This window comes from Brassica napus, chromosome C4, assembly GCF_020379485.1.
Source record: "Brassica napus cultivar Da-Ae chromosome C4, Da-Ae, whole genome shotgun sequence".
Lineage (NCBI taxonomy): Eukaryota > Viridiplantae > Streptophyta > Magnoliopsida > Brassicales > Brassicaceae > Brassica > Brassica napus.
This window is the reverse complement of record NC_063447.1, coordinates 12,719,675-12,845,288: the sequence shown is the minus strand read 5'-3', so window position 1 is coordinate 12,845,288 and position 125,614 is coordinate 12,719,675. Positions and strand designations below refer to the sequence as shown.

General features: G+C 33.1%; 11 protein-coding genes, 1 long non-coding RNA gene and 2 pseudogenes across 18 annotated transcripts; 6 read left to right on the top strand and 8 right to left on the bottom strand.

Moving 5' to 3' along the window:
- The first annotated feature begins 8,967 nt into the window (after positions 1-8,967).
- On the top strand, positions 8,968-14,072 carry LOC106444504 (homeobox-leucine zipper protein HDG2-like). Its single transcript, XM_013885976.3, has 12 exons — positions 8,968-9,640; positions 10,131-10,379; positions 10,497-10,614; positions 10,903-11,091; positions 11,351-11,755; positions 11,843-11,944; positions 12,158-12,358; positions 12,449-12,635; positions 12,735-13,003; positions 13,075-13,164; positions 13,296-13,647; positions 13,745-14,072. Exons 1-11 carry the CDS (start codon positions 9,615-9,617, stop codon positions 13,641-13,643), a joined length of 2,184 nt encoding a protein of 727 aa, XP_013741430.2. The 5' UTR covers positions 8,968-9,614; the 3' UTR covers positions 13,644-13,647; positions 13,745-14,072.
- A 407-nt stretch (positions 14,073-14,479) lies between these two features.
- Positions 14,480-18,445, bottom strand: LOC106440489 (glutamate receptor 3.5-like). Of its 2 annotated transcripts, none has more exons than XM_013882171.3 (6): positions 17,652-18,445; positions 16,154-17,505; positions 15,797-16,074; positions 15,657-15,688; positions 15,167-15,576; positions 14,480-15,090 (listed from the first exon to the last, which is right to left on the bottom strand). In XM_013882171.3, the coding sequence occupies exons 1-6, from the start codon at positions 17,962-17,964 to the stop codon at positions 14,617-14,619; spliced, it is 2,859 nt and encodes a 952-aa protein (XP_013737625.1). In that variant the 5' UTR covers positions 17,965-18,445; the 3' UTR covers positions 14,480-14,616. The 2 variants fall into 2 exon arrangements, with proteins under 2 accessions (XP_013737625.1, XP_013737627.1); XM_013882173.3 differs by having other exon boundaries at positions 16,154-17,497.
- A 223-nt stretch (positions 18,446-18,668) lies between these two features.
- On the bottom strand, positions 18,669-23,200 carry LOC106440490 (glutamate receptor 3.7). 2 transcript variants are annotated; one of them, XM_013882174.3, is made up of 8 exons: positions 23,079-23,200; positions 22,855-22,946; positions 22,237-22,596; positions 20,428-21,773; positions 20,065-20,339; positions 19,947-19,978; positions 19,392-19,801; positions 18,669-19,317 (listed from the first exon to the last, which is right to left on the bottom strand). In XM_013882174.3, exons 3-8 carry the CDS (start codon positions 22,496-22,498, stop codon positions 18,856-18,858), a joined length of 2,787 nt encoding a protein of 928 aa, XP_013737628.2. In that variant the 5' UTR covers positions 22,499-22,596; positions 22,855-22,946; positions 23,079-23,200; the 3' UTR covers positions 18,669-18,855. The 2 variants fall into 2 exon arrangements, with proteins under 2 accessions (XP_013737628.2, XP_013737629.2); XM_013882175.3 differs by having other exon boundaries at positions 20,449-21,773; positions 23,079-23,198.
- Positions 23,201-27,136: 3,936 nt separating this feature from the next.
- LOC106440491 (NEDD8-activating enzyme E1 regulatory subunit AXL) lies at positions 27,137-34,181 on the top strand. 2 transcript variants are annotated; one of them, XM_048754160.1, is made up of 17 exons: positions 27,137-27,319; positions 27,409-27,989; positions 28,641-28,687; positions 30,456-30,669; positions 30,742-30,914; positions 31,006-31,169; positions 31,580-31,690; positions 31,781-31,860; positions 32,009-32,159; positions 32,259-32,352; positions 32,627-32,715; positions 32,835-32,908; positions 32,979-33,141; positions 33,232-33,317; positions 33,421-33,504; positions 33,574-33,757; positions 33,847-34,181. In XM_048754160.1, exons 4-17 carry the CDS (start codon positions 30,602-30,604, stop codon positions 33,928-33,930), a joined length of 1,605 nt encoding a protein of 534 aa, XP_048610117.1. In that variant the 5' UTR covers positions 27,137-27,319; positions 27,409-27,989; positions 28,641-28,687; positions 30,456-30,601; the 3' UTR covers positions 33,931-34,181. The 2 variants fall into 2 exon arrangements, with proteins under 2 accessions (XP_048610117.1, XP_048610118.1); XM_048754161.1 differs by lacking the exon at positions 28,641-28,687.
- Positions 34,182-34,210: 29 nt separating this feature from the next.
- LOC106442637 lies at positions 34,211-38,584 on the bottom strand (annotated as a pseudogene).
- A 26,447-nt stretch (positions 38,585-65,031) lies between these two features.
- On the top strand, positions 65,032-68,183 carry LOC106440493 (probable beta-1,3-galactosyltransferase 3). 2 transcript variants are annotated; one of them, XM_013882180.3, is made up of 11 exons: positions 65,032-65,443; positions 65,746-65,842; positions 65,942-66,006; positions 66,104-66,318; positions 66,411-66,474; positions 66,584-66,656; positions 66,744-66,864; positions 66,955-67,042; positions 67,130-67,255; positions 67,343-67,452; positions 67,655-68,183. In XM_013882180.3, the coding sequence occupies exons 1-11, from the start codon at positions 65,331-65,333 to the stop codon at positions 67,801-67,803; spliced, it is 1,221 nt and encodes a 406-aa protein (XP_013737634.1). In that variant the 5' UTR covers positions 65,032-65,330; the 3' UTR covers positions 67,804-68,183. The 2 variants fall into 2 exon arrangements, with proteins under 2 accessions (XP_013737634.1, XP_013737633.1); XM_013882179.3 differs by having other exon boundaries at positions 65,035-65,443; positions 65,933-66,006.
- Positions 68,184-71,372: 3,189 nt separating this feature from the next.
- LOC106440494 (ent-kaurenoic acid oxidase 2) lies at positions 71,373-74,371 on the top strand. 3 transcript variants are annotated; one of them, XM_013882181.3, is made up of 9 exons: positions 71,373-71,516; positions 71,992-72,294; positions 72,404-72,881; positions 72,966-73,232; positions 73,320-73,406; positions 73,478-73,556; positions 73,656-73,762; positions 73,860-73,981; positions 74,089-74,371. In XM_013882181.3, the coding sequence occupies exons 2-9, from the start codon at positions 72,059-72,061 to the stop codon at positions 74,183-74,185; spliced, it is 1,473 nt and encodes a 490-aa protein (XP_013737635.1). In that variant the 5' UTR covers positions 71,373-71,516; positions 71,992-72,058; the 3' UTR covers positions 74,186-74,371. The 3 variants fall into 3 exon arrangements, with proteins under 3 accessions (XP_013737635.1, XP_013737638.1, XP_048610115.1); XM_013882184.3 differs by lacking the exon at positions 71,373-71,516 and adding an exon at positions 71,796-71,930 and having other exon boundaries at positions 72,024-72,294; XM_048754158.1 differs by lacking the exon at positions 71,373-71,516 and having other exon boundaries at positions 71,957-72,294.
- Positions 74,372-74,579: 208 nt separating this feature from the next.
- LOC125585320 lies at positions 74,580-76,879 on the top strand (annotated as a pseudogene).
- Positions 76,880-78,934: 2,055 nt separating this feature from the next.
- Positions 78,935-81,198, bottom strand: LOC106444506 (transcription factor MYB101-like). Its single transcript, XM_013885977.3, has 3 exons — positions 80,764-81,198; positions 79,634-80,489; positions 78,935-79,378 (listed from the first exon to the last, which is right to left on the bottom strand). The coding sequence occupies exons 1-3, from the start codon at positions 81,061-81,063 to the stop codon at positions 79,089-79,091; spliced, it is 1,446 nt and encodes a 481-aa protein (XP_013741431.1). The 5' UTR covers positions 81,064-81,198; the 3' UTR covers positions 78,935-79,088.
- On the top strand, positions 80,995-83,551 carry LOC111205259. The gene is made up of 3 exons (XR_002657731.2): positions 80,995-81,110; positions 81,205-81,267; positions 81,385-83,551. It is a non-coding gene; the product is annotated as an uncharacterized LOC111205259 (long non-coding RNA).
- A 7,601-nt stretch (positions 83,552-91,152) lies between these two features.
- Positions 91,153-94,902, bottom strand: LOC106442639. Its single transcript, XM_048755480.1, has 4 exons — positions 94,871-94,902; positions 92,059-92,972; positions 91,622-91,946; positions 91,153-91,534 (listed from the first exon to the last, which is right to left on the bottom strand). Exons 1-4 carry the CDS (start codon positions 94,900-94,902, stop codon positions 91,153-91,155), a joined length of 1,653 nt encoding a protein of 550 aa, XP_048611437.1.
- An 11,538-nt stretch (positions 94,903-106,440) lies between these two features.
- Positions 106,441-107,983, bottom strand: LOC106440495 (membrane metalloprotease ARASP, chloroplastic). Its single transcript, XM_013882185.3, has one exon. The coding sequence runs from the start codon at positions 107,848-107,850 to the stop codon at positions 106,519-106,521; it is 1,332 nt and encodes a 443-aa protein (XP_013737639.1). The 5' UTR covers positions 107,851-107,983; the 3' UTR covers positions 106,441-106,518.
- A 1,856-nt stretch (positions 107,984-109,839) lies between these two features.
- LOC106440497 (mitogen-activated protein kinase kinase kinase 17-like) lies at positions 109,840-111,426 on the bottom strand. Its single transcript, XM_013882187.3, has one exon. It carries the CDS (start codon positions 111,215-111,217, stop codon positions 110,120-110,122), a length of 1,098 nt encoding a protein of 365 aa, XP_013737641.1. The 5' UTR covers positions 111,218-111,426; the 3' UTR covers positions 109,840-110,119.
- A 7,039-nt stretch (positions 111,427-118,465) lies between these two features.
- LOC106440498 (protein usf) lies at positions 118,466-121,134 on the bottom strand. The gene is made up of 5 exons (XM_013882188.3): positions 120,782-121,134; positions 120,443-120,585; positions 120,249-120,378; positions 119,992-120,183; positions 118,466-118,869 (listed from the first exon to the last, which is right to left on the bottom strand). Exons 1-5 carry the CDS (start codon positions 120,947-120,949, stop codon positions 118,663-118,665), a joined length of 840 nt encoding a protein of 279 aa, XP_013737642.1. The 5' UTR covers positions 120,950-121,134; the 3' UTR covers positions 118,466-118,662.
- Between the last annotated feature and the right edge of the window lie 4,480 nt (positions 121,135-125,614).

The window sequence follows — 125,614 nt, the reverse complement described above, 5'->3', positions numbered from 1 at the left end:
GCCGGCCGGCTCTAAGGTACAGGTACCAAACAATGTAGCTTGGGACGCCAAGCTGCAAAGTATTAAAGGTCCTGATAATAATGAATCTCAATCGATTATATCATGTCTGGAACATAATGGAACCAATAAGGAATGTCGACATAAGATGATTTATTTGCATACAAGGTAGCACTAGAATTTATGAATATAAGCGAGGATCATGAACCCACGTCAATATAAGAGTATGCACTCGTAGAACATATTGGATTGAATGAAAACGTGAGGTTAAATAGTTTAAGGAAGAAATGCGTATTTGGCCATATGATTAAGACGCCATATGATGTTAAAACCAGTGGATATAAATGGGTCTTGTGAGGAATAGAAATCGTGAGATATAAAGCTGATGTTGCACAAGGATTCTCACAAAGACCAGTAATAGATTATGAGGAGACATACTCCCATGTGGTGGATGCAACTACTTTTAGATTTCTCATAAGTCTGGCTATATAAGAGAGAAAATTAGATTTGCAGCAAGTTGATGTAGTGACAGCATATTTATATGGTCCACTGGATAATGAAAGTAGTAGAGGGTATTGAGCTGAAAGTACAACAAGTTCTCGAGAACAATATTGATAATCATCAAAGTATATGATTTGAATATCCTAGGAACCTCTGGATACAATTTCTCAAACAATTGAATATCTCAAGAAATAGTTTGAGATGAAAGATCTTGGAAAACAAAGTTTTGTTTGGGATTACAGCTTGAGTACATTAACATTGAAATCCTTGTGCGTCAAATAGTATATACAGAAAAGGGTACTCAAGAGATTTAATATGAACCAGTCTCACCCATTATCTAGTACATGGCGTGAGATCACTTGTTTTGGACACTGATCCATTCAGTCCAAAGGTGGATGATAAAGAAGTCCATTTAGTCCTGAGATGGACGATGCAGAAGTCTTGTTTTAGACACTGATCTGATTGGTCCATAAGAAGGACGATGAAGAAGCCTTTGATTTTGGTTTATTTTATACTAACCATCCCAAAGAAGGGTTATTTGGTTTTGTTGATTTGTTTTCAGACAGGTTATGTTTTACACATGGTGGTACACACATATCACAGCAACATCATCCAAGATTTCATGTGTGTATTTGAGGTCAATGACTCAATATGTTCGATTAGATTGTGGCATGGCCGCTGGTAAAGAAGAACAAACTATCATGTTCGAGGACGAATCATATTCTGCCCAAGATCTTCATCACCCATGGATTGCAGAAAATTGGAGAGGTCCAAGGGACCTTCAGTAATGTCCAAATCAGGGGGAGTAACGTGTGTTGTACTCTTTTTCCTTCACCATGGTTTTGTCTCAATTGGATTTTCCTGGTAAGGTTTAAATGAGGCAACATTAAAGCACATTACAAGCTCTAAATGGTTATGGCATCCAAGAGGGAGTGTTATGAACCAGATTGTGGATGACTCATAACCAAGAGATTATGATTTGTAATCTTTCAATTTATCTATGACGGTGTAATCTCCTATATAAGGAACCTCTATGTTATGAATAAATATAGACTTTTCCATTACTTTTATAACAGCCCTAGTTTTGGGAACTCAAAGTAACAACAAAACAAAGCAACAAGATTTAGGAAACTACATGATGATCAAATTCATAGATTTTTAGGATTCTACGTACTTTAAATTATATCTAAATATTTTACAAAAAAAAAGAAATATAAGGAAAATCACCATATCTTTTGCAAGTAATCTTTATAACAAACTTATCCATTATTAAAAAAATCTTCTTTATTTATCTAGTCGATTATTCCATGATTGCATTTTTCACATTTTATTGGTTAGGCTATAGAAATATTTAACAGCATTTACAAATATTTTGATTGTTTTTTTAACGCTAGTTAATTATGTTATTACAAACTACGAAAAACATTACATAGATAATATTACGGCCGACAATTCTACCTACCTTATGAGGATTCAAGTTTGACTGTATCATTCTAAGCCGCCCTGAAAAATTCTTTTTGGCGATACTCTTTACGCCACGCCGAAGATTTCTAGTAGGTTATCTCTAATATTCTGCATAATTCGTCTTTTCCAGGAATTGAGACTCAAACTTTCTAATGTATAAGCATCAATCAACCTTTCGTCAAACCATTGATAATCAAGTGACTTCCACCGAAGATTTTGATTGTTAAGATAAAGATTCAGTTCTTCTGATTATTCCTGGCTCAAGTTAGTGTTAATATTTACCCATAAACATAATATTCTTTTGGCTCATAATTTATTATTTAAAATGTAAAATACATAAAGTTTAATATTCCAAGAGTCGACCCATCACATTTTGTTCGCTCCTCCAGGTTACTACCCGTAGAGCTAATAAATTAATTTTGCTAAAATGGCCTATCAGTTTATTAAACCTCTTCAGGCTTTAAACATGCTTCATTGGCTTCTGTACATGACCGATTCTGCTTTTTCTTCAACTCAATATTCCGTCATCGGTCGTTGGGTAGCTTGGTGCCGATCAGCGTTTGATTCTTGATTCAAAGTTGAGTTAAATTTTTCAGAAGACGTCTATATATGAAAATAAAAAACACAAAGGCAAAATAAAAATGACCAAATAACCAACGAAACTAGATTTTTTTGAGCAACACAATTTTTTTTCATTTTTATTGTGACTTAAGCTATAATTGGTGACGGTGAATGGTTTAAGTACTACTATCATTTCGCATATCTTACCAATAATTAGTTCGTACATGCATGGTAGGGTACATGCATGGAGTCTGAATCCAATAAGTTGTAGAGAAAAACATGCATGAGTTGTCGAAGCTAAAGTATATATTGCTGCTCTCATTGTTCGTTCATAGATTTTGTTTAGTGGTGCGAGTGTAACTTCGAGGATGCAGACGAAATACTTTCACAGTTTCACTTTTGCACTTTCATCAACAATCCACGTCATGTTAAGTTATAATATAGTTTCTGGGTCAAACAATATACATTTATACAGTTACAAATACCGGGTGATTGTGGTCGAGTGGCAAGGAGACGGGACTGAGACGCCAACACGTTTCAGATTTGATCCATCTGCTGCGCGAAACTAAGTCACAATTATCCTGGTCACCTAACACGGATATGGACCTATGCTTTAGGGCCCATTTGAATACCCGGAGAGAGGGTCTATCCGTGGGCTGCACCTCCCCTTGGGGATTAGTCTGGGTTTCTCCATGGGCCTGGGATACCCCCAGATTAATCAAAAAAAAAAAAAAAACAATATACATTTATACAGTTACAAAGAAAACATTTATATAAGAAACAAAATTAATAAATACAAGAACTGTTACATTTATTTGATAAATATAAATAAGTTGAAAACTGAAACGTAATACAAATTAGACGTGTACGTGTACGGGTATGCATGTTAGAACAACCCAATGGTGTTACCCAAAGAACAGTCTTTAGAAAAAATGTATTTTGATTTTTTAAGTATTATTATTTTATTTTTTTCAGATAAAAAAATATATCAATCAATCACGGATTGCCATATGTCGTGAGGATCCGCAAATAGTACAAAAATTCACTAAAAAATAATTTTTATTTACGAATTTTTAAAATTGAATCATTAGCTTTTGGTAAGATCCACTGATTATTTAATTATTTTTTTTTTAAAGATTCTCCCATTACAGATGAGTCCATGGATGCATATACAACGAAGGAAACAGGCTGTCAATTTTCTTTAAATGGTGGTATTAAAATAGCTTTTACAATTGAAGGCCCTTTCTCAAAAAAAAAACAAAACAAAAGAATATTAAAACTGTAGCGCCCATATAGAGAAATAACGGTTAATAAACTTTCAGTTACTCTTGGGCCTTTTGGTGTTGGTTACACTAACGAATTTTTAAAAGCAAAGAAACTTTTAAACCTTTGACAGGGAAAAAAGAAAGAAATAATAAGAGACTTGTAAACCAAAATTTGTGATTTTAAAACTTATAGAAAAAAACATTTAGTTATTTAGTTGTTTATCAGTTTATCATGAACTAGTTCTTCCTAAATAGTACTCCTTCCGTTTCATAATATAAGTAGTTTTGGCTAAAAGTACGAAGATTAAGAAAATTATTATGTTTTTAAAAAATATTTTATAATAAATAGGTTAGATATAATTTAACCAATAAAAAATATGTTTATTGAATTTGATTGGTCACACTGTATTCAATAAATGTAAAAGTTACCTAAAAATATGAAAACTACTTACATTTTGAAACAAAAACATTTTCGTAAAACTACTTACAATATGAAATGGAGAGAGTATAATATATGTCATCTTAGGATCTTTCTATTCATAATTGCTAATCGGTTAACCAAGTAGTCTTGGCCTAGTGCTAAAAGGACTACAGCTGGAACTTCCGCCATGGATTCAATTCTCTTTAACCATCCATAGACGCTTTAAATGGCAAGAAAACCCGGATTTTTATGGACCTCGTAGTGATTAATCCTTGAGCCTTATAAAACTTTTGGAATCACACTAGGTTATAAATAAAAAATAAGAAAATAAAAAATAATTGCTAATCAGTTTTATTTATGGCACACGACCTCTTAAACTAATCCCCTTATGTGATGAATATGAACCTTAGCTCCTTGAAAAACTAAGGTATACTTAGTTTCAAAAAAAAAAAAACTAAGGTATACTTTCTTTTGAAGTATGACAATATCGTCGCCAATAAATATGAGTAATACTATTATTTGTATACAGATTTTTAATCTATATTTTTTATTTGCTTAAGTTCTTATTTTTATCTATATTATTTGTATATAGTTAAAATAAAAACTTTAGCAAACCAATCAAAACAGAAATTTACTATATATATATATATATATATACTGCCAAAAAATATATATATATATATATATACACATATGTGTGTGTATAGAGGCAGACCCACTAAAATCATATGAGGTAACTTGATACCCCTAAAATAAGCAAATATATTAAATTGTATAAAATTTATTATCAAGTCTATTGTAAAAATGGTTGTTTTGTTTTCGTTGACACCCCATCCATCACCTAGGGTCTAATTCCACATTGACACCCTTTCATCCTAATTTTAAAAAATATATATATGATTCCTGTTAAATAAATTTATGTATCCGCCACTGTATATTAGCTGCATCATTTCATGTACATAGTTCAGTTGCTTCACAACTCTTTTAAGTAACATATAAACTGAAATTTGTATTTTATAATTTTCTTATCAAACACAAATCAAAAAAAAAAATTATTATCTAATTTTTTGTTCAATTTTTTAAAGACGATTTAAAAAGGAAAAAGTAGATACAAATTTTCTTGTGACTTATGTAAATATTGGTCAAATAACCACAAAATTTTGGCAATAGCTACAGATAGTTTTGTAATTATAAACGATTTTTTTTTGTAGTATATGCACTATTCTAATAATTTTATTTAGGCTAAATAATTATTTTAAATAAATAACTATTTTAACTCTTATTTTGGTAAATGGTGATGGCTTTTTTCAGTCAAACTCATTTTTAGTTCTGGTAATAAAACATTGGCTGAAGAACACATTTTAACTACATTTTGGTTAATAAATAGGTTATTTTGTTTTTTAAATAAGCTTTTGTGTATGTAATCTATTGAACTTTTTTATTTATTTATAAAATTAAATGATTGTATAATTTATTTTTTCAGTTATTTATATCTTAATTACTTTTTAAAGAAAGTTTAATCTAGTCAAAATAATATAATAGGTATTTCAATTTTCGTTGACTTTATATCGTTATCAATACTTTTATTAGCAAATAAATTATTACACATATTAAAGAAAAAAATTAATTAAATTAAATATATAAAAATTTTCTTAGAACCAATAATCATGAAAATAATCTAAAATGCTCATAAAATCTCACATATTATTATAATTAGAAAATAATATGATTGTGTATTGATATATTTAAGAATAAAATTGATTGTGTATTTTCAATATAAGATTTAGATCTTAAATTTTAAATACTTTTACATGTTCTTAACAAAATATATGCATAGTCGTAGGCACCTACCACATATGCTTTTATAGAAAATTTTGTTTCTCAATATGAAAAAATATTAAATGTACAAGAGGACTAAATTTGAGATGACAAAAAAAAGAGGACTAAATTTGATTATATTTCTCTTTCAATGTCAAAAACTAAATTTAGTTATTTACTTATATAATTAATTGCTTATAATAATATGTAACCGTAAATAGAAAGCAATTATATTTTGGCACATGGATAAAGAGATAGAATCTGTGAAAGAAAATCATCAACTACTTGTCTCTCCTTTCTTCTGTTTTTCTTCGAGCGTGTAGGGTAAATCAAGTCTCTATGTCTGTCAATATATATCACCATTAAATTCAATAGCACACTCATCCTCACTGCAATTATTCCTCAAAACTTTCACTCGCCCTTTTCTCCTTGTGAACAGTACGTTTTCATAACCGCTTCGTTAAATCATCCCCGGCTTTCCGACATAACCACTGGCTTCGATATAAATCAAGGGCTTGTCCTAGTTTCATCGACAACGTATTATCGAGCATTCATTTATTTCTATCTTGATTTATAATTTTATTATTTGGTTACGAAAAAAAACAAATATTTTATATTTTTGTTTAACATTATTTAAGATTCAATGAAAGTATAACCATTAAATTTTGGTAATTAAACAGATTATTTTTAATTTCTTTTTATGATTTTGTTTTTGGTGTTGGGACGTGAGTTGTTTATTTGTTTGGATATTTTTTTGTTTTTGTTTTGTGGTTTTTTTTATTTTATTTATTTTTTTTATAGGAGAGTTTTGTGTTTTAAATTTTGTATGGGGGAAAATTTTTGGATTCTTTGGTTTTGATTTTTGTTTTTGTTTTTTGCAGTTTTGCTTAATTTTTTTACTTTTTGTTCTTTTTGGTTGTTTTAATTTATAAATATTGATATTTTTTAAGGTAATTGGATATATTTTGTAGTTATAATACATATTATTTGATATTTATGTTCACTAAATTATTATTTTATGTACAATTTTTAATTTTTTTCATAAAACCTTTTTTATTTTTTAGGTATTTTTTTATTTTGATTTTTTTTTTATGCTTATTTTTTATTGTTATTTTTTTAAATATTTTTGTGATATTTTTTTATTCTTCTTAGTTTGTTTATTTATTTATTTTGTGTGTTGTCTCTTTTTAGTACTTGATTGTCATATAAGTTAACCAAAAAGTAATTATATTAATGTAATTTTTTATCATTTTTTTTTTTTTTTTTTTTAATAACCTTTATTATATTATATAAATTTATAATTTTGCATTTTTTGTGTGTTATATTAATTTTATTTATAAACATTATAAAATATTGTGGTATATTGTTGTATTAATTTAAATTAAAATAATTTTATTATTTAATGTTTTTTAATTATTTTTTTTTTTTAATTGTTTATTTTTTGTTAGTAAATTTAATTTTGTTTTGATTATTGTTAATTTGTTTTTTAAATTTATTTTTGATTTAGTTGTTGTTGATTTGTGAATTTAATTTTATTTATATTTTTAATTATTTGAAAAAAACAATCATGATAACCACATAACCATAAGAACCCCAAACAACAGTCTATATTTTTAATATGATATATATATATGGATTTATATGGATTATATTTATGAGTACTATGTTATAAATAGAAAATGTATTTATGTATTTTAACATGATTTTTTGTTTAAATTTTATATATAAAATTTATGATATTGTAATAAATATATCTTATATTATGGATTTAATATAAATTTATAAGAAAAAAAAAATGGAATTTTTATAAATATATATACTTATTATATAATTATAAATAAAAAAAAAAAAAAAAAAGATTTAATAAATTAAAAAAGAACAAAAAAAACAAATTATTTTAAAAAAAAAAATTATAAAGAACATTTAAAAATTTAAATAAAAAAATATTTGAATGAAATTTTGAAATTTTTGTGACAAAGGTGGGGAAGAGGATCTAAGAAGTTTTCCGGTAATTTTTTATTTCGCTGTTCAAAGGGATTATTTATTTCAAAAAAAATTAAAATTAATTATCATATGCATAATATATTTAAAAAAATAAAAAAATAATTTCATTTCTTAAAAAAAAAAATTTCAAATTTTTCGGGGGGGGGGGGGGGGGGGGGGTTTATAACAAATTTTATATTATATACTTTGAATATTACACATTCGGATAAACGGCATAGCCAACATATGATAAAATTTTTTTCTCCTTTTCTATATGCTTAAATAATATGTGAAAGAAAAAGATAAGTTTTCAGTATTATGGCTTTCATATTTAAGATTTGTATATAGATCAAAAAATAAGTGTTCAAACTAGTCGCGCGCTAAATTGCATAAATTGCAATTAGTAACAATTGATAAGTATAAATTTATTATGTTGAATTTTTTGATTGATATTATATAAGAGTATAGAATAAAGATATCATATGAGTAAGAATATATTGGGGATTCTGATATTTAATCTGATAATAGATTCTTATTAAAATATAATTCAATAAAATTACAAAAAAAATGGGTTAATAAAAAAATTAAAAACAAACAATACATATAAAATTAAAACCATTATAAAATTCAATTAAAAACCTTTTTTTTTAATATTTAAATTAATAATACAAATTTTAGTAATAAATTTTAGTTAATGATAATTTAATATTTTATTTTATATAAAATTTTATTATTTATTGAAAATGGAAAACTGAATTTAATCTATTAAAATATATTTGAAGGAAAGGATCATATTACACCCAATGTCTTGATCTATACCTCTAGTTACCATGATTTTATATATTCTATTATTTGGACGGGATCATGGATCATGAATATTTGTTTAGTCCTAATCCAGTAACCTAACATGTATACGGATGGAACATGTACTTATTTTTTAATTTTATTTTGCTAACCTGTAATTATATTTCTTATAGTATATCTTATATATGTATTTAATATAAAATAATACATGACAGAATTTTCATATATATATATAATAATAATTAAAAACGGATTAATAGATTACCTAGATCGCTTAATTAGACGTCTAAACCATAATATTTTTATTAAAAAATTTATATAGCCAGTTTTAGAACATTTCATAACACAATATCGTATTTGATCTATATATGCTTATTTTGTGTGCCATAAACAAAAGAATCTACTAAATTGTTTTTCCGTATTCCCTTCTTTTTCGCTGTTCTTATTCCATTTTAGCTGCAACGGTAATATTTTTTTTTTCAAAAAACATTATTTATAATGCATCATTCCTTTAGTTCCCTTATAAAAAATAAAATATATATTTCATATTCTTAATAAAAAAAAATTCCATTTCAAATTTTTTCTTTTTATTCCACGTCACGAACATAGATAAATGAGTGACAAATGCAATTAGATGAGTGGAACGAACGAGATTTGCTAATCCACCAATAACTCAAATACTTATTTAGCCTCGATCTTCATTCCATTTTTTCATTGCAAACGGAGAAACCGACTAGAAACCCAAATAAACTTCAAAGTAAAACCTGTTCCTTTTTTTCGTTTCTGCTTGGATTGATACAATGACCATCAGTCAGCTTCTTAGAAGGTTTTTTTATAATCTTAGTTCATTTTCTTTTACAAAAAAGAAATTGGGTAAATTAATTTGTTTCTGAGTCTATATGAAATTCAATATGTGTCGATTGTTTGTTGATATTCTGATTGTGATGTTATGCGTTGTTGGGTCTTTATTTTCAACTGGTGGGTCCTTTGATTACCTCAGTTTCATTTTCTATGTTGTCAGCTCACTGTTGTCGGTTTCTCTTTTATTTTCTAGATCTTCAAAAAAAAAAGAGATCAAAGAAAGGGAAAAGTAGTTGACTTGGAAAAGCTAACTTTTTGTTGTAGTGAATTTAGTGGGTAGAGAGAGAGAGAGAGAGAGAGTGTGTGTGTATGCGTGTGTTGTCTAGATAGGAAAACAAGAAAAGAAAAAGCACAATCTTGTAAACCCTAATTTCTAGATATTATGTGTAAGAATGATCATATTACTTATTTGAATTCAATTTCTAGCAACTCACTTTAGTTTGTTAACTCTCAAGATCTCCAAGAATAGCAAATATGTCTCTGCCAAATTACATGGAACCAGTGGATGATGTGAACAACAACAACAATGGAGACACCGATAACAACGAAAACGAAAATAACAACAACATGAATGGTGGTGCTAGTTTTGGGGATGAGGAATTCGACAGTGAGAATCAAGAAGATGGAAACACTCAAAATCCTCGTGCTGGTAAGAGAAAGCGATATCATCGTCACACTCAACAGCAAATCCAGGAGATGGAAAAGTAATTAGTTCTTTCTTAGCTTTCCATTTTATAATTGTATATATATATATATTATATATCAGTAAAAATATATGGAATACTTTCACATCTTTAATTAATTGTTTATTTATTGAACAGTTTCTTCAAAGAGTGTCCTCATCCTGATGACAATCAGAGGAAAGAACTTAGCCGTCACCTGGGACTAGACCATCTTCAGATCAAATTCTGGTTCCAGAACAAACGCACCCAGAACAAGGTATAAACATAATACTTTATATATATATATATTTATTTAACGTTTGTGACAAACATTAGCTGATTTTGATCATGGTATGTAACAACAACGTCTAAGCAATGTTGTATGAAACGCAATTATTAATATTCAATACTTCTTTTAGTAAATTCTTTAATCACGTCAGAACCAAAAACATCGCCGTCTTTGGTATTCATACACTCTCCAAAGAAACCAATAACCACCAAGTTTATTTTTCAATTCATTTACAACTTTCTTAAGTTGTATTTTTTCTTTCTTTTTTTCTTGCAGAATCATCAAGAACGCCATGAGAACTTACAACTTCGTGAGGAGAACACTAGGCTTAGAGCTGATAACCACCACTTTCGAGAAGCTCTCGCTAATGCCTCATGTCCTAATTGTGGAGGTCGCACCGCAGTAGGCGAAATGTCTTTCGAGGAACATCATCTTCACCTCGAAAATGCTAAGTTAACCGAAGAGGTACGTACTATATGGGTGTACTAGAGGATGAATAAGTGAACAATGCACCTTTATAATGTTTTGTTTAATGTCAAACGTAAGACAAACACACATATATGATTGGTCTCATAAGTTCATAACCATTTCAATAACAACTCATAACATTTTTTCAACCAACAACATTCATTATATGGATTTAAAAGGAAAGACACTACTATATTGCAGTTACTTCAAATATTACTTACTTGTTTTTTTTTGTGTTTCTCTTTTGGGTTTCAAGATCCGTCAATTATCTGAGGTGGCGAAGTATACAGGCAAAGCTGTAATGAGATATCCTGTTCTGCCTACTCCTAATCAAGCTCCACCTTTCGAGCCCCCGATGACAACTAATGGAAGTATTGGAAACCTCTCGTTGTCGAACATCGGATCAGTGAAAGAGGCCGATAGGCCATTGGTCATAGAGTTAGCAGTTGGAGCCATGTCGGAGCTTATAGCGTTGGCTCAAATGAATGAACCGCTGTGGAAGGGAGGCGTTCATGGCACGATATTAGATTTGAATGAATACACAAGAAATTTACAAAACGGACTCGGGCCTAAACAGGTCGGGTTTAGAACCGAGGCATCAAGAGAAACCGCGATTGTGTTCATGCACCATATGGACATTGTTCACAGGCTAATGGATGTGGTAAGTTAATTTAATCATTCTAATTATGATAAAAATTGTATAAGCCTTTTTGTAAGGTTTTGTAATTAATTAACGTGGTATTTGTAGAATGTATGGTCGACCATGTTTGCTGGAATGGTTGGTAGAGCAATGACTCATGACACCCTCTTGACTGGAGGCCAAGGAAACTTGGACGGAACTATCCATCTGGTAAATTTTCCACTTAGTTTTTCTATATAATATATATGCAAGATGAGTTTATAACAAAACAATAATAATATCATTTTGATATGAAACAAATATATTATTAATATAAATAACTAATATTGTTGTAGGTTCTAAGCGATGAGTCACCGTTGCTTAGAGCCTAACTCCTTTTAACATTGAATATAACCAAGTTTGTTGTTGTTATTACTTCATTAGATGACTGCTGAATTCCAAGTTCTATCGCCGCTAGTCTCATCCCGTGAATGCTACTTCGTCCGCTACTGTAAGCAGCACGGTGAAGGTTTATGGGGGGTGGTCGATATATCCATCGACCATCTCATTCCAAACCTGGAACCTAAGTGTCGGCGAAGACCATCTGGATGTCTGATTCAAGACATGCCAAATAGATTCTCCAGGGTATAAACTAAAACTTTATGTTTAATATAGACTTCTTATGGTTTTGTGTAGGAATATTCTAGTTAGTTATATTTGTTTGTTTTGAAAAAGGTTACTTGGGTTGAGCATGTGGAGGTAGATGACAGAGGTGAACTTCATGCCATGTTTAAGAACTTGCTCAATTCTGGTCAAGCTTTAGGTGCTAACCGCTGGGTTTCTACATTGGACCGCCAGTGCGAGCGGTTAGCCATCATGATGGCTTCAAACATTCCATCCATAGAACCTGGTGGTCAAATAAGTATTTACTCTACTCCTTATGATCTCAAGCTACTCACATAATAAACCCTCTCTGTTGTTTTTTGCTTAACCATTTTGTGAGTTTTGTTGAATGGTGCAGCTGTAACGAACAATGCGAAGCAGAGCCTGCTGAAGTTAGTTGAGCGGATGTCAAGAGGTTTCTTTGATGGAGTGACAACTTCTACCGCAGATATATGGTGGAACTTGGCTGAATATACAGGAGATAGTGTGAGTGTGATGACTCGGAAGAGCTTGAATGATCCAGGAAGACCTGAAGGACTCATTCTCTGTGCAGCCCATTCGTTTTGGGTCCCGGTTCCTCCTATCACTGTCTTTGACTACCTCAGAGATGAGAAGAACCGAACCAATGTTCGTACTTTCTTTTAAGACACTAGATTTATCTTTGTTTTGCTTAACATGTTTTGAAATGTTTTGTGCAGTGGGATGTTCTCTTCCTTGGAGGGAATCCTCAGAAGCTGACACATATTTTTAATGGGAGAGACGATAGGAACTGTGTATCTTTACTCCGGGTATATATTACATAACTTTGTTGTTTTCTTTTTTACATCAAAAGGCTATTCTATTACATGAGTTTATGTTTATATTTGCATTCTTTTCGATTTTTAATATGCTACATGTGTTTTGTTTTTTTGGTTACTAGAGCCCAAACACTAGCCAAAGCGAGATGATGATGATTGAAGAGAGCTCTACTGAGCCAGCAGCTTCATTCCTGGTCTACGCGCCTGTTGATGTTCCATCAATGGAGAAAGTTCTCAATGGAGGTGACCCTAAGTGTGTGCCGTTACTTCCATCAGGTTTTGCTATACTACCAGATGGTACGGCTCAGCCTGGAAAAGCAGGAGGGTCACTCGTGAACGTTTCGTTTCAGATGCTGGTTGACTCATCTCCTTCGGGTATGCTGACTTTTAGCTCGGTTTCAACCATTGAGAGTCTGATTTTAGCAGCCGCGAATAAGATCAAAGCTTACTTTACTCAGCAGACTGCTTGAACAGGTAACACCACTGAATCCATTTCAGTAAAGATACTTATAACCATCTATATTCAATGAGTTGTTGTGCTAATGACTTTTGTTTTTTCTTTGTTTTACAGGAAAGTATGTGTAAGGGGATGCGGAGGAGCGAATCTGTGAATAAAGAGAGACTGTGTTTTTATTTTATTTTCAAGAATTTGGAAAGCTTCAAAAGGGGAGGGAGTCAAGAACGAACCTGACAAGAAACAGTTCAGTTCTTGAATGGTTTTCTTAATGAGGTTCGGGTATTGACTTCCTTGTGAACTTTTGTTAAAAACTTTCCCTCATTTATGTTTTAAGTACTTTGTTTCATTCTGAATGTTGGAACTTTCTCAACTCATTTCTCTTTGTGTTTCATGTTGACAAAAAATATTTGAGTACTCTCTTTTAAACTATTTGTGTTTCAAATTTGGTTTTTGTTTCTGGTAGCTTTCAATCTCTTTTGTGGTCTGGATATTCTATCTTTTTATTTTCTTTCGCGGTCTATCTTGGAAGTCTGCTTGTTTAGAAAGTTCAAAGCTTTTCTTTTGCAAGTCTTCTCTGTGTTTGAAGAGAGATTGCAACGAGCTTTTTAAGCTGTTGTCTTGGCTATGGTTTTGTATTAAACCAAACGGTTTGGTCCAAACCCAACCAGGCAAAAAGATTCTAAGCTGCTAATCTTTCTAGGGTTGTAATTCGCCAAGAATCAAGGTAGAATGTTTGGCAAGGTGAGTTGTTAGAAGTAACCTTATCATCAAGCACCTGGTAACATTGTAAACACTCATATCTCTCTTTCATGATGAGTTCATTTGCTGATGGTTTCTGCATTTCATGTGGGAAGAATAAACAATTGCATTTATTTTCTTTGGGTTATGGTACCGTTACAAAATCTTATGAATAAATCTATTTACCTTTGTAAGTAATGTTACATCTGTAGTCATTTAAAACCAACTCTGTAAACTCTTTTCACCATCTATGTATCTAAACTATTCTCTAATGGAGTTTCACCTGAGCTTTGGCTAGCTTTGAGTTTCTTACTGCTCTTCAGCTTAAGCATCTCCTTGATCTCTGTTTCTCTCTTGTCCACAACTCTGATCAAATCCTTGAAACTCGCCGCCCTCAAACTTCTCCCTGCTCTAGAAGAACTGGCTTCTTCGCTCGCTCTTACTTCATCACCCTCTTCTTCTGTTCTTAACCGTTGGCATTGCCAGATAACTTTCCAGCAGAAGAGGGTGAGTACAATGAACCAAACTATGCCACAGATTAAGAACAGCCCCCAGAAACTCTGTACAGTGATTTGATAGTTCTCTGTGTCTGCAATCTGCATTGAGCATTCGTGGCTGTAGGTAAGCCATTTCTTGCGGATATTCTCAAGTTTTCCTTCATCAGACAGCTGCAGGATCGCTGTTGACATGTCCACAGCTAGAGGAGAGTCTCTCTGGAACGCCTGCAACAATCAAGATCCGGTGAGTAATGTTTTAACCGAGAGGAAGAATTGATTGAAACCGTTTTCTTTTACATACAAATCCCCAGCCTGTCCGGGTGAACTCCGGTCCAACAGTACGGAACTTGCAGTTGCTGTTTGACAACAGAGCTTTGATGTAAGGAAACTTGTCGACTATAGCTGCCACGCCACCAGCTCTGGGACCAAGTTGAAGAGCAGAGAGATACTCTTCTTCATCTTTCAGAGAAATGATTCTTGATGGAGGTATGTTAAGTTCATTGACCAGATATTTGTATGCGAATGCACCGTCTTGCACTCCGATGGGTTCGTTGCTTGCTATTAGACTGTCCATCCCTTCTATCCGAGATGTTAGCTGTTGAACGGTGAGGATCGAAGTGAGACTGGCCGTGTAGCTAGAGTTGATGATCAGAACCACAAACAACCATATGAGTAGCACAAACCTACCCAGCGTACTCACCGTGTTCTCCCCTGAAGATCAAGAAAGAAAGCTTGTAAATAACATTTAAAAGAGAGAAAACTTTGATGTTTTGTAGGCTCCAAGTACATACTCTGAGAGAAGAACATCGTTGAGAAGCTAAACCTGCAACGTTGAAGACCATAAAGGAAGAGACGAAAGCTTTAGTGCCTCTTAGTACATACTTTGTCTGTCACATCTTATGCCAGGAAGGTCAAAGAATTGGGAACTAACCAGAAAACGGTGATGATTTGACGCCTAGGAGGTCCACGAAACTCTTCATTAAAGCGGTGTTCAAGAATCCAAATGATGGCTCCCACAAAGAGAAAGAAAGCTCCGGTCACAGCCCACATCTCTACAGTGAATGGTTTCAAGAATGACCAAGGACTAGACTTGGCCCCCTTCACTGGAGCTACCACCACAAGCCCTGATTCCATAAATGGCTGCGTGAAATCTACAAACTTGGTTCTGTTTGTAACGATTGTAACATCACCAACAGCTACATCAAAATTCTAGAGACATAAAACAAAAGGGAAAAAAAGTCAGTTTAGTATAAGTATCTTTGTACTTGATTCAGTAGCTAAGACTCACATTGGCAGCAACTTCACTTATGAGATTGTCATAAGAAGGATTTCTCCTCCCATCTCCATAAACTATATAAGTACGTGGGACGGGATATGGAATCAATTGAATAGCAGCTTCAAAGATGTCAATACAGTAGCCTTTAACACCAAGCGAATTATTATCCTTCGACACATAGTTTTTGTAGCTCACACGGTGAGGCACACCGATTTTGAGCGGCTCTCCGTTGTCAGGGAAAGCCCAACCACGAGGTGGCTTTGTTACTTCCCCTGGCCATATGATCCCATTAAGACGTTGATGTTCTGCAGATGTGTTTGGAGGCTTAGAGTATAATGTCTCTGGAGGCTCCACTGAGAAGCCTGTATGATTCGACCAGTAGCCGACTCTTTGTGGACCTCTGTTGTTTATGTTTAGGATGTCGTATGCTGGATTTTTCCGGTTTTTCTCTGAATCAAACTCGATTTGTCCGGTCAGACCTGTGTAATTCATCTCATGAATGACCTGCAGGAATCTCTCCCCTTCATTGAAAACGTTAAGTGCTGATAACTTAATGTTGCTATCGTTGGTTTTCCTCAGATTTGGATCACTGGAGAAAGTCACTGTATTGCCGTCGCTGAAGAAAACTTCAAGAGCACGAGCTACCAACCAAACGGTATCATAAGCATACATTGCATAAGAATTGAAGCCATCAGCACCTCCTGAACTCTCTTTGGATCTAAGGTTTTTCCATCTTCCTTTAAACCTTCTTTTGTTGTTACTTTCTGGTATGTAATGGCGAAAAGCTACCACTCCTTGCAAGAGATCCATAGTTTTTGGGTCCATTGTTTCCACAGAATCCAAAGCTGTAAGAAGCCAATCAGTGGCGATCCAGACATAGCCACTGCCCATCATTCCAAGAGACTTGGCAGCAGAGAATATGTTTAAACCCGAATCAGGATTCACGTGAACGACAAAGATGCGTGATTCCATCAGATTAACTGAAGCCAATACGTCAGTGATCGAGCTGTTATCTGCACCAGGTGTAAATGCAGCCTTGTAAGAGATCTTGGCACGTTTCTTGGCTAAAGCATCGCCTAATACAGATATCCCGTTCCTACCGTACTCATCATCAACAAAGATCGCAACAACTTCTCTCCACCGGAAATAAGACACAAAATCCGCGATTGAGTTCATCTGGAAGTAGTCGTTCTGTGTGGTTCGAAGGAAATAAGGGAATTGTAGCGAAGAAAGCGTCGGGTCAGTTGCTGCAAATGACAAGAGAGGTACATGGAGCTCATTAGCTACATAGGAGATTATGTGACCAATTCCTGAATATTGTGGACCAATGGCTGCAACCACCTTGTTCTCCATTACCTGCAAAGCTACACAATAAGAGAACATATCACCAATCTCCTTCCTCATATCCAAATACTACTAAAACCACAGCTTTGTTGGGGCATTTTGACAAGGAACTTTGAGGCATATCTAAGGCGCTGTTCCTATTGGCTACAAATTATATGAAAAGTACCTCCCATGGTGCCAACAAATCCACTGCAGTTTGAGTCATGGAAGACAATATTGAGCTTGGTTCTCCTGAGAATACTCTGATCAGCATTAACGTCGTCAATGGCCGCCATAAACGCCGGTTTAGCTGCTCTTCCAATGAAAGAATCATAAGTAAAGAGAGCACCGACGTTGACAGAGCGTGGCCGAGAAGAAGAAGAAGAGTTTCTTGAAAAACTTTCTCTACCAGCCCCTTCCGTTGGCAAAACCCACAAACCAGAAACACATAGGAGCACAAATCCCATGGAAACAGCTCTAATCACCACCAAAAGTTCCATCTTTTAAGTATATTCTCGAACCCAAAGGAATGGTTTTTACGGGCTCATGAACAATCAACCTCGAGCGGAAATATTAGTCAAATAAAAAGACAAAAGTGTCGTGAAATTTAGCTGAACATTGGATCGAACCAAGAAACAAAGACTTGGATTTGACATGTATGTATCTTGGATTCGGTACCCAATAGATCAGTGTCCACATAAGAAACAAAACTGACAACATCACAGAGATGGTGGTTCAGAGAAAAGGATTAAATAAACATGAAACTATGAATTAATAATTCAGTTCATTGAGCAAAACTCCATGAATGATGGGAATAAATCAATAAAATAGCAAAGAGTTGGTTAGGGAACAAATTAGCATACCAAACAAAACAATGATAAGATATAGCTCAAGGTTGGATAAAAGAAAAAAAGTTCACGAGTTCATACTTCAGAGAACGTGGCAATTATTATAGAATCTAATGGGTACATATACCTTCATACGCACATAAAGATACAAGCTTTTCATATAAAATAAAAAACATATATCCAGATGTGGAATGTTGACTTTTTGAAATTTTGGGACTTCATTTTTAGTACCAACCCCTGTCAGATAAACCCACAAAGTCGAGAAGATAACTAACTATAGATTTTTTCATGCGAGTATTTGAGATGATAAACACTGTTTGTTTCTTAAATGAACAACAAAGGTTCTACAAAGCTACTCAACTCGAAAATCTATATATATAGCTATATAATCATGGTAATAATCATTGTCTCTTACCATTTTTTGTGTTGCTTAGTTACAATCATATCTAATGAACAAAGATTCAAATATTGATTGACTTACATCTTAGCTCATATCTAATTACAATACAATCTTCTTCCTATAAAGTGGAATTTTTTACGTAATCAAATTTGTCGTACCTCAGAATCAGCTTGAACTTCCACAACATGGGATGGGTTGTTGCTAGAGTCATCACTCCTGAACATTCTCTTGATAGCTTCTTCTTTCTCGTCCACAAATTCCACGAAACCAAACACCAATTCCCTTAACCGCATCGAAGGAGAAGAAGACCAAGACGCGAGCGGCAGCGAGCTTGTCCTCTCCATCCGTCTGTACCTCACGAACTGACGTATCATCCTGAGAACAAACACCAAAAATGCAGAGACCGTGATTGCAATGCAGGCAAGGTACAACCCTTTGAAGCTCTTGAGATGGAGCTGGTTTGGCTCTGGGTTCCAGTTTGATTTCTCTGCGCAACTCGTATTGCATAACCATCTCTTCCGAATCTCTTGCAGTTTTCTCGTCTCGGCGAGTTTCAAGATCGCTGTTGACATGTCTATAGCCAGTGGAGAGTCTCTCTTAAACGCCTGTTAAACAGAACGAAACCTCTCAATCTTTTTGTGATTGCTTGAAGCTCTTCTGATTTAAGAATAATACTTACAAATCCCCAACCACGGTGCATAAAGGGCTCTCCAACAATCTTGAAACCCGGCCGCTCCGCTAGAAACAGTTCAATGTAAGGGAGCTCGTCAACGATAGCGGCTACGCCTCCAAAATTGGTTGGTCCTAGCTTTAGAGCCCTTTCATACTCGTCAGTCGATTCAAGTGGGACCAGCCTAGACCGAGCCATGCCAAGACTGTAGGTTAAGTACTCTAAAGTGAACGTCCCAGACTGGTAACCGACAGGCACCTCACTTGCTCGCAAGCTGTCAATACCGGTAATGGCAGACGGAAGCTGTTGAACTGTGAGGATTGACGTGAGATTCGCTGTGTAGCTCGCGGTTAGAACCATTAATAGAAAGAGCCATACAATCATCACTAGTCTGGCTAAATTGCTTATCGTATCTTCCTCTGTTGACAGAACAGGATAAAACAGCAAGATCGCAGTTATTAGTTGATAGAGAAAAAAAACTAGAGACAAAGATCCAGAAATGTAACTCTATCAAACTTTGCTTGATGGTACTAAAGAAAGATGGATGAGACTGAGGCTACTCACGATTTCTCTTGAAAAGAGTTGAGAAGCTGAACCTGCAAGGACAAACCAAAGTAGAAAGATCAGAGAAAACTCCAATAATGAACTATCACGTTCAGTGAATATTACGAGCTGAACTTACAAGATCATTGTGATGAGTTGTCTCCGGGGTGGCCCTCTGAAATCTTCATTGATCCGATGTTCAAGGATCCACATGACTATGGCAATACAGAAGAATGAAGCTATAACAACGCACCATAACCCGATGGTGAAGGGTCTTAGAAAGATCCAAGTGGCATTGTCGTCGTTAGCCGGAATCACCACCACAAGGCCTGTGGACGCATATGGCTGCGAGAAATCTACTAATTTGGACCGGGTTGGGACTATTGCAATATCCCCAACAGCTGCATCATATACCTGAAAAGCAGAAGAATAAAAACCATTATCTCAGTAAGGGTTTCATAATGTTTAGTGATCTCTGAGGTTTTTCCAATCAGTTTCGTACACTTTTTATGTGGATACTTACACCATCCGCGACCATTTGAATCATCTGGTTGTAGTTAGGACTTGAACGGCCATCCCCGAATGACTCGAATACGTAAGGAACACTGTAGGGGACGAACTTCAATGCTTCAGTGAAGATGTCGATGCATAATCCTTTGATACGATGGCTACTGTTATTTTCCTCGGTCACAAACTCGACAAAGCTCACTCTTTTTGGGATAACAATCTTCAATGGATTGGCGGCATCTGCAATGACCCAACCACGCGGCTTTTCACGCCCACCACCAGGCCAGGTTATGTTTCCAAGTTTTTCTTCAAAAGCAAAACCAGACTTGTTCCGTGTATGTCGCGTTTCTGGGGCTACGACCGAAAAGCCTCCATGTTTCGACCAGAAACCCACAGTATGAACACCTGTTCTGTCTACATTGATGATTTCGTAGTCACAGCCGATGACATTTCGACCAGAACCAAACTGAACTTGGCCGGCTATGCCAGTGAAGTTCACCTGCAGAAGCTTCTCAAGTAGCAGCTTCCCGCTGTTGAAAATTTTGACTCTCTCCAGGTGCAGTTTAGCTCCTTGTGCTTGAATTAACTTCTCGGAGTAAGAGAATGTTATACTGAGTCCCTCATTCAGCATTTTCTCGATGCCGTATGCAATCATCCACAGTGTATCATAGGCATGGAACGCGTAGGCATTCATTGATTTATTGCTCTTCATTTTATGTGTGAACTGGTGCATCTTTACCGATTCTGGGATGTGTTGACGAAGCCCCACTACTCCTTCAAGACGTTTTAAAGTACTACTGTCACTCACAGAAGAATCTAAGGTAACTGCGAGCCAGTCTGTGGCGAGCCACACATATTCATTGGTCATCATCTGCAGCTTTTGCACTATACTAAATATTCTGAGCGAAGGGTCGGGACCAAAATGGAGAATGTAGACTCGAGGACCGAGGGACTTGGATTTGTTCAACGCATTAGCAATTGATTTGTCATCAGAATGCACTGAGAGAGGCACTTTATAGGAAATTCTGGATCTTTTCTTGTAGAGCTCATCATCTAGTGCAGAAACTCCATTTCTTCCGAGCTCGTCATCTGAGTAAACTGATATCACCTCTTTCCATCCATGAAAACTGATAAGATCCACAAGGGCAGACATTTGGTGGGCATCATTAGGTGTAGTCCGGAGAAAGAAGGGAAATTGGAGGGCAGAGAGAGTTGGATCAGTTGCTGCAAATGAGACGAGAGGAAACTGGAGGCCTTTGGCAATATCTGACAGTGTATGAGCGACGGAGGATGAAAGTGGACCGATCATAGCCACCACTTCTTTCTCAAGCACTTCAAAAGCTGCAAAACAACAACCACTCGAATTAAGACCAGGCCAACGTTATGCTTCCAGTTACATGCATGACACACATGTTCTAGTAAGGAACAGTCTGTATTGGGTCAGAGGTTTACTATGTTCTATGTATTATTAGCATTTGAAGCCCAAATTATGCACCGACAAGAACAGATTCAAAACATGATTGTAATATTCCTTGTGTGAGATTATCAAAAGGTCACTTTAATGGTGCTCTTCTTTCACTAACTCTATTTGGTCCAGATGTTAGCTCCTACTGTGCATGTAGAAACTTGTGCGAATCGCCTTTGAGACAATAAAACGAGGACTAATCTACTTCAGACCAAAACTCTACACCACGCAAAGCCAAAAAGACTGTTTCTCCTAGATCGGAAAGATTCTAATGGGACCATTGATGAGGGTCACAAGTGTGTGAACACACAAAAAAGGCTAGAAGAAGAGTCATGGTACCTCCAAAGGACCCATGAAAGACATTGCAGGAAGAGTCCTTCATGAGTAACCTCAGTTCCGTATCTTTGAGGACACTTGTGTCAGCGTTCACGTCGGAGACAGCTGCCTCGAGAGCTACCTTTGCAGCTCTTCCGATAACCGAATCAAAAGTAAAAACAGCACCAAGGTTCACCACTTGAGGTCTTTGGCAACCCATTGGAACCACCAGAATGGCCACAATCAGTGCCGTTATAGCAACAGATGAATCAATGCCGAATCCCATGGAGGCAATGCAATCAAACTAAGGAACAGTTCAGCTAGTTTTGTGTAAAAACTATAACCATCTCTACTGATTCAATGAATAGGGACCAATCCACCAACCTAGTAAAAAAAAAACACAGAGAGATAGAGAGATAAAATAATCAAAGTAAGGTTCCCAATATTAACCTATAGAATCACTTTTATTACTGAGAAGGAGAAAACTGAATCAAGATCTCAGCAATCAAATGATCGAATCAAGATGAGAAATTAACTAAGAAAAAACCTGGAAGAAGAGTGTTTACCAATTAATCAATCAAAGAAAAGAAGCAAAGCGAAACAGAGACAGTAAAGAGTAAGAATAAAAGACAAAGCTTTTACCCGACAAGAATCATTTCAGCAGTGAGGATTTATCTTCTCTAGCAAGCTTGAGATTCTCTGTGGAATATATGCAAACACTTGGCAGGCATAATCTGGAAAAAAATGGAAATTTTACGACAAAGCAACGAATTACTTAACAGGAAATGTTTAAAAACCCCATAATTGGACAAGAGCCAGATTCCTAAAGAGAGAAAATAAAACAGAAACTTGAGACCGAATCACACCCAGAAAGTCATCTTCTTCTGCTTGTCGTAACAGATCGAATAGAAGAAAAAACGTGTGACTGGAGAGCTTCTTGTTTTGGTCAGAGACTCCGTGAAGTCCTATCCGTAGTGTACTGTCAACGCAGCCGTTCGTAAGTCGCGGGCCCCATTTCCGTAGGCCCACATAACGGCCCAATTATTAAGCTTTGATTAAGATTATTACTCTCATAGTATAGATAAAATATAATTGACATGTGTTAATCATTTTCTCTTTCAGTATTTTCCTTTAGCTAATTTACCAATATTATCAACTCAAGTTTAATATATCCCTCCATATTTTATTTTGTGCTATTTTTTTCTAATTAGGCATATAAGGGGATGATTGATTGTGGCTGTAGTTGCTCTGGACAGTTAAAATTTAGTCTAGAGATATATATGTCAATCAATCGAACTTTTTTTTCATTAAAAATTCACAGCAAAAAAATCTCATAAAAATCAAAATATGGTTGTAGAGAGCTTTATTTCCAGAGAAAAAAAGGAGTGCTTTAGAAAACTACAACAATGAAAGCTACAGATTAAATTTTACAACAATAAATATAAAGCTACAGCCCTTATCAATCATCCGCAAGATGTCACTTGGCAAGGCAAAAAAATGCAGTGGAAATCCCATAAAAAAATTTTGATTTAAAAAATATCCAAGTAAAATCAATTATTGTTACAACTGATGAGATTTTATCACTCCACTAATATTTAATTTTATGATGTGTACTAGGATAAGACTCGCGCCTTGCGCGAGATGAGAGTTAGATTTGAAAATTATTATGTATTTAACATTTTATATATACATTGCCTAAAATTGGATAAAACATGTTTAATATGTCGTATAATATGTTAAACACATGTAAAATTGATAAATCAAAGTAGTAAATCACCTGGTGCCGAGAAAAAAAATATAAATCTTCTTCTTATGCTAATCACATGGTGCGGAGACGGCATAAGCGGAACTTTGCTCTTCTTATTTCACTTTGGTTTCGATGTATCAAAATGTAAATCTTCTTCTCTGCTTTCCTTGTTTTTTTTTTTGCCAAGAAAACACAAAATAGACTATCTTGATAGTAACCAGTTAGAGAAAAAAAAAAATTTAAATCTTTTCGTGAATATGGACACAAAACAATTGAGAATACAAAGTTTTTTTTCTCAAAAGTAATAACCCTAAACACATACAATATGGTCCAGTTAAGAACGACAAACTAAAGCCCATTAATACACAAAATCAAGATCTTAGAAGCCGTTTTCAGTTAATCAAAACAGTTCATTCTATTCACAAAGTCAATCGATCTACTCTTCATGAGGTTTGACCCAAAGAATTTTGGTTTCTAATCATAAATATTAAACAATCAGGGTTTTGATCGCTAATATAGCTTGTTTTATTATGTTCTCATGGTTATATATCCCTCATCGCTAATTGTAGTTCAGCCATCGCCTGAGAATATTTGAAGACATGCAATAGAGAAGTAGTCTTTCTAGACATGTGAATGGTGAAGTTTCTATTTTTTTTTTGTCAGCAACATGGTAAAGTTTCTATTTATTCCTTTATTTTTTAAGTTTACCGAATTATTAAAACATAAACAGTTCTAATCTTTGGGTTTCGTTTTTTTTAAAACGTAGCAATCCTTTGGGAACCCAACTGAGTTTAAAAAAACAAATATGTTGAGAAGATTATTGAATCAGCCAATACTTCTCTCAAAGAGTTTGAGGTTCCCTTCATACATGCTTGGATGCTTCTTTAGGTAAACGCTACTTAGAATATGAAAAATCTAAGTGATACAATATGCCTGTGACAAAGTAGGTTTTTTTTTTTTTAATGTTTGTCTTCAGGGCTCAATTGTTGTCCCTGCAATACGCTCTCTATATTGCATAAGAGATATTCCACACAATAACATGGTTAGTTTCCTCTTTCTATTTTCTGAGATTGATTGATATAATTTGAATACTGGTTAATTAGTGTACGATTGATCTCCTGGTTAGTGACCACACTTAGTAAGTAGTAGTATAATTGTATGGATACTGAATAAAGCAAATATTTTATTTTCTAGAACAGTCTCTTAAAACATATAGAAAAAAAAATCCTTGTGAAACGCATATAAAAGAAACAAAAATAGAGGATGCTCTAAAACAAACTTCAAGTTTTACTGGATAATTAAAACTGAAAGCTTACACCAACTTTTTTGGAATACCTTCTGTATGGGTTCCTTGGAATCCTGAATACAAATAGATAACAAACAGTTACTAACAAATTATATACACAATCACACTTCCTCGATTAAGGAAAATGTAGGATGGTAGTACCTCATACCGAACGCTTGAATTACCATTAAAAACAAAACGCAGCCATGTTGCTTTATTTGGGTTTTTTTCTCTGGTATAGTGAATGAAGGAATGACTAACATCCTCCTTGGTTTATATAGGATCTACAATGGACTTATGGCAAATATATGTGTAATCGTAGGCAATAAATGGAATCGAATTAGCTTGTCAATCACTTTGAAATGGACTTCTAATATATTCTCTGTTTTTTTACAACATATATTCTCTGTTTTTTTTTACAACATATATTCTCTGTTACCATAGATAGGTCATTGATACAATATTCTCTATAAATGTAGGATTAAGTCACGCAATCAACATAAATGTTGACGATATATAAGGAATTTTGTGGCTTATAAATAATTACCCTTGTCAATACTAACCTAAATTAAAAAATGCATATCATACGTATTTAAGGGACGTACTTAGTAAACTATTAGTCTAGATACATTCCACGCCCAAATTCCATAAACCGGCATACAATAAGAATAATAATCAATAACTAAAAGATCATGGTTTAATCTGGTTCTTCTTCATCGAATTCATGCAAAAAAACCTTTAAAAAATATTGTTGTATGGAGAACAAACTTTCTCGCAAAAAAACATAAGGATGGATACATGAAAATTATGTTAATTTAACAAAGAACAATGTTTCAGTTAAAAAGGTATGTTTATGAACTGAGAACAATGTATTTGGTTCTGTGTAATTTTTTTTAAAAAAATTATTAATTCATTGTTCTTTCTATGTACTTTTGTCAATTTGATTGTTTAGAATGCATACGTAACATAGACAAAAAAAACCTTGAATATGGCTGTCATGCTAAATAGTGCAGGTGGCTGTGTTCACGTAATATTTTGGTCAAACTTCTCGGATTCAAGCAAATAAGGACCAACGATAATTTAAATTTTAATATAAGGTAATGTTCAAGAGGGAAGGACCAACGATGACTATATATGGTAATGACATTTGATGTAAATACTCTAGTAAAGAATGGATAGTTTAATATGTAGGCTGAGAGTGATTGTGGTGATGTCACCTCAGCATGACACCCTTGTAAATAACTTACACATTGAAGGTTTCTTTTTTAAAAATGTTCCTCCATTAATAAGAAAGAGATTATTTTACTAGATGCCAAGTTTCACAAACTGTTTACAATTAATATAAATATAAAGTATATTTTATATTTTTTTGAATCTATGTTAGTAGAATTTCTTATGATGTGTTTTCATGTAAACTAGCATTTGACCCGCGCGCCCACGCGGGTGTCATTTTTTATAAAAATGAATAGTTAAAATCTTTTAATACTATATATATATAATATATTTACTATATTACATATCTGTTTTAGAGTATCCCTATTTTTTTATGTTTTTTATATTTTAGAACGACCTCAACTTGTTTGTTAATGTTTAGCTACTGATTTTTTTTCTTAATGAGATTGTTTTTTTCCTACAATTGTGTGTGTTTAAAACTATTTATGTATGATTTAAAATAATATTATTTGTTGGTATATGTTTTGATAGATTAGGTTTATGTATAAATTTGTTGCAAAATTAAGTAGTTTGTATATGTTTAAATGTGATTTGATTATAATAATACATAAATAATATTAGGAATTGCTTTGATAATTAGTCTGCCGAAGAAAATAGAAATTGTCAAGCAAATCGGACCTCATATAATTTAAAGACCCAAGCCCAATTTTTCCAGAAAAAAAAACAGAAGAAGCTTACCCACTTTTCTTGTTCGAGAAACTTTTTGTTTTCTTATCTCTTTGTCTTCACCGGATACCGTGCTCAGGGATCTGATTTATGTCATGTGATCTAAGTGTTTTGCTATGTTTACACTATAATTAATCAGATGACTATTGCATCCTACAATCAGTTTTGACATAAAGGTTTGATTTTTTTTATTGAGGTTAACTTGAGTTTCTTCGTTTAGTTTCTTCTGAATATATTGTTTCTTTTGCTTTTTTTTTTCTTGTAGATTGTCTGAAGTTTCGAATACAAAGACATGAGATTATCTGAGCAAGTCTGATATAGATACTATCACGGAAAGAAACATCATGCATGTCTCAGATCAGCAACGAATCCGTTAAAACTTTTCAGTTTTTGGTTTTCTTCTGCTGACTGTTTTTAAATCTCTTTAGTTTACCCGTAACTGTTTCCAGGACAGGGTCTGAATTTTAGATAGATATATATTCTTCTTACACAAAGTAAAAAGAATGTAAGAAGAAACCGAAGAATAGATAGATAAAATACTGTTGATAACTTGTGTGATGATATGTTATTGATAGCCAGTGTTTATAAATCATGTTAAATTGAGTTCGTTTTTTTCTTGCTCTTGTTTGTGTAGTTTGGCATCTTATGTGGTTAAAACAGATGGTCATAATATTTTATAGAAACAATTAGTTGGAATCAATATTTTGGTTCATCTTTTATACCTCATAAACTGATATTAGACTTTTTTGAATGTTTGACATGCTACTGGACATTGTGAGAACACGTTCCAGGAATCCAGCTGCAAATGAGGACAACAACCTTCCCAAAATACATCAACAGAACACGGTTAGTAATTATTTACTATACTTATTAATTCATAAGATGAAACAATGTAGGACCATCAAAAATTAGTTATAAGATAGAAAGAACCCTGCCTTAATTATATAAGTTTGGTTTTAGCTTGTCAGAATGATGTACTTCTGGGTTTATGTTAATGATAGTTTTATATAAAATTAAAATTTAAAAACATAGCTTCAAGTGACCAAAGATAATTGAATATATTTGTCAAAAACAAAAGACAAAGAACATTATTTAAATGAATTTTGATTTTAAAAAAAAAACAATTTTGGTTCCTCCAAATTAAACAAATCTTCTTAAAGCACACGAACTGGCCAGCATTCTTCCACCAGCGCTATTTAGTTTGTTCCAAACTTGCAAAGAGCAATTATAAATTCCTACAGTTTGATTCTTAGTCTTTATACGACACGCATAAACAGTTAAACCAAAACAATAAATTATCATTTCCACTGAAAAGATATGCAAGTTAGTATCAAGAATAAATATTAGGATGTAATGTATAAAACAGAGTTTGAGAGAAATAACTATGTGTCAATCATACGGAAATGTTAACATCACTTAAGACTGAACCTGTCATAACAGTTTATGGGATTGTCATCTTGTATTGACGTTTGGTTGTTTGACATTGTCCACAAGCAGCAGAAATGGAAACGTTTAGATTGGTAGACCTGGCCATTCTCCTATAGGTAGGCCTCGTTGAACTTTGTGCATGTGACTTCTTTTGCAAGAATCATGGATCTTATTACCCTATAGTTAGTGAAAAGGGTTATATTAGATAATGGTTGACGAAAGTAGTGAATTGAAGTTTAGATTATGTTTACAAAAAAAACATACCAATTGATCGGTTAAAACCATCTCGAAGGAATCACCTCCAAAAGATGTGTTTTGCTTTCATGAATGCAAGCATTTAATATTGAACTCGCCATGAGTTTTTGAAAGGTCTGAGTTAGTTTAGAGGAGTAAAAGTAGTAATCTTAGAGATTTTTTTTTAGCTAAAATGATATGGTTTTCACACAGTAGGGATGATGTATATAGAGTTTGGTTCGGAATGGGTAGGTTAAATAGGATATTCTGACAAAATATTTTGTAGTTGTGATTAGAAGGAATAGAAAAGTGAATATACGTTTTTGAATTAATTAATTTTCTTTCCTTTAATATTTAATCATCATGATTTATAGAATATTCGCTTTTAAAGATTAGCCACCGTGATATGCAAGTTCTTGAAACATAATAATAAGATTTTTTTTTTGTTCAAAAGAATAATAAGATTATGTTAGCCGAGTGATATTGTATTAGTTAAGCGTAGAAATAGGTAAATTCCATTTCTGATTTAGTGCACCAATATATTCTAAAGATACTAACTGTAATATCTATAACTACAAATATTATCTATAGCGATTTAACATACTTATGTTTTGTCGGTTTTGCAAGAAGTTGGTTATGTCTATCAGATTACTTTCACCGGTTTATGTCTTTCAATTTAAGTTCGGTGGTTTTATTATTATGCTAAACGACAGTGCACAAGATCAGTGGCATTCTATTGTAATTTTTTAGGAAAAATTAAGGTTAAGTACTATTTGTACTTCTGTTTTAATAGATTAGATTGGACACATGATGGTTTTGCAATTAGTGAAACATCTTAATCTAGCAAATGTAAAACTATAATTTTATATCAATGATTTTTAGTTTATATATTATACATATATTTATAAATTATATACAGTAGAACCTCTATAAATTAATAATACTGAGACTTTGAAATTTTATTAATTTATAAAGATATTAATTTACAAAAGTTTCCTTATTTTTATTTTTTATTTTAAGATATATTTATTCTAAGATAAGAAAAATATTTGATTTTAGTGTATATACATTAATTGTTATTTTTGTTTTTTGAAATTTGACATTTCTATTATTTTATTATGTTATTTGGTGTATATAATATATATTGTCTAGGACTTAAATGTGGTTTTAAATATAATATTACTAAATTTCATCAAAATATATTAAATGTTAAGAAAATATAAAGATAATACCAATGTGAATATAAAATAATAATATAATAATAATAATAATATAATAATATGTTATGACTTATATAAAATATGTATCCATATAAATTATTAATTTATACTTTTAATAGGACTATATATTTATATATATTTTTTTAAAAAAATATTATCTTATTATTTTATCGATTTGTGTCAAATTTTAAAGCGAAGGACCGACGAAATTTATTAATTTATAGAGATTATTAATTTATCGAGTATTAATATATAGATGTTCTAGTATATATTATTTTGCGAATAATTAAGTATGTGTGACTATAATTAATTAACTCCTCCTTTGAGGGAAATATTATTATTTTAAATAGGTGTAACCATTTTAACTATATTTTAATAAATTCCTCTAAAATATTTTTTTTGGGGTCAACTTTTCTCTAAATATTGTTAGATTACGGAATTAAGAAAAGAAAAGAGGCAACTTGGCAGAAGATTCTCATAAAGCCTCAAAACCTTGTTCTTTCTCCCACTACACCTCTTTTGCCTCTTGGAGTCTCTCTCTCTGTAGCTGAGAAGCGAACCACTGAAGAACCCTTCATGGAAAAGGACGAGCAAGAACCAACAATGTCTGAGCCCACGAAAACCAAGTACGATCGCCAACTCAGGTAACCCCTCAAACCCTCGACTTCTCCAACATCCGATCGCTCCAAGTCTTCATCTTTCGCCCCTAATCGCAGGATCTGGGGAGAAGTAGGTCAAGCGGCTCTTGAAAACGCGAGCATCTGTTTGCTTAATTGTGGCCCTACTGGCTCAGAAGCCCTCAAGAATCTCGTTCTTGGTGGAATCGGAAGCATCACCGTCGTCGACGGATCCAGAGTTGAAATTGGAGACCTTGGCAACAACTTCATGGGTATTTACTCTATTCTCTTCCTTGCATCGCAATGTGTGTATTCTTCTTTCGTGCGTTGAGAACTTACTTTGGCGTATTTGATGATTGAAAGTGGATAAGAAGAGTGTTGGTGAGTCAAAAGCCAAGACTGTATGTGCCTTTCTTCAGGAGCTTAACGATGCTGTGAGGGCTCACTTTGTTGAGGAGAATCCGGATTCTTTGATTCTCACAGACCCGTCTTTCTTCTCTCAGTTCACTCTCGTTATTGCCACGCAGGTAACGAATGAAAAGATGTGTCCTTGCTCCTTAAGCATGTTTAATCTTCTCTTACAAGAAAGTGGGTGCAATTTAGACTGCAAAGTTTTAGTTTTTATGGTCCTTTGGGGTCTTTCAGCTTGAGAGTTTGATAATGGTTTGTTTTCTTTCAGCATGTTTGACCTCTCTTACAAGAAAGTTAGTTTTTGATGGACCATCGTTAGGATAAACCCTTTGGGATCTCTCAGCTTGAGAGTTTATATTCTAAATCAGAGAGCGCACTGATGTATACTTCCTGTCTTTGCATTGGCCATCTATGATAAGTCACAGATCTTATCTTTAGGATTAGTATGCATGATAGTTTCTACGTCGAGATTTTGTTTTTAGATTGAAACAGCTTTTCTTATTAGTTGGCCATGTGTTGATTGTAGCTAGTGGAAGACTCAATGGTGAAACTAGATAGAATCTGCCGAGAAGCAAATGTCATGCTGGTTTTTGCTCGCTCCTATGGCCTTACTGGCCTTGTTCGTATCAGTGTAAAGGTAAGCTTATGTGCCTTGTTCGTATCAGTGTTGACTGTTGAGCATTTTTCATGGTTAGTCTGCTAAGTCATATCTTTACTCGCATATCAGGAGCACACCATCATCGATTCGAAGCCTGATCATTTTCTTGATGATCTCCGCTTGAATAATCCCTGGCCTGAACTCAAGAGGTACACTGCTTCAGTCTACTCGGTCATTTTGTTGTTTTAGCATCCTTTTACCTTGTGAAGTGATTTGTACGTGATATGGAGTTTCGTTTTACTCAAATTGTGAATTGATGACGATGATATGGAAACTTAATGATTCAATGACCGGCAGGTTTGTGGAGACCATTGATCTAAAGACACCAGATCCCATCGCTCATAAGCACATTCCTTACGTGGTCATTCTTGTCAAGATGGCTGATGAATGGGCTAAAACTCATAGTAGCAACCTTCCCTCGACCAGGGAAGAGAAAAGGGAGTTTAAGGTATCCGTACTTCCTGTAACTAAGCAAACATTTAGCAAAGATTTACTCGTCTTGTGAGTCCCTGTTCTAATCTATTCCTTTTTCCTTTTTAAATCTTAGGATTTAGTTAAGTCCAAGATGGTATCGATGGATGAAGATAACTACAAAGAAGCTGTTGAAGCCACTTTCAAAGTTTTTGCTCCTCGAGGAATCAGTGAGTGTATACATCTTCCTTGCCATTAGATCTGCCGTTTCTATACAATATATGTTGGATATAATGGAACTGGTAGGACTTTCAACTATCTTCATGACTATGATTAATTGCTAATCGTTCCATATGCCTCTTGATGCATATGCATAATATAGCATTTAGCATTACAGTTAATATGTGAAGTCAGTTTTTTAGTAGTTACCAGAAAAAGGTTTCCGAGTCTCATTTCTATATTTCTCATATCGAACCAACCCTGGTTTTTTTTTTAATAATCCAGGCAAAGAGATCCAAGAAATTATTGATGATCGTTATGCTGAAGTTGGCTCAAACTCCTCAGCTTTTTGGGTAATGGTAGCAGCTCTCAAGGTTAGTAACTGGAAAATAGTTGAGAGCGTGTGTTGGGATTTTAGTTTATTAGATTAATTCTATGATATATGTTGGTTTCTTTTGCTTCTCATGGATATGATTGTATGGATCACCTGCAGGAGTTCGTTTCAAATGAAGGTGATGGGGAGGCACCACTTGAAGGTTCCATGCCCGACATGACATCTTCCACAGAGTTAGTTCTCCTGTTCTTTCGATTCAGAGGAGGGCTGATATTAATCTATAGCTGTATTTATCTTTTGCAGGCATTACATCAATTTGCAGAAAATCTACCATACAAAAGCTGAAGATGATTGTCTATCCATGGAGCAAAGAGTGAAAGACATTCTAGCTAAAGTTGGTCGAGATCCAAGTAGTATCTCAAAACAAACTATCAAGAGCTTTTGCAAGAATGCAAGAAAACTGAAGGTGAGAATGCTGGAACTTCTTGTACTGTTGGTGTATGATTAGAACCGATTGCATATTAGAGTAAAAAGCATTGGGATATGAAACTTGTAGGTATGCAGATATCGTATGATAGAGGATGAGTTCAGCAATCCTTCTGTAACGGAACTACAAAAGTGTTTGGCTAGTCAGGATTACAGGTGCGAATGTCTTTGTCCAAATTGATCTTTTCCATAGTACTAGAGGAGTATGTTGTTGTTAGCTTTGGAGGCTCTTACCACTTGTTCTGTTTACCTCTCGCAGTAGCGCAATTGGATTTTATATTCTTCTTAGAGCTGTTGATAGATTTGCTGCGACCTATAACAAGTTTCCTGGACAGTTTGATGGGTAAGAGTTGTTATTTTATCCTGAGCAATTTGGCGTTGTCATTCTATTATTGACATATCGATTTTGCAGTGGAGATATAGAAGAGGACGCATCTCGGTTAAGAACTATTGCCCCGAGTGTTATTAACGAAATGGGTTGTGACGGCTATGAACTTCCGGAAGAACTTTGCAATGAGATGTGCAGATTTGGCGCTGCAGAGCTTCATGTGGTCGCTGCTTTCATCGGAGGAATCGCATCTCAAGAAGTAATCAAGGTTCGACTTATATCCCTGCCTCGCAAGATGGGTGATTTTGAAGCTAGACACGTCTTACCTTTTTATGTCTTTTTCCAAATGTTTTGCAGCTCATCACGAAGCAGTTTGTACCAATGTTGGGAACTTTCGTTTTCAACGGCATTGATCACAATTCTCAGTCATTGACATTATAGAAGATTCTTATTAGAGACTACTGGTGGCTACTGACAACTCCAACTTCACTTTTATCCTCGACTCGAGTTGTGAAATGGTACTTTAAATACAGTAGTTTGGAGTTTTCATTTCTGCCATTGCACCAGACTGATTAGATCTCATTTCTCCATATAACAATTTGGAATTCCTGATGAAATGTATGTTTTGATTCTTGAGCCGCGGTTTCAAAACCGAAGAGCTCGTGTTACATATTAGCCTTATTTCTTACTGATTGGTAACGCTAAATCATATGCTATCGTCTCCAAAGTAAGGTCAAAAGACCAGATTGTTAACTTAAACAAAGTGCAGAGGTCTACAAAAGAATACAACAAGCAACTGACTAGACTTGTCTTGTGGTTGATAACAAAATTGGCAAAAGAACAGAGACGTAACCGAAACAGACAAAGCTACAAGGTTTTGGGTTACTCGGCTGAGTGTCTCTTTGAGGGATTATAAACGCTGAATTCGCCAAAGTCTCTCCGGCCACTGGCAACAAAACAATCAAACCTTTGTAAAGAACCAAGGTCCAAACAATATTTGCTTTTGACACCAAAGTTGTCTGTCTTTGGTTTTAAGTATTGCTGTGACTAACATTCCAACCACCAGGGAAATGGCGAGGATAAACAGTATCAACAAACACTTGTCTCCATCTTTGGCAGAAATCCCGAACACCATCCTCTCCATGTTCCCTTAAGAGATACTCCACAACCTGTTTCCCGTGCGGTCCATGTCCTAGCAAGGAGAGTTTCGAGTTCTCTTGGTGCGGCATATTTCCATTACACTGAGTATCATTTAGCTCTTGAGCTCCATCTCCTCCACTATCATCTGTAACAACTATCCTACTTTCTTCATTCATATCTTTCTCAGAATCTCCAGGAGCTTCCTCACCACGTTCTTCAACTGAAGAAGATACAAAACTGTTTGCATCAGTATCTGTGGGCAATACAATAATAGATCATATTATTCATTAGCCTTTATCAAACAAAACCATGACAACATTATATATCATATGATTACCATTGCTACTGTTTTCTTTTTTGTCCATATGAGCAACCTCTGCAGAATATTTGAAAGGGACACCTTTCTTTCTTTCCAGTTTTCGTCTCTCGTGAGGACTCAACCCAATGAGTAAAGCTCTCTCCAAATCTTCTTCAGATATGTCCCGTCCCCCATAATACATCTTTACAGTCTACATATCAGAATATTTTGTTTATATCAACTGCTTGAAATGATATGAATGATATGATCCATTTCATTACCTGCAACAACTCCTCACGGCGACTAGATGGCATTCTATTCCCATGTCGCAACAGCGCCATTGCAGCCGTTCTAAGATGCAACGGAGAGACACCAACCTCCTCAACGTTACCCCTTGATTCATCACACTCCACAGAAGATGCTGCTTCTCTTGAATCCACTACCCTACGAACAAAAAGAGGGATCCCAAACTCTGTAGCCACTTGCTTCTTGTACCTCTCTGCGGCAGCATGCGCCACTTCATGACAATCCACACAAAGCAGAACTATATCATGAGACCTGTGACTTTTCAAATGCTCCGGAAAATGAACTCTGTAGCAGGAAGGTATGATCCTGTAACGCAGATAGTGATTCCCTTCACCACATCCAACGCATATGTTCTTCTTTGTCTGAATGTAAAAGTCATTCCCTTCATCTTCCGGACGTCCTTTAGGTTCGAACAAAAGTATTATCGCAGGTGGTTCTTCTTCAACTAGCTTCGCAAGACCACGGTTCATATACCATTCAAGTTTTTTTCTGTCGCAGTAACATAGCAACCGTCCATCGTTTGCGTATATTCTACAGTTGTGATAAACAGGAGCCTTGCATGAGAACTTCTTGACGAAAAGATCTCTAGATGACTTCCGAGTGAACTGCTTTAAGTTCTTTCTATGTCCGTTTTTCTTGGGAGCTGAGTGGACGCCGAGCTTTGTCTTCAAGTTTATCAGAAGTGAGTAGTTGAAGACAGAAACTGGACATGTTCCATCTGTGCCCAAACATTTATCAAGAACAAGTGGTAAAAGAGCATCCAGCTTAGCTAACTTGTTGTCCCGAGTCATTTGATAGATATCATCCAAATGACTACAAACAACAGAAGATGGAGATTGAATAGACGAAGACTCTATAGCCAAATCAGCTTGAGCTATCGAATGATATACTTCCTCAGCTGTTGTTGATTTCTGACAGGCAAGAGCAATTATAGCTTGGTCTGACAGAACATAGCGAGTGCTTTCATCATGAATCCTTGCCTGAAAAAAGAGATATGTTGATTGGCATTACAATAAGGGAAACTGTCTTGCAGCTACAACATCCACTAAGACTTTAGTTTACCATTAAGTCTCTCCATGCACAAAGTTCCCTTACAAGCTCCTGAAACTGAAAGGCGAACATCATCAACCCCATGCTTTGATATCTAATACACATAATGAAGTGAGAGTGAAGTATGTACCTCTGCATCCAAGGAGATGGAAGAGTTATCTCCATAGCCGTTTAAATGACGATAAATTAATGAGGAAGCAGCAGCACTCCCAGGAAAATCTTCGGTTTCTTTCGTGCACAACTGTAAACAGATTATGTTTGATCGTCTACTAGCCTCCAGAAGAAAATGGATTTTATCATCCGGGCTAGATGAACCTTCTGATACATTAATATTTTAGAATATGGTTCTTTAAAATCATGTTCTTCTTGAATTATAGTTGACATGATCTCCCGGTTAGCCTTACTCTTACAGCATATACAAAAAAAAATGGTGATCTATAGTATTAGATGCCTACCAATGCCTCGCTGTGTGAGCTCAGCAGTCAACTTATCAGCAATATAGAGTAGATAGTGTGCATCTGTTCTGGCGTATTGCACCATCTCTTCGGACAGTGGACGCTGTCTCCAATCTTCACGCTTCATAAGTTTAGCAAATATGAGGACTGGAGAAAACAGGACGAAGTATACTCATTGCATCATGTAACGCAATCGTATCCACCAAAAAATCCTCCTCGTGTAGAAATCTGCAAAAGAAATATATCAAATTAACAAACCTAACATTAAACTTTTTTAAAACGATCTTTAGCACTTACCTGAATCAAAGCAGTGAAACCAAGAAACGATCGCAAACTATGTTGCTCAGTATCAACTCCAAAGACTTTTTCTTTAGCCAATGTCTCTGCAAGCTTCTTCAATTCAGACTCCGTCTCAACCCACGCATAAGAACCACTCATCTCCAGTGAACACTCTCCTCTCAGAAACTCAACTTCATCAAGACAAGGATTCTCTAACAAGACAGTTATCTCAGTTTCGTACGTATGAGAGTTGTTAGGTTTCTCTGCATTGGTTTCGAATACAAACATTAGAAATCAAAAACACACATAACCACATTCAATAATCAAATCCACCTAATGAGGAAGAAGACACGTCGTCAAGCTTCTTCATGTGTTTGAAACCAGAGTAAGAGTTATCCGCAAGAACACGTTTGAAGCCGAACTGTGGTTTGGTCTCTGAATGGAGATAACACGAGCTCGGAGAAGATGTCTGCTTCCTACCGTGGCGGCGCCGCCGATACTCCGCCACGAGCAGAACTGTCGCCGCCACAAGAGAGGCTACGGTAATTACGATTCTGACTTTTTCTTTGACCTCCATGAATGTATCTTCGAATCTCAAACTGTTCGTTACTGTTTGTTTTGAGCAAACACTTGCGGCAGTTCGGTCTTAATTTTTTTTTTTTTTTTTTTATCAACATTCGGTCTTAATTCTTAAAACCTTTTTTCACTTTCAATCTCTCATTGTTGAGATCTTGACACGTGTTCAAGTCTTAGGCCCGTGCAGATTACGTGTCTTGGGTTATAAACTAAACGGCCCATTAAAACTGAAGCCACATGTGTTTGGTTGGCCCGAAAATCTCCAAAAGTCTTACAACTTTATGAATTCAAAACACTTGTATCCCTATGTATTATATTAGCAGACAGATGCAAGATATGGTGTGAAAGCCTCCTGGTCCGGTGATCTGATAGTTCACTAATGTTTCTACAGTACGAAGTATGGTTCCAAATCGGAAAAGACAAATTATTGTAAATTAATGGAAAAAATATTTATAAGATGTCTTCAAATGTAAAAAAAATGTTATGTGGAATTTTATAAGGTGGTTCGTTGCTTAGACGTGAATTTTCGTAAATTTGTAAAATTGTCTTATCGTTTATTTAATATTTTTTATAGTTTGTAAGAACGTAATTAATCAATGTTAAAAAAATATGAGAGTGAGATTAATTGATCCTTGAGCCTTGACTTATATCACCACAAGAAGTCCATACATTTTGAAGTTTAGTGCTAAGCTCTCTTTAGTCTTTACACAAATGAAATGGACATCTCATGGAACACCATTAGTAACTAAAAGTAATATCCGATCCAGATGGGTACAAAATAAATAAATAAATGTATGCGAATGCCAAATGTCTATATCAACATGTTGACGCAGATATGGAAATATGTTAGATACGACAAATCCAGCATTAATAAATACAGTTGAAGGAATTCGGGGCCATTGGCACTGAGAGGTGAGTGTTTATGGTTAGTTTATGGGCCTTCACTTATTATTTATTTATATCAATGGACTCCATACCTGTTAGGTTTCATAATTACTGAGTCACTAGGATAAGACCTGCGCTCTTGCGCAGGGTGAGTTTATTTATATATATATTATCGATAGTTTTTTTTATATATGTGATCATTTTATTTATATATATATAATATTTTTTGTTGTTATTATATAATTTTTTTCCGATGGATCGGATCAATTTTTATTAAAAATAATGGAACAAAACTATAATTAATACATCATGGATTGATCGGATTGGACATTAAACAAATTATAACATAAAAACCTTATTTTTTTCATCGAACACATTCTTGAAAAAAGTGAACAGTATTGTTTTCACAATTGAATTATTTTGACTTTTATCTTCCATATGGTTTTGAAAGCTTTCAAATCAACCATCGAATTGATACATGTCATTTTAATGTTTTTAGTCGTCTACTTAAGGAAAACTTACATTTTTGTAATTTAAAGTCATTTTAAAAAATTCAAAATATAACATCTAAGAAAAAATCTAACATATAAGAAAAATCTAACATATAAGGTGTCCTCATTTTTGTATTTTAAAGTCGTTTTTTAAAAAAAAAATAACATATAAGGTTTCCTCATTTTTGTAATTTAAAGTCATTTTAAAAAATTCAAAATATTACATATAAGAAAAAATCTAATTTTTTATTATATGGTTAATGTGATTGTTTATTTTTTTTAATAATATAAAATTAAACAAAATGAAGGAGGATGCAAAAATTGTTATCAAATCTTTATTATTCATAATCATTAATTACCATATATATGTAAATCATATTAGGTAATTTCGTAGCTTTTATTTAGAGAACGAATATACACTTCTTATATTTTAGGTTAATATAATGTTCTCTAGTGGACATTAAACAAATTATGACATAAAAACCTTATTTTTTCCTCGAACACAATTTTGAAAAAGTGAATAGTATTGTTTTCACAGTTGAATTATTTTGATTTTTAACTTACATATGGTTTTGAAAGCTTTCAAATCAATCATCGAAATGATACATGTCATTTTAATGTTTTTAGTCGTATACTTAAGGAAAACTTACATTTTTGTAATTTAAAGTTGTTTTAAAAAATTCAAAATATAACATATAAGAAAAAATCTAACATATAAGATGTCCTCATTTTTGTATTTTAAAGTCGTTTTTAAAAAAAAAATAACATATAAGGTTTCCTCATTTTTGTAATTTAAAGTCATTTTAAAAAATTCAAAATATAACATATAAGAAAAATCTAATTTTTTATTATATGGTTAATGTGATTGTTTATTTTTTTTAATAATATAAAATTAAACAAAAATGAAGAACGATGCAAAAATTGTTATCAAATCTTTATTATTCATAATCATTAATTGTCATATATATGTAAATCATATTAGGTAATTCTGTAGCTTTTATTTAAGGAAAGAATACACACTTCTTATATTTTAGGTTAATATAATGTTCTCTAGTGGACATTAAACAAAATATAACATAAAAACCTTATTTTTTCCAGCGAACACATTTTTGAACAAAGTGAACAGTATTGTTTTCACAGTTGAATTATTTTGACTTTTATCTTCCATATGGTTTTGAAAGCTTTCAAGTCAACCATCGAATTGATACATGTCATTTTAATGTTTTTAGTCGTATACTTAAGGAAAACTTACATTTTTGTAATTTAAAGTCTTTTTTAAAAAAATCAAAATATAACATATAAGAAAATTCTAACATATAAGAAAAATATAACATATATGGTGTCCTCATTTTTGTATTTTAAAGTCGTTTAAAAAAAATATAACATATAAATGTTTTCTCATTTTTGTAATTTAAAGTCATTTTAAAAAATTCAAAATATAACATATAAGAAAAAATCTATTTTTTTTATTATATGGTTAATGTGATTGTTTAAGTTTTTTTAATAATATAAATTTAAACAAAAATGAAGAAAGATGCAAAAATTGTTATCAAATCTTTATTATTCATAATCATTAATTCCCGTATATATGTAAATCATATTAGGTAATTCCGTAGCTTTTATTTAAGGAAAGAATACACACTTCATATATTTTAGGTTAATATAATGTTCTTTAGTGTTATATAATTATGAAATAATGTGACACCATTAGATTAAACTATACTTTATATTAGATGCTCTAGAATTCTTTGAAAGGAAATTTAGAAGGCATTTAGAGTGCCACCAAGGATTTGGGGTTTTTTTTAATTAATACAAAATTAAGGTTCTAATTTTTCAAATGCTTCTCAATTAATATATAGGGGATATCAGAAATATAACTACATCGACATCAAGAGAATATGTATTGAACTGTACATTAAATTGCTATAAATAAAAGTCACAATACTAAATCGGAGATCTATACTAATAATGTTATCTTTTCTCCTTTTTCTTGTGTCCACGTCAGCAAAGAAGGAGAGACTTTTTTAACATCTGGCACTACGAAACACTAGTCGTACCTGCGTTTTATCAACTCTGCTTGGACTGGGCTTTTATAGATATTACAGATGGGCTTCGTAATCAAAATGGAAAGGCCGTTCAAGTTCTAGGTTTCCACATCGTCTTTTTCACGACGATAATTCCAGAGCTCGCCTTTCACTTTTCTGTAACGTTTCAACCTTCATTATTATGTGCTTTACTCTGATCTCAGCGTTATTATACCACTCTTCCAACTGGAAAGAATTCAATCAACCTCTTCGCATCCCCCAATAATCGGCTGAAGGTTCAACTATAAATATCCCAACTTTCGACGATGAACACCACAACTCAGACGAGATCCAGAAAAATAGTTTGTTTAAGCAATTGATTCCGACAATGGCGTCTTCATACACTATCCTTGGCGATTGGAAACTCGGACGCTGCTCCAACACTTAATCAAGGGTCCATTGGTGCGATTCTTGATATTTTACGTACTCTTGGATGAATGTTAGAAGTCAGAATGCAAGTTAAGTTTCAGAACAGTAGAAACTATGTGATATTTTACGTACTTATCACAGAGTTTCTTTCAAGCTACTATTTGTTTCACCTCAAACACAATTCAGATAAATAGAATATTAACCACCTTCAATACGTGATGAAATTACTAACAACCGAAAACAATAACATAACTGATGATCTTGAAGTTACTCTTACCATCATAGACTACAACCAAAAACTGACTCCAAGACTTGACGTCGACCATATCAGGAAACTAATAGGCCTCCAACTAAAAAAGAAGAAAACGATACATGCACAATATGCTTCGGAAATTACAAGAATGGAACCTATCTATGCTCTCTCACTTGCGGTCACACTTTCTATTTCAGCTACATTAATCAATGGGTTCGTACAAATATAAACTGTCTCATATGTAGGGAAAGTCATCTATGATTCAACATTATTACAATTTATTAAGGGGTTTCTTTTGTTCCGATTTTCAGTTTCATTAACATACAGTTTTGGATATTTGTTTTAATTTTCAAAATAAAAAAATATAAATATTTTCCCTCATTTCCAAATATTTTCCATAGCCAGAATTAGTTTCTTCCCAAAAATAAAATAAGAAGAATATGTGAACAAAATTTCGTTACACATTTAAATTCAGTTTAGTCTCTAAAATAAAATTTCAAATAACATTCTTTAGACATACTGTCCACATGGTACTTAACAATATAAACATGTTCTCTAAACTAAAAATCAACTTTAGTTTATGTTTAAAATCTAACAAAATTAACTCTTATACAACTATCATCTTTTTATTTACTTTTATTGAATCAATTAGTCACAGTCATTTATGCTAATCCACTTTCAACTAAGAAAAACTTCAAAAAGAATTAATACACTACGATTGCTAACCAAAATCAAATAAATCGGTGGAAAATATTTGAACATATTTTCATTTTCATTTTCTTGAACATATTTCTTTACTAAGAACTTAAAAAGATTGTAAATTCGGGTAAGAATAAAATATACAAATCCGGCTCGTATCGCCGAAATACCACTAGTAATGAATAATGCTCTACTCTCATGATGTATTTATCAACAACCCACTACTACCTTGCATATAAATTTTGCTATTTACAAATTTTCAAACTTTCCCTTTTTGTAGAAATATATAGCTAGTATGTCCAAACTTTTGGTCAGCGATATTTATTATTTACGAGCAATTTAACTGAGGTATTAATTTATCTAAAAATATTAGATATTAGATGTAATGTTTTAGATTTTTTACACTTATAAAGAAAAGATATCAGATTTTAGTTGCTAATGCAATATTTTCTGTTATCAACTGTTCCCCACAATTTTTAACCAATAAAATATTTATAAACACCATTATGTTTTTTGAAGTTTACAATTTGAAATTAATTTATGCATTGAAAATGTAAAACATATACTCCCTCCGTTTCATATGATTTGTCGTTTTAGAGTTAAAATTTTGTTTCATTTTAAGTGTCGTTTTATGTTTTTAATGCAAAATTTAATAAAAATATTTTTCATTTTATTTTTCTATTGGTTGAAATATGGTTATATGTATAGGTAATGATGTTTTTATTTTGAAAATATGCAAAATTAAATGTTTTCTTAATCTGTGTGCATAAACCTAAAACGACAAACTAAAGTGAAACGGAGGGAGTATCTTTTGAAACAATTTTTTTTTTGATAACCGTAGTGTGATCCCTAAGCCTTTCTAGTCCCAAAGATTAATTACTACGAAGTCCGCGGGATCCGCGTTTTCTTACCACTTAAGGCGTCCCGGATGGCCAAGGGGAATCAAACCCATGGCGATACTCACAGCTGTGAGCTATTTACCCTTTAACCGAGACCACTTGGTTATTTTTTTTATTCTAAAATATAGATTTTTTTGAAACGGATAGAGTAATTAATATCGAAGGGAGCTCGCTATAAACGTGGCACTGGCACTGGCACTGGCACTGGCACTGGCAGCTGCACGAGATGGGGGTCACCTGACCCCACTAGATTTCTGTCAAAAAAAAATTACTTGCATTTCAGAAATGATTTATGGTAAAATAGAGTGTAATTAGTATACTGACCCCTATGATATTTTCGAGAACGTGACTTGACCCCATGATTGTTTCCAAAAACTCTATTAACATGTTTTTACTTTGGTCAAAGCCAAGATATACTTGTAATTGTCTAAACATTATTTTCATTTCTTTATCCTAATTGTTTCCTATTGTTTTTCTACGGCTGTCAAAAAATAATTGATACTATAATTTTTATTGTACACATAATTTTTTCCCTTTCATTCTTTATCGTAGTTTGTTTATTTTTAATTATTTAGATTAAAAGTTGTTTTAAATTATTACTTATTTAAAAAATTCAGACTACTAACAATTTTATAAGCTAATATGTGGATATATGTATATCACTTTAACATGTTTAATATTTATATTATTTTAGTTATTTTAGTAGATTTAAATAAATACTAATATTTAATTAATATTAATTAGCATTTTTTACAAATAAAATTGATCCCAGTCAAAACTTTGACTGCCTCCGCCACTGCTGGCACGTACATCTAATAAGAATCAAATCTTTTAACAACTTTGTTTCATCTTTACGTTTCAACACTAATCTCCGAGACAACGTAGGAGGCATTTTAAAGCGCGTACCTTTGTTTCAGTTGTAGAGCAAATCACGGACAACATTACCTGACTTTTTTATATCAAGTTTATAGGTTCGAATTTTGATTATTCCCGTACTTACAAAAAACCGGACATGTATAAATGTATTATACGCCGTGCCGTGCCAACACTCAGAACTGCTATAAGCGATCAAAAATAAAACACCTCTTCTTAGTTATAAAATGTTACAGTACTTAGTTTATATAGTAGAAACAAACAAAAACTAAACAACACGAAATATTAATTTTTACTTTTCCAGATAATATATTAAGTAAATCTTTAAATTTAAAAACCAGTCTATTAAAAAAAAGACTAAAACATTTAATATTTTATGTGATATAATTAAGCAAGTATAAAATAGCCAAAAAATATTTTTCTTATGACACAACCAAATTTTATTTATTTTATTGTGTTATAACAATTAAAAATGATCTATACTATTTCGGTTGCTTAAGTATGAAAAATCATAATTGCTTAACTAGCAATACGGTTTCAACCAACCATTTTTCATATTTTAGAGCTTACATAGATAAAACAAAAGAATTATGCCCTTAATAGTTTCCTGAAAATTTGATGCCATAAACCAATGTTTCAAAATTTAACGTTGGGGCACGGCTCTGATTATACGATATAAGAGAAAAAAAGTATTATATTTGGAGATGAAAGTCTTTGGGGTTCGTTTGAACATTATGGAGACCAAACCAACCATTTAAATTAGGTGTTTTCTAAAAGCACAAAGTCTCCTCTCTTACAAGCAAAGCACCTAACCTAATCGTCTTAGACTCTCACCTACCAAAGTAAACCTACCATGGTTTGTGTAGTAAACAAGGTAACTTATGTTCACTCGCCGATAACTTGAACAACCAAACCGGTTTACACATTAATATTGGTTAGTGAATGGTGAGAATGGACATTCCATAACATTATCAATTAAGCGTAACCGGGTTATCAGGATAAAAGAATAAAATAAAAACACATAAAAGAACAAGGCGTACCTTTCATGAATGATTTTAACAAATTGACAGTCTGTGCATACGTTGGTGCATATGTACGTTGTACATGCTTAAATGACACTCTACATCACCTAAATTATTGGAGAATGTGTATGAATAATAGTATACCTATAAAATACATATTGTATGATGTACATGCACATGTTTATGCATATGTAACGTAGCTTTCTACTTCGCTTTTTGGTATGTGATTTCAATTTGATTCGTTTGACTTGCTCGTAATACGTAAAAATTATATATATATAATCTGCAGAGCCGTGCGAGCACAGATTGTATACATAGGCGATAAACAAAATTGATGCTCTCATTCACAAGAAAATATCTTAGAAATATCATTGTTACAAAAAAAAAACTAGAAACAAAAATAATATTTTTTAACATTTTCTCATCATTTCTTCTCTACAAACTCACTGACTAGACTTTAAAAATCAATATTTCTTAAAAAATTATTTTTAATAGATAAGATAGTCAAATCACTTAATTTTTTTTGTGACATATTCGAATGACTATAAATTTTTTTATCAGTTTCAGACTCAGTTTTGAAAAACTCTTTTCGACAAATATACCAAAACTGCATTTTTCTAGCAACATTTAAGATTATGATAACTATTCCAATTTAACAAACCATATAAAACTATTCAAGAAAATAAAAGTAAATAAAAATTAACTGGAAAGAAGGAGAATATTAACTTAATTATAATGATTTGTGAAAAAGTGAGACGAAAAGCTTTGTCAATAAATAAGATTCAATTTCTGGAAGTGATCGTAGTAGAATAAGATGTTAAGTCGACAATCAGATTGCCCCATAATTTTTACTAAGACAAACAAATTTCACAAAAGATTGTTAATTAAACTAGTAATGGACTAATAAACTTGTTTTTAATTATGGCCCAAGTTTGACTTTATAGTAATCTTAAACTTAAGCCTAAATATATTTTTATTAGTTATGATTACTAATTAATTAAATACATGTTATTAAGTGATATTTTTGTAAGTGATGCCCTAAGCCAATGTTTCTCTTGGCATAAAGGAAGCACGGCTCTGATAATCTGCATATACGAACTGATTGGTTTATGGTAACTCAAAATTGTTTTGTATTAATAAATAAATGGTCTCGAGTTGATTGATGATTTCTCGAAAAAGGTTTGGATCAGGTTCTTAAGGACTAAAGATGAAACGTATGAGAACATCTCAGAATGGAAGAAGCTCATTGAAACTCAGACAGGAAAGAAAGTGCTTACGCACAGATAATGGTTTCGAGTTTTGTAACAATCTGATGGATACTATGTGTAAGGAAGCTGGGATTAAGAGACATCGAACGTGTACGTATACTCCACAGCAAAATGGAGTAGCAGAGAGAATGAACATGACGATAGCAGATAAAATTCGTTGTATGCTAGCAGAGTTAGGACTAGAGAAGAAGTTTTGGGCAGAGGCTGCTGCCATAGCAGTTTATTTGATTAACTGTACTCCTAGTGCTTCTATCGAGTTCAAAATCCCTGAAGAAGTGTGGTCTGGGGTTAAGGTGGAGTTTGGTCATCTTAAGAGAATCGGTTGTGTGGCCTATGTTCATACAGTTCAAGATAAAATGAGTCGAAGAGTGTTGAAAGGTATTTTCATGGGTTATCCTCAAGGCACGAAAGGTTATAGAGTGTGGTTGGTCGAGGAAGAAAAGTCGACAATCAGCAGAAACGTTGTGTTTGACGAGAGTACATTGTACATGAAATCTAAAAGAAAAGAAGTTGCTAGCGAGTCCAAGATCAAAAAGGTGACATTCAAAGCTGATTTGATTCAGGGTCCTTCTCGGAAAGATTCCACTTTTGAAGTTGGATCGTCTTCAAAATCAGGGAACACCGGTGAAGGTGGAGTTACTTCAAGCCAGAGAAGAAATTCAGATTCAGAAGAAAGTGAAGAAGAACCTGAAGAAGGATCAGAAGCTCAGGAAGAGTCACTAGATGATTATCTATTTGCTAGATATCGAGTGAGGAGATAGACGAAGCCTCCTGCCATGTTTGAAAGTGGAGACTTCGTAGCCTACGCTTTGATGTGTGCATATGACATTATAAGTCAGGAGCCAAAATCTTTGGCAGAAGCAAGGCGTAGCAAGGACTGGGATAAATGGAATGCTTCGATGAAGGAAGAGAAAGATTCATTGGATAAGAATCACACTTGGGACATTGTTGATAGACCTCCAAGACACAGAGTCATTGGTTGCAAGTGGATTCATAAACTGAAAGAAGGAATTCCAGGTGTAGAAGAACCTAGATACAAGTCTAGACTGGTTGCTAAAGGGTTTACTCAAGTAGAAGGTGTTGACTACAATGAGATTTTTGCTCCAGTGGTAAAACATGTGTCTATAAGGATCATCTTGTCTTATGTGGTGAATGTAGATGCTGAGTTAGAACAGATGGATGTTAAAACGGCTTTTCTACACGGAAATCTTGATGAGACTATCTACATGGAACAGCCAGAGGGATATATTGCTAAAGGTGATGGGGGGAAAGTTTGTCTTCTCAGAAAGTCGCTTTACGGGTTGAAACAATCTCCAAGGCAGTGGAATTTGAGGTTTGATTCTTTCATCAAGAAGATCGGGTTTACTAGATGTGTTAAAGATCCTTGTGTCTACATGAACAAGTCTAAAGCAGGAGATAATATATATCTTCTTCTTTACGTGGATGATATGCTAATAGCTGCTAAGAGCAGGGTATACAAATTTTGAAGAAAAGCTTGAGCTCAGAATTTGAAATGAAGGATCTTGGATCAGCGTCAAGGATTCTTGGGATGGATATTATGAGAGATAGAAAGAATGGAATGTTGAAACTGACACAGAATAGATACATTGGACAAGTTTTGAAAACTTTTAGAATGGAGTTCTGCAAACCCGTCATAACTCCCACGAATTCTCAGTTCAAGATAAGGAGTTTAACTGAAAAGGAATGGATGGTGGAAGCTAAGGTGATGGATTCGGTTCCATACGCAAGCGCAGTGGGGAGTCTTATGTATGCTATGGTTGGTTCTCGACCTGATCTCGCATTCGCTGACTGGTCAGCATGTTTATGTCTAAGCCAAGCAGAGAACATTGGAAAGCTGTGAAGTGGATACTACGGTACCTACAGGGAGCTAAAGATATTTTCTTAACGTTCACTAAGTCCGATAATTTCAATGTGGAAGGATTTTGTGATTCAGACTATTCTACTGACCTCGACAAAAAAAAGGTACGGTACCATAGGAGGTTGGACTTTCTCAACGTGGTGTATAGCAATGAAAAAGAAAGTGGTTGTAGCTCACTTCAAATGGGTTTCATACGAGGGTCCCGCGTACTGTGCCGTTCAAACTCCGTTTCACTCCTGGGACTGATTTGCCCGTTGGTTTGACGAAGATCAGTAACTGGATATGTGTTTAAAGTGGGAGGAAACACAGTAAGCTGAAGATCCACACTACAACATGTCGTAGCGTTATCAACGACAGAGGCTGAGTATATGGCTCTATCCGAGGCTACCAAGGAAGGATTGTGGTTGAGGGAGTTCTGTAGTGAACTGGGATTCGATTCAGAGGATTTTAAACTACTTTGTGACTCACAGAGTGCTATTTGCCTAGCTAAAAATCTAGTTCATCATGATCGTACTAAACATATTGCGAGGAAGATTCATTTTATCAGAGACATTATCGAGTTCGGCGTAGTCAAGGTTTTGAAGATACATACTAGCCTAAATCCTGCAGATATGTTGACAAAGACGTTAACTGGAAGTGCGTTCGAGAAGTGCCTCGTAACGCTGGGGGTCGTCGCCTGAGTGTTCCAAGAGATACTCCGAGATGGCTTTGTTGTTTGGGACATCTCATCAAAAGGAGTATAAGAAAACAATGAGAAGCAGATATGTTAGTGATCAGCTCTCATTGAAAACAACAAGAATAACTAACGAAAGGGATAAAGGAGAAGTGGCCTTACGTTGAGGTTACGGGTACATCTCCAAAAAGGCAGAGGTACTCATTAACTGCAAGTGAGCTAATCAGTGGTTGAAACTGAGATAGTAACAAGGACTGAGAGATGTTGTTTGATTCTTACAGTATTCGAGATTGGTGAGTTCTCGTGGTGGTTCTACAATTGGTTTAAAAAGGGTCTGAGTCGTCGGCTCTTCAGGATCAGGTTGAGAAGATACTACAGATTCGGGGATTTTGAAATCAGCTGGGAGAGTAAGAGCCGAAGATCTTACTGGTTCAGGTCCGTCAAGAAGAGGATCTGGGTTGCTTATTGAGTCTGGAGGAATCAGAAAGGAGGTTTCAGTTTCTGGATTGAAGTTGTTTGAGCCTGAATGACTGGATTGGGATTTTTCAGTCATGGTTAGGATTGTGTTCCGTCGTAGAGAACAGTTGTGTTTCGGCGGAAGAGTTTTGTTTTGACCTAATCGACAAAGGTGGAGATTTGTGGAGTGTTGTCGTTTAAGGTCAGGGCCACTAATGGGCTTACGGATTGTTAAAAGGAAACTGGTTAAAGCCGAACGGCCCAAGAGAGATTCAAAAGGGGATATGGTTGTTACACGGGACCCACACTGTAACAACCATCATCGTCTCCATCATATAAACAGAGGAGAGAAAAGTTGGAGCGAGGATTACACAGAGAAAAGAGAAAAGGGAGATTCTACGAAAGCGGAAGGAGAAACTGATCAAGAATAGAGAGATCCAGTAGTGGTCTTCGTCATCGGAGGTGTCGGAGGTGTCGGAGGTTGATAGCGAATCATCTCTATCGTAGTCACTTTCGTAGTCTTCTCCGAAGAGTTCTCGGTACATTCTCTTGTAGTACCTGCGCATAAAGTAGATCACGTGAGATCTCGAACTATTGTATCACATTGATCAATAGTGAAGTGCATGAGAGTTTTGTTCTCTCCCCAGTCAGTAGGAAACGAAGACTGGGTAAACAATTTGCTTGTGTTGATTGCTTTACATTGATTCGAAGATCGATCACTAGTTAAGATCAAGATTAGGTTAATAATCGGCTAAATGAATTGGATCAAGATTGCAAACGAACCTACACTGATACCTTAACATAAAATTTAAGACAATTATACAAATGAATAGTAGTACATCCATGAAAGACGAAAAAAACATAAAAATATTTTAGGATTCAACGGGCTCCGGAGAACACTTATCAAGGAGAGATCTGAAGTGGAATAAAATAAGGAAATCCTAAAATAAATTTGGATAACATTGATCCAATCAAATTCATTTTTTTCCTGTCAGTTTGTTTATCTAAGTAAATTTTGATTGAACTGACTCCTGCGAACTGATGCTATGACTAATGGGCACATGCATCCATGTAATATTTTAACATGATTTTTTTTTACTTCAGAAATGTCCATGAGAGTCTCTAAAGATTAAAGAATTACTTATTAAAAAGGAATCCAGAAATTAATGAGTATGACATCTAATGACTGTCATGTATCCTCGTACAACGTATATGTGGTTCCCTAGGAATAAGTAGGGGTGGGCACTTTATCCGATATTCGAAATGGCACCCGAACCCGATCCGAAAAACTTGAACCAAAATTCGAACCGAAGTAGCAAAATATCCGAACGGGTATTGAATTATGAGAGATTAGATATCCGAACCCGAACGGGTAATATTCGAACCCGAATGAATATCTGAAAATAACTAAACATATGTATAATTTTATATATTAAAACAGAACTCATGACTTCTTTCATGTGTGATATTTTAAAATGGTCCTTCTCCTAGAATAGTATTTACATTATTTTGTATTTGCATAACCTAATCCTAACAATATACTTAATTCCCCTTTTCCAGCAAGATTAAACAAAACAATTATTTTGATTTATCAGTTCGTGTTTAGATTCTTTACGTGAGGGAACGAGTGCTCCGACGTTCTTGGACAATTAATCAGCCCACTACCAGTATAGCATAGCTATTAACCTTTCTTCATAAAATTGCAGTCCCTGCAGTTATTATTGAACTCTAAACCTAACGTTAAACAAACTATAACATGAAATTATCAAACTAATTTGAGCTTATTCTGTTCTGATTATTTAGCTAGGCTGTTACATAAAAAATTTCTGGTCTAACGTTGATGATAAATAAGATTCATAATCAACAATATATAGTAACTTAAAATAAAAAGTTTAACTTTTTTTTCTTTTAAATAGTTGAATCATGTGTTATGATTTCAAACAATACAGAGTAAGTCACTTATAAGATACTTTAGACACTAACACAATGCAACCATTAAAACAGAATTCATAACTTTTTACATGCGTAATTTTTTTATTTGATCTATCATTTAAATAAGATGTTTAAAAAAAGATCCATCATTAAAAAATTTTAATTCATGTATTTTTGTATTTGTTTTACATCATTAATGATATATTGCAAATATGAGTGTTCAACCCGGTAAAAGCAAACCAACAAAAACTGAACCAAACCGAAATAGAAAAAGTGATTTGGATTTGATAATACCGAATATACCGAATGAATGTTATTCTTAAGATGCCGTGGCATATGAAAATGTTTGGTATATAAACCGATCAAACCGAATAAACCAATCAATTAAAATTTAGTAATATAATTATATGTAAATTATATAATTTAATTAATAACATATGCATAATTTATTTTATTGATATAATCTTCATATAATATGTTGATTTTACTAATTTAATGTTTTTTAAATTAAAAAATATTTTTCATTTTTATCAAATTAAACAAAATATAATTTTACTTTTCATTGAAAAATATGTGTCCTAATATTTAGCTATTTAATTTATAAGCAATTTCAATTTCATTATCTGACTTCTTACCTTTTATATAACTTTCCTATTACTATCTACCTTTTATTACTTTCTTATTAATAATTTCATAAACTCATTATTTTGTATATATAAGTCATTAACGGTACATTTTTAACAATACACAAACTCAAAATTTTATATAACCTGATTAATAATAAAGATTATTTACTACGTGAGTAACATTTGACCTCTATCAAATGGAGTTTAAGAATGTTTTAGACCATTTCTTCAAAAGTCAATAACTTTTAATTAAATAACTTTTAATTAAAATATCATGTATTTTCCTAATAATAAAACCTAAGAGACTCATTAATTTTAACAAATTAAACTAAATATTTAAATATTTTAAAAATAAAATAAAATAAAAAGATATTCTACAGATTTTTCTAAAATCGTAATCTAATAAAATCTTACAATATCTTTTTGAAAAGTATAAATACCACTAAAACAGGAAAATCTTTTGAAACTAATCTTATAATTACATGGTATATTATCATTTGTGTCACTAAGATTTAATTAGTTTCCGAAGCATAGGTTATGCCAAAACAATATATTAATTTATATATTACAAACACAATTAGTCGCTTTATATAACAACCTACGTCTATCATATTTTATGGCCCATCTCATTTCACGCATTAGCACATTACGAACATTAACCAAGCAAGTGAAAATTTATACATAGAATACATTATCATACATTTTACAACAAAATTCATTGGACATGAAAATAATTTTCATGTTTATTAAATTTTACATATATTATAATGTCTAACTAGATCTCGACCCGCGCAACCGCGTGGGTTTTTGTTTTCATTTATTTTTATATAAATATTTTTTTTTTCAATTCTAAATTGGTATATATTATAATATATATGTGTCTATCAATTTTTAAAACATAATAAGTTTGCGGTATATTTTTCATTGAATAGATTGTTTCAAACTTTCACATGTATTTGTATCTTCTTCTATATATATATTTTTGGATTATTATTTCATTATTAAAATTGTAACTATATATATAAAGATTAGTAAAATATTATTTTATTGACATATTCAAAGATATTGTAACATTTCACAAATTTAGAAAGTTTTTTAAAAATTAAACTTTTCGCTTCATAGATTTATATTATCGAGTAAATAATTAAACATTTAGTTTTTGTTTAATTTTTAAAATAAATTATATATTTAAAATTTTATTTCATTGGTTTAAGGTAGTAAAGATTAATCATTGTTAGATAATATGATTTTTGTTATTTAAAAAAAATCTTTATAATTTTAAAAGTTAACATCGACAAATATTTAAATATTTAACATATGGAGGTATATTATTACAACATTAAATTATATCTATTTAATTTATACTATCTATAAATCCAATGGATCATCTATTGTTTAAATCCAATTATTAATAGCCCTATAAAAATTTCTGGTAGGCCGAAAATTTAAATGATAAGATTAGAGATTAAATGTAACATGATTTTCTAGGAATGGGTCCATTAGGTCCATTTTTTAAAAAAATCACACATGAATCTAGGTTGTGACTTCTATTTTAATATATAAGATAATCAAACGAAAAATCCAACAAAATAAAATATAATAAGTAGCTGCAAATACAATTTTCGGTTCAAATTATAATGTGTGGTAATATTTAGTTACTATTCGCTTCAGTTAGTCGCTTTATATAACAAATTACTACTATCATATTTTTTGGTCCATCTCATTTCACGCATTACCACATTACGAACATTAACCAAGCAAGTGAAAAAGTTTATCCATAGAATACATATCATACAGTTTACAACAAAATTCATTGGACATGAAAATAATTTTTCATGTTTATTAAATTTTACATATATTATAATGTCTAATAATCAAACAAAAAATCTAACAAAATAAAATATAATAAGTAGCTGCAAATACAATTGTCAGTTTGAAACAATTAATTGGAGGACAAACAACTAAAATATAACACTACTGTATTTATACATAAGTCATATACACTTTTGAAAATATGCTTAATGTTTATAATATATCACTAAAAATGTAAAATAAAAAATTGTATAAATATAAATAAAAATAAACATCCGCGCGGTTGCGCAGGTCGAGATCTAGTTAACCTTATATTTCTAGTTTACATCACTCATTTTATATAAAATATTTATATTGATACTACACATATTTTAAGTTCATATGATATACATACAATTACGGAGAAAATGATTTGCTACTCACTTAAAATGCATATCATATTTTTTATTTAAAGAATTAACAAAAAGTTACATCCAAAATTTAAAAACAATAACCAAATTAATGTCTTTTTAGTTTCAAAATATTATGTCCAAATCTATTAACCATTCAATCTATTAAAAATAAAAAATAGTTAAGTGAAAGTTATATTTTTAAATACAAGAAATTTGAGAAATGAAAATTTAATTTTGTTTTTTTCAAAATCTAAATATCCGAACCCCATCCGAAATAACTGCACCCGAATTAAAAATATCCGAACCCGACCCGAAGTACAGAAATACCCGAACGGGTTCTATCCCTCTATACCGAAATATCCAAAAATCCGAAATACCCGACCCGAATCCGAACGGATACCCGAACGTCCACCCCTAGACATAAGTCCCATTAACATATATCCAAAAGAGTACCAAAATAAAGTACCATCAATCTTGGAGGTTTCACTTCATTCTTTATTTTTTTCAGGTCGCAAATGAATCTCAGATTTATGGTATTATAATAGTAATGCTTATACATTTGGCTGAAGCTAGATTGAGAACCTTTTACTGGATAGCTAATCAAACTAGCAAGCAAATATGACACTGAAAACAAAAATAAATTCTATAAAGGTATAAAACCCAAAAGAAAAAAAGAACAAAGATGAATAATGGTAAATCGATAGCGTGGTACTGGCATTTACTATACAAATATACAATAGAACTAAAAGTGCACTTTTACCAAAAAAAAAAAACAGAACTAAAAGTGCATAAACCGAACTATTTTGATTTTATGAGCTCGGGTCATGTGGTATATTGTTCTTGAATACAAGTTTACACACAAAAATAACATTATCATATGACACGGCATGAACTCGTGATGTCGGAACCATCCACATGCTCTTACTTTATGCTTGACACGTGATGGAAACGGAAAAGCATCACATGATTGAGCAGTATCTAATCAACTGACTTCCCAATTAGATAACGACACATGTCAAGTGACAGACCCTATCACGTGTACTTTATTCCGACCGTCCCCTCTCGCAAGTGCCCCTCCCGTCACTCCGTCAGTAGCGCATTTTTTCTTCTATAATTTAATTTATACTAGACTCTGTCAGCGCGGATATGAATTTTCAGTTTTTAATTATTTATTTTATTAAATGATGTATTTGTAATATTCGTTCATATTATATTTATTAAATAAATATTTTTTTTTTGCATCTTAACCTATCTATTTTTTTTACGAATGTGTGATATCATATAAAAAATATAAAAAAATGAGTATAAAGTTAATTAGATAATTTTAAAAACAGAATTTTTCTTTCGTGTGCGATATCATATAAATAATGATCCGCCCAGTTAACAAAAATCATGATTATTTTATGTGTAATTTTTTCTATTTTGACCATTTCCTTAAAATTATATTAAATTTTACATATTTTAATTATAATATTTTTAATATCTTTACTTTTTTATTTGAAATGCAACTCAATATTTTTTTAACAATTATAACAAAATATTTAAAAAATATTTTTTTTTTGAAAAATATGAAAATTACATTTTAAATAAAAATTATCCTAAAATATGATAAGTTTTGATGTAAACGAAAACTCAAATTATGTCAAAAATAATGATATTCAATGATAATAACAATTTTAATTGATTATTTTTTAAAAAAAATACATTTACAAAAATATTGTTTGAAAAAAAATTCATTTATCTTTCAAATATAAAATGAAAATATTATAATTAAATAATAAAAAATATAAATAAAAACCATAAATTTAGCAAATGACAACTGAGTTATATTATGCTAAAATTTTCTTTCTAACAATTTATCAAATGACAGATGAGTTATGAGTAAATAATACTATATAATTTTTAAAAACATAGACATTCTTAAATATTTTTTGAATAAATAATTATTTATAAATTTAATCAACTGAAAATAATATCCGTACAATTGTGTAAGTCAAATTCTAGTTTTATCGATGCGTGTTATATATTAGTGCTGCATGTTTTAGGTAACATTTTAATGATGCACGTTTTTTAAAATCTCCATTATTAAAATTATGCACGTAAGGATAATTCATGAGTTTTTTTTGTTGATTAAATGAAATTATGTCCAAATTTATTTAAAGATATTTTATTAAGGTAACTGAAAAAGATAAACAATAAAATAGGAAGTTTAAATTCATTTAAGCATATTTCATTAATGTAACTGAAAAGACAAGTAATAAATTATGCAGTTTTATTCGTTTTAGGATATTTCATAAATGCAACTGAAAAAAACAAGCAAAAAAATAAAGGGAATTTAATTAATGAAATAAAAACATTTTCAAATGGATACTTCTCTTTTAATAATATAGATATTTGACAAAGCTACCCCTCCCGTCACTCCGTCAAGTACATGATTCTTCGTGTTTAGGTGTTTGAGCAATATTGTTAATGTACTATGTAACAAACATGGTCAGATGAAGTGCTCTTCTCGGTAAAACTTAATTAAAGTTAGCCAGATTATAGTTTATTTTGATTATAAATTCTACTCTTCATACCATTGAACAAGAGCTCGAAAATAAACATATATTAGTAATTCGGTAATTGTTAACACTTTATATATTTTATTTCAATTGATTAATATGGTTTAAAGGTATTTCTCTAAAATTATGACGAATAATTGCGAAGTTAATATTTGTGTATACTTTCTATAGCAAATGAAATGTACGTATAACAATTTAATAAAATGCGAATTTCTTGGTACACCAAAACAGCTGAGGAGTATAGCATTTTAAATTTAATTATGATCTATAGTTGTGATGATTTGGTGATATATAAATGAAAACTGTCGTTCATTAACCAACCAAAGCAATGCAAACGACTTGGGAATGCATGTGGGAGTAGTTGCTAATCACTCATAAGTTTCATTGGCTTGGACGCTTTAAGTCATGTGTCACATGTTTATACTATTATTTTTCTCAGTAAGAAATTAATTCTTTTAGTCAAATAGATGGGATAAATCATTTCATGCTACCTCAATGATTATTTTTGTGTACACCTTCAAATCTAACCGGGTCGGAGATCGCATTCTATACAAACGCGAGGCTCTCTCTCCCCTCTCTCTCCCTTCTCTCTAACAATACCCTAATTTGTTGCGCCGCTCTCAGCTGGTGGTGGCCTCCGGTGGTCTCGCTGCCCTCGCCGGCCCTCGCCGCCGCCGGCTGTCTCTCCTCATTCTCTCTCTTTTCTTCCCCTCCTCTGTCTCGCCTCCTTCTTCCTCTCTTTAGCTCCGCCGATATACTTACGGTTGTGGTCTCTTTGTTAGGGTTCTGAAGCAGTGGTGAGGCGTAGCTGTGAGAGCGAGGTTTGGGGGCTCTTCCGAGGATGTTTTCGAGACATCGCTTAGATCTGGCCAGATCTGATAACAAAGGTGAGCGATGGTGCTCTGGTGGTGGTGTTCTGGGTCACCGGTGTTTCTTCCGGCGTTAGTTAGTGGTGGTTGATGAAAAAATCCTCGTTCTCGGTTGGGGGTGCTCGTTTTTGGGATTTCTCTTCTGATCCATCTGTCTTTCATCACCAGTGAGAGGTGGCTGGTTAAGGAGTCAATTTTGGATCTCAAGCGGGTGCTCTGGTGGTGGTGGTGATTCTCTTCTTGCAGTTCTTCTTGCAGGTTTGTGCAGCAGCTCCTTGTGGCTAGAAGGCGTTGTTGCCTGTCTCTGAGGTAGGGCTGAGTTCTCTTTCTCCGTTAAATCAGAGTTGGCGTTCTGATGTTGCGGGTTGTTGGAGCTTCTTTTTGCGGTGAAGGGCCAAGCTCCGGTTCTCGGATCTGTCGGTTATTGTTATCCTAGGTTGTAGTCGTCCTTGGACTGCAATCCCGGTGGCAGCGAGTGTTGCTAGCATCTCTGCAGATAGGGTGTAGTTCCGCGGTTCCTTGCCCTGTGGTGTTAGCGTCCCTTTCCCGTGCAGAGTCTGGTGGATGTGGCGGGTTATCATCCATTGGCCTTTCCAAATAAGAGCGGTTTATGTTGAAGCTGGGGTGTTGGTGGATCCGGTGGGGGTCTTAGGGTTACTGGAGTAGTCAGGGGCCTCTGAACTTCAGGTAGGAGGAGTAGAGGTGGATGTTTGCGGTGTTCGTGAGCTTGAGCTTCGACAGGCTCTGGTTCGTCTTCACCGCCTCGGTGCAGCCCCATTGTCGTCTACTGCGACTCCGTGTTCCCGATGGTGTCTTCGCATCAACAGGTGGTAGGGCTTTGTAGTAAGGCCATTTTTTGGAGGCGAGTGCTTGGACAAGCCATTATATGACGGCTCGTTCTCATATGTTTACTGGTGCCTTCCCTTGAAGCTTCTGATCCTGCGTGTTGTGCTCTCCAGCCAAACCCTTCAAGTGCTTCCTGTGTGGTCTTTCCTCTTGCTCTCGGCTTCATTCCTAAATCGTGTTTTCCTTTCTGTTTTTTGTTGTTGTGATCTGTAGTTTCATTTTGTTGTTGTCTTCTACTACTAGTTTGTCATTGTAAATTATGTCACTATTTGAAAAAGGTAATACAAACTTAACATGTTTACCAAAAAAAAAAAATCTAACCGGGTCGCACTGCATCTATGTGTGCATCTTAAGGTATGAATGCAAAACGGGAGATAGACAAGACAAATGCAGATATGGATACAGAAAAGACTACATTTAACACTCATTCACCAAATAAATGCAGAACTTAAAAGAATTAATAAATAAAATAAAATACTGCATGCAGATTATTGTGATGTTGTTTTTTTGTTCTGCAAGTAAGTGTCCGAATGGAGGAGTGAGACAAGTGCAGTTCTCCTGCACATGTAATTCTCCCGCACTGCATTCACCATTCACCATTTTCTGTTTGTAAAAGTAGTTCAAGCGGGATATCTGCATGCAGTTCAATATTTTTTGTCTTTTTGTGAAAAAAGCAGGAGATCTGCATGCAGATCTAATCCGCCAACATTTGGTAGTGTTGATCTGTTTTTTTTGGTTTGTCAATAAATAACTTTGTTACAACACATAACTTTAAAAATATATTTATCTACTTTTATGAATACAATATTTTTATTTTATTTTATTTACAACTTTAACAATACAAAATTATCATTCTACTTATTATTTTTTGTCATATAATATTTAATTTTTATAAATAAGAAAATAAAAGAAGTATAAGTATCTTATAAAACATTTACAGGCATTTCGGCCGATCCTATAACATCTAAGATATTTGTTTAGATATCTAAGTGTCATTTTTATTGTTTTAATATATGATCTATAGTTTTGAACTGATTTTGTCATTCATAAGTTACAATAAATTATTTGATATGGTTCTCTCCTGCATGATCCGCTTGATCTGCACTTGTCATGCTTGATCTACACTTGTCCTGCTTGATCTGCATGATCTGCTTGATCTGTCATGCTTGAACTGCTTTTACCATTCGAAGCCTAAATAGGAAAAGATGGAAGCTAACGAAAGCAGGTGACCAATAATAGCTTTTTTTTTCTTTTTAACCTATTATCTATAAGTATTATAATATTATATATTTATTACAAATAAGTTATAATACATTCAGTATTACTTAGTAAAAAGTTCACTTATTCTTTAAGAATATATTGACATATACATGTATTTTATTTTTTGTTCATAAATAAAATAACAACACTAAAGAATCTTTATGTAAGGTTTAAATGAATAAAAAAACATATATGCTATAATTGATTTTTATATTGATGATGATTAAGATAAACAAATAATTACAGTTGCATACAAATATTAAATATCAATTTATAATATTTTTTATAGAAATCATTTAAATGAATTTATGCATTTTAATAAATGCTTATATATATAAATTTAAATAGTGACTTTTATAGAAATAATTTAAATGAATATATGCACTATATATATAAATATATATTTATATATGTGTGTGTGTATTAAATTCTATAATATTTTTTCATAAACACTTATGTATATTTAGTTGACAAATTCATAAATTTAATATAATTTCACCAAATGGTATTTAGACACATTATTTTTGTGGAGCAGGTGGGATGTGAAGACCAATAACGTACGAGCATGTTTTTTTTATTAGTTACTTATAAAAAATCTCATTTAACTCATTTCACTAACTTTTAAACTAATCAAAAATCTCTTTAAATGTATGATTTAATATTCTTATTTCTCATTTATATAACAATTTATTTTTAGCTGAGTTTATTTATAGCAATGATATATAAAATATATACTCTTATTTATATTATCTTCTATAAATATGCTAATAGAAAATTAAATATTTATATAGTTATTTACATAGAATGAAGTATTTAAGATATTTATTTAAATTTTAAATATTTATTGATAAATATCATATTAAAATAAATATGAAATTTAATATTTTAAGTATATATTTATTTTTCAAATATTTATATTTTATATAAATTTGGACATTCAGATCGGTTTTTCAGATATTTTTCAGATTTTTCACCTGTTTGAGTTCGGTTTATAATACTTTTGGTTCATATATGTTTTATAATACCCTACAAAAGTGGACATTTCGGGTATCGGTTCGGTTCACTTCGGGTATTTCGGGTTTCGGGTAGTTCAGATAGTGGGCTAGAGGATCCATTTACTACTTGACCTATATTCGGTTCGGTTCAGTTCTAATTCGATTCGGTTATATCATATGTATATATAATTAATATTTTTATATATTCGGGTACCTGTTCGGTTTTTGGTTCGGTTCCGGTTCGGTTCGGATATAGAAATATAGGAACCGTTCGGGTATTTGAGGGTTTTGGTTCGGTTTTGGTTCGGTTTCAGTTTCGGGCATTTTTGTTCAGCTCTGGTTCGGTTCTTCGGCTCCGGATTTTTTGCCCCGGCCTATACAAAATCCATTCATATATTGTTTTACATTTTGAACTTGGTACGAGTCAGTTTTTTGGTTCGGTTCGGTTTAAAATTCAGGTTAAGGATTTTATGTCCTGCCCTAATTAACGTCATTGGATCTTAATTGGATTTTAATTTGGACTATAGAAATAATTAAAGGGAAAAAGGAATACTCTTTGTCATTTTAATGAATTTTATATAATTTTTAAGTTTCAATATATTTATTAGAATGATATTTTTTTGTTGTAATTGTGTTTACCTTTTACATAATGTTTAAACTTTCTTTGTATTTATTAAATTAATAAAAAAAATTGATAAGAATTTGTATTTTTGTTTTAGATATTTAATTTACAAAATTATTTTTAACATTTGGTCAAATACACTAATTCGATAAATTAGCTTAACCGGTTAGATTTGCATTTTTTCTGCATGATCTGCTTGATCTGCATTTGTTCTGCTTGATCTGCGTTTTGGGTTTGATCTACGTGTTTTTGATCTGCATGTCATTCGAAGCCTAAGTTCTTTAACTGATAGAAAGACAATGTATAACTTTGTTTCCTAAGTCGACTTTATTGAAAGTGCAAGACGAGTCTGTTACAGGGAGTAATACATACAAGTACAATGATTTTATTTATTTCAAAAAATACTACAACACGATATAATGAAGGTTTATTTTTACATAGATAAAGTGTCTTACTAGCTCTTTTCCGAATTGACTAACATGTCACATTCCAGACAGAGACACTAGCCTAACACGTTCCTAAATCAAACTAACCCAAGAACCCCTCTGGCCCCCTCATGACCCCTAGCCCTTATGATTTGTGTCAACTCTAATTCAACACCAAAGCCCTTATGCTTACGGCCTTCTCTTGAGGTGGTACGTATCTGAAGGCACGTCTGTGTCTACTTATACATGTAGACTTCGTGGCTTATTCTTGCCAACTTCTCAAGGAAGAGATATTCACAAATCTTCCTTTATGGAATATTTCCAAAACTTCTTTAAATCCTTTTGGAAATCTTCCCTTGATGATTTACCCTTCTCCAAGGTAAATCATATCTTGTTTAGTCTCCAAGTATCTTGTAGTTTAGCTTTACGTCGGCTCCAAGTCCAGTCTTCAAGTCAGCTACACAGCTTCACTTCACGTAACATTTCTTGTATGATTTCATGTAGTAATTCACGACTTTATGTAATACTTCACGACTGGTACATAGACACTTTGAAAAGTTATTTTTCTTCGGCTTCTAAAACTCAGTCGTTTGCACTAACATTTATTACGAGTTTAGTAATCACCATTTCCAGTTCACTGGCGTCTATTATAATCTCAAATTTTAGAATATGTTTTTCTTTTGTTTAACTAATTTTAGGATATGTTTGAAGTTTATAATTAAAGAGTGTTAAGAGTTTACAAGAATGATTGGTTATTTTATATGTTCATATCAAACACGAGGTTGATTGTGGCAAATGCTGATTGTTAATTGTCTATAATCCACATTAAAATTTCAAAAAGGAAAGTTACTGATTTTTTTTGTTAAAACTATTTTGACATACAAAATGATAGCTAAACCTTTTTAGACGGCATATGAATATATGATCGACATGAAAAAAATTAAAACATACCTCTAAGATTGGTGACAAAAAGTTATTAGTTAAAATATATTTCAGTTTTTTTTTTAACCACTCTCTTGCTATTTTTTTAATATAACTATTATTAGGCCTGAGACGGATCGGGTATCCGGACAATTTTAAAGTATACGGATCCGGATCCTTATCCGGCGGATTCATACTTTTACTATCTTTATCCGGATCTCGGGTTCTCGGATATCCGAGTGTCGAATATCCTTCTAAAAATTGTAATATCTGGCGGATATCCGGATCCGGATTTGGATCCTTAAAATAAATAAAAAATAATATTAATATATATAAAATATTAACAATAATTTTAAAATAAAAATATATATAATGTTTTTAATTATTTCTATGTATAATATAACAAAATTTACATGAAATATATATATATATATATATATATACTATTATAAAAATGAAAATATATAAAATAAAATTAATTTTTATATATAGATATTACTATTTTTAAATAGTTATTAATAAAACTTACGGATCTAGATATCTGGACTAAAAGAATCAAGATATCCGGATCCGGATCCGCGGATCCGGCTTTGACGGATTCAACATTTTACTATCCGGATCCGGATTCGGCCCCTCTGAATATCCGGATTTTCGGATCGGATCCGGATCGAATCTCGGATCGAATCCGGATCTCGGATAAAAGTCTCAGGCCCTGACTATTATGGTATCACTTGCTATATTCTATTTTTGCTAGAAGCCTACAACATTCTCACTGTTTTGTATCACCACTCAGTTCTACTATACCAAGTTCCAACCAGTTGTAATAAACACGTTCCAACCGGACTTTACTTTTCAATACTACCTACCCGGTTCTAGTAAGTCGGTCTATATAAGAAAAATGTGTAAAATTTAAATTTGCTAGAATTTAAACTAGATTTTTCAAAGTATTTAGAAAAGATTTTAATTATGTTGGCAAGAAAAAATTAAGAACATAGAAATAAAACGGTGAAAATGAAAAAAAAAACATAAGGATAAGCGAACGAGACATTTTTGTCATCTTCTTTTACTTCATTTTTTCCCCATTCATTTTTTTTTTCTTTTTCGATTTGGCTTATATTAATTTCAAATCATTTTTACATAGTTGCAAGCTTTTGAAGTTAATAAAAAAAAAAAAGAAGTTGTAACCATAATAGTACTAGCTACAATCTGCCGACGTGCAAAGTCATATATAAGAAACAAGACAAGCCAATCGTCTCACGTCATTTATTTTGTCAACAAGAGAGCAAGTAGATTTATTTTAGTACCGTAGAAGCTTGCAAAAGTCAAATGATGATTACTTTAGAAGAACCAACTTTTGATCGAATATGGTCCCTTACTTTTTCTTTACTATTGGAATTAGGTATATCCAAACCCCAACTCAGACTTCTTGGCTGTAAATGGAAATGATATTCATGGTGTAACTAATATTTTCATCAATTAAAGAAAGTTAGTTAAATAACGAATCTTATCAATGTGTGTGCCGTGTAAGATCATGTGTTATCTGGTGAGGTAAAGCTGAGGACCACCTTACCTTTTGCATCAACCGCTTCCTTTCATCTTTGCCTTTATTCTTTCAACCTCGACCGACGTTACACCGAAACAAAACAAAATCCTCAAAAATTGATTTATGTACTCAATTATATATTCAAGTTGTGATGATCAGATTATATATAGATATATCTAATATTAGAAACACTTAAAATATAAACATAAACACGCACAAAAAGGCGAAAGACAGATTTAAATATAAATATAAACACACACAAAAGGGCGAAAGACAGATTTTGGAAATATTATAGATTTATAGCACTACTAATTCGTATACACTATCTGATATAGTGGTGATAATATTTGGTGTCCTAACGCCAATTTGTTAATTCTATAAACACAAAAAGAAATATTTCTCAATATAAATAACTTATTTGTATACGTTATGTTCAATAAATAATTAACAACTACATCAATCTCATACGCATGATACGGGTCAAGATTTAGTTTTAAAGTCTTTTAGTAAACTACTAGTATAATAACTTTTTCACCAGAAAACACACTATTTATTTGTAATTTTTGCAAATAAAAAGCACTCTGAAATTAATTACTCTAATTTATATGTATATATATATATATATATATATTCTTCAAAGAAAGCAATTAAAAGAGCAATTCATTTATTGGGAAATAAATAAAGAACGGTATGATAGGGATAGTTGGGTAAATTCGGGCAATTATCAGCCGTGAATTAGTTACAAGTAAACCGGACGGTTAAGAGGTCGTCTACTTATTGCTTCTTCTTCCTTCTCTTCAACGTCCTCTTCTCTTCCACTTCACGTCCCTGCGAATTTAAAGAGCCCCCTGTTCCTAGAGAGAGAGAACCAAAATCTCTTTAACACAATCTCTTATGGAAAAAATTACAGAGTACTAATTCTGAAATCGCAGATTCTTGTTTCGGAAGCTCTGAAGATTGAGCTGCTCCCTTTGTGTGTGTAGCTGGTTTATGAGCTTGATTCATCTTATGGAATAGATACTTTTTGGTTTCTTGGAACCCTGTTCTTCTTCTTCTTCTGGTCTTGTTGAAGGAAAAAAATAATGTCTCCAAAGATCAAAGGAGAGAATCTTTACTCTAGAAGCTTCGTATCAAGAAAATGGACGTTTCTACTCTGTTTTGCAAGTTTCTGCTTCGGGATATTTTTCACCGATAGGTATTATTACTTTTAATTTTTTTTTTGAATTTTCAAGTTCTTTTTTAATCTTTATTATACTCTGTTTCTCATAGTTTCAAATCAATCCATAAGATGCGATTATAAGCCAGTTCTAGTCTATTTCTTTGAACATAACGTTACGTAATTCATACCTTAGTCTACGGATTTGAAGTTTCTTGATATGGAAAAAATTCAAACTTTGATCTCTTTATATGATTATGGTTTAACAACTCTGGTTTAAGCTAACATGAGATTATATCAAATCTTTTTGCCTCAAAACATTTTGGTGTGAATTTTTACAGGATGTGGAATATTCCAGAGTCTAACGACATGGCTCGACCATCCGTGACAGAAGCTGAAAGGTTGAAGCTTATCTCCGAAGGCTGTGGTCCTAAAACCGTAAGTGTCATCATCATGTCATGTGATCCTTTTGGTTCAGTTAGATAGAAGACTTCTTAAAAATGACCTGATTGGTTTTAATCTTTTTAGCTTTACCAGAAAGAAGTAAAACGCGATCCCCAGGCTTTGTTTGGAGAAGTCTCCAAGACTCATAACGCTATACAGTAAGATTTAAAAATATATTAATCAAATTACAGATTCTTCCAAGACTTAATTGTCTCCGTCTTTTAAAAACTTTTCATTCTTTTGTTTCATTTACAGGACATTGGATAAGACCATTTCAAGCTTAGAGATGGAGTTAGCCGCAGCTAAATCAGCTCAGGAGTCTTTAACGAACGGTGCTCCTGTTTCTAATGATGTGGAGAAGAACCAATTACTGGGGAAGAAAAGAAGATATTTGATGGTTGTGGGGATTAATACTGCTTTTAGTAGCCGAAAGAGAAGAGATTCTATTCGAACTACTTGGATGCCTCAAGGTTCCACCACTATCCCACTTTCTAATTTCCTTTTTATCTTTCAAGTTGTTGATACCAATATGGTTGCTTCATGTCGAAAATACTACTTGTAGGTGAAAAAAGAAAGAAATTGGAGGAAGAAAAGGGAATTATTATCCGGTTTGTGATTGGTCACAGGTAAGAGTTTAATCCTATTAGAATATTGTCAGATATGAAAGCAATCACTATGTTCTTACTTAGTTTCTGAGATGAATCTCTGTGTATCTGTTTGTCATTGGTTCTTTAGTGCCACGGCTGGTGGAATTCTAGACCGATCCATTGAAGCAGAGGACAAGAAGCATGGAGATTTCATGAGATTGGTATTTTTCTCTTTTCTTAAATTAATTTTTGATGGCAAAAGCTGTTATTCTTATCTTCATTTGTGATATTCCTGATGCTTTTAACAGGACCATGTTGAAGGATACTTAGAGTTATCAGGCAAAACAAAAAAATATTTTTCTACAGCTTTCTCAATGTGGGATGCAGATTTCTATGTCAAAGTAGATGATGATGTTCATGTAAATATCGGTAAGCTCCACAAAAACCTTCTAGCTGTTAAAGATTCAGTCAGCAGTTTCCCCATTTTAATAAGTTTTTTTTTTGTTGGAATATCAACAGCAACTCTTGGAGAAACTCTTGTTAGACACAGGAAAAAACCTCGAGTCTATATAGGCTGCATGAAGTCTGGTCCAGTACTATCTCAAAAGTAAGCATCCAACTTCTCTCTGCTTCCTTCTTCTTGAATCAGTTTCTCAGTGTCGGTTTAACTGACTTCTTTTTGTCTATGGAGCAGAGGAGTTAGATACCATGAGCCTGAGTATTGGAAGTTTGGTGAGAACGGGAACAAGTACTTCCGCCACGCTACTGGGCAGCTATACGCTATTTCAAGAGACTTGGCTTCTTATGTATCCATTAATCAGTAAGATTTGAACTTCTTCTCTGTATCTTTTCTGTTCATACCTCATTCTCCATTTTACTCATTGGTGTTAACATAATGCCTCTTCAGGCATGTCCTGCACAAATACGCAAATGAGGATGTTACATTGGGTGCTTGGTTTATCGGTCTTGATGTCACCCATATCGATGACAGAAGACTATGTTGCGGCACTCCCCCTGGTACCTTCTCATTTCTACACTCAGTTCAATACGTTTTAGATGATTGTAGAGTAGTGAAAAGCTAGAGCTCTATGCACTTGACTAGAATGTTTCCTTTAAGTTAATACTAAAAAGGGAACAAAAGACTATCAAAAATCTGTTATGACACTAAACCTTTACCTCATTGTAACATTTGAATCTTATTCTTGAGAGGGAATTGCAGATTGTGAATGGAAGGCACAAGCAGGGAACATATGTGTTGCTTCATTTGATTGGACATGTAGCGGTATCTGCAGATCCGCTGATCGCATAAAAGAAGTTCACAGGAGATGTGGTGAACCGGAGAAAGCTATTTGGAAAGCTACATTTTGAGGCCTTTCCACAACATATACAGAAATGGTCATGCAGAAAATAATTCTCCTTCTGCAATATTCTTTGAGATTTATCTACTTTTGTAATAATTGTATCATAGTTACTTACATAAGGGATGGCTATAGAGAGAGAGAGAGATAAGGACATGAACCCCTTGAAAGTTTAGCATTTTGCGATAAGAGTTTCCGATAGAGTAGAAGAAAACCTGTCGCAGTCACAGCCGCAACAGCTACAGCAAACGCACTTATTTCTTTCTGTTTTCTTATGTTATTGTTTGGGAGTGAAGAAGCTTGTGGGTTCTAGTACATTTTACAAACTCTTATTGATTTGACTTGTGGAGTTACGATTTTGAATAACAAGAAAAAGATTTTAAGTTTGAATGTCTTCTACTTCAGATTTTATCTTCAAGAATCAATTGTTTTATATATTTATTACAAATAAATAAATATGAATAAAATACCATTCATATTTTTATTTTTTACTTTTTTATGTTTTCTGATCAAAGTAAATAAAACATGAATGCTATTTTATTCTGTACTAGGGTCGGTCCGCCCTACGGACATGATATAATTTACTTGTAATCAAGATTATTATTTTTATATGATTTGTGGTTTGTGTTTTAGTTTTACATTTGCAAAAGATGTATATGAGATATACTATTTTCTTAAATTTTAAATTAACCAAAAAACTAATTTTTTACTATTAGCATACTTTCTCTCTCTCTCTCTCTCTCTCTCTCTCTCTATTAACGCTACGGACGTGTTAGTAACCAAAAATACATAAATATATCAGCTAAAGAATATTTCAAAATGTTTAGCTTACTTAAAATTTAAGGTGATATTAACTTTTATTATGTATGTTTTGTTATTCTTGTTATAGATCATGGTCATCTTAATATTAAAATGTTTATGAATACATAATAGTTTTACATATTTTCTTTGTTTATTCCACCGTAATTATGATAATTTTGATAATAAGTAAAATAATTTTTGATACAAAAATCTTAGATTATATTTTTTCTTATGAATATTTTTAAAATTTATGTCTTTGATATTATATTATTAATTATGTGCTAAAATATTATTTTAGGTTGATGTCCAATGAAACATTATTTTCATATATATATATATATTTGAAACTATTGTTTTTCATATCGTATTAGTTCTAGTTGTTTTTATCCAAAATAGAAGGTGCGGTTGGACGAATTTTCTTTCAAATGTGTCAACGCTGTGATTGTTTTTTTTATTAGGTTAGCATGTGTCATTTGTCAAGAAGAGAGTACATATGTTATGGGAAGTGAGTGTTCTAAATAAGGCATAAGTTAGTGTTTGGACAAAACTACAACGCTTCAATTTCATGTAAGAACATGTTTAGTATTCCACACTTAGCTCATTCGTCCACCGTCCTCATTTTATTGTGATATATGCAGACTCAAACTTGGAAGTATAATAAGAAAAATGCATTCTATTTATATATCAAAACTCAGCCAATTTTGGAGACACAGAAGCAGCCAAGTTAAATAGAATTCACAATCCAGTAGTCGGTACGAGAAATATGTAATTAAAATATACTCACAAATCACAATCATGCTTACTCACACATGATTATATATTCATAAGTGTCTGCACTAACTGTTGTATCCTTGAGATCAGGGCTAACAACCTTTTAGGGAGCCACAGTAATGAAAAATCAACACCAAGATGTTGGAAATTATTATGAGCTAAAGATAAATAGATCTTTTAAAAAAAAGTTCACTAAAAAATGTTATCTTCCTTCTTCTATCGTCTTCCTCTTTTCTCTTCTTCTCTGTTTATTATGTTTCTCATCTCATTTTTTTCTGTTTCTTATCACTTTTCTGTCACAATCCGTCAAGTACAACGATGAGCTTAACAAATTTTTTTTATCACCTTTTTGTGTTGTTTATTAAGAGAAATGAACTGATGATTTTCTTGGAAGAAAACCTTCATATTTATAATGGAGGATTAACACAAAGAAATGAATGAGGAGATTCATTGAATGCGAGATCATGTGATAAGTAGAGAGTAGGTATTAATGTGAATGTTAATGAAGATGAATGAACCAAGTTAATTTCCGTAACGGCTCCAGATTAAAGAAGCCTATTCGGCTTCTGACTGACATTGATCGGAATCGTTCGTCACCGGTGAAACCGTTCGATTTCTATTGACAGTTGACTGAACGGGAATTGTTGCTCGACTGCCACTTTCCCTAAGTTTCGTATAACATTTTTTATTTTTTAGAGAAGATGTATTTGGACCGTAGTAAACACATAAAATCCATTAAATTCAAGAATTAATGAAACATTGACTTTTGATTGACCGTGACACGTGTCGGCTTCTCAAGACTCTAATTAGTGACGTGTCCGCCTATGTGGACAACCTAGGAGTGAAGGAAATTCTTCTTTATATATATAGTATACTCACAAATCACAATCATGCATACTCACACATGATTATATATCCATAAGTGTATGCACTAATTGTTGTATCTTTGAGATCAGAGCCAACAAACTTTTAGGGAGCCACAGTAATGAAAAATCAACACCAAGATGTTGGAAATTATTATGAGCTAAAGATAAATAGATCTTTTAAAAAAAATTCACCAAAAAAAGTTATCTCCCTTCTTCTATCTTCTTCCTCTTTTCTCTTCTTCTCTTTTTATTCTGTCTCTCATCTCATTTTTTCTGTTTCTTATCACTTTTCTGTCACAATCCGTCAAGTACAACGATGAACTTAACAAATCTTTTTCATCATCTTTTTGTGTTGTTTATTAAGATAAATGAACTGATGATTTTCTTGGAAGAAAACCTTCATATTTATAATGGATGATTAACACAAAGAAATGAATGAGGAGATTCATTGAATGCGAGATCGTGTGAGAAGTAAAGAGTAGGTATTAATGTGAATGTTAATGAAGATGCATGAACCAAGTTAATTTCCGTAACGGCTCCAGATTAAAGAAGTCTATTCGGCTTCCGACTGACATTGATCGGAATCGTTCGTCACCGGTGAAACCGTTGGATTTCTATTGACAGTGGACTGAACGAGAATTGTTGCTCGACGGCCACTTTCCCTAAGTTTCGTATACCGTTTTTTTTTTGTTTTTTAGAGAAGATGTATTTGGACCGTAGTAAACACATAAAACCCATTAAAGTCAAGAATTAATGAAGCATTGACTTTTGATTGACCGTGACACATGTCGGTTTCTCAAGACTCGAATTAGTGATGTGTCCGCCTATGTGAACAGCCTAGGAGTGACCTTCTTTATATATATAGATGTGCCACATAGTCTCCGTCGCTGGTTCCATATTTATTCTGCTTGGAAGCTAAACAAAAGAGTTGCAACAAAAGAAAACGAAAGTAACGCTTGAGAGCAAAACTGAACCACAAGAAATAAAGTTGTTTCCGTCTTTTAATGATTCATTCACGAGATATTCATTGGAGTTAATGTGTCCTTTCTCCATTTTTTGGATTCTTCTGTTAAATTATTTGCTTTTGATGTATTGTGTTGGGAATGTGGCACTTTGTTTTCTTCACCGCCATTTACGGGCCTTTGTATTCTTCTGAACATTTACTTTTCAGTCTCTCTTCTCCACCACAATCACCTTTCCTACTCCACTAGTGTTCCATGCAAAGTTTTGATCTGCGTTACAATTCAGTGGCTCTGTATCTGTGAATTACTACGATTACTGAGAGGTATGCTGTTTAATTTTATTAAGTTTTATGTGTTTTTTGTGATCAAGAATATGTATAACTGAAAAAAAAAAAAGAATATGTATAACTGGTATAGTTTTGGTAAATAACTCTCTTTCCCAAAAAAAATTTAATATGCTTAGAAAAGGCTATATAGAGCTAAAATGGAAGTATGGTCAATTTGCACTATACATGTGAACAACAACCAAACAAAGTAGATAGAAACAAGCGGTCGAGTTTCTTTAGTTTTTAAAGTGTAGATAAGTATCATTCCCTAGATAGACTCAACAACACTGTTCTAGGTGATGTCTTTGTCTCCACAACACTGTTCTATTGATGTCTTTGTTTGTCCGTTTACTCTCTTTGTAAACAGAGAGAAAACTCCTTTTCTAAATAAAAAATCTCTCTTACTACAAGGTAAACATTGTTTAATATCTTCTTACTATTTCCATGTGTTTATATATCTATCTATCTTCAGAATAATGATATAACATCCAGAGGATACAATAGGTGAAAAAGAGTGAATCTTTTGTAAAGGGGAAGCTATGACCGAAACGGTTTGGATCATGATGTGGTTACCTTTGGTAGTAATGGGATTGTTTGTTCTTAAATGGTTGTTGAAGAGAGTGAATGTTTGGATTTATGAGTCCAAACTTGGGGAGAAGAGACACTATCTTCCACCAGGAGATTTGGGATGGCCTTTCATAGGTAACATGTTGCCCTTTCTTAGAGCTTTCAAAACATCTGATCCTGATTCCTTCATCAGAACCTACATCACAAGGTACCTCTTGCTTCTCCATATTGATTGTTAGATTAAAGTTGAGATTATTTTTTCTTTCTTAATTCTCCATATTAACTAAGACATGTTCTATGTTTGCTCAATGATGCAGGTATGGACATAACGGTGTTTATAAAGTACACATGTTTGGGAACCCAAGTGTAATAGTAACAACACCGGAGACTTGTCGGAAAGTTCTAACAGATGATGAATGCTTCCAGCCAGGCTGGCCCAAATCCACCATGGAGCTAATTGGCAAGAAGTCCTTTATCGGTATCTCCTTTGAAGAACACAAGCGGCTAAGGCGTTTGACCGCTGCTCCTGTCAATGGACATGAAGCTCTCTCTGTCTACATAAAGTACATTGAAGAAACTGTTGTTACCGCTCTAGAAAACTGGTCCAAAATGGGAGAAATCGAGTTCTTGACTCACGTGCGCAAGCTAACGTTTAGGATCATCATGTACATATTCATGAGCACAGAAAGTGAGCATGTTATGGATGCATTGGAAAGGGAATATACAAACCTTAACTATGGAGTTAGAGCAATGGCTATTAATATTCCTGGCTTTGCTTATCATAAAGCGCTTAAGGTATAAAAAAACAAGTTTACACTTTGATTCCTCTTCTGCATAGTTCTAGGGACTTAAAGGGTTTAGTGTTTTGAATTTATACAGGCCAGGAAAAAACTTGTGGCTGCGTTTCAGTCCTCAGTGACCAACAGAAGAAACCAAAGGAAGCAGAATGTAACAACATCCAATAAGAAAGACATGTTGGATAATCTAATAGATGCTAAAGATGAAAACGGAAGAACTCTAGAGGATGAGGAGATTATAGATGTTTTGTTGATGTATCTTAATGCAGGTCATGAATCTTCTGGACACACCATTATGTGGGCTACCATTTTCCTTCAGGAACACCCTGAGATTCTACAGAAGGCAAAGGTAAAAATGAGAAGTTATGTTTTTATACTTCTTTTCCATTTCATTTTGCAATCTTGAGTTTTGTGATATTGCATGGTTTTATCATAGGAAGAACAAGAGAGGATTGTGAAAAAGAGAGTACCAGGCCAGAGTTTGACTCTTAAAGAGACACGTGAAATGGAGTATCTTTCTCAGGTGCCTCATTGCAACACAAGTTTTTGGCTTTTATAAGATTGTATGATTCGTTACACAATGCTTTTTAACAGGTTATTGATGAGACACTTCGAGTAATAACATTCTCTCTTACGGCCTTCCGAGAAGCAAAGAGTGATGTCCAAATGAATGGTCAGTCTATACTCATCACCTTACATGGAAAATTGTGAATCATTTTAAACCTTTTTTTTTTTTTGTATATTCATTTCTCATTTTTTTTTTTGTATTCAGGATATATCATACCAAAAGGCTGGAAGGTACTGACTTGGTTCAGGGACGTTCACCTGGATCCTGAGATCTACCCGGATCCAAAGAAATTTGATCCTTCAAGATGGGAAGTATGTAGAGATTTACAGAGTTGTTGTTCGTTGGACAATTACAAAATTCTCAGTATATGTCGAAAGAAACTGAAACATGGTCTGGTTCATTGTACAGGGATACATACCAAAGGCAGGAACGTTCCTACCTTTTGGTTTAGGAAGCCATCTTTGTCCAGGAAACGATCTTGCCAAGCTCGAGATTTCCATTTTTCTTCATCACTTCCTACTCAAATACCGGTAACTCTCTCTCACTCTCTGCATATAGCTTGGCTTTCTAGTTCTAAAACTCTCCAAATGGATGCAGATTCATAATGTTTTTGTTTCCAAATGGTGAAAAACTGCAGGGTGGATAGGAGCAATCCTGGTTGTCAGGTGATGTTTTTGCCTCACACAAGACCAAAGGATAATTGCTTGGCAAGAATCACCAAAACGGCGCCGTAAAATCATCTTCAAACTAGTAGGTCCCTTACCAAATGTATAAGCTTCTTCTCATGTTCATGGTATCCTCTCTCTCTCTTTGAACTCAATCCAAACCGGTTTGGTTTGAATTATGTTTACTAAAAGTATATGTATCAAATTGTTTTATAGATTTCCAGTCATCAGTATATATATCTCTCTCTTTCATTATCCCTTGCGTAAGATCTTCTCAAACCTTCGCAGAAAATTTGACATGTGAATAACAAATGCTTCTGTATCTCCATTGTGGTATAAACATAAGATCAATGTTGTATTCGCATTCACACTCCTTTTATGAAGTGGTTTAACCTAAGTTCATGACGTATAATGCATGATCTTCGCATGAATGAACCGAAGCCCTCTACTCCAGTTACATAGATACTCGCTATCATCTCATAAGAGCATCCAAGTAGCTTTTGAGGAGAATATATTGCATCATGATTATGCATCCTTTGTAGCGCCACATGGCGACATCTTTGCAAGGAATTGCATGCATTAGCTTTTTAATTTTGTCAACTACTCATACAATAAGATCAAATTCTATCCGATAGGAAGGTTACTCCAAGAACCAACTCTTCTGAGCCGGTCTGATCTTCTTCTCCGCAATTTCATCTACTTCGTTTCTTTTTCTGTGAGAAAACATAGTAACATAACCAATTTTGGGGAACTGTTTTCATGTCTGGCTCCATTTTTATAAGTAACAACAAGATTCCTCATTTTGTTTCGTATGTGACTTCGGTCCGGATATCCGGTTTGGTTACAAACGTCACGCCTAATCTAGTATCATCTGCAAAAATATGCCTTTGGAATAATTAATGTGTCATCTCATAACCAGAGCTTATATATCGCCATGAAAGCAAAAAGTTCATGACAATATATCCATTCAGGACATAACACACGGGGATAAGACTAGCTTTAGTAAAAGACTGGTGGAACGATGCTCAAGTACACATGGTCGTGTTGGCTTAATGAAATACACAATGGTTGTGTTGATTGCACGCACATTATTATCAATGTCAAGTAACTGTTGTGACTGAAAAGATACGTGCCTTTTTTTTCTTTTTGATAAAAAAAATAGAACAAAAAAAAATCCATTAGCAAGTCTTTACACGAAATCCACAATATACTTTCTGAGAATTACACATACTCCAGATATTTTCAAGGGTTAATTTGTGGGATAACTATTATGGAAAAAAATTTAACAAAATAACCATGCATTAGAAATTGTGAATATTTGGCATATATTTGGATATTTATTTTCTTGATGTGCATAGAATATGATGTACACTGGCTCAATATACTATTATATTTTTGTGTACATGTAGAGAGAGAGGAAGAGAGGAAGGGAGATTGTATATCACATTTCTATTAAATGTTTTTAAATAGAATATAACGTAACAAAAATGTGTCTATTTTTTGAAAAGAAAATCTAACTATAATCGTATTTATTTAATATTTACGGTCGGATGGGTTGGTTAATACGAGTGAAGAAGCAAGTGGCTCGGCTCTCTCCACCATGAATTTACGGCGGCACAAGGTCCCGGAGTCTCCTCAAACCATCCGTCGACGCAGCTCACTACTTACTTGCGACGAATTACTACTGAAGTTCCCAATCGATCTCGTCATCGAGATATTCTCGAGGTTGCCACTCAAGTCTATCGATAGATGTCGCTGCGTATCGAAGCGGTGGTCCCACCTCAGCCTCCAAATTTGGGTGCGAATGTGTCTCCCATAGCAGCAGCCAATCATCATGTGAGTTTCTCCTTTGAGCGCGTCAATGATATATGCAGTTCTGTCAATGGATTTTTCTGTATAAGCGATGATGATCGGATCTTAGAGGGAACGAAAACCAGTGAGCTTGTGTCGGTGATATGTAACCCTAGCACCAAACAATCCTTCCCTCTACCCAAAGTGAAGACAAGGAAGTGGACTGCAATGAGAAGGTTTTTAGGGTTTGATCCAGTCGAGAAGCAATACAACGTGTTGTCAGTGACAATCAGTGTTGTGGACCATTAGGTTCTTGCATTAGGAACTGGGAATATGACATGGATCGATTGATTGAATGTGACGTACCCCATTTTTCTCCGGGGAGATCATGTCAATGCATCAATGGTGTTCTTTATTACTTTGCTTGCGCTTCCAATGGTGATGATATGGTAGTTTGCTTTGATCTCAGATCTGAGAAGTACAGCTTTGTTAAATCTATGGAAAGAGGAATGTCTTTTGAAACTCTGATAAACTTCCAAGGTAAATTTGTTATCAGTGGAACAAGTACGAGTTTTGAGATGTGTATTTTAGAAGACCCTGAAAAACATGAATGGTCCAAACGTATTTTCAATTTACCTCCTACGTGGACGGACGCATCAGCTACAAATGAATTTGTTGTATTTAAGCCGTTCTGTTCATCCGAACCTTTCTATGTTCACTAAGCTATAATGAGAGTTGAAATCCAAGGAATGGGAGCGTTTGAGAAGGCTTCTAGAGTTCGCATATTTCTGGACCATGTTGAGGACGTGAAGCTTATGGAATGATTTTGGGACTTTGTAGCGGATGCTGGCTCTTAAGTTCTTGTCTTGTATATCATGTGGTCTTGATTAAAGCCCCTTTTCTTTCTACTGCTTTTGTATTTTTGTTATTAGGTTTTCAGTTCTCGGAATGAATATTCTCAGTTGTCTACCATGGTTTTCATCTCATCTTAGATGGTATTATTTGATTGATACATGTGCACTGATGTTGTGTATACTTTCTAATCTGACTAATTAATTCTGATGCGATTCTAATTTGACTAATTCTGATGGTGAAATTGACTTAGGCATCTCATATAATGCTACGTAAAAATACTTTGTTTTCTCACAGGAAAAAGAAACGAAGAAGTAGATAATGTTAACTTTGATGGAAGAAACGAAGAAGTGGATAATCGCATCAGAATTAGTCTAAGAGAGTCCAAACAGGTTGCAATGAAAGACCATGCAAAATGCTAAAAAGAAGTGGACGCACCATTTTTTACTTCCTCATTTTGAGAATCTATCCTCATATTCAAGAATCAGCTTTCGCTCTCATTATTTGTCCTAAAAAATTGCGAATGAAATAGATTTTATAACCTTTTGTTATTTTGTTAGTATTAGTTTCAACTCAGTTTTAGATTTATATGATTTTGTCAATGGTCGTAAACTTTCTTCATGGACTGGCCAAGTCTTCAAAACTATCAAATACCTTTAAAAAATCGGTTTATACAAGACCAGCTATGCCAGAAATTTGACCAGAGAAAAATCTAGAATCTGTAGTTTGCATATTAATACTGATCTTGGAAACGATGCATTTTTAGTTTTAAAATAGTCTTTTTCGCATGGTACTATCTGAACTATCATATGACATGGCATTTTATAGAAGTGTGACTAAATTTTGAGAAGAACTATATATCCAGAAAAATAACTATATATAATCTGAGGATAATGTTTTCTTTTCTTTTCTTTATGGTCATCTGGGGTAACATATAAAAGAAATAAAGCAAAGTGAAATGTAGAAGGAATTAAAGAGACCTCTGACCCAAGAACCGTAGTGTGATGACCATCGTTAATCATAGTTTAAACAGACGGTTCTTAACTTTTTTTAGATTTTGTCTTTTAAATAAAAGATATATGAGCCGTCTCTTAGCCGAAAAATGTAAAAAAAAAAAAAAATGTCAAATCATAAATTAAGAATTCAGGTGAATGCAAATATATAAAGATCAGGAACAAAATATATTGACTACTTGCAAATTATTATCTATCTTCACTTTTATTTTTTCTTTCTTGGGTTGCCGAAATCTAAGGAGGTTATTTATGGGAAGAGTGTGGAATAATTTGCAAATGACATAAGCAAATGGCACTGTATGCAACTAGCGAAATCGTCTCGCAACCCAAGTACATTACTCATGTCCCAATTTATACGTAATATATCTTCCTTATGTGGGTAATAATTCTTGTCCTTATTACAACTCAAATTGTATATAATCTGACTAAATGGCGTTAATCGTCCCTGTTTATTCTACTTTGAGATCCTGAAGATGTAGGGTTTAAGGTTGTACACTACTTGGGTTTATGGTAGATTGGTAGTAACATTGTTAAAATGTCACGTACGTTTGAAGTCAACAGTTATTGTTCTTTTTGTAGTAAAAAAATGGCATTAAGCTATATATGTTATTTGATCAAAAAAAAAAAAGCTATATATGTTAAAAAAACATTGGCAATAAATACTAGAAGCATGAGCTTGTGGCCGAAAATAATGAATTTATTTGTCGATTAATTTGACAATAATCTTCTAAAACTAATATTGGATCACGAAAGTTTTTTTTTTTTTTGCTAAAAGATTACATATCGTATTTGATCACGAAAAGTTTGATTAGAGATAAAGAATTCGAATTTCTTAAAAAAATAAAACGTACAAACATAGTAATTAATGATCCATAAGTTTTTGGGCTATTGGGCTTTGTATTCAAAAGGCCGACTTTTGTATTCAAAAGACCGATATAATTTGCAGTATATAAAGATTATGGACTAATCCACTAATGTTAATTGATTGTAAAATGGTAGACTTTATTGTTTTATCAATGAAGTTTGATAAATCTAGATTATCAAATCCAAAATTAGGATTCGCCCAAAAAATGAAACTAAGTAAAATAATAATATGAGTTAACAAAGAAAAATATATAAGCTCAAACTCATTTCTTTTAAATCTTGCTTTTGTGTTTTTTTGTAGCCACTTGAAAATATGTTAACAATCCAGAGCAATTCCCAAACTGAATAACTTCAAAATATTTTACACCAACGGAAACAAATCTCACAATTAGTTTATCCCTCTTTTCCTGAATACCAAATAAATGATTTTGCTCATGAGGAGATTCTCCAAATTAGAAGATACTAGGCATGTTGTCCCAGTAGCATGAACCCAACGAGGCCAGAGGATCTACAGTATTGGGCGAAGGCGGCGCCTTGTGTAGTTCTACTCTTTTGTTATCTTGATGGTTTCCGCTCTGCGAGACTCCCGTTTGGATATCTTTCATCCCATACCAATCATCAGGCAATAGTGTGGTTGAAGGGAAGTTGTTGAGAAGGCTCATCAATATATCGTCGTCATCATCCACTATTGCCTTCTCCATTGTTGGCTCATTGTATCTCTTGTAGATATTAGGGTATGTTTCTGTTCATTTAACATTAAACATTAGTTAAGATGAAAACGTCAATTACAGAAGAAAAAAGCAATACATGTTTTCCATATTATCTAATATTCAAGATCCATACTTGTTTCTGTTTAACTTTGGTTACTGTTTTATAAAACCAAAAAATCTAAACTGGTATCCTGACCAAACATATATATATATATATATATATAAATTAATGGGTATACCAAAAATGTATAAATAAAACTGGTTTAAATTCATATATAAGTTCTTACCGAATGATGATAGATGAGAAGGATTATGGTTTATCAACCGATTCGCACAATCCATTTTCACTCTCTTGTCTTGATCCTCAACTAGATCACTCGAAGAAACTGTAAAGTCATTGAAGTTTCCACGGCGAGACAAGGCTTGAGACTCCTCCAAGACAGCATCAAGCAGTCCACTGTTACCCGCAGGTGGATCAAGGGGGACACCATCGTCAAGTATAGTATTCGAAGTGAACCAATGGGTCGGTGTTTTGGATGATGAAGGCAGCTCTAAGACGGCATTGTCTAGTCCGAAAGGGAAACAACTCGGTCTTGTCTCATGATCTCCCATAAGCAATGAACTATAACTCATAGCATCAATGTCTTTCTTATTGGTATTGTTTGTGTCCGAATTCTCGGATGGTACCTCAAGAAGTTGGTTTAGATTGCAAAACTCATTGGACGATGAGGATGAGTATTTTAAAAACTGGTTCTTGTCATTGTCAAGGCTATGGTCATTCTCAAGGCTATTGTTGTAAAGAGAGAACATTGAAAAATTCATGGGAGACTCAGGGATCTGGTTTAGGCCAGGATTAGAAGAGATTAAGGGATCTAAACACAACCTCTTTGAAGGTTGAGAAGACGAAGAAGAGAAAGAAGACGAGGATGATGGAGTATTAGAGGAATAAGCGTATTGAAACATGTTTTGGTGATTACCATGGTCTTGGTTTTGGAATTGAGATGAATTAAACTCAAACTCATCATCATTACCAATCCCTTGATGCTGAGTCTCTTGAGGGTATAGAGGCAAACCATCTCGCTGTCTTCTCTTCATCCTTGTGTTCCAATAGTTCTTGATCTCGTTGTCTGTTCGTCCAGGTAACTACAACATGGAAAAAAAAAAAAAATCTTATATTATTAATTAAGGATCACACAAAAACAATAGAGATGCAAGAAAAATCATATATATGCCAAAAGAAAGAGAGATTCAAAACACATTGCAACATGCAAATGATGTGTTTAACTAGAAAAATTTAATTGCATATAAAAATTCAAAGCTCTTTAATTGTAGAATTCAAGAAACAAATAAATAAGATTAAAGCAAAGCTATAATCTTTTAAAAAGGAAAAAAAAAAGATTTTATGAGAAAAAATAACCTGAGAAGCCATGCGAGCCCATTTGTTTCCCAACCTAGCGTGAAGCTCGATGATCATCTTCTCTTCATCAGGACTAAATGATCCTTTCTTCAGATTTGGCCGGAGATGATTCGCCCACCGTAGACGGCAGCTTTTCCCACACCGGAACAAGCCTGAGTTCTTCTGCACCGCATTCCAGTTACCTTCCCCGTGTTTCCTCACGTACTCGGTCAAGATCGCATCCTCCGTCGTCGTCCATGGTCCTTTCTTCATCCCTCTCACCTTCGTCTCCGTTACCCTCGTCTCTCCACCACCGTCCATTTCTTATGGAAGACGGAGACCCTCCGATCAAGGAGGAAACAGAGGAGGTTTTTCTCTCTCTGTGACTTGATATATACGATGTTTGTGTGTGTGTATATATATTTGTATATATAAGTATTTCTCTGTGTGTTATGAATCTAGATATATAGAGAAAGGAAGTAAGGGTGAACTTTCATTTTGAGAATGTTTGGTGTATATTTGGAGGTGATATTATTTTTGTATTAATTATTATTACGTAATAATGTGTTGTTATTACGTGCTTTATTTAAACATTAATGCCTTCTTTTGTCTCTTTCTATCGTCTCTTTGGTCTCTCAATAGAGAAAAGACAGAGGATTCAAGAAATTACACAAGGAGTTGAGAGAAAGATAGGATAAGTACTCTCTGTCTTTGACCAATTGGAGATAAAACAAAAATAAGATGTGATGTGGTAATGATGAGAAGTTCTTTTTAAGAAAAAAATCTATATCACCTCTTAGTGTCTCGATCTTAAATGTTTATAAGTCGCTCTCTATAAACAATGAATGTTAATTTATCCATATTAGGTAGTCAAAGCCATTAATTTAATGTGAACAAAGAATCGAATGGAAAATTACTAGTTACAACCATTAATAAACTCTTATGAAACAATAGACAAACACTCGAATTAAGTAGTAACCATGGTAGAAACATTAATTAAAATGATAAAATGTAATATTTTTTTTTTGATATGTAATATAATTAAATAAATAAAAAGGAGAGGAGTGAGCTTCTTTCACGGCCGCGCATTGCATGCCTTATGGAATGGGACGTTCTCTTCAAAGACCCGATTTTCTCTTATTTTACTTCTTCTCTTGCTCCTTTTCTTTTTCTCCCACGCATTTTCTGTCTTTTTCTCGTTTTTTAAATGTCCAAAACAAATAATGTAATGATTTATTATTATATTTTCCTTGGGATAGAGGATAATAAAGATAATTCAAAGGTTATTTATGCGATATTTCATGCAAAATTACGCTGGCATGATCAAATTTCATATGGGCAAATTTTTATCATAGGAGTTTGAGTCTTATAAGCAAATACTTCTTTTTTAGAGAAAAAATGCCCCTAAGGTGTCAAATTTTATTAGAACACTCTTCTTTAAAGATTCTCAACTTTTCATTAAAGCTCTATTAAGAGTTATTGATGATATGTTCAACAGATAAGTTTGAAGCAATTTATATCCCTTAACAAAAAGAAGAAAAAGTAATAAAAATATTTTAATTATTTTTTTCCGTTTATTTTGTCGTATATAAATAATTCACGAGTTACACGACTTTTTTTGTTTTATAAAAATAAATGTAGTCAACATTGATTTCTCTTGTTTTGAGTTTCGGTATAATTTTAATATTACTCATTTTAGCTATAAATATACATACCTATTTTGTTTAGTTACACGTGTTTCTTTACGTTATTTTTTAAAAACATACGTTACTTTAAAAAAAAATATAAAATTAATTAGCATTAAACACAATTATTTAATTATATTTATAAATATTTAAATTTAAAAAGAGCTAGCTAAAATATATAATGTTATTGTTATAACGTTTAGCTCGAGAATATATACACATAATAATTAGTATCATTTACCCGTGTTTTTAATTTATATTAAAATATAAATTAGGTATAATTAAGCACATTTTAACTAATTTTATTAATAAATTATTTAAATATCTCAATACTATTATTTGAAAAGTCAGTTTCCTACGTGTCGGTTTCACATTAACTTTCACAATGGCTGATTACAATTATACCCTTAATGAATCAAATATTAAATATATCTAATTGCTTTACTAAAAATATTTTATTTTTCCATTTTATTTATTGTTCTTTTTCTTAATAAATTAAAGAATATTCATAATATTTTAACACGAAATATAATTTAAATATAATATAATTCATAAAAAAGAAAAAAATTACAAAATAATATTTTATTTCAAAGTAAAGAAATAATCTTCCATTAAAAAGATAAGCTTGAAAAATAATATATTTTAAAGTAATAAGCATTTTATTTTAAACCAATTTATTTTTATGATTATTTGCAAAAATTGTTTAAATAAAAGAAAATAAGATATTTAATAAATAATCAATATTATTATTTTTATGTTGACTTAAATTTCATTTTTATATTTTTGAAATAATTTTTATAAGAAAATATATTAATAAATTTTAAAATTAAAATATTTTTATATACAATTTAATTTCATAAAAATACGAAAAAATCTTGGCATTAAAGTAAAAAAATAATTTTCTCTTTTAAAATTTATAAGTTATGTTTAATGGTACTTTGTACCAATCATCATTTTTTTTTCTAATTTTAATTTTTCAAATTAACATATACCAAATTGTTTTAAAAATCTAAAGTTTATTTACACATCTAAAATGAAGAGGCAGACTAATACATAGAATACAATTGATTCAATTTGGTTGAATTTGATTAAAAATAGTTGTACTTTAATTTGAAAAATTATATGAAATACAATATATCTACAAAATAAGTAATTGGACCAATCCAACTTTTTAAAACTAAAATTAAAATTTAGCAAAAAGTAATATATTTGTATTTATATTTTTTATTTTTAATACATATAAATTATAGAATAACTGATCATAGATAAATCGATATGAAATTCTCAATAATATTATATATATATATATTAACCAACTATTTCAATTATTTTTTTGTATAATTTATATATATGCATAAGGTTTGAAAAGACTATTGTTGCTATGTTCATTGATGTAACTTTGAATCAATTAATAGTTAACTTTTAGTATTTTATTTTCAAAACAACATGTATTAAATTACAGATAATTTTAATAAAACATATTTACAAATCTAAGATAATAATTAAATAAATGAAATAACAAAATTAATCAAAATTATAAAATGTAGAACAAAAATACTGTGACTGAATTAGAAAAAGTAGATGTTATCCAATACATCCGAATAAGAACCAAAAAGATGAGATATTATATATTCAGCATCATACGTATATTTAAATAACATAGTACTATTTAAAATAAATCAAACATATAATTAAATAACATCATACTATTTAAAATAAATCATACATATCGACTATAATATAAATTATAAATTATTTAAAACAATAAATATTAATAAATTTTTATAAAAAAATTACATTATAATTTTTTTATATCCGTGCATGAGCACGGAAAAATCACCTAGTTTAAAAATTATCTGGTAATCATATATATATAATTCATGAAAATTTGATATATATATACTATATTTAATAAATTACACGAATCTTGTTACTGTTTTCTAAAATATAAAATTAGTTAGTATTAAACTCATTTAACTAATTCTGTACAACTAATTTAAACATTTGAACTGGTGAATTTAATATATGCAATTTTATTCTGACACCTTTTAACTAACGATATATATGCATATTTTGTGGCTTATATGTATCTCATTATTATTTTTTAAAAATTAAGATGTATAGGATTTAATTCACATAACTAATTTTATTTATAAATTTTATTGTTTTCCACTTTAGCTGAAAATACATAAATATTTCAAGGATTACATATGTCTCATTATTATATTCAAATTATAAAACTATTAAGCTTTAGACACACTTAACTAATTCTATTTAAAAACAATTTAATTTTAATAAATTACAGATGGTAAAAATAGCTTTAGTGATCTATATTTTGACTAAAAATATAAATAAATATTTATGAATTAAAAAATATTTTTAAATGCAAAATTAATTGGTGTTAAACACATTTAACTAATTATGTTCATCAAGAATTTTAAATTTTCAAATGGTATATGTATATATAAATATAATTTTTTAGTGTTAGACATTTTACCTATAAAACATAGGGCGTTTTGCAAAATTGACCTACAACTTAAACTCAAACACAAAACTAACCTCCTTTTTTTTAAAATTGGTTTTCCCCTATTCACCCTACAAGTTCATATAATTTACGAAAATGCCATCAATTTTTTTTTTTTTTTTTGAAAATGACATCTTTACTCTCTCACCCTCATCATCTTCAAGTAATTACAAGATTGCCATTGTCATCAATACCACAACCACCATGAACAACCAATTTGAAACTCTTAATGCTCCCAAAATCGATTTACCCTTCTTCTTTTTCCATTCTTGTGAACTAAACACAACATATCTCTCACTTTCTCTCCACAATGAGCTAAAAAAAACCAAGATTTTGATTCTAAAATTTTGATGGTTCATAGAGTCATAGAAGCTAACGATTCTGGGTGGGTGACTTTCGTTTGTGATTCTGTGTGCTTGGAGAATCCTTATGTATGCTAAGGAACTTATCTCACCAATTTAAGGTATGACATCGAGTTTTTTTCCAGATCTGTTCGTCAGACGACTTACTTGGGAAGTCGTCTGGCTGTAGACGACTTACCTGGAAGTCGTCTGGCTGTAGACGACTTCCTTACCTGGAAGTCGTCTGGTCAACGCAAAGGTTATTTTTGCAATTGACTTTGAAATCTGTAACATGAGACGACTGAAAGTTAAGTCGTCTACTATTGTTTGGTTTCAAAAAAATTTCCAAAGAACCTAGACGACTTACATTTCAGTCGTCATAGGTTAGTTTTGCATTTGACTGGATAATTACAGAAGTTTGACTTCCCCAGACGACTTACATTTCAGTCGTCTGTCGAAAATTAAAATAATAATATTTTTTTAAAAGTAAACGAGTAACAATTAAGTAGTCATAGGTTAGTTTTGCAATTGAAAAAAAAATTTCAAGATTTAATTATACACAGACGACTTATAATTCAGTCGTCCACCAGACGACTTACTTGTAAGTCGTCGAGGATTTTTTTCCGAGATTCTGGTCAAACCTCGTAAATCCTGGACGACTTACATTTCAGTCGTCTCGTGGACGACTGAATTATAAGTCGTCTGTATATAATTAAATCTTGAAGTTTTTTTTTTCAATTGCAAAACTAACCTATGACGACTTAACTGTAAGTCGTCTACTTTAAAAAAAATATTATTATTTTAATTTTCACTAGACGACTGAAATGTAAGTCGTCCAGAAAAGTCAAACTTCTGAAATAATCCAGTCAAATGCAAAACTAACCTATGACGACTGAAATGTAAATCGTCTAGCTTTTTTGGAGTTTTTTTTTTAACCAAACAATAGTAGACGACTTATTTTTCAGTCGTCCGAAATAACAGATTTCAAAGTCAATTGCAAAAATAACCTCTGCGTTGACCAGACGACGTATAGTTTAGTCGTCTGGACAACTTAAATTGAAGTCGTCTGCGTCTTCTCCGCTAGTTTTTAAGTCTTCTACGTTAGTTTTTGAATAACTTGTATTTTTAAGAGTGATAAGTAACTTCAAGATATGTAAAACTCATATTTACAAAATTTGTTCTCTCCCTTAGTTTTACTAAATTTGACTAAGTTTTTCAACGCAAACTTATAAAAAAATATGATATGCTTTGACTAGTTACTATTTTTTGTTTCCATCTCTTAAGTATTATTGTTATAGACAATAATGATGACTATTGTTATGAGTTGAAAGAAGGGTTAAATGCTTCTTAAAATATTGTATCAATATGAAGCTACCAACATTCTTGTTTATTAAGATGAGAAAAGACCATTGGAGTTTATTATTGCATATGAGAGATCCAAAGATAAGAAAAAGGCTATTAAAGTCTATTATTTCATTGATTTGTAAATGTGTAAACACATTGTTGGCACATTTAATATATCTTGGAAAACATTATTACTGATTTTACAAGAAATTTACAACTAAAAGAGTAGACATGCAATTCACAAAACAGACCACAAACAAAACTATTATAGATCATTCCTCTACAAAGACAAGCTTGGATTCCACTTGAGTAGACAAGACCAGACGACTTTTAAGAAGTCCAGACGACTTTTAAGAAGTCCAGACGACTTCTAGGAAGTTCAGACGACTTTGTCAGAAGACTTTTAGGAAGTTCGGACGACTTCCAGACGACTTTACAGGAAGCCCAGACGACTTTTAGAAAGTCCAGACGACTTCCAGACAACTTCCAGACGACTTCCAGACGACTAACAAGTAAGTCGTCCCAGAAGTCTTCCAGATCTGAAAAACCTGCATATTAAATCCAGATCTGAAAAACCTGCATATTCAAAAACGTTCAAATGGCTTAAAAACAGAAAAATGAGTGGAAGATTAAATAAATCTACCTTTACAGAACACACAAAAATACATATCTAAAAATAATAGATCTACCTTTAAATTAGTGGAAGATGAGTACCATCTAATTAAAGACATGAGACAAAACTGAAAAACTCATATAAAGTTTGGTGTTTTCAAGTCAAAGAGATTAGAGTGGGTATTGAGAGTTTTAGTTTGGGAAAAAAGTAAGAACTTTATACAACAAGAAGTTACCAAATGAAGAAAAATCAGACATAAGAACTTACCAAAATGCTCAGAAAAATTCAGACGACTTCCTGGAAGTCCAGACGACTTCCTGGAAGTCCAGACGACTTCCTGGAAGTCCAGACGACTTCCTGGAAGTCCAGACGACTTCCTGGAAGTCCAGACGACTTCCTGGAAGTCCAGACGACTTCCTGGAAGTCCAGACGACTTCCTGGAAGTCCAGACGACTTTGTCAGAAGACTTCCAAGAAGTCCAGACGACTTCCAGACGACTAACAAGTAAGTCGTCTCAGAAGTCTTCCAGATCTGAAAAACTTGCATATCAAATCCAGATATGAAAAACCTGCATATCCAAAAACGTTCAAATGACTTAAAAATAGAGAAAATGAGTGGAAGATTAGATAAATCTACATTTATAGAACACACAAAAATACATATCTAAAATTAATAGATCTACCTTTAAATTAGTGGAAGATGAGTACCGTTTGATTAAAAACCTGCAAAAGAGATAGATTAGTAAGAAATACATGAGACAAAACTGAAAAATTCATATAAAGTTTGGTGTTTTCAAGTCAAAGAGATTAGAGTGAGGTTGGAGAGTTTTAGAATGATGAACATTACATTTTTGTTGCAGCCACTTGAGAGGAGGAGAGAGAATGTGTAAATTTTTCTTTATATAGGGAGACAAAAAATCCAATTAGGTTAAATATTTTTAACTTAGACGACTTCCTAGACGACTTACATTTCAGTCGTCTGTTGAAGAAATTAAAACAGACGACTTACATGTAAGTCGTCCAGAAGAGTTTAATATTTTTAGTGGAAAATTAAATATTTTTAGCGAGAAACTAAAATAGAAGACTTTCCAAACGACTTACAAGTAAGTCGTCTGGTTTAAATTATTTAAGCGGGAAAATAATTTTTTTAAAAAAATTTAGGCAGGAATATTTGGACGACTTACATGTAAGTCGTCTGTTTTAATTTTTTCACCAGACGACTGAAATGTAAGTCGTCCGAGTAAAATGATCTGGTTAGGTTAAAACGTACATTGGTAAAATTAAAGGTTCGGTACGATGTGGACGACTGAAATATACGTCGTCCGGGTAAATTATTCAACAGACGACTGAAATATAAGCCGTCCACACCCTAAACATAACCCCTAAACTTAATTATCTAATTAAACGCTTCATAAAACCAAATCAAACTTGAAAAGTGTTTACTATACACAGAAATAAACACATATAGGTGAAAACTAATTTTTGAAAAAAACATTTTAGTTTTCCAAAATCTAATCCTAACAATACATACAATACTACAACATATGTTTGCCAAACTCCTAAACCAAAGTATTTCATGATTCACTACTTCCACTCATCTATCTTCAAAACAAATCAATTTTATCATATCTTAATTTATATCACTTAAAACTGTTTATAATTACTTGATTTTTATTTTTCACGCATCAAAATATTTTTTTACAAGATTTATAAATTATTTTTAAAATAAACTGGTACCAGACGACTTACACTTCAGTCGTCCAGACGACTTCCAACATCTCAGACGACTCAGACGATTTACTGGGGCTATATTCGTAAAAATGGCTTCTGTTTTTTTGTTTGGTCACAAGGGGTTGAGCTATAATTTCACTAGGCTTTTAGGTTAGTTTTGCATTTGATTCAAGTTTGGGTATAGGTTTGGGATTAAAATCAAGTTGTGGGTTAGTTTTGGCAAAAACCCCTAAAACATATATCTATATTTAGCGAAATTTTTTGTTATTTTATTATAAAATATATAATTAGTTAAAATTATATAGTTTAGTTATTTATGCTAAATAATTAAATTTTAATATTTTATATGGTAAATTATATATAATTATTTTAGGAATGCTGTACCTGATATATTTGTTTTGAAAACAATGTACCTGATATTTATTTTCTAAAATATATATTTAATTAACGATGAAGACTATTATTTATTTTTAATAATAAATAATTGAAGTTCTAAAAATATAGATGGAATAATATTCATATATTTCAGGAATTATACCCATCTGTTTTTACCTAGTATTGAATGTATGTTGTTGGAAATATTATCATAAATTTTAAATTTGCTTAAATTTTTGTTTCAAAGCGTCAACTTTTTTTTAAAAATTTCAAATTCTAATTTATTTTTTCTTTATATATTTAATTTATTTTATTTAGAAATCATTTTAATATTAATCATTTTAACTTGCAGAAGTAAGTTTTGTTAGTTTTTTTTATAAAAAATATAATTAGTTAAAATTAAATCGGTTTAGTTATTTATGCTAAATAATTAAAGTTTAATATTTTATCTGGTAAAATATATATATATATATATATAATTATTTTAGAAATGCTGTACCTGATATTTTTTTTAAAAACAATGTACCTGATATTTATTTTCTAAAATATATATTTAATTAATGATGAAGACTATTATTTATTTTTAATACTAAATAATTGAAATTCTAAAAATATGGATGGAATCATATTCATATATTTCAGGAGTTATACCCATCTGTTTTTAACTAGTGTTGAATGTATGTTGCTGGAAATATTATCATAAATTTTATAAATTTAAAATTTTAATTTAATTTTTTGTTATATATTTAATTGATTTAATTTAATAATTATTTTAATATTAATCATTTTAACTCACAGAAGTAAGTGTACATATTTGATTAGTCACACATGCTTGACTTTTTTATCTTCTAAAATACTAATTTAATTATCACTGAATGCATATACTATTATATTTAGAAATAATTTAGATTTTTAATATCTTAGTTGCCAAAATATAAATGTCTACAGTACCTCTTTTGTATAAAATATAGAATTAGTTAGTGTGAAATGAGCTGAATATGTTTTGAAATTATTTAAATGTTGAAGATTTTACGTGAAAAAAATATTATATATTTTATTAAAACACTTGTAGATGATTCTATACATATCTAGTTATTAAAGCGCATAATTATCTTTCTTGAAAATAATTTAGATATTAAATAGTCTGGAGAAAAATATATAAATAAATATACGAGAGTTACATGTGTCTGGCTTTTCCTAACATATTGATTAAGTTTTTTTCTTTTGACATCAAAGGGATAATCTAAAAATATTGATTAAGTTAGCATTATAATTTACTAGTTGTTTCTATTTAAAATAAATTAAATATTAAACAATATCACTGGTAATATATTGTTCTACTACATAAAACTCACCTTATAATCAGCGCCGTGCGAGCACTAATACCTTGCCTAAAGCGATTGAAAATATTTTTTATATGAATTTACAATAATAAAAGCTATCCTAGCTTAGTGTAACTGAACCATAGAACAAATCATTTTTCATCTAAAATGTAAAAGAACCATAGAACAAATAATTCACCAAATTTCTAGAGAAAAACAACTATTTCCATATTTTGCATTTTTCATTCTAATATCTGTTTTTAGTTTTTAGTTTTTTTTTTTGAAAAAGGGTATTCTATTTAAAAACATAAAGAAGATACAAAAGGCTTCAGCCTAGCCAGACAGTTTTGTGGGCATCGCCCATTAATACAAACCCATAATCCATAGTTCCACATAACTTAACCACAATTTTGAAGCCCAAATTAACAGGCCCAAGTAAGAAATAGATGGATTGGTGTTGATCACCTTCGTGGAAATCACCGATGCCACAATTGGAATAAGGAGGAGGCTAGTCGCGGGGAGGAAGGTCTGATCGAAGCAATCTTAGACTTGATGTAGGAGGCGATAGAGTTTGAGATGGAATCAGGAGGTCGATAGGTGTTCCTATGAAGCCGAGCATTCCGTTCTGACCAGAGGTGGTAGATAGTGCTTTGCCAGACGAAGATGGGGAGGAGCTTTGCATGCCTCGGGCCTGATAGAAGGTTTAGTGCGGTGAGCGTCAGGTCCCAAGATGAGGAAGCGGTTAGTCCTGATCGATTTCCCATAGCATGCCAAACTTGCAAGGAGTAAGCACATTCAAAGAAGAGGTGGTTCCGGCTCTCATCGAAGGAGTTGCAGAGGAGACATGTAGAAGGAGAGCTGAGGCCCCAAGACAAGAGGCGATCTCATCGATTGAGGAGGACGACCCACGCTAAGAAACTATGCTTAGGGGTTCCTCTTGAGCACCATACTGTCTTGTTCCAGTCTACAAGCGGATTGTGATGTTTGATTGCTTTATAGACGGCTCCAGTGCTGAAGGTTGTTGATTTGTGCCCATTCAATTCCCACATATATTGGTCCTCAAGCGTTATAGTTGAGAGGAAAACCTGAATTTGAACTTGCTTTTCCGATCTAGCTGCAGGGAGCAACCAGTTTCCATGATCATTAAGACCGGCGAGAGTAGCATTCCTTGGGATTCCAAGCCGAGATGTAGGAGGGAGGTTCAGGAAGTCAGAGAGGCAGCCGTAGGGGCTCCAGTTATCGCTCCAGAAACGACAGGTTCGACCATTCCCTATATCAATGCAAATCCAAGGATATACAATTGGCCTTTAACGCAGAAGTCTTTTGACTAACCATGTGTGGTTTTTTGTTTTCTTTGATGGTCCAGAAGTTTGAAAAGCTGCCCGATAACACAGTGTCTGTAAACCAAGCGACCCAGATGGACCCTGAAGAGAAGAACAACATCCATATAAGCTTGATAGAGGCCGCCTTATTCCAGCTGAGTAAGTCTCGAACTCCTAGTCCCCCTTCTTCCTTTGCGTGTGTGATCTGATCCCAATCAACTCTCGCTGAATGATGTCCCTCCACCGTTCCTTTCCACATATAGGCTCCGCATAAGGAGTTAATTAATTTGATGCAGAACTTTGGTAGAGTAAAAGTGTCACACCAAAAATTGGTTATTCCTGAGATCACAGTATTTATGAGCAGTAAGCGGCCAGCAAAGGAGAGAGATCTCGCACTCCAAGAGTTGAGTTTGGCTTTAACGTTCAGTATAAGGGGTTCGCAGTTAGCCATCGTAAGCTTCTTAGTGCAGAGGGGAACTCTTAGGTATCTGATTGGTAGAGTACCATGAGAGAGACCAGTTTCTCGCTGGAGGAGTTCTATTTCTTGTTGTGAGAGGCCAGAAGTAAAGAAGCAGGATTTTGAAACACTGATTCCTAGTCCTGAATGTGCTTCAAAGTTTTGAAGGACCTCTAGGACTCTTTTGATAGATCGAGTAGAACCTTCAGTGAGAATCAGGAGGTCATCTGCGAAGCATAAATGGGTCAGCTTTGTTTCTTCACAGAGATGGTGGTAGCCGAATTCACCCTGCTGAGCCGCTCTGTTCAGGAGGATAGATAAACAGTTCATTGCGATCACAAAGAGGTAAGGAGAGAGTGGATCTCCCTGCCTCAAACCTCTCTTGCTTTTAAAATAACCCTGAACAGTTCCATTGTAACCAATGCAGAAAGAAGGGGTGCAGACGCAGGGGCGTAGCCATCTGATGTAGAGCTCCGGTACATTAATCGCTGACAAGGATGTGAAGATGAAGTCCCAGCTAACACATAATATCTAATTAAATGAAATAAATCTTAAGAAGTGCTTTAACACTTTTTTAAAATAGATGCCCTTAAGACAAGTTACAAAAAGAAAAAATATTTGATGCCCTAGGCGAATGTTTAGTTTTTCCTCATGTAAGCACGGCTCTGCTTATAATTCAAGAAAATGATTGTTTTGAATGTATTTTAGATTTGTTACAAAAAAAAATAAAAATAATGTATTTTAGATTTGTTTTTTGAGAAGTAATTTGATATATACCAACGAATTTCAATGTCAAATCTCTCGGTTTAACCCATTTGTTGGACTTTAGGCGTTATACGGTAATCAATTTTATTGTTTTTATTGTTTTCATGCTATACATAGTTTTATACGGATTTATATAATTCAGACGTATAATAGCGTTTAAGCGGATTTTATGCGGTGTATGCATACACCTAGATAAATTTTAAGCATTAATATTTAAAAAAATAAATTATTAATATTATTAGGAGGATTTGTCAAATATGACTCAAAACTTGATTTTAAGTACAAAATTATACCCAAACTTGAATCAAATGCAAAACTAACCTAAAAGCCTTGTGAAATTATAGTCATCCTCTTGTGACCAAACAAAAAAACAGAACTCATTTTTACGAATATAGCCCCGGAAAATCGTCTGACTCTTTTGAGATACTGTAAGTCGTCTAGACGACTTTCAGGGAAGTCTTCTGGAGTAGTTGATCTTAAAAATAATTTTTAAATGTTTTAAAAAATATTTTGACAAGTGAAAAATTAAAATCATGTAATTACAAACAATTTTAAGTAATATAAATTAAGATATAATAAAATTGAATAGTTTTCAACATAGATGAGTGAGTTAATCATGATATTCTTTGGCTTAGGGTTTGACAACATATGTTGTAGTATTGTATGTATTCTTAGGGTTAGATTTTGGAAAGCTTAAATGTTTTTTTGAAAAATTAAATTTTTGCCTATATGTATTTATTTCTGTATATGGTAAACACTTTTTAAGTGTAATTTGATTTTCTGAAGTGTTTAGTTAGTTAATTTAGTTTAGGGGTTATGTTTAGGGTCTAGAAGACTAACATGTAAGTCGTCTGGCGATTAGAAGACTTCTCTGAAAGTCTTCTAACTCCCGCTAAAAGTATTTTAGTTTCCCGCTAAAAATATTTTAGTTTCCCGTCAAAATATTGAAGTCTTCTGGGCGACTTACAAGTAAGTCGTCTAGTAAGTCTTCTAATAGAAGACTTACTTGAAAGTCTTCAAATAGAAGACTTTCAGAATCGAAAATATTTAACCTTATTGGAATTTTTGTCTCCATATATAAAGAAAAATTTACACATTATATCTCCTCCTCTCAAATGGCTGCAACAAAAAAGGTATGTTCCTCATTCTAAAACTCTCCAACCTCTCTCTAATCTATTTGAACTTATAAACACCAAACTTTATATCAATTTATTGTTTTTGTCTCATGTCTTTCTCACTAGTTTATCTTGTTTTGCGGGTTTTTCATCACATGGTTCTCATCTTCCACTCATATAAAGGTAGATCTATTAATTTTATATATGTATTTTTGTGTGTTCTATAAAGGTAGATCTATCTAATCTTCCACTCATTTTCTCTGTTTTTAAACCATTTGAACGTTTTTGGATATGCAGATTTTTCATATATGGATTTGGATATGCAGGTTTTTCAGATCTGGAAGACTTCTGGGACAACTTACCTGTTAGTCGTCTAAAATATAATGCGCTAGAAGACTTCCAGGACGACTTACCTGGAAGTCTTATGGCGGAGTCTTCTCACATGTCTCCCTTTCATAACAGATCTGAGCGTTTGGTAAGTTTTTATGTCTGATTTTTCTTCATTTGGTAACTTCATGTTGCATAAAGTTCTTACCTTTTTCCCAAACTAAAACTCTCCAAACCCATTCTAATCTATTTGACTTGAAAACACCAAACTTTATATGAATTTTTCATTTTTGTATCATGTCTTTCTCATTAATCTATCTTTTTGTTGCACGTTTTTAACATGATGGTTCTCATCTTCCACTTGGATATGTACTTTGTGTGTTCTATAAAAGTGTATATCTATATAATCTTCCACTCATTTTCTCTGTTTTTAAACCATTTGAACATTTTTTATATGCAGGTTTTCAGATCTGGAGCAGACTTTGAGAAGTCTTCTGACGGAGTCTTCTTCCATATTAAGTGGAGTCCAAGCTTGTCTTTGTAGAGGAATGATCTATAATAGTTTTGTTTCTGGTCTGTTTTGTGATTTGCATGTGTACTCCTTTAGTTGTGATTTTTTTTTTTGTAAATTTATAGAGATATCAATAAAAAATTTGGTAAATATGTTCATATTCCACAATATTATCTTGCCAAAATTACTTGACATAATTGAAGCTATTGATACAACTTCAATAGCAAAACACAATAACATAAAAAATTAATCAAAATTTATTACAACTAAGGGAGAAGAATTCTTAAGAAAACTTAGTCAAATTCACAAAAGATAAACCATTACATAAGTTCAAAGATATAACACTTTCATTAGAAGTCTTCTCGGAAGTCTTCTAGCAAAAAAAAATTTACTAATGCATATAACAATAATGATACTTAAGTCATTGATACAACATATTAAGAATCATTTTAACCATTCTACTCACTCATAGCAAAAAAAATCATTGATGCATATAACAATAATGATACTTAAGTCATTGATAAAACATTTTAAGAAACAAGTATTTTACCCACTTATAGCAATAATCATCATTGGTGCATACTTAAGAGATGGAAACAAACAATAGTAACTAGTCAAAACATATCATAATTTTTACAAGTTTGTGTTGAAAAACTTAGTCAAATTTAGTAAAACTAAAACAGAAAACATATTTTGAAAATATGAGTTTTACATATCTTGAAGTTACTTAATACTCTTAAAAATACAAGTTATTCAAAAACTAGCGTAGAAGACTTCCGTGGAAGTCTTCTCGGATCAGCTAGAAACTTTAATAAACATGAATGTTGGTAATCTCATAAATATCACGAATTAAGTTATAACTTTCATTGAGTAGCTAAATTGATTAATAGACATGAATTAACTAGAAAATGTTAAAAATTCTTTATAGTTTTAGAGAAAATGAAAGTTTATTAGACATTGACGCAGACGACTTCCACGGAGGTCGTCTGGCAGACTTCTAGGAAGTTGTCTATTTAGGTTAGTTTTGCAATTGATTTTTAACCTAGACGACTTACATGGAAGTCTTCCATATTTGTTTGTTAAAAAACACACTCGAGACGACTTACATGTAACTCGTCTAGGGAAAACGGGTTAGTTTTGCATTTGACCGGATTGTGTCAGAAATTTGACTTTTTCTGGATGACTTACACGTAATTCGTCCAATAGAAAATTAAAAAATCAATATTTTGTTATACCTAGACGACTTCCATGTAAGTCGTCTCAGGTTAGTTTTACAATTGAAAATTAAAACCAAAAAAATTATTTTTTCTAGACGACTTACACGGAAGTCGTCCGTCCGACGACTTGCATGGAAGTCGTTCAAAATAAGCAAGGCTTAACCAGAATCTCGGAATAAAATCATGGACGACTTCAATGAAAAACTAACCCGTTTACAAAATATTGATTTTTTAATTTTCTACTCGACGACTTACGTGTAAGTCTTCCAGGAAAATTCAAATTTCTGACACAATCCGGTAAGATGCAAAACTAACCTGTTTACGCTAGACGACTTACATGGAAGTCGTCTCGAATTTTTTTAACAAACAAAGATGGACGACTTCCATGTAAGTCGTCTATAAAAACACATTTAAAAGTCAATTGAAAAACTAACCTCTGCATTGACTAGAAGACTTCCATGTAAGTCGCCTGGACGAACAGATCTGGGAAAAAAACTGATTTCATAGTTTCAATCAGTGAGATAACTTGTTTAGCACACATAAGTCTTCTCCAAGCACCCATAATCTCAAACAAAAGTGACCCACCAAGAATCGTAAGCTTCAATGGCTCTATGAACCATAAAAAATTTAGAATCAAAATCTTGGATTTTTTTGGATGAATATGGAGAGAAAGTGAAAGAGATGTTGTTTTTAGTTCACAAGAATTGAAAAAGAAAGATTGTAAATCGATTTTTAGGTACATTAAGAGCTTCAAATTGGTTGTTTATGGTGGTTGGTGTATTGATGACAATGACAATATTGTGAATACTTGAAGAAGATGAGAGTGATAGAGTAAAATATGCATTTTCGAAAGAAAAAAAAAAGGGATGGCAGTTTCGTTAATAATCTGAACTTTGGGGGTGAAAGAGGCAAGTTAATGTTCCAAAAAAAACATGAGTTAGTTTTGTGTTTGACTTCAAGTTTTGAGTCATGTTTGCAAAAATCCCATGTTATTATTATTTTGTTGATGTTATTATTTATTTTAATTGTTACTTATTTTATGTATATATATGATTAAAGCTATTAGATCAATTGTTTTGAAAATAATTTTAAATTTCTAAATTGATCATCTTATATATTCAAACATGATTTATTGTTTCATAATTTAAAAGTATTTATATATGTTAAACTATACATTGATATATAAATTATATTTGAAATATAATTTATACTCATTTTTCTAAATTAATGTATATATATTAGTTATATTAAAATAGTTTTATATTTATACTTTATGTAAAAACATATATCTGTTTAAACTTCTTCGTATACGGACAGGCGCAGAAGGTTCATCTACTACCGCATAACGAGTGAATAACGCGAGGATATATGGTAAAGCATCTGGCCAGTGTATCAACTTTGATAAATCGTCCTTACTCTTTGGTAAGCGAGTTAATGCAACTACCAGACAAGAGGTCAAAGATGCACTGGAAATACAAAATGAAGGAGGGATGGGAACCTACTTGGGTATTCCAGAAGACATAAGCGGCTCCAAGTGCAAATTTTTTGCTTTCCTTAAGGATAAGTTAATGCACAGGGTAAATGGATGGACGGGTAGGTGGCTTTCAAAAGGAGGAAAGGAAGTATTGATAAAATCGATTTTGTTAGCTCTCCCGACTTATGTAATGTCTACTTTCCTGCTCCCTTTGGAGATATGTGAAAACTTAGCTAGTGCCATTGCACGCTTCTGGTGGAGCTCGAATCCCCCAAAGAGAGGAATACACTGGGCGAAATGGGAAAAGGTGTGTGCACCAAGAGAGGAAGGTGGGATTGGGTTTCGTATGATCCATGAGTTTAATCTGGCATTGTTGGCAAAACAATTATGGAGGTTGGTTCAGTTCCCAGATTCATTGGTTGGCCGGGTCTTGAGGGGAAGATACTACAGATTAAGTTCTCCGCTGAGAGTAAACTCTACCAATAACCCATCGTATGTGTGGAATAGCATCTCTGCTGCAAGGAAGTTGCTACTACTGGGAATCAAACTGAATATTCACTCTGGATATGATGTTAAGGTGTGGGAGGATCTGTGGATCCCAACGATCCCATCAAGGCCGGCGGCTCCTGTTGCGCCTGTTATGCACCCCAACATGAGAGTTAGCGATCTCATTAATCAGACATCGAAGGAATGGGATGTTCGGCTTTTGGAGAGCTATGTCAACATGGACGATATACAGCTTATAAGGAGTTTAGCCATAAGCTCATCTCATCGCCGCGACTCCTTCTGTTGGAGCTACACAAGAAACGGACAATACACAGTTAAATCTGGATATTGGGTGGCGCGGAACTTATTAAAGGTGGAGGAGGAACAGGAGGTTTTGGAGCCAAGTATCACCAATCTTCAAGCTTTTGCTTGGAAGCTGAAGGCGCCTACGAAGATACGTCATCTTATATGGCAGTTGTTGACTGGGCACGTGGCAGTAACAAGGAATTTAGCAAGACGCAATATGAGATGTGATAATTACTGCCCGAGGTGTGGAGAATTAGAAGAATCTGTAACTCATGCCATCTTTGAATGCCCGCCAGCGCTACAAGTTTGGAGCCTATCAGCAACCCCAACAGGCCCAGAGGTATTTCCAGTATCAAGCATCTACACGAACATGGATTATCTATTTTGGAGGAAAAACTCTATTATTGAGCCGGAACAAGACAGTGATCCTTATCCCTGGATAATTTGGTATACATGGAAGGCTAGGAATGAAAAACTATTCAGGGGGATAGATAGAGATCCTTTGGAGTTAGTTCGATATGCAGAGAGTGAATGTCGAGCCTGGTTTGAGGCGAATGAAGTGATACAACCAGTGCCACAAGGAAACAATATGGTGATCCCCCAAGTCATAAGCTTGGGCAACATATGCCTGTTAGATGGATCTTGGATAGCATCGGCCAACTTTAGTGGATGTGGATGGGTGTGGATGGACAGTAGGGTGAAGGCTCAGCTTATGGGGTTAAAAAATATTACTCGACGTGAATCAGCCTTGCACTCGGAAGTTGAAGCACTACAGTGGGCAATGGAGAATATGCTTCAGCACTCAACATGTCAGAGCTTTGGGACGGATTGTAAGGACCTGATTGCTATGCTAGAGGAACCTCATGCTTGGCCAAGCTTTGCGACAGAATTGGAGAAGATCGAGACGCTACGGATATGCTTCCCGGAGTTCAGCATTACTCATGTCCCACGAACGCAGAATCAATTTTCAGATTTTTTAGCTAAGACTGCTAGATCCTTTCATAGGGAGTTACTTTTCATTGGTTGTTCTATTCCGGTCTGGTTACCCAGACCACCTCAAACCTGAGTAATAGAATGGCCGTTTAACGTTAAAAAAAAAAAAAAAAAAAAAAAAAACGAGTGAATAACGCGTTTTAGAACACTTGGACTCATTCAAATTCGTAAAATCAATAAGACTTACCTTGAAGTACTTCCCATATGTATCCACGTTCATTTAACCATATTATAAAGGGAAATTGGTCCGAATGACCATGAAAAAAGACATAATTCACTGGATAACCAAATATCCTAGATTTTCGATACATCAATTCTACTTTATGTAATAATGTTATTTTACCTTCAGTGATGACCGGTGAAACTTGAAGAAAATAAAAATAAAAAAATTCTAGTTATTAGCTGTTTCAAGTTACTAGTGGCGTAATTATATTCACATTTTTCTTTTTACCTTTATTTGGTAAATTTTGAGAAATTGATCCACAGTTTTCTCCACTTCTTCGAACCTCTTCCTCCTCACCATCGCCACCGTTTGTGTTCTCTGAGTTTATTTCTTTCTCTAACTATGTTGCAAAGGGACATCGTCTCCACTTCGGGAATCTATTGCGAGAAGATGTCGTGACAGTCCAATCGGCGAGAAGGAGCACACTGACCCTTTTCCCATTCACATCGGCGCTTTGTCTCAGATCTGTTGCAATACTGTAAGTTCTAGGGTGTGTGCTTTAGATTATATTCTTGTGATACTCTTTTTCCCTATTTGGGATGTAGTTGAATCTAAATTGTTAAATATAAACCCTACTTTGGGTTGCATGTCGGATCTAGTAGACAGAGGTCACCAAATCGATTTAAGGTTGAACTTTTACCGATTTGTCTTACTCATCTGTTTACATCGAAGTCTATGGTAATTTTGTTTGGAATCGAGACAAACATAGTATATGTAGAACTATTTGATTGGTCTATGCTATGTGACATGGAATAGCTTAAATTGTTAATCATTCACGTACCCTTCTCTTTTGCACTTCTTTATGATGTAGAAACAATCATAAGGTATTTAGAATTTATGTTCCATTCAATGTACTTTTGTGTTCCAAGTTATATGTATATATACAATACTATATCAAATAGAAATAATTATCTTGTTTTATGTATCGAGTGTAGTTCACTCCTTGCAAATGGTAATGTATAACAATTCCATTTTATGTAACCATGTGTACCATGTCATATATAGATTTATTATTCCATATAAATAGAAATGCTTATCTTGTGCTATGTATTGACTGTAGTTCGCTCATGTCATATTCTCTTTGTGATTCCAAGACAAAAACATTTGGCTTAGAATAAATGTTTTTATAAAACTAAGCGACTTTGGCTTTGTATAGGTTGCTCCGCTGTATTTACACTTATTATGTTATAAATGCACGCCGTTGGGATGGAATTGAAGTGTATGGCTTTCACTGAAGAAAATGTTTGTGTAGCTGCAGAGAACTACTTGATTGAAACACTGGCACTGTGTCAAGCCGGAGCACTCACCCAGGACGTGTAGACATGGGTTTATGGTTTCTAAGCATTGTTTTTATGTTTTAGCTTTGCTTCTTGTTTTTAGATACTACCATCTAAACTACCTCCGTGTTGTAGTAATGTTTTATGTAGTGACTCCAACTCTATGTATCTTCTTCCTTTTCGTTGCATACACTAGAAGAATGAAATGATATTCCATATGCGTAAATAGTGTTTCACTAACTGCGTATAGTACGTACACTATCTTCAAATAGTTAACACAATTACTCAGCTCGACATGGCAATATATGCTTCTATAACACATATTTGCCATATAACATTATTATGACATCAAATAAAACATTATACAATGTGATGTTGAATGGAATGATATTCATATGATGTTGTCTGTTCTACTTCCTTTCTCTAATTCCCTCAATCTTCATTTCTTTCGCTACAGTCAATTTGAATTTGGTGTAAGCATTACCTCTTTCCCTGCAATCATAAACACTTCAAAATGTGAACAATATGTATTATGCTATTTATTTTGTCACATTTTCTATTATATATGCTAATGTAGAATGGAAACAGATCTTATTGGCATTTCAGATTTGGATTTAGTTTATGGAAGATTGAGGTTGACATTCGATTAGGGTTTATATTTCTATGTAAGGCTTAGAGATAAGTGGCTAGGGTTTAGTTTATGAAAGATTGGGGTTGACATTGAGTTAGGGTATATACTTCCATGTAGGGTTTAGTAAATTAAGATTGAGATGGGATTAGGGTTATATTTTCGTGTAGGTTTTAGTGATTACCTTCTTCCCTGTAATCATAGATACCTCAAAATTTGAACAATATATATGTAATGTGCTAAATCGTTTGTTAAATTTTCTATTCTATATGATCATGTAGAATGGAAATGCATGTTACTTACATTTCGAAATTGGGATTTAATTTATGAAAGATTGGGGTTGATATTGGATTAGGGTTTATATTTCCATGTAAGGTTTAGTGATTAGTGGCTAGAGGTTAGTTTATGAAATATTGGGGTTGACATTGGATTAAGATTTATATTCCCGCGTAGGGTTTAGTGAATAGTTGATAGGGTTTAATTTATATATGATTGTGGTTGACATTGAGTTAGGGTATATAGAAGATTGGGGTTGACATTCGATTAGAGTTTATATTTCTACGTAGGGCTTAGAGATAAGTGGCTAGGGTTTAGTTTATGAAAGATTAGGGTTGCCATTGAGTTTGGGTATATACTTCCATGTAGGGTTTAGTAAATTAAGATTGAGATGAGATTAGGGTTATATTTCCGTGTAAGGTTTAGTGATTACCTTCTTCCCTGTAATCATAGATATCTCAAAATTTGAACAATATATATGTAATGTGTTATATCGTTTGTTACATTTTCTATTCTATATGATCACGTAGAATTGAAATGCATATTACTTACATTTCGAAATTTGGATTTAGTTTATGAAAGATTGGGGTTGATATTGGATTAGGATTTATATTTCCATGTAGGGTTTAGTGATTAGTGGCTAGGGGTTAGTTTATGAAAGATTAGAGTTGATATTGGATTATGATTTATATTCCCGCGTAGGGTTTAGTGAATAGTTGATAAGGTTTAATTTATGTATGATTGTGGTTGACATTGGGGCAAACATTACCACCTTCCATGAAGGCATAGCCATATAAACATTTGAGAAATATGTTAAAATGATCTTTAGATTGCAACTACATTTTCACATTTTCTATTATATATGCCTCATGTAGAATGGTTATGCATCTTACTGTCATTTCGAAATTTGGTTTAATTTATGGAAAATTGAGGTTGACACTGGATTAGAGTTTATATTTCTGTATAGAATTTAGTTATTAGTTTATAGTGTTTAGTTTATACTCCGTGTTGGGTAATCCTTGCTTTCTTCACCTTCTTGCTTTTGAGTTCCTTCGGATGGACTTACAGTGGTAATTAGATGGAATACAACATTTATTGGTACACATTCTAATTTACACCACTTGTTTAACTCTGCACAGTAAAACATCTCTAATAACTCCACCTATTTACGTGGCTTCCTCCTAATCCTTTATATGAAATAGTTGTAATCCATTAGTGGTCATTTACTGTAGGGAATACGTCATCATCTCTGCACAACCACACACATCAGCGTCTACGTAAGTGGTTATTTTGGGTCATGTGCATACACCTTATCTAGTTTATGTAGTTCATGTGGAATGGAAAGAAGATTCTTCGCATGTATCTATTTACGTTCATAATATATATTACATTCCATCTGACTCATATCAAACGGAAAGTTCCGTCGTCTAAATTGGACGGTTTTACTGAACTCGGCTTGACTTTATGTAAACCATTTCGTATTTTACTTTCACCATGCACCTTATCACGGTTCTGAAATTGAGAACACCATCACTCCATTGTAAATGAACTTACAATAATCCATTCCACGTACGTGACGTAGTATGGAAAGCAATACAATCGGAATAGGATTTATGTCATCATCTTCAGATCGCCGTTATGTTAACAGAGTTTCTACCTCTCTCACATCTGTTCGTCACTACTCTTGATTTATATCCTCCTGCAAACGTGCTCAAGACAGCTGTGCACAACGATCCCTATTATATGTGATTGTTACAGTGGCAGACAAACCCTCCACGTCGTTCACTTTATAACAACGAACCGGCAACCTGTTATGGTAAGGGGTATAACCGGGTGAAATCAAGCCAAAAAGTCTGACAATGAATTACGTCAAAATCATTGTTACTTTCTATATTTGTCTTTCAAATCTAGCTATCTCGCCAATAAGCCCTATTATTAATGTATTTCTTACTTTCACGTAGAAAATACTATATTTATCATTTTCTTCATTATTAAAACTTTAGATTTGGTACAAATTGTGAAATTGGTAGCTGGTTTCAGAAATATACGTGATTAACTAAACACACGTAAGTACGTACACTTAGACCTTGATTTGGAGAGAGAGAGAGAGAGAGAGAGAGAGAGAGAGAGAGAGAGAGAGAGAGAGAGAGAGAGAGAGAGAGAGAGAGAGAGAGAGAGAGAGAGAGACGTGAGCTTATGTTAATTGATTATTTTACCTGTAAATAACACTTTGCAATATAGTTTGGGTTGAGTTGCAAAAAAAACTTAGATTCTCCCCCTTAACAAGAACGCCAACTAAATACCGGTAAGCTAATAACTTTTAATAATCCACGTTCCAATATTCATATACCAAGTTAAGTAGAGTCATGTGAACAAGTTAAAGCAAGAGTTTCAGTAAGATGAGGTTGGATGCTCTTGCTAAGTCGAAAATTATACTGAATATATGCAAGAACCTAGGCTTTCATTTGTTTTGTCAAAATAAAACCATGTCATAGACCACATTTAAAAGATATGGAATTAGATTACTCGTTGTTTTTAACTTCCAATAAATGATTTGGGTCTAGGTACAGTAACGACAATTCCCACAAAACAAAAAAAAATCTAAGCGCGGTTTCGAGAGTGAAGAACAAGTTAAAGCAAGAGTTTCAGTAAGATTAGGTTGGATGCTCTTGCTAGGTCGAAAATTATACTGAATATATGCAAGAACCTAAGCTTTCATTTGTTTTGTCAAAATAAAACCATGTCATAGACCACATTTAAAAAAATGGAATTAGATTACTCGTCGTTTTTAACTTCCGATAAATGATTTGGGTCTAGGTCCAGTAACCACAATTCCCACGAAAACAAAAACAAAAACCAAAACAAAAAAAAAATCTATCTAATCAACTTTGAGATGGAAACCTTGGGCGGCATAAATTTCGGAATCCGAGATTCGAACTGAAAATTTTGATATGTTATTTGATCTGAAATGTATAAATACTAGAATGAATTTTATAAGGTGATATAAAACACATTCGAACCCAAAGTGTTATTAGCTGAATTCGAACGAATCGGATAACCCAAAAAAAATCTGAAATTAATAGTCAATATAAATTTTTGAAACATATATAATATATCAAATACTCAATTCAATGTTTATTTTGATATGATATATAAAAATAAGTTTTAAAATTTAAATAAATACTTTAAACGCCCAACTGCTTATAAATAAATATTTCATAATTTACAGACTGAAATAACAAGTTTACTATATCTATAAGATAATGCATATTATTTACAAACTATGTGTTTTCACGATTTATTTAGTCTTTATTGTTATTTATAAATTTGATGTGTGTTAGATTAATTTTTATTTAGTTTAAGAATTTTTTTTCTTATGTTTTACTTTAAAATTTTGTTTTTTACTTGGGGTATATCCGAACCAAACCAAACCGATATAACCCAAATCCGAACAATATATTATTACTTTATAATTTTTAAGATACTATAGAAATTTGAAATCAAACCTCAAATGTTATTTTCTGAATCCGACATGTACTAATAAAATATTCTAAAGGGACACTAGATTTTGACCCGCACAACCGTGCGGATGATTATTTTTATTTGTACACACATAATTATTTACAATATTACTAATTGTTTGATATAATATTTTAAAATACAATACTTTTATAGTTCACATACAATATATTTTTTTTTAATTTTCAGTGATAACATATTTTATATTATGTGATACAAAATTCTGAATTGAAATACATTATTGGTTAAGGATCAAAATTTTAATTGAAAAAGTATTATATTAAATTAATATAAAAAAATTAATATAAAATTCTACATAATTTTAGTTATAATTACAAAATTAATCAGATATTTAATTTTTTTATTTAAAATGAAATATACATTTAAGTTTTAAATAAACACGAAATTAACAAATATTTTATAAAAAATATTAGCTGAAAAATGAAATATATATTTATCTAAATAAATACAAAATTAATTAAATATTTAAAAAGTTTATTTTAATGAAAATGAATAATATATTTATATTGTAAATAAAAAGATATGAAAATATTTTATCCATATATAATTTCAGAGAAAATGTAGGAATATCTATTTGATTTTTTTTGTTTTAGAATAATTCAAAATAATTTATATATTTATAAAAATATAATTTAAACAACTTTATAAGAATAGTCCAAATAAAAAAATCACAAATGAACTAAATGATTACTTCTATTTTAATATATAACATGTGTGCGTAAACCCGAAATATCCGGTCCAAAACTCGAACAGCCATGCCTATACAAACCAATGGCAACCTTGTGTCGAGAGAGTATCGCCATCTACGCAGAGTTAAGAGTCATGAGTTCAAGACCGACCCTCGTTATACACCCAATCACAAATCAATTTCCATATTCAGTATCACATTACTCGAAACACTTTTCTTTTGGCAAAAGAGATGTAACTACAACATTTCTTGAATGAAATCAAGGCTAAGTGTGTCCTTGACAATGAGAAACAATCCAAGGAATATCACAAGCATGATCCCTGAAGACATGATCCCCTGCTCCACCTCCACAGGAAGCTTCCTCCCTCCTCTAACCGCCTCCAACAGTATCAACGCCAACGTTCCGCCGTCGAGAGCAGGCAACGGCAAGAGATTGATCACGGCGAGGTTGATATTCAGCAGCGCCGCGAACTGGTAAAGCCCGTCGGTGTTCGATCTCGCCACCTCTGCTCCCACCGCAATGATCGCCACGGGACCTGCCACTTTACTCGCAGTCTGAGAGAAGTTGAAGAACGTCTGCTTCAGACCGTCCAAGACATTAGAAGACAGCCCCATAAACTCCTTCCCCGCGAACCTAAACGCTTCAGGAACGTTCCTCGGCCTCACCTTAGTGATTCTAACGTTTGGAGACAGCTGAACACCGATCTTCCCCGTCCCATCGAAGTTCTTATTAGGCCTAACCCGAACAACCAAATCTTGATTCCCTCTCTCGATTCTAAACAACACATCACTCTCGGGGCTTCTTTTAACAATATCAACAACCTTAGAGACAGCATCAGGACCAGTCTTAGACAGCTCAGCACCATCGACAGAAAGGATAACGTCACCAGAAAGCAACCCATCACGAGAAGCAGCAGAAAAGGTCTTAACTTCGGGAACAAGAACACCAGGGAACGCTTCTTGAACAGGCAAACCAACGGACAACACTTGTACAAAGATTATAACATAAGCAAATATCACATTAGCGATGATCCCCGCCGAGACAACAATCGATCTATCCAAAACCGGTCTGTTCTTGAGCAAGTTCTCATCGTCGGTTGCAATCTCGCTGTCGGGATCGTTGTCGGGGAAGCCAACGAACCCGCCAAGAGGGAACGCCCTAAGGGAATACTCAACGTTCTTGAAATCGAACTTAGCTAGAATCGGACCGAACCCGACAGCGAACTTACTCACGTGGATTCCTTGGAGGGTGGCGGCGAGGAAGTGGCCGGACTCGTGGACGACGATGATGGCGGTGAGGACGGCTGTTGCTTCCAGGACGGACTCGAAGCTTCCTAAGTCGATCCCAGGGAGAGCTTTTGGTCTGAGACGGAGCCGTTCTCCATGCGGGGGGCTCTTGTTTCCAAAGGGTGCTCTGTTTCTGAGGGTTTGGTTGGGGAAAGCAGAGGGGTTGGGGTAAAGGTGGGATTTTGAGAGGTGGGTTTTGGATCGGGGAGGGAGGTGGTTGAGAGGGGAGAGGAAGTGAGGGTTTCGATGAGAGATTGAGGGAGATGAGATGTTTAATAGCATGGTTTCGTTAGAAGTGGTGGATTTTTGGGGGCGAAGTGGTGTTTGATTGGAGCCATTGTGTAAGATAAATGAGGAAAACAGAGTCGTGGTGTGGTTTGGCTTTTCTGTGGGTGTGTGGATGTGATTCAATTCTACAAAGAGAACAAATCTCTGTCTCACTAGTTTTTTGAAATGGTTATTGTGTAATGGGCCTTGTTACAAACTGAATATTGATACTTTTGGGCTTTAGGGGCCTAACATATTTGGGGATATTTGATTATGGAACGCAATTTTATGTTGCAATTTGGATGAACTATGAAATTGATAACTTTTTAACTTAAAAACGAAAACTGAAAATTGCTTTAACAATTTGTATTGCATCAAAAGGAACAGAGAGAACTTATTAGGTGTTGTGAATAGACCTCTTGCTTGGCTTTCTTTCAAGAAGATATCAAGTAAGATTTTGGCTTTCATGAGTGCAATGGATCAATGGAAGTTGGAATTGGTTAACAGGAAGGTTAATACTCAAGTTTCTTTTGTTGCAAAAAGTGTGATATCTCAGAATTTTTCTTAATTGTAGGTTGTTCTAAGCTTTTGTTTTTGTTAGCTTTCTTCTTCCTTTTTTTATAAAAGAGCATTCCTTTTGGTTGCTGATTTTTGTTGTGGGATTGAGATAGCTTATTTGCTTTCACTAACATATTGGTTAACTGGTTTCATGATAAATGAATAATCTAATCCTTCATATGTTGAGATTACTCTAAAGCTTGCTAAACAGAACTTCTAATGGTGGAAAAACTTTTATCCTTAATTATTCTACAAACTTCCAATGAGGTGAAAGTGAAACTGTGTTTCTTCCCATTTACTCTCGTTACTGTGTAAACTAAATTTTGCCTTATTTATTATTTTTCTCCGTCTTTTTCACTTAATTTTTATTCTCATTTCTACCTTTTATTTTTTTTTCATTTTACTCCACAAACTACCAATCACAATCTAAGCTTCAGTTCAATTTTTTAAAAAGAAAAAGAATTATGCGTGGATTCAAGACACACTATGTAAAATAAAATGGAGGATTATGAGCATACTATATAAAAAAAAAATTGTATTCTACAATATAATCTAAAATAAACCAAAATTATACTTATCTGATCAAAATTAGTTCTTTTAATTAATATATATATATTTGGAATAATCAGAATATAAAATTACAAAATCAATTCAAAAATCTTATTAAAAATTAGTTATGTGTTTACCCAGACATTTGCGAGAATAATTCAATAAGTTAATACCAAGACATATAAGCTAGCCGAATCAATTAAAAAACAAAAGGAGAATGCTCACCACCGTCTTCGAAGTTAAGCATTCGTGTGGGAAGTAACCATACTATTTATGGTTATTTATGACTTTATACAAAAAAGAGTCATAACCACAAAACAGAAGATTCGTTATTCACCTTCTAAGATAAAAAGATAACTCTCCAGACATGAACTTACCTTGCAAGCAAAGTATTCTTATCTTCATCTATTATTTCTCATTAATTAACCTTATCTTCACCAAGATTGTTGTTGTAATAATGTTTTAGTCTTTAGAAGATCAGAAGATTCTTGAATGAAACTTAATACAAATTTACATAACTCACAACAATTATTTGAAGTGTGTTTGGAAGCTTTCTTCTTTCCTTCACGTCTTACTTTCCCATACAAAGTATAAAATAGTTGAATTTGGATCCACGCATTGTTTTCTAGAACTGACATCATATCATCCAAGCCACAACTTTCATTAATGTCTTACATAGGTTCCGAATGGTAACGTTTTTGTCCGCAGCACAGTTAATAATAATAAAACTCTCTAAATATATACGTTTTCGTTATTATTAGAACCGCAGTTATTCCGGACGTTACCATTCGAAGCTATAGTTGACAAAGAAGACATTTGAGACATTCTTAAAAGCTTACAATTAAAAGTATATTATTCTCACGTCTAAAACTGAGTAGTCAACTAGAAACAGTCATAAAACGTGGGATAACAAGATTTCAATGTAACAACTAACAATAGTTCAACATTTTCTCCAATGCAGGCCAACCAACCTTGAAACTCCATATGAATCAACATTTTTTTGCAAACTTAGATGAATTGGATTTGGTTTCTGAAAAATGGTGATTCAATTATATACATGTGATCAGTCGAATATTCGGAGACTAACAAGCTACTACATTGATCTAAATTGGAGATCTTCACTAATATCAACCCCCTATACTTTCTACAGTTCACACAAATGACAACCCAAATCCATTTACAGTCCCCCCACCTCCAATATATTTTCCTCATGCGACCCACCAATCATTGTTCCTTCACAACTCACCCTCACCGTGATCCAGCCCCCACCTTCCATATCCAATCTGGACCCATCCAACCCACCAACACATCTCAACCGTCCGATCCTCTCCGAATGACAAGCCCACATGTTTGAACGGTCAAGATTTCTCGGATCCTCCTGTAATTCCTCTGTTTCTTCTTCCTCATCCACCGATGACCAAAACGTTTGATCTATCACACTTGTCGGTGAGCTCGAAACAAAACCGGAAACCGGTTCAGTGTTTGGTTTAGTTATCAAAAAAGGATGGTTTAGAAGTTGTGTTGCCGTCCATCTCTCTTTCGCTTCTCTCTTGAAACACTTCTCCAAGAAGTCCTTCGCTTCTTCGGTAAGCAAACAAGGAAGCTCCGGAGCCTCACCGGAATACCCGACCCGATAAAGAACTGAAACCGGACTCTCACCCGAACTCGCCTCCGTCCACGGCGGAGACCCAGTGGCCATCTCAATCACCGTACATCCAACCGCCCATATATCACTCTCCCTCCCCTGCTTCTCCCCACGCGCCACCTCCGGAGCCATAAACGCCGGCGTTCCCATCACCGCTTCCGAGTCAACTTCCGGGTCGACCCGTTTCGCACACCCGAAATCCGCAATCTTGGCCTCACCCTTCTCCCCAACAACCACGTTGCTCCCCTTCACATCGCAATGCGCGACTCCCCGCGAGTGAATATACTCCAACCCTCGCAGTATATCTCGCGTGTACTTCACGATCGTAGCTTCCTCGAGCCCGCCTCCGTTCTTCGCCGCCGCGTCGGTCAACGTTCCGTACGGTGCGTACTCCATCAAAAGGTTATACGTGACGACGCCGTTTGACTCTCTCTTGGTCTCTGATCCTCTGTATCCGATCACATAGGGAGAACTCAACGACGAGAGGATCTTGGCCTCTCTTTTCAGGAACTCTGATCGGTGAAGCTCGGAGGATTTGACGGCGAGGATTTCGTTTGAGTTGTGACGTGTTGCGGCGTAGACGGTGGCTGTTGAGCCACGGCCTAGGATTCTTCCTCTAGTCCATTCCATTTGGACAAGACTAGAGAAAAGTTAAGAGTTATAAAAAAAAGTTTGTATTTGTTTTGTATAGTTTTGCTTTTCTACACTCTGCTGCTATTCAACACTAGGCTTATATATAATGGGTGGATTAGATAGTGTATACTTTTGGTAACATCGAGTTTATCTACCAACACTTATTATTATGAATATAATAACGTAAATATGTTCTTGTGTGTACACGTGAATTTCTTTTAAAAGTTGATAACCAAATGAAAACCTGTTCTGATTTGATTTGATTTGATTTGATTTTTAAAGTAACCAAAATAAGAAGAAAATGTGTTGAAATTTGAATGTGTGAAGTTTCAAGAGCACCAAAAGAAGAGAGGTTTGAGAAACGTGAGTAAAATATCAATTGTCATGTGACGTGGCAGTGGAACGTATCTAACGCAAGTTCGTTGGGTATGGTGACGTGGTATTTTTTAGATTACAGTCTCTAGAAACTATGACGTGTCAATCTCTGTGTGGTTAAAGAAGCTTTTAGTTTCTGCTCCCACCGTAGTTCCGTATCTCTCTCCAGCTACGTGTCCGCAATGTTTAGAAGCTACGTGGTGTTTACTATTGGCCTAACGTTTATTTGTTTTCTCTCTTTCGTTATTTGCGTAAAGAAAGAATTAGTATTATATTTATTTATTTTTTTAACTAAGAATTAGTATTATTTTGATATGTGGTTTCTTATGAGTTTGGGAAGAAAAAAAAACTAGTGGAGAGGAGAAGCTAGGCACTTTGGTAGATTTTGATCGATCATCTGCACACTTGGAGCTTTGTCGTTACACTTCGTGATCGTCTTATATTTTCAGCATATCTATTTAATTTCTTAAAAAAAATATTTTGTTACATTATTGTACAAATTGTGAGTCTTCTCTTGGTCTATTACCTTGGTTTCTTATTTGATTCTGCTTGTTAATTTTTTGTTCATGCCAGAATATAAACAAGATTTCAATGTGTTAATTGTTTAAATATGTCTTCTTACAAACAGATGCAACCCATATTATCATTTCAGGCTCTGTTCTTTCGGAAATAATTATTTGCTAGGTGTGTACTATAAATATTTATTTTTCTAAACAAAATCACTGCAAAGATTTGGGATATCACCGGAGACCAAGACTATAGTGTTAATCTATATATTTGTTTTCTATCTTATAGTCAACTTTTTATCATATAGATTATAGACGTTCGTTAAACAAATATTCTGACAATAATACCAGATAACAATAAAAATAGATGAAGAAGCTTCCTTAGTAAAATCGGTAACCCCTTTGAAAGAAAATAAACGAAAGTGAGCGGTGGGTTTAACTACCATTATCGGTTGAGTTTAAGAAATAAATAATCAATTTTAATTATGATTAGGTCTGTTTTATGGTTCTAACTTACAACTTACATTCAAATTAAAGTCAAGTTCACATATAGAACCACGACTAAATAGGCTAATAATGAATTTCTTTCCTTACTTTTCTTTCGTTATTTGCACTCCAAATAGCTATTTCATTATCAGTTTACGAATAATTTGCATTTTATAAAAAAAAACTCTAGTAGCTTGAATTAAAGTTTAATACGTCGTATCATACACATTCTCTCTGAAATTTGGAACGTCATAAAGCTAGCAGAGTTTTTTTTTTTTTTTTTTTTGAAAAAAGGGCAAGCTAGCAGAGTTGGGTGTCAGAACTTCATCGTATATTCGTATCGACGAGGTTAATTTTTTAAAAAAATCATCGTATAAAATAAAGATTTAAGTCAAAACAGTGCAAAACGCTTATAAGTACAGGTGTGTGTCAAAACTTCGTTGTGTAAAAATATCATATATATATTTTAAAACCTAACTCACATTTCGGCGAAAATTTGATTTAGGGTATGATTTGTTTCCCTGCTAGCACCCGCAAACACAGCTTTTATCGTTGGTAGCGGTTGTTGGCGTTTTGTAACAATCACTTAAACCGCTCTAAACTGTTTTAAACCGTTCTAAACCTCATAAATTCAAAAGCTAATTCCAACTAGCGTTTGCGGTTGCAGAGGATAATTTTTTTTAAAAAAAACAATATAAATACAAAAATAAAAATATTCAATAAAAATTTTAAATTGGAATTATAAAAATACTAAAATATATCTATTATATTTTAATTAATAATATAAAATTTTAAAATAAAATATTTTTATAATTTTTAAAAATTTAAAACTATAAAACTTTTAATTAATACTAAAAAAATTTAAAATTTTTAATTTTAAAATTTTAATTAATACTAAAATTTTTAAAAAATTTAAAACCGCTATAAACCTCATAAATTCAAAAGCTGGTTTCAACTAGCGTTTGCGGTTGCGGGAGGATAATTTTAAAAAAATAAACAATATAAATAAAAAAATAAAAATATTCAATAAAAATTTTAAATTGGAATTATAAAAATACTTATTATATTTTAGTTAATATTATAAAAAATTTAAATAAAAATATTTTTATCATTTTTAAATAAAACTATAAATTTCTAAATATAATTTTTATATTTATTATAGTATCATAGTTTTTGTTATTTTTATAATTAATAAAATGTAAATATTGTTAATTTATTATTTAACCGCTGCTGCATTTGGTAGTTAACAAGTCATAAGTATTCCGCAAACGCAACAATTTTTAACCGCAGAACCAGTCGTACAAATATCTTAAACCGCTAGAAACTGCAACCATCCGCATCCACAAACTCCCGCAATCGCAACTGTTACGTTTGAACCAGTCAAAACCTTAAACTTTGACATGATCGCTCCGCTCCTCGCACTTTTATCTTTTTTCCGAATAATTAAGTATAGTTTTCATGTTGTTTCATAAGCTTTTCCAGCACATTCGTAAGATATAGACACAAAACATATAAATACGGAAATGTGTAAAACTAATGCGTGTATGTAACACATGTCATGAAAACAAGGATGAATGTTGAAGGGCAAGAACGGCTACTTCAAGCAACAACCTACTCGATTTTATTAGTATCTCACTATAAAGCTATACCAAAAAGATGGAGAGGCAACAAAAGTTAATACACAAAAAAAATTCAGAAAAACAAAAGGAAGCACTTATGCCTACAACATCTGGTGGTTTAACACCAAGAGCCATACATCGAGAGTTCTAGACTATGAGTTTCTGATTTAAGCTACTGTTGTTTACAAACATGTGATATAATTGATAAAATTCTGCATAGAATTTGATTAGTTTTTTTTTTTGGCTAAAAGAATTTGATTAGTTCTGTAATGTAATGTTATAATTCATCAAGCAAGATATTGTTTTAAATTTTGTCTCAGCCAGAAAAAAAAACAATGTATTAACAAAACTAACGACAAATCTATAATGCGTGAGAAACGCAAAGTAGACCTACTTCGTTGCTTCAAAATATAAACTCTAGATATCAAGAGTAAGACATAAGGAACTAATATCCCCTTCTCTCTTTTCGAGAAAAAAAAACAGACAAATAAATTTTCTTTTTGGATTAGAAAATTGGGATAGTGAATCGATTTCATATGGTCCATATATTTCAATATATTTCAATCTAGTAAGCTTTTATGTTCAAAAGTAATACTATTTGATTAACTGCAAACAATTTGGTTATTGACGGTACTCAAAACCCGTGAAAATACTTTATTCAGACAGCCTTTTAATTAATTTATTTATCCGCAGAATAAGACATCCAGCCAATGAAAAGACAAAGCAATCATCTCCAATGATTAAAAAAATCAATTTTAGCACAATATAGTACTCTCTTGGTGTCAGTGTAGATGTCGTTTTGATTTTCTTGACATAGATTAATCAACAAAGTAAAATAAAATATTATGTCCCTACAAAAACAAAAAATTCTTGAAGTTCTTGTTTTTAGTAGAAGTAACATGAATATATACTACTAGGAAACTTTATCAGGATAAGCATCCAATGCACGCTACCTTTCTAATAGGTTTGATTGATGGTCGTGGACTTCTATGGCGATTAACGTTGTTTTCCTTATTTCCAGAATTTGGTAGAGGAGTTTCTACATTTCTAATAGGTTTGGTTTTTAGTTTTTTACCCTTTTATAATGATCTCTTCATGAACTTTGTTTTGGCTGTGTTTATAACAACTAAAACGGTAGATACTTTGAATCTTTTATGATTAAAAATTTAAGAAAAGGCAAAAATATATAGAAAAAGATATATGAACAGTCAAATCCATATATAAATAAGTTTACTCATAAGTTATAAACTCATGATTAATATCATGTACATGAGTAAAATTAACATTAGACGTTGGTTAAAAGTAAGGGGTAGCATTTGGTGAATTCATTTGTTTTACAACGAACAAACGGCTATTATATTACTCAAACTTAAAGTGGACTAGATAACCAGACCAGAATAGAACAACCAATTAACAAATCTCTCTATGGAAAGATCTTGTAGACTTAGTTAAAGAGTCTGATTCTCAATTTTGCGCTCTTGGAATATAAGATAACAAATCTGCAGCGTCTTTATCGCCTCCAATTCTAATGCAAAACTTGGCCATGCATGATGCTCATTTATCATCGCGATCAGATTCTTACAATCCATCCCAAAACTCTGACATGACGAATATTAAATCATACTCTCCATTGCACATTGCAATGCTTCCAAAATGTAAAGCAGTTTTTTGCATTCTTAAGTTCCGCATCTCCATAAGTTGAATCTTTCCCAAGCTATTCATCCAAATCCAACCACAACCACTGCATTGTGTTGTGAAAGTACATGAACCATCCATAATACAGATATCATCTAAACTTTATGACTGATATCTCAACATTAAGGTATTAGCATTTTATCCTAAAAAACATTTTAAAATAATTTAATTTATATAATTAAAATTTAAAGTGAAAAAAAATCTATCAATAAGAAGAGAACAGGTGGTTTGAGAGTCTTTTGACCTTTTCAGTTTTTCAAATAAGATTTTTTGCTAAAAAATCACATTTTTATTATTTTCTCATACTTTTTTATTATCATTTTTTGAAAGATTTTTATTGTAATTACCAATGCGGATATTATAAATACTTTCCCTTTTACAAGAGCACGGCTCTCCATAGTTGTAATCTGTGCTTGATCGATGAATCTATTGGTCGAATTTTCAACATATATTCTCTTTTTTTGCCGTTGTGTATGTTTTTGATTGGCCTTTTTGGTGGCTCTTTTGCTGTTGACCGGGAATCGCGTGGGTTCCTTTACTCATGCACGTTTTATGGGTTTCTACTAAAAATACTAGTTTTGCTTATCTCGATTTTGTCGGTTGCTTTGACATTAATGTATCATTTGTCGGCAGGTTATAGAAAAGAAAAGATATTTGGGCAGACGTTCATGACGTATTCTTATACGGTGAGAAAATGTGAACAAAGCTTGAGAGTGTTAAGCGCTTAAAGTCGTTATCCGACACTACACTTCAGTAAGAAATATCAGAACAAGATCTAATTTGTTTTATCATGGAAACGTGGTTCTTACTCTAAAGTTACTCTACAATTTTAATTTACGTTATGTTTTTTTAATGGTAGAATTTCAGAACTGCGGAACTAGACTGATGAATCAATTGCAAAATTTCATAAAAATACTAAAGATTTATAGTACTAAATAAATTTTCCAAATAACAAAAAATATTTAACATAATTTGACTAAAGAGATTCAGTTGATCTAGTTTGATTGAAGCGGCATGTGGTATATGCCCATGTTTTAGGCATGTTGACGATGTTGCATCTTTGCATAGCTGTTTCTCTTAACAATAGTACCAGGATTAGACCTGCAACTTGCGTAGGGTAAATTTATATGAAAATTATTTAAGAAATATCGTATGAAAAAAGATTTATATTATTGATCGAATTAATATATTTGGCTCTTAAACAATTTTTTAAAACTTTTTTTGTTAATTACATAATTTGTTTACTAATGAACTGATCTCATTTTTAAAAATATTATAGGTCAAATAATTATTTAACGCATAAAAACCTAACGTTTAGGTCGAAGAATCTCATGCCTACTATTTGGTTACAATGAAACTATGCCAGCTCGGTTTTATATCATGATTTAGCAATTTAAAAGTTAATTATGGTTATGAGAAGTTTACGTTCACGTGTCAATCCTATCTATCTTCGATAGTTTTCTCCTTTTTATGTCATTTTGGTTATTGTTCGATATAAATATTGATTTTTGAGTTTATTCTCATTTCTTTCTTTTATTTTGGCCTGAGATTTAGAAAATGTTTAAGATTCAAAATTATTAAAGAGATACATACTTAGGTTAAGATCTGCGCCTTGTGCAGAATAAATACTTATTTTATATTTTTTGCATATTATAAAATAATAAATAATAATTATATATTAAATAACTAAGAAATCAGTTACTATTATGTAATAAATTGGCTTGCACATATAAATCAAATGACTGCTTTTTTTTTATTCTCAATCATTTTAGAATAAATAAATCAAAACAATCAATTTTATCTATCGTATATGATATATAATTAAATTTAAACAATATGAAGTATATATATATATTAACATAAACACCTATTAAAATAAAATTATTTATTTATATGATTTTATTATCATTGTATCTTATTATAGAAAATAATTTATACATTGATCACAAAAGTTTATGTGAGACTTTTAACAGTTTTAGTAATTTATACTTGTTTTGAAAAATTCAAAATACAACATATACAAAAAAAATCTAAATTTTTAATATATGATTAATGTAATTGTATAATTTTTTTTAATAGTATATCTCTCCTCAACTTATATCATAAGGCGTGTCCATCTCTATTCATATATTTAAACTCTTATTCATATTCGCTTACAAAAACAATTTACAAATCCATGCTGAAACACGTGCAAATTTAATTTATAAATTCGTCAGTGTATATTCAAATATCTTTCGTACAATTTTTAATAATAACATCAAATAAAGAAAGGAATGCAATCTGTTATCCTATCATTTTCGCATTCCCTGTTAATATCATAAGAGTAGCTAAAATTACTTAAGCTCAGAGCATGATTACTGGGGGTTCTTAAGTTGGGTTCTTATCGGAATATAAGAACCCGTCTCTTAACTTTTATAATTAAAAAAAACTAAGAACCGGAGATATTTAAGAACCGGTTCTTAACTTTTTTATTTAAAAGTTAAGAGATGGCTTATTCCCTTGATCAATGATTAAGATTCATAATTCAGTAACATATAAGCCAGTATTAACATACTTTGTAGTGATTAAGTTTAACCACATATACACTATCATTTCATAGTTTCTAGAAATATAATCATACAAACACACATCCACACAAACATACAAACCACTTTCTTTGATACAGATAAAAAGTCCTAAGAGCAATGTCCTTATTCAAGACTACTTTGATCATCACACAATGTTTCGTGACCTGCATGAACACTATCTGAGAAAGGAAAGCTTAAGCCAAGTAGTGTTTCATCCAAGAGTTGAAGCGAGACCAAGCAAGCTCCACCGCAGCCTCGTCATCATCAGAATCTCCCAAACTCTTCCTTCTGCTCACTCCTTCGGGGCTCCTGTTCAAGAAGGCGTGCCCGTTCCCCGGGTAAATGTGAACCTCGTGTGCTACTCCCGAAGCTTTAAGCTTCTCTTCGAGATTCCTTGCTGCCTGAAAAAGGTTGTAATAATCATTAGACAATTTATTTTTTGAGATGTGATGTAAATTGTAATTAATGGTATATAATATAATACTAGGTTAAGATCCGCGCCTTGCGCGGGATCAACATTATATATATAAATTATTTTATGTATTAAATATTTTTACATATTATGAAATAATTAATATATATTAAATAATTAAAGTTCAATAGCTATTAAATATATAATTAAATTGGTGCGAACATATAAATTAATTTTATTAATCCAAAAAATATTTTTTTTTTATATTTGATAGGATATGTAATTAAATTAAAATGATACTAACATAGATAATATATTTTAGTATTCTTTTAATATTAATGTCTATTAAATGATGATTTCTACTCATATAGTTTTTTCGATCATTTATATCTTTTATAGAAAAAAATCTAAATTACTGATAACAAAATTTTCATTGTGCGATTAATAGTTTTAGTAATTTATAACTTAAAAAAATAAGTTGTCAATGATCGTTCAAAACTTTTATCAAAAAATTTGTTCAAAGTAAATTTTGAAACTAAAATATTGTATTTTATATGGTTTATTGTTTAATTTAAAACGATATATATATATTAATCTTAATAATTAATTAAATTAGAATTTTTACTTATATAATTTTTGTAATCATTTGTATTTTGTCATAGCAAAATTTTTAAACCATGGATCATAAAATTTGAAAGTGAGACTCTTAACAGTTTTAGTAATTTATAGCCGTTTGTAAAAATTTAAAATATAACATATACATAAAAATCTAAATTTTTATTGTATGGTTATTGTGGTTGTTTAATTTATTTAATAGTTTAAAATTAAACAAATATGATAGAAGATACACTATTTTTTTTATCAAATCTTTATTATTCAAAATCATTAATTGTCATATATACTTTAGCCACATTAGGCAATTCCGTAAATTTTATTTAAGGAAATAATAAAGTACATTAATGATGAATTTATTGTTAGTTTAATAAAAAACTTATTATATAATTAGATGGACCAACATATTTCTCTAATGATTCTAAGAATCATCCTAATGATGACATGTGGATACAAAAAAAAATTGTAATGCTTATCAAATAATATATAGGGGATATACCGTGACATCAGAGAAACCAACAATATGGTCAAGCTCTCCAAAATGGGCCTGAATAGGAGCCTTGGCTTGTGCTGGATCTGCAAGCTCGGAGGAAGGGGTTCCATAGAATCCAACAACAGCATCAACCTCTGGAATCAAAACAGAGCTAGCTATAGCTAGTGCACCTCCCATGCACATTCCAGTCACACCAACCTATCACCACATTTTTAGAATTTTTATAATCTTTTAACAGAACGTTTTGTAAAGCATTCTCGTACCTTTTTGGAGCCGTTAGCTTTAAGCCAATTAACAGAATCGCTGATATCCTTGACAGCACCTGGCCAGTCAAGGCCATCCATTAAATGCTTTGCCTCTGCAGCATCAAGACCCACCTTTCCTCTATATAAGCTACACCGAAAAAAAAGGTAGTGAGATTTTAATAGCTGAATCTTGCAATGCAAGAGAGACTCACTCAGGTATAAGGGCTTTGAAACCAGGGTCAAGCTGTGAGATTTTAATAGCGTGGTTCTTGATCTCAACTTCAACACCCCACCATTCTTGAATCACAACAATCCCGGGCGCATCATCTTTACCAACCACATACGCATCGAACGTCTAACCATTATATCACACATAAAGATGAATGATAAAAGGGATGAAGATTGTATAAAGTTTTGTTGACTAAAGAAGAAGCATATATAGACAACTAGCCAAGCTCAAACCTTATGTTCATAAGAAACAGAAACACAACACCACACAAGGCGCAAAGTAGGTCAAGAAGTCATGCGGAGACAGAGAAAGGGAAGCTTACAGTGTCATCTCTTTGGATTTGGATTTTCTTGAAAGCTGAATCGGCCATTGATCGGACTGATAAGCGAGAAAACGCTGGAACCGAGGATCCAGAGAGCGAAGAAGAAGACTTGCCAAGTGAAGAAGATAAGAATGTGGACGATGAAGATGACACGAGTGCTCCTAACATTTGTCTGACTATTGTAATAAACTATTTTTGTTTTGCGACAAAACGATGTTTTCATAGTCAGCCCAAAAGAGACTGAAACGGCGCCGTAATTATTTCCATGAATATGGGCCTAGTATGTTTTACAAACTATGTGTGGCTTGAGGTTCAATTTATCAGGAAGTCGGTTCCTTAGACAACGCTTTGTGAATTGGAATTTCCAATTTGTGAATGTGACTTCTGTAGAGTCAAGATGATGTGTTGAATTGAAGCCGGTTCGAGATGTTGTCCGGTTCAGATTACTGATGGATGAGATGGCCGGTTTAGTGACTTAGAGGATACGAGATCATGATCCAAATGGTTATGGGAAATGGAGAAAGATATGGAAAGAAGATTTTCAAAAATCTTCTCACGCTGTGGTATATAAGGAGAGTGGTAATCTAAGAAAGTGATGCGCTTTCTAAGAGGAGATATCAAGGAATTAGGGTTTTAAGTAAGAGAGTGACAACGAGAAAATTGTAAGGATATCAACTAGGGTTGTAGTTCTCACGTTTCGGGTAGATTAATGATTGGTCAGTCGTGATACACGATTGTATATAGTCACAGAAATCTGATTAAACAAGACTGTTGAATTTGTTTAAACGATTTTTTATAAAAGTATTATTGAAGAAAGTTTATTGTATTCAAGCATCTTACATATTAGATCTCTGTCCTAGAAGCGCCACTTCGGATGACAGACACCAATCTTATGTTTCAAAACATGGTCCCCTCTGGTTACATCCGCTAATCTTTTCGATGCTGAGACCAACAAATGAGAGGCTGCAACTCTCTCCCAATGTGTGGAAGATGAAAATTTATTTCTCTGTTTTCTTCCATATTGGGTTTGGTTTTTTCTTTTTGCTCTCGGGAGATTTTCTATCTGATACCTTGTGCATTTTATACTCTTGTCTTGATTATGAGTTTTGGCTCTTTATTTCAATGAAGTAATTTCAATGTTTTAAAAAAGAAAGAATGTGACTTCGACTTTAGCGTAGCTATATGGGGGTTAGGGATTTGAAATTAGAGAATGGAGGCTATCTTACGGACAAGAATAAATTTCTCGACAAGAAAACACAGACTATTATCTACAATACTAAAAGCAAGATATGGAGAGATTCTAGCCTGTCCACGTCGGATTGTTAATTCGGGCCAATCAGAAACGTCAAATTTGACACGTCATCCCGGGCTCGCGGTGTGGGTTTGTGGGAAGTGTTGTGGGCTTCACGAAGTATTGTGGGCTTCACCGAAGTGTTGTGGGCTATATTGGACTTCTGTGTTGTTTTGATGAAACCTCGAAGAATCCGTCGGTGAAGCGAGATTCTCATCGCCTCTACCTCTTCGTCTTCTCCGATCGAAGAGGAGAGAAGCCGAGATTTAATCGAGCCACTTCTACACAATCAATACCTCCTTAATGATTTCGTTTCACCTCCCCCTTTTCATCCTCCTTTATATACTGATCTTCTTTATTTCGTATTATCCAAAACCCTCGAACCACTCAAATCTCGATCCATGGCAATGAAACGAAATGGGAAGTCTCCTGTCTCCTCCGACTCTGATGAAAAAGTCATGTTCTTCAAGGATGTCTCTCTAGGTCCACACGAAACTCAGCTACGCTTCCGGCTCAACCATTTCTGGGAGGCTCGGAACCCGGTGAAGAAGACACTGATTGGCCTCGAAATGCTCCTCATCGACGAACAGGTGCGTCGATTTTCCAAAAATAATTTCCAGTTTGTCAGATCTATGTTTCCGAGAATTTTAAGCTAGGGTTTCGATGATTATTTTAGGCGTTTTCTTATACGCTTCGTTAATTAGTTAAAGTAGTGTTTGTTTTGTATCTGTTTTACTTCTTAGGTTTCATTCTTCTCTGAGGTTTCATTCTCATTCTCATTTCGTGATTTGTTATTTTTTTCCGACATCAGGAAACTGTTATTCAAGGATTCATCCCGCCGGGACGAATTAAGAAGTACTTGCCTGATATGAAACGTGGATCAGTTTACAAGCTCATCAACTTCTACAGATCGAAAAATAAACCGGTGTATCGGGTTGCTGATCATGTCGCAACCGTGTCTTTCACATGGAACTCTGAAATGTCGGTTCTTCGCGAGATTCCCATCTCTTTTGATGAAGACCGTTTCAGGTTTCATTCATACGAAGATTTTGAAGCTAATTGTGATCTCAAAGGTGACCTCTACGGTAAGCATATTAGTTTTATATATCATCTCTCAGTTACATTGCTTTGTATGTAGTTTTTAGTCTATCCTCCTGTTTAGGTAAAGAAATCTAGATTTTTAGGGTTAAATAAGTAATTCAAATATTTGGTTTCTAGAGTTTTATTAGTCATCTAACTTACTCTTTTCATGAAAATGTTATAGATGTTGTTGGCCACATGAAGCTGGTCGATGGACAGACTCTTATTGAGCGTCCCAGCCTTGACGATGTGAGGATCGCTACCACTCGGCACATTATGATTCATGTGCAGTCACATGAGTAAGTGTGTTCTTTATTTCAAGTAATCATCTCTCGGTAGTTCTTAAATCCCTACGAGTTTATTTTTGCAGTGGACCTGTGATGAAGCTCTACCTTTGGGACCAGGCTGCAACAGACTTCTGCAACAAGTTCAACTCCTGTGAAAGCACTCCCACAGTGCTTTTGGTCACAACTGTTAACACCAAACGTCTCAGAGGTAATTATTTAGCTTTTTAGACTCATGTTTTGAGTGATAATTGTCACATGTTTTACAAAAAGTTTCTCGCTGTTCTCTTAGGTGATCAGCAACTTATTAACCATCCTAGAACATTTTCTTCTCTGTCATTGGTTGCTAATTTCACTCAATCACTTATCTCTTTAGACTCACGTTTTCACTGATAATTGTGACATGTTTTCGAGTGGTTTATGGTTGTTCCCTTACATGATACTAGCTTATTTACCATTCGTAAAACGTATCACTTATCTCTTTAGACTCACGTTTTCACTGATAATTGTGACATGTTTCCGAGTGGTTTATGGTTGTTCCCTTACATGATACTAGCTTATTTACCATTCGTAAAACGTTTTTCTTCTTTATCATTAGTTGCTAATTTTCACACAATCCTTTTTAATGATTCTTCTATTACTGAACAGGTACCCTTGCCCTGACCTCTATGTCCTCCACACGGGTTTTCATGGACTATGATGTCCAACCAACCAGGGATGATTTCACCTGGTATGTAACCCGTCTTCAGCATCTATTCTATACAGTTCATCTGAAGCGTACACTTACACTTATAGCAGTGAATGACTGAAACACTGCTTTACGTTTTGTTTCAGGCTGAGCTCCAACCCAGAGATTGCTAATCAGGTTAGCGCAGACGTCATCACTAAGCGTGAGACACTGACTATAGCAGATATATTCTCCTACATGGCTCAGGAATCTGCAAAGGTAAAAGTAAAGCTATATTACTTACTCATTTTGAAACGCTAATATATTTTAATCACATGCTTATAAACTGTCGCATGATGCCTTTTTTGAGTGCACGGCTACGATTGATGATGTTGTGCATGGCTCTTCTTGGTACTATATTGCATGCAGTGAGTGCCATTCTAAGGCTACCAAAGGCCCATCTTCGTTGATCTGTACAAACACAAGATGTGGGAAGGTTAACACAGCTGGCGTTGCACAATATGTTTTCTCCCCCTAATATTCAATTACACTTTAGTATTGTAGATTTGTGACGTTATTTTCTGATTCTTTCACAACAGGTACCGTGCAAAGATTTCCGTTTATGACAACAGCGAACAAGCTTTTTTGTCCTACTTGGAGATGCTGGGCGTGAGCTGACTGGGAGGCACACATCCAAGTTGGTTAACAGCTACTTTGAGGTAACTGAGCATCAGTTTATAATCTCAAATGATTTTTTTTCTTTTTTTGTTGCTATTCTCTCAAGTCATTTGAACTGACACTATTATACTTGAATGTAAGGCTAAAAAAAGCGAAGGAGCTGACCATGAGGTGCCTGTCTCGGAAGCTCTAATCAGCACCATCAGACAGACACATAAGTTCTGTGTGAAAGTTACAGACTACAACTTCTCAGGCAATACCCGAGCCATAACTGTCACCAAGATCCTCCCTCTAGACACACCACCACACACGGAAGCCTCAGTTGGAAATGACATTGCTGCAACGTCTGAGGAAGCAATGCAGTCTGGAAACGATCTGTGAACCTCCCAAAAGCCGTGGAGATTCTGTAGATGAGGAGAGCAAGCGGACGTGTAGCAGTGCTGATCCAGAGACAGCTAAACGCCCAAAATGTGAGAATTAGAGCTTGGGTTCATTGGTGTTTGAGTCTTTGCTTTACAGTTCAAGGATTGGGTTTTTTTCTTTACATTTGCTGCAGTTTAAGTACTTTTGGTTTTTTTTAAAGACAATGTATTGTTTGTTTTCATTTTAAGACTTTGTTTCCAAAGCAATGAAAGCTTACAGGTCTTTGACGCAAAACTTTGCTTAGTAGCGAGCTCTTGATTTAGAGCAGCAATGCTTTGGATAGACTACGGTAAACCATATTGTTGAAGTCATTTGTGTCCTCAAACTGACCATAACCAACATAACAAACCACCAAAGAACTAACGACACCAATCTGAGATTTAGGAAATCAAATATACACATTTAGGAAA

Coding starts and splice junctions, on each gene's coding strand:
- LOC106440493 (XM_013882179.3), top strand. CDS start 65,331: ATGTCTCCAAAGATCAAAGGAGAGAATCTTTACTCTAGAAGCTTCGTA. Junction 65,444..65,745: donor GGGATATTTTTCACCGATAG/GTATTATTACTT, acceptor GAATTTTTACAG/GATGTGGAATATTCCAGAGT. Junction 67,453..67,654: donor ATGTTGCGGCACTCCCCCTG/GTACCTTCTCAT, acceptor AGGGAATTGCAG/ATTGTGAATGGAAGGCACAA.
- LOC106440491 (XM_048754161.1), top strand. CDS start 30,602: ATGGAAAAGGACGAGCAAGAACCAACAATGTCTGAGCCCACGAAAACC. Junction 30,670..30,741: donor AAGTACGATCGCCAACTCAG/GTAACCCCTCAA, acceptor CCCTAATCGCAG/GATCTGGGGAGAAGTAGGTC. Junction 33,142..33,231: donor AGAATGCAAGAAAACTGAAG/GTGAGAATGCTG, acceptor TGAAACTTGTAG/GTATGCAGATATCGTATGAT.
- LOC106442639 (XM_048755480.1), bottom strand. CDS start 94,902: ATGGGTTTGGAGAGTTTTAGTTTGGGAAAAAG. Junction 91,947..92,058: donor TACAGACACTGTGTTATCGG/GCAGCTTTTCAA, acceptor GCATTGATATAG/GGAATGGTCGAACCTGTCGT. Junction 91,535..91,621: donor GACTGGAACAAGACAGTATG/GTGCTCAAGAGG, acceptor TTGGGGCCTCAG/CTCTCCTTCTACATGTCTCC.
- LOC106444504 (XM_013885976.3), top strand. CDS start 9,615: ATGACCATCAGTCAGCTTCTTAGAAG. Junction 11,945..12,157: donor TGGACGGAACTATCCATCTG/GTAAATTTTCCA, acceptor TTACTTCATTAG/ATGACTGCTGAATTCCAAGT. Junction 12,636..12,734: donor AGAACCTGGTGGTCAAATAA/GTATTTACTCTA, acceptor TGAATGGTGCAG/CTGTAACGAACAATGCGAAG.
- LOC106440498 (XM_013882188.3), bottom strand. CDS start 120,949: ATGTTAGGAGCACTCGTGTCATCTTCATCGTCCACATTCTTATCTTCT. Junction 120,379..120,442: donor TTCAAAGCCCTTATACCTGA/GTGAGTCTCTCT, acceptor TTTTCGGTGTAG/CTTATATAGAGGAAAGGTGG. Junction 120,184..120,248: donor AAGCTAACGGCTCCAAAAAG/GTACGAGAATGC, acceptor ATGTGGTGATAG/GTTGGTGTGACTGGAATGTG.
- LOC106444506 (XM_013885977.3), bottom strand. CDS start 81,063: ATGGACGGTGGTGGAGAGACGAGGGTAACGGAGACGAAGGTGAGAGGG. Junction 80,490..80,763: donor GGGCTCGCATGGCTTCTCAG/GTTATTTTTTCT, acceptor TCCATGTTGTAG/TTACCTGGACGAACAGACAA. Junction 79,379..79,633: donor TTCTCATCTATCATCATTCG/GTAAGAACTTAT, acceptor TTAAATGAACAG/AAACATACCCTAATATCTAC.
- LOC106440489 (XM_013882171.3), bottom strand. CDS start 17,964: ATGGAACTTTTGGTGGTGATTAGAGCTGTTTCCATGGGATTTGTGCTC. Junction 15,689..15,796: donor CAAATCATCACCGTTTTCTG/GTTAGTTCCCAA, acceptor TCAACGTTGCAG/GTTTAGCTTCTCAACGATGT. Junction 15,091..15,166: donor CCCGGACAGGCTGGGGATTT/GTATGTAAAAGA, acceptor TGATTGTTGCAG/GCGTTCCAGAGAGACTCTCC.
- LOC106440490 (XM_013882174.3), bottom strand. CDS start 22,498: ATGGGATTCGGCATTGATTCATCTGTTGCTATAACGGCACTGATTGTG. Junction 21,774..22,236: donor CTTTCATGGGTCCTTTGGAG/GTACCATGACTC, acceptor GTTGTTTTGCAG/CTTTTGAAGTGCTTGAGAAA. Junction 19,979..20,064: donor CAACTCATCACAATGATCTT/GTAAGTTCAGCT, acceptor TTGTCCTTGCAG/GTTCAGCTTCTCAACTCTTT.
- LOC106440495 (XM_013882185.3), bottom strand. CDS start 107,850: ATGCTATTAAACATCTCATCTCCCTCAATCTCTCATCGAAACCCTCAC.
- LOC106440494 (XM_013882181.3), top strand. CDS start 72,059: ATGACCGAAACGGTTTGGATCATGATGTGGTTACCTTTGGTAGTAATG. Junction 73,407..73,477: donor AAATGGAGTATCTTTCTCAG/GTGCCTCATTGC, acceptor GCTTTTTAACAG/GTTATTGATGAGACACTTCG. Junction 73,763..73,859: donor TTGATCCTTCAAGATGGGAA/GTATGTAGAGAT, acceptor TTCATTGTACAG/GGATACATACCAAAGGCAGG.
- LOC106440497 (XM_013882187.3), bottom strand. CDS start 111,217: ATGGAATGGACTAGAGGAAGAATCCTAGGCCGTGGCTCAACAGCCACC.